This window comes from Pinus tabuliformis, chromosome X, assembly GCF_031772625.1.
Source record: "Pinus tabuliformis cultivar Carrire ecotype Pingquan chromosome X, CPIR1, whole genome shotgun sequence".
Lineage (NCBI taxonomy): Eukaryota > Viridiplantae > Streptophyta > Pinopsida > Pinales > Pinaceae > Pinus > Pinus tabuliformis.
In genome coordinates this window covers 1,538,630,653-1,538,774,831 of record NC_142308.1, presented here as the reverse complement: position 1 = coordinate 1,538,774,831, position 144,179 = coordinate 1,538,630,653, and the positions used below count along the sequence as shown (strand labels likewise).

General features: G+C 39.4%; 1 long non-coding RNA gene across 2 annotated transcripts; it reads left to right on the top strand.

The window, feature by feature from the left end:
• Positions 1-71,321: 71,321 nt before the first annotated feature.
• On the top strand, positions 71,322-106,208 carry LOC149145916 (uncharacterized). Of its 2 annotated transcripts, none has more exons than XR_016264734.1 (4): positions 71,322-71,807; positions 103,656-103,751; positions 105,038-105,193; positions 105,682-106,208. It is a non-coding gene; the product is annotated as an uncharacterized LOC149145916 (long non-coding RNA). The 2 variants fall into 2 exon arrangements; XR_016264733.1 differs by lacking the exon at positions 71,322-71,807 and adding an exon at positions 72,419-72,683.
• The last annotated feature ends 37,971 nt before the right edge of the window (positions 106,209-144,179 follow it).

Below are 144,179 nucleotides of genomic sequence, written 5' to 3'. Positions count from 1 at the left end.
TCTATCTCTCATAAGATCAGAGCACAATGTTGGCGAGACCAATGATTTATATGCACCTTTATCATTGTCTCTCAAGGTACATACCCACCCGGGTTTTCACTAAGTATGACCTTCTAGGACTATTCTTATCTTGGGTTCCTAGCCCTCAAAGAATATCGGTCCTCTTGCCTACTCTTGTCTTGGATTCCCTACACATCCTCAAAGAGAATTGGATGCTAGATGATTACCCAATCCTCCATTCTTTCTTCCCAGGTGAAGACAAGAATGTTGGGTCTATCATGTGTCTACTTTCCATTCATGGCCTTCACCTAGACTTACGGCTGTTAGTCCTGGTCTAGTCCAAGCTCCCTCTTGATCAGGGACCTGTCAGAGCTTCCTCTTAACTAGGGACTCTTCTATACATCAAAAACTTATTCTTCGTGGGTCCTTCACTGTTACCGAGAAAAGTGTCTATTTAGAACTACTCTATCCCACTAAGGTGTGACAACTGCCTTAGAAACAAACAGAGAAAAACTACTTTTGTATTTCCTTTATGAACTATAGACAGAGAGGAATAGAAAGAACCAACCTGTGTCTTGCGCTAATCCTTTGATCCAATCCCTCTCTTCTTTGACAGCTTCCAGCTCCCTGCTCCCTTACTTGCCTAGCTTCACCAAGTACCTGTAAGATCACAGAAGAAGAAAACTATACAAAGACATGGATCTATATTCATAAACAACTTAGGATCAGATTTAAGTTAACCATACAAATGTAACAAGCATCAATGATACAAAAGCATGGAGGAAAAACTCAAATAGTTGTTATTGATATAACAAGAAGATCCAGGAGGAGTTACAAACGATGATTCCTGACCCAGCATCAACCTCCCAGCAAAGAAGCCCCTCTTCACCTCCAACAAAGCATAAATCACCTAATACTCTGATATTTGTCTCAAAACCAACAGCAATTCCTTACAATGTGCAAAATTCCAGCCTCTGGATCTCTGGGATGAGGGATCCATATATAGATGTATGCAAGGAGGATGAGTCAGATTATGATTTGATTAGTGTCTTCTCTCTGTCAGTTCTTGCTTCCACTTGGAGACTGAAGGCCTCTTACTCATCCTTGGTTGAATTCAGTGAGGCAAGTGTCATAGGAGAAGATTATGGAAGCTTCCATTGTCTCTCCACCTCGCGGAATGCACTGCCATTTGTCATTTCTTGCTCAACACACCCTCATAGTGCATTTAGGTGTGTTGCAACGCACCTAGCTAGTGTGTTTAGGTGCTATGCAACGCACCTAGCCAGTGGAGCAGCTGAAATGATCATGTTTTGATTGATTCTCAGTAGTTTCTGGTGGAGAACTTCTGGGAGAAGCTGTAATTTGTTGACCTTGTTCCTTTAGGGGTTAGAACAACACTTTTAGGGACTTAGGAGCCCTTGGTTTATGGAAATTTCATGCTTGGAACTGTAAGGCACAAAAATGTCTATAACAGTTTCCCCCTAACGTATGAGGCCGTTAATCGGGTGAAATGCTTTATTATGAGGATCTGAAGTTCTTTCAATGCTGGGAGGAGACTTGTAATAAGATACAATACAATACATTATCTTCATACTGTTTTTCATGATCTAGCTGAGGCGGGCATTCCCATGCTTAGCTTTATAAATTCATTTTCATGTACATAGGACAGACAATCGTCTGATTGTAGACTGATGATTCTGATAGAGCCATCATCCTTTTGGTAGGATGATTATCTGTGCTGCAATGCTTGTACATTCAATGTCTTTATTTCCCTGAATATATATCGCAGCCCGGATGGATGAAACTAGATCTGGGGTATTCAATCTCGTCCGATCTTCACTCGAAGTACAAGTCGATCCATGTGAGAAATGTTCTGAAGTCGAACATGGAAAGACATCGCTTGATTACCAGTCAATTATGTAAATTGTTAACAAGCGCGAGAGGAATCACCGATAATGTTAATGACCCTCAAGGTACTACAGTACAATTCACGTGGTGTGAATAAAGGAATTGGCGTCGAACACCACGCAAAATCTTTCGGTTGAAGGCCATTGATGTAAACCTGTCGCCGAAAGTGAGAAACTTGCCATTGAGGCATGCAAGCTTCAAAGTACTGAACGGGGTGTTCCTAGACCAACTTCTTGGATAATGAACTGATGTCGATAAGAAGTGATCCGTCACAGGAGGGCCTTAATGAATCCCACATCAATGACATGGAACGGAGCAAATGATTTTGATGGAGGTTAAAACGATCTGATGATATATGGTTCAGGGTGGCGGTCATGAAAGAATGGAGTATAATGTATGGTAATGGGTGGGACACAGGTGACTTCTCTGGATGACTTCTCTTGAACATGTCGACGACACTTATGTGATGGATTGGTAGCATTAACCCCAAATGTGGATGGTATGGTGTGACCATGGCGATGTGACCGGTGAATGAAACAACCCAACCCGACTCGGACACGGAGTGGAAGTGTCATGTTCAAGAGGGACTTGCTACCAATAAAGATTCTTTGAGTTTTCTTCCCAGTTTTTCCCCAGTCATTACTGACCAGTACCTCTTTATTTTTGTCAAGCTTGAGGAGGATAACATATGCTTGTTCTATAATTTTCCCTTCGGGCAAACCCATCGCTATGTTTTAACAAGCCTAGCGATAATGAAACTCGTTCTCGTCTAAAGACAAGTTTGTCGCTATTAATCTTTTTAACGAGTTTAACGACAAAGATAACTCGGTCCTTTTCATCTTTAGAGAGTCTGAAAAGGTACGTAAAGGTAACTCCAAAATTCCTTTTTCGTCATCTAATCCCTTAAGTCCGAAAAAGTATAAAACAATACAGAAGGGATGAATTTTCGATAGTTTTAACAAGCCGAACAAATCAAGAGCTCGATCTTTTTGTGCAATAATCCCTCAGGTCCAAAAAGATTAAAATCTAGAGGAGGGATAGCACTTCCTGTCCCTTTAACGAGCTGGAAGGCCAAGGACTCGGCAATATTTTCGTATTTTACGAGTCAGTTGAAAAGAGCTTAAAGGAGACTCGTCTTTTGAGGAACGAGTGATAAAATGGGTAGCAGCTGATTCCAGGTAAGGTTTGGAATTTTCCAATCACGGCAGTGTCACAAGGATGGCTAGTGAAATCACTCTTCGCAGCTGTTCCTCAAAATGGGTAAACAATCAAATGGAGGTGAATGATCGGCCAATGTAAAAGTGGAGGTGACGGTGCAAACACGACCAAGGCTTTAATGGTTGAAGTACTACATTCACGGTGGTTATTTACTGGGGAATAGTTCATTTTTTAACGAGCTTAAATGCGGGTGGAAACATTTGCTCGGTGCGGGTTTATTTTTTAACGAGCTTGAACCTTGCGGTAACACTACTCGATTAATCCAGTCGTATGATAAGAATGTCTCATATAAAACGGCAATTTTTAGAGTTTTGCCCCACATCCTTTCTTTATGCAAGTTAGGAAACGACTAATCCAAAAAACAGATAAATAATCACTCTTTGCTTGCACTCCAAAAGGTTTGCATGCCCCCAGGTATAAAACAGAGTTTCAAGGTTACCCCTTCTTTAGTCCGTTAAAACATTTGTTTTACCGAGAGAGGCCTACCTCTTACAGGTTACCCAAAGATTGTTCTATTCACGGCGCAAACAAAACACTTCTTCGGCGATGTCTACCGAGATAAACAAAGGTGAGTGGCGGCGCTCACCAACTCACATAACTTTGACGAGAGAATCATGTACTAGAATAACCCCCTCTTCCAATCACGGACGGGGGTACAGACTAGGCATATTCTCCCGTGGAAACCTACTCTATACCCGAAGTTTTCCTGCCGAAGCAGACCAGGATGCATGCCCCCTGGGTTTCAGACATATCCCTTCGAATTACTCGCGCTCATCGGGAGGATGGACTGGAGATTGAGACATTTCTTGCGTGAAAAGACCATTCAGGGATGGTATATGACTATTTGCTCTGTATGATCCGGGAAATGAAAGTTGGTCCACGAGCTTGACCACTCTTCCTTCGTGCAAAAAACACATTACTCTAAAGAGTGAGGAGACAATGGCTCCCATGCAATAAATATAGTCTCGTCCAAGGAGTAGATTGTAATCTAGGGGTCCTTGAACTACCATTACGTTTAGGTGAATGGCTTTCCCTCTCAATGTTATGGGCACATCGGGAAGGATCCCTAAAGGTCGACTGGTTCCTTTATCAAAGCCTGTCAGATTTCTCATCTCAGGAAAAAGCGATGGCAAACCAAGCGCTTTCCAAGCAGTTGAGGAAAGGATACTCACAGAAGCCCCCTCATCTATGATGGTACCAGCCATAACCATTCTATATATTTGAACGATAATTCGGAATGGTATGCTTGCTGGTAAACGGGGTCTGCCTAGTTGATTCCAGTCGAAGGAAACAACTAGGTTGCTTGGATGTGGGACCGAATAGACGGCCGGGTATGACTCTGACGAACTTCCTTCCTGCGGTAAAGGAACAGGTAAATTGCCCCCATGTTCGTTGGAGTCTGTGCTTATGAAAAGAATTTGGATGGTGTCATCCTTGTTCTCTTAAGTGATTGTATCATCTGAAGATGAAACCTCTGAAGGCAAGACCGGGTCAACTGCCACCTCGATCTTTTGACTTTCTTCTGGTATGGATCCAGATGGTTTATCTTCAATGATAGGTGCTTCAGCTGACCACCTGAGCAGGCCAGCCGGATTTTCAACTAGTGACGGACTCGGCAAGAGTCTTTTATATCCAAGAGGAAGTCATAACGGTGAAACCGGACGATCATCCAGAACTCTTTTAGCTTCGTCTAAGAAGGGACAACGGTGGACAGCATGATCACCTTCACACAGTTTGCAAGGAAATCTATATTTCCCTTTTTGTCCTGGGGCTTCACTTTCACTAGTTGACGGTGTGCTTTCAACATGATCATCAGAGGTTGACGACACAGGGTTGTGCAAACGAGGAGACCAGTCCCTTAATATCCGAGGGATGCAAGGACAATCTCTGTGAAAGTGGTCTCCTTTGCAAATGACACATGGCGATTTAAGACTGGTCGGTGCAGTGTGTGGATTTTCGTTAGACGACACTCGTTTTCCCCCATTCGCCTTCGGCTCCTTCTTCTTCTTCTCTTTCTTCTTCTTTTCCTTCTTCTCCTTAGGAACTTGACTTTTGGCTTTGCCAGCCACATCAAGCGAAGAGGAAGGAGGAGAGGAAGAATTAGAGGAAGTAGAAGGTTGGTGGGCAACTCTAGACTCGTCTAATTACTGATTCGATTGTTCAGGAATAGTAGTGTTCTGAACGACAAAGGTTGAGAAGAGCCATACAGGCAAACCAATTGTCAGTCTTGGAAGCGATAATGTGGCCATATGGGGTGGATCAACATCTCCCCAAGAGGAGAAGGGACTAGGATTTCCTCCAAGGGGAATTCCTTGGTTGGTAGACTCCACTTTCTCAACCCAAGATCAACGTAGGAAAGGGGTAATGAATATTCCGTTTAGAATAAATTTTTATACGCTTTGACACAACTTGTTTTTTCAGTTTTTAAGAGTCGAGAAAAAACAAAAGATGACTCTAGTCTCCTTCGATTTTAATGAGCCCGAAGTGACAAGTGCTCAGATGGACCTTTTCTGTTAAGGAGTCTGAAAAGGAACGAAAGGGACTGCTCTGGAGATCTAGGTAGAGGGAGTACCAAACCAATCGCAAAACTGCAGAATACTTTTTACGGTACGACAGTCAATCTTCCCGAATGTTGTGTTCAGTGCATTGCAATCGATAGGGCGGCAGACACGGCTTCCTATGGATAAAGGATTTAAGCCTATAGGAGTCTCCCAAAATATACTCGACGGTACGTGGGAGCACAAGTGCGTACTGGCACTTATCGTCTCAAAGTGGAGGAATCACCCAACCATCAGTGAGGACAACAGTTACCAGGCTTTACGACGCCGGAATACGTCTCTAGCCTAGACCTCTAAATGTTGTGTGTTAAGTTCCAAAGCGTTTTTAGATTCATTCAATTTATTTTAAGTTGATCTTTCTTATGAAGTTTGCCTTTTGGGTTCACCACGAGATGTAGATGTAATTCCTAAAATGCAATCTAAAGATGATAAACAAACTTTTATCTCTTTTGTGCAATGAAAATCCTAGCTACTAGAGGAAAAGAAAGACACAATCTTTTCACAAAGAGCAAAGAGCACACTGTAAATGCACTTTCCTAAATCAAGCCAAACAGACCGTCAATATGCAAATGCACATGCATGTATTTGTTTTCGACTTTCTTAGTATTGATGCTAAAAATAAAGTTGATGTACAAATCTGAATTTGCTTTCAAGCGACAAATACAAACAAGCTTCTTTTCGAAATCAAAAGATAGAGACGATTACGACAGTTTAAGATTTTGAAATGAATACTCGTTTTTGACACTAGAAAGTCACAAATTCAGACCAAAGGCAATAGTAAAAGTATAATCGACCGTCAACAGCAATTAAACTTTCTCCTATGATCAAAATCGACACTTGCGACAGATCTAAATCAAAGGACGATAGTGCGACTATTATACTTTTGCAATGGAAAACTGTAAATGACTCAACAAACACACAAAAACATCTACAGTTCTTTTGTACAAAGGAGGCGGAATAACAGCAAAGAAAAGGGGTTTTTAAACAGACATATACTGATCACAGGCTGCAAAATTCAGAGGCAAAACTGGAAAGAATGAAGCACAAGAACCTCAGCTGCACAGGGCTAGTTTGATCAGCGGCACAGGGCTAGTTTGATCAGCGCACCTGTAACACAGAGAAACTGGATTGCAGTGCAGGTTGCCCTTTCGAGAAATGCGTTGAAATGCAGGAACTCTTAACAGTACCTGCGCTGGGCCAGAAACGAGAATCTGTCCGGGTTCTGGGTCACGGTTTGCAGTTTAGTCTTTGGTTTTTGGCCGAGTAAAAGCAATCAGTAATGCACAATCAGGGGTAGATCTAAGGAGGGTCTAAGAGCTATCACAAGGGCAATCAGATCATTTGTGAATCAGCTATTCAAATCATAAACAAATCCAGTGAATGGATTGAAGCAGCAGATGTCTACTTTGCATTTGTTATGGAAAATGCAGTTCGAATGCTACTTATAAGTTTATGAAACAAACAACAAAGAGATACACAAACAAACTAATTAGACAATCTTCCCCAGCGGAGTCGCCATTTTGTTACCGGGAAAAGTGTCTATTTAGAACTGCTCTATCCCACTAAGGTGTGACAGCTGCCTTAGAAACAAACAGAGAAAAACTACTTTTGTATTTCCTTTATGAACTATAGACAGAGAGGAATAGAAAGAACCAACCTGTGTCTTGCGCTAATCCTTTGATCCAATCCCTCTCTTCTTTGACAGCTTCCAGCTCCCTGCTCCCTTACTTGCCCAGCTTCACCAAGTACCTATAAGATCACAGAAGAAGAAAACTATACAAAGACATGGATCTATATTCATAAACAACTTAGGATCAGATTTAAGTTAACCATACAAATGTAACAAGCATCAATGATACAAAAGCATGGAGGAAAAACTCAAATAGTTTTTATTGATATAACAAGAAGATCCAGGAGGAGTTACAACCGATGATTCCTGACCCAGCATCAACCTCCCAGCAAAGAAGCCCCTCTTCACCTCCAACAAAGCATAAATCACCCAATACTCTGATATTTGTCTCAAAACCAACAACAATTCCTTACAATGTGCAAAATTCCAGCCTCTGGATCTCTGGGATGAGGGATCCATATATAGATGTATGCAAGGAGGATGAGTCAGCTTATGATTTGATTAGTGTCTTCTCTCTGTCAGTTCTTGCTTCCACTTGGAGACTGGAGGCCTCTTACTCATCCTTGGTTGAATTCAGTGAGGCAAGTGTCATAGGAGAAGATTCTGGAAGCTTCCATTGTCTCTCCACCTCGCGGAATGGCACTGCCATTTGTCATTTCTCGCTCAACGCACCCTCATAGTGCATTTAGGTGCGTTGCAACGCACCTAGCTAGTGTGTTTAGGTGCTATGCAATGCACCTAGCCAGTGGAGCAGCTGAAATGATCCTATTTTGACTGATTCTGAGCAGTTTCTGGTGGAGAACTTCTGGGAGAAGCTGTAATTTGTTGACCTTGTTCCTTTAGGGGTTAGAACAACACTTTTAGGGACTTAGGAGCCCTTGGTTTATGGAAATTTCATGCTTGGAACTATAAGGCACAAAAATGTCTATAACTTTCAGTTGCTTGACAAACTTATCTCCTTTATGTCATGACAATCAGTTGAGATTCTTCCTTGTAGGGAAATAGCCATCGATCAATTTCCTCCTTAGTTCATAATGTCATTCCTTTCTTCATGGAAAGTTGCCTTCTTCATATCTGGAACCTTCGTTATATGACTACTTCTTTCTCATCATGCTTCTTCCATCCACCACATGAATGCTAGTTGTACTTGTATTTACAACTCTTGTTTGAGTAGCCATGCATTATCCATATATTACTCAAGAAATAAAAACATCATATTAAATCATACATTACGAGATGGCTCTTCATCATGACATCTTCTTGCATGTATCAACATCCTACACACATATTGACACATCTCCCAAAGATATCATTTGTCAAGGGTCTTCATCTTTTTCAGACTTTCATTATAGTCTTCATCTCTTTCCGGGAGATTTCCTAGTCAAATATTCTTGGTATTTTGGATGTTGATTGCCTTCATCATGGTTTCATATCTCACGATCTCTTCCTTCTTCACACATTCTATTTCCAGGAGATTTCAATCAGAGTTTCTAAATTATAGTCAACCACCTCATACTTCATATGAGTACATATTGTGTTGATTTCATCTAGTGTGACTTATTCCTTCCTGCATCCTTTCATAGGAGGAGATCTTTTTCTCTTGATCCTGCTTCTCAAGATAGAAGCAATGATCCACGTCACTTGCAACCATATGAAATAACAATATAATATTAAACATAATCATACATACCTTATTTTACCTTCAAGTCATTGAGGCTTCTTCCAACAACTTCCTTGATTGAAAAGATCTTCAATCCCTTGATCTGCTTCATGTCATCACACCATCATCTCATGGATTCCATAAGTTGGATTTCTTATTGAAACACTTGCTTCCTCTCTAGATTAGTGAACCCTCTGATGAGGATTCCATCAGAGAATTTTGAGGATATTGTATATCCCCAACTGGCAGATGTTTCCTTTTTGACTTGATGTATGATGAGCCTTGTCCTAGATGACTCTTTCCTTCAATGTCCACTAAGGTTCCCAAGAGCTATATCCTTCATGTTTTGTTTGTCATGGATTTTGTTCTTCATGATTCCCATGGTGATGTCATGAGCTCTTGTTTCTAATGCTTCCATGATGCCACGATGCATCTTATCATCATTGTCATATCTTATAACAAAAGCTTATGATAGGACCCTTTTGTGAGGGATACCATCTCACTCATAGTAGAGATTTGTTACTCCCTCTTTCCTTGGCCCCTTTTCTTCAGCTTCCTCCATCAGTGGTATGAGCTTCTTTCTATAAACTTTCCATAGCATTGAAAACTTGCCTTTCCTTTTTGCACATGTTTTAGTCCTTTCAATATTTTTTCCATCAACTTGTCTTTCTCTATTTAGCATAGAGACCATAAGTTGTCGAATGAGGTAACTTCCTTATCTCATGGATACTTGTTACCTTGTTAGTGCATTATAGATCAATGATGGTTATCTTCCTTCCTAGATCTTGTATATGAGACCTTATGAAGATATCCTACATCCTTTGATACCTTTTACTTTCATGTAGATCAGATTTCATGTGACCTTCTTCATTGCACATTCAAAGAATGATTTTATCATCTTCATCACTTTGATGTCTCCAATATTTCTATGTGAGGGGATCTTTGATAAGTATCCCTTTCCATAAATTCATAGGAGACCTTTTGATATGTTTAATGTCTTCAGCTACTTAGCGGACTATGTCTATCCTCCTCCTTCATGCAATGAATCTTTATGACCCATCAACCTATAGATGTCCTTGAAATTCATGAAGTAATTTAACCAAATTTGATTATAGAAGGAAAATATAATTACTTGTCATGTGAAGACGAAATATTCACTTTGATTGTTTTGATGATGGTTGAAGAAGATATATGATGACTTCTTCTTGAATGATCTTCATTCGAATGAGAAAGCCTTTTCTTAATAGAAAAGGTTGCTCCTTTTGATAGGGATGATTTGTTGCTTCCTTGGATGATCTTCTTCTTGGATAAGGAAATGATCCTTGCTTGATTACAAACTTGAAGATGACAATGCCTTCTTGCCTTCAATATGTTTTGCCTTCTTTTGTAGAGTAGGTCAGGATTGCTTCAATCTTTTCCAAGATGATGAGATATTTATTTTGAGGTCCTTTGAGTTTCATAGCTTTGTAGATATCTTGATGAGAGTCTTGTTGGTCTTTGAATGATGGTCGTGGAGACACAAGTTCTTGTTGTTGGCGACTGATTCTTGATTACTATTGTAGATTGTACTTTGTAGACTAATCCTTCATTCTTGAAAAATCTCTTCAATCTTGCTTTGATGCCCTTCTTGAAGACTGATCCTTGTATGTCTCTTTTTCTACCCTCCCTTTGACTTCAATACCTTAGCTCTGATACTGTGTTGAAGAATCTAGGGAAATTATAGTTAATGAGATTATTCTAGGCATGATAACTATTTGTGAGGTGTTTTTCAATTTTTCTTCTTATTCCAATCTTCACTTATTATTATTAGAGTGTGTCTTCGTTAGTTCATCAAATAGCTACCAAAACAAAGAGACAATAACACAAGATGTTGGCATCCTACTAGGGCCAAAACCTCTCCCTCTTGGAGAGGAAAACCCACACAAAATTCTTCTTATAGAGATTCCAATTGACAAATACCAAGATCGTGACCCTTGACCTACTAGGCCACTTTAAGAATAAGACAACAATCATTTTCTTACTGCTGAGATCATCGTCAACATTGCTGCTTCACTTTGATCATTATTCTTGCACCTTCACTGAGATGACTGTTGTACCATATCTCCATCTTCATTACTGCACCCTTACTGAGATCATCATCATGTCAACTAGGTATCCATACTAATCTTGTCTTCATTGAGATCTTGACTGTGTTTATGTGATTACTGTGAGCGTGCCGAGAGTGTATTTCATGACAAGTATGCCAAGACTGTGAGGGAAACTGTGGGATCATCATGATCTTCCTTATGCCAAGACAGTAAGACTAAGATTACACCTAGAATGTATGTTGAGATAGTGAGGTTTCCCGAGATCTTTCTTATTATATATATATGTAAAGACTATTAGGAGATAGGTCCACCAAGACTTTGATAGTGTTCTTCCCTACACTGAGACTGGAATCATGATGATCATCCGAGAAATGTAGAGCCATTGTACTCACCGAGATTTTGAATTGTTGTCCTTATACTTGACCTAGATTCTGAGCCACTGCACTTTACCGAAGTTGTAGAGCTGTCCAAAAATCCTTGACTGTAATTTTGAACCTTAACGCCTATTTATAGTGGTTATTTCTCCCATATTTAGTCAACGTGTCAATGTGAACCGATGTGTCTCTTTTATTGAGCTGACATGACATTTATATATGCTTTGAGGCTGACATGATTGTCTTCTTCATTGTTTAGCTTGTTTCCTTCATCAAGAATATTGTGCTTGTCTTGGAGGGTTGATCTAGAGACTAGGTTGACTCATATACATTACATATATTCTCAAGAAGATCTCTTTACACATGTCTTTGACTCTTTGACTTTTGTATACCTATAGAATGAGAAAGAAACTCATTGTTATAATTTACAAAAACTAATATTTCTTTTTCTTGACAAGTACGAAGATCAAAATTAAATTTGTAAATACTGAACCTACTTACACTTTCTTCAACAAAAGAAAATCAAACAGAAGCAGAAAAGAGTTCCTAGAATTCTCAAATTTTAATGTTATAACAATTATTTTGTCTTTCAACATTAAAACTTTGGATAACACAAATATTTGAGTTTCATGTGGAAAAAGAGAAAGGTAAAGTGAATGGTAAGGTCGGTGGTGAATATGTTGAAATGATGGGAACCATCTATGCATTTATAGTCCAAGGCGAGGTAGCGGTAACCATTTCCAAAGTGGTGGAGCACACAAAGGCCGATCTGCAGCAGACAACGATGTAGTTACTCGGTCAATTCTCAGGACGTGGCAATAATCAGACAAATGGGAAAGAGTGGAAACCTAAAGCATTATGAGCCAGATGGAACAGTCGTGTTCAAGGTTTATGGTGCTGACAAATTCCATTTTTTCATATAAGCGGGTTAGAAGCCTATCATTCACCTATTCACCGGGTATAACATTAAACTTGTAAGGACTTTGGACACCACATATCTCCACAATGGTATGATATTGTCCACTTTGGGCCTAAGCCCTCATGGATTTGCTTTTGGACTTACCCCAAAAGGCCTCATACCAATGGAGATATTTGTCCATCCTTATATATCCATGATCCTCCCCACCTCTAGTCAATGTGGGACTTTGGTCGTATACCCAACAATCCTCCCCTCGAACAAAGGACCATCAAGCCTCCCCTCAAACGATTATCCATCCGTCCACTCTCTACCAACTAGGATTCTCTGCTCCAATGCGTTGGAAGCACACACCTTACATGGAGCACCACCTGCCTCGAGAGCTTGCTCTATCCCAGGTCAACTCCTCTTCACCGTGTTGGGACCAGGACACGTCCATGAAGAATCCGGAGCACACCGCCTGTCTAACCGAGCTCATCCACGGATCCCATCGTGATATTACCGGGGCCCACCACCTTCGTTCGTTATTCCGAGGATTCATCCACTTGGCTAACTTCGGGGCATGGCTCTGATACCACTTGTAAGGACTCTGGACACCACATATCTCCACAATGGTATGATATTGTCCACTTTGGGCCTAAGCCCTCATGGATTTGCTTTTGGACTTACCCCAAAAGGCCTCATACCAATGGAGATATTTGTCCATCCTTATATATCCATGATCCTCCCCACCTCTAGTCAATGTGGGACTTTGGTCGTATACCCAACAAAACTCTCTTATGATTTTGTTGAATCTTTTGATGGTACTAGCGTTAGGGCTTATGGGCTAGGGTTTCTAGTAAAAGAGGAAAGCATTGCAGAAGCAACCAAAATACCGGTTGAGGGGGAGAGATGGTTCAAAAGGAAGTTGGTACAAGGGGTGAACCTTAATTTTTCCTAAAAGATGACTGTCGTGACCCTTGCTGGAGCTTGGGTGTCAAGCCCATGAGTCGGTTGTTGATGTGAGATGGAGTGGGGCGACGCGCCCTCGGTTAAACACAACGAGCTGGCGTGCAACGAGTTAGAGAGCGGTGATTCGGTTGTGACGATGGGACGAGTTGGTGTGCGACGAGTTGGGCGGCCGGTTAAAGGTGCCCGGGACACAAGTTGCGATGAGCCAATGGAGAGTTGAAAAACCGAAGAAGACAAAATTTGGCTAAGTGTGGAGACTTTGTGATGGTAAGCTTATATGGTGCGAAGTTGGGCAAGTGGACCCAGCGGGGCAACAACATGGGCGAGTGGACATGAAGTGGGGGCATGGTTGGCCAAGTTGAGAGGTCAGCTTGGGTAGGCCGACCCACATTATATCCTTGGAGAAGTGTATAAGTAGAGGACGCCATGGAGGAGAGAAGGCCTCACTTCAAGTTCAAATCATCCAAGTGCGAGTTGAAGGAAGAGGTGGATGAGCCAGAGGGTGGGTGAACGAGATAGATGAGGTGCAGACGGTTCTTGATTGAAGTACCAAGTCGAGGAAGCAGAAACGCAGTTTCGGGTTCACAAGTGCAGGTTGGGCACGTCTACCCGATGAGTGAACCGGGTAGGGCGTCGCTGCATGGGGTGGGCACGTCTGCCTGGCGGGTGACCCGCATAGGGCGTCGTTGCATGACAACATCGAATGACAAGTCTTCTACAGTGTGACTGTGGTAGGCTGGTCTGAAGGTTCGGGTGAAGCGCGAGAAGGTTGGGCGAGCTACGGGCAGGTGCCAAAAGGGCGACACGCTGAGAGCAAAGGCCGAACAGTGCGACGAGCTATGGTAACCATTTTGTGCGACGAGTTAGTGCAGAGGGCAACCCGGGTAGGGTGCCTCTACCCGACGAGTTGGGCGACTTGACCCGACATGGGTGGGTGCTCATGAATGATGGTTCGGGCACTGCTAAACAATGCAGGCCAAACTATGATTTTCACAGAAATTGTAGAAAGGAAGTTGGGGTTCCTTTACAAATATTGTACTTGTATATTTTGTGAAAGATTATTATTATCATTGTTGGGCAGGCTCTTATCAGGGAGTTTCCCCTCCTATTAAAGATTCTATCTGTTGTGCACATGTATAAATGATATTGATAATGAAAGAAGATTAAATGAATATTTTCGTTGTGTTATGAATGTTAAATGCTTAGAAATTGAAAAATAAGCTAAGTATGGAATGTTAGGCGTAGTCCACACTTGAAATTATTGTTGAAAAGAAATCGGGTGGTGGTGCCACACCTGCGTATGAGCGGTTGAAAGACTACCACCAAAATAGGGGCGTGACAAGGTGGTATAGAGCTCCGTATTCCGCAGGCTTTGTTGAAGATTTGAAAAGAAGTTGATCCCACTATCACTTCATGACAAGTGGTATCGAAGCCCTGATTAAGTCGAACAAGGTTGTAGAAGTAGAGAGGTGTATCTCTACACTTCAGGCAAATAAACGACGGAGGCTTTTGATCGGTTTATGGTCTATACCAGACTACAAAGGAAGCGGATGGTTGAAATGGCAGAAGAACCTCAAGTGATGACAGGTGAATCTAACAGGAATGCTGAAACAACTTTCATGGATAGGTGTTGGATCGAATGGAGGAGCTAGCTTCTGATGTATCTTCAATGAAGGCTGAGAATGTTGAGATTCGGGACAAAAATTTTATTAAATTTTTATATAAGTAGACAAAAATTTATCATTTGAAGTTGAGATTATTGTGATGGAATATGCATTTTATATCCTATTAAAGCTAATCTATTTCCGATTTCGTTGAATATGCCTATATTAATTTTTTATACAGGTAGAAATTTTTTTATCATTGGAAGTTGAGATTATTGTCATGGAATATGCATTTTATAATCTATTTCCAGAGACTCTGCATTAATCCGATTTGAGGATTTGCTGCGATGGTTTTGTTGAATATGCGTATATCCCTGGAATCACACATTATGGTATCATCCCTTTCTGATTTATAACGATAACCACATGAATATAACAACGTATAAACGACATCGTCCACTTCAAAATGGATCCGCGTTTCTGGCCAATTATTAAAATCCGCTGCGATTCAGCTTTTGCATTGGGTGGTTGATGTATTTGAGTTTTTGAAATCGCCACTCTGGATGTGCCATGCCCCCACACACATATATATATATATCAGTTATTACACCATAATAATAATTAATATTTTAAGAACATGTTTAGCGATGATTGACGTCATCCATTAATGGCTTCCAACTGATGGAGGGGACGCCACCTCTATTTCTTTCCTCGCCCGAGGGATTCTGTTTTATATTGTCGTCGTTTTTGGTTTAAACGTTGCACATGTTTTATTCTGATGCTCTCGGCCATTTTCTACCATTCATATTCTTACACGAAATATTATGCAATACACAATTATTACTCGAATCACAGGAATCTACCTCTATGTATTTTAATATCAGTTGTATATTTCCGTAAATTTATAATTGACTCGGTATCTCAATACTAGATGCAGATTTCACAAGAAACTCATATGTTTATTTAATACGCGAGTTATGTACCTTATTTTGAAATAAAATAAACCTCACTTCATAATATAATATTTTGGGAAATTTATCTTTAGTTATTTACATGTTAATGAATTGATACTAATTATCGTAATCGTTTAATAATTTATGAATTGACATTATAATTTAATTTTTATTTGTATTTTTATTTTTTTAAGTTTGGTAGGCATGTTTATTATTCCACAAGATTCGAACCCAAGATTTCTGGTTTCAGTGAGACTTTATTCTATAGCCATAATAACACAAAATTCGAATATGTAACTGAGAAAAATAAATTAATTTTTTAATAATTTTTATATTGAATCATTATTATTAAATAATTATATTTATAATAAGAGAAAAATTGATAATTTATATTTTAAAGTTTTTATAATTTTTTTATATTTAATTATAGTATTGTAAATATTAACTAAATCTTAAAAAAAGATGAGACGTATATGCATATATATCACATAATTGTTTTAAGATTTGATGACCTCGAGATCCGATACGAATATACTAAGTGACAGTATGTACAAACAGAAAAGGAATTCAAAGAGATTGGAGCTATAAGGGACCAAGGTTTGGAAAAAATCTCGGAGTTGTAGAAAGATCTTGATGATGCTTAGAATGAGATAACGGTTTTGAAAAAGGCTATTGGGCACAACTCAGGTGGGGGAGTGGCTCATATGAAAGTCAAGGAACCAGATCCTTATGACGAGACGAGGAGTGCAAAAACTCTTGGTAACTTTCTATGGGACATGGAACAGTGCTTGGAGCGTTTGGATATGTTCGATGAGAAAACCAAAGTCAAGGTAGCTGCTCAGTTCTTGACAAAGGATACTAAGATGTGGTGGCGAAGGAAGATGGACCAGATTGCCAGTGGCAATGCTGCGGAGATCACTTCATGGGATGAGATCAAGAAGGCTTTGCAAACTCAATTTAGTCCACAAGACAAAACATGGGATGAAAGGATGAAGATAAAGTATATAAAACAAACAGGGAGTCCACAAGCCTATCAACGAAAGTTCTCAAGTGCAGTTTTGGAACTTCTAGACATGTTGGAGAGGGACAAGGTATTCAATTTTATCATAGGGTTGAAGCCTTGAGCACACAATGAAGTGAAGAGGCAAAAGATAAAAACACTTGAAGAAGAATTTGTTGTTGTGGATCGCTTAGTAGAGCATTATGATGAAGGAACCAAAGAGAAGAAGAAAAACTCTGACAAGCCGAAAGAGAAGTCTACAAAAGAGGACCCTTCGAGATCGTATGACAAGACGAAGATGAAGAAACCGTTGAAGTGTTGGATATGTGAGGAACCACATATAGTAAAAAATTGTCCTTCAAGACCAAAAGTGGCTGCGATATCACAATCCAATGCGAAGAAGAAAGAGGAAACTTCTGTTGGGGTCATGCAGATTCTAGGATCTACAGTGGCTACGGAAGCGGTCTCACGAAGAGATCCTGAAAGAAACAAGTTAGAGTATGTTCAGATGAAGATTGGGAATGGAATTATGCTTACTATGGTGGATAGTGGTGTAACTCACAACTTCATGAGCAAGGATACTGTGAGAAGGATTGGACTGAAGTTTGTATTAGTGCAGGCATAAATGAAGGCAGTGAATTCTCCTCTGGATTCTATGATCGGTGTAGCTGAGAGAGTGGATGTGACACTTGGTGAATCGGCAGGGAAGGTCGATTTCACTGTGGTGCGGATAGATGACTACAAAGCTATTCTAGACATGGAATTTATGAAGCAATTTGAAGCTATGGTAGTTCCCCATATGAAGAAATTGTACATTTACGACGGACGAGAGGATGTACCTATTGGTGTTCCAACCATAGGAGTTACAAAGGTTGAGTGTAAACTGACAGCGATGAATATGGAGGATGAAAAGCAAGATGAAGAGGTCTATAAGCGATTGTCTTCCACAGAGGCAAAGCTTATGGAACAATCACAAGTGATCCGGACATTGTCTGATGGTATCTTGAATCTATCAAGGAGGCTAGAGGCAGTGGAGAAGGATGAGGATGAGGATGCTAGGCCGACTACTCAGAAGGAGGATCGGGAAGCATACCAACAGAGGTTAGAAGTGGAGGATCCTGATAGATGGATTGAGTTAATTAGTGAGAAAGAGGGAGAGCCTTCAGGTTCCACTTCTTCCTTATCTTCTTAGACTATCATGGAGATGGGGCTCATTGTTAGCCTCTCATGGCAGTGAGTCTCCAAACATTTTGAGCTTGCATCTAAGGGTGAGATGACACAGATTGACAGGTACCATGCAATGATGAATCATGATGATGTAGGGGCATGACTTCTTATGGAGGCGATGCATGTTTGGATTAGCTACCCAACTAGTCACCAACATGAAGGGTACCAACACATGATTTCTTGTAGAGTTTGGAATATCTATTATCGGCCGGATAAGTCGTTCTTGCAGACAAGACCGACCTCCCTAGTATCTAATGATATCTAGCGACAAGCAAACCAAAAAAATTCTATCTTTCTCTAAATATGCAATTTATAAATAAAAGCAAACAAGTGTTTTAGGCCTACCTTGGGTCCAATGCAAGTTTGTGGAAGCCACGCTCCTTTGATCCAAATGAGCTCCCTTGTAAAGAATCTGCAAACACAAACAACCACACACATTAAATAGCACCTGCAAAGCCAATATAATAAAGCATATTTATCATGATGATCAAGGAATTCATGAAACAAATTACATAAGACAATTTGTTGAGAAAAATGAATCTGATTATATTAACTTTAATCAAAGAAGAACTTTACAACCTTGGTGCCTTGATGTTGTGCAAGCTCCTCCCAGGGTCCAGCAAGAAGTCTCCTCTACTTTGACAAGTTTCACTCTCTTCCCAATGAAGCCAAAAGGTATGTAATCTCTCCTCTCAAGCTTAACCAGGAAGTCTCAATTCCAACAGCATTTACCCTCAAAGATGTTCAGCTTCTAACCTCCCTAGCAACCAGCCTAATGCCTTAATTTATAGTGCAATGGAGGGAAGTTACTAGGTCCACCTTCAAAGGGATAAAGCCCTCCTTCAAAGGGATAAGCTCCTCTCATCTAGGGATTAGCTCCTTTAGTTTTGGGATGCATGAACCACCTAGGAGCGAACCATCCACGTCAAGATTCCTTCTAGAATCATCCAGATTTAACCACAAGTGAGTTTTTAAGAATAAACTTGCGCATTTTTGACTTTCATAGGGGTCCGCACCCACTCCTTTAGAGACAGAGGGAGAGCCTTTAGGTTCCACTTCTTCCTTATCTTCTTAGACTATCATGGAGATGGGGCTCATTGTTAGCCTCTCATGGCAGTGAGTCTCCAAACATTTTGAGCTTGCATCTAAGGGTGAGATGACACAGATTGACAGGTACCATGCAATGATGAATCATGATGATGTAGGGGCATGAATTCTTATGGAGGCGATGCATGTTTGGGTTAGCTACCCAACTAGTCACCAACATGAGGGGTACCAACACATGATTTCTTGCAGAGTTTCGCATATCTATTGTCGGCCGGATAAGTCATTCTTGCAGACAAGACCGACCTCCCTAGTATCTAATGATATCTAGCGACAAGCAAACCAAACAAATTCTATCTTTCTCTAAATATGCAATTTATAAATAAAAGCAAACAAGTGTTTTAGGCCTACCTTGGGTCCAATGCAAGTTTGTGGAAGCCACGCTCCGTTGATCCAAATGAACTCCCTTGTAAAGAATCTGCAAACACAAACAACCACACATATTAAATAGCACCTGCAAAGCCAATATAATAAAGCATATTTATCATGATGATCAAGGAATTCATGAAAAAAAACACATAAGACAATTTGTTGAGAAAAATGAATCTGATTATATTAACTTTAATCAAAGAAGAACTTTACAACCTTGGTGCCTTGATGCTGTGCAAGCTCCTCCCAGGGTCCAGCAAGAAGTCTCCTCTACTTTGACAAGTTTCACTCTCTTCCCAATGAAGCCAAAAGGTATGTAATCTCTCCTCTCAAGCTTAACCAGGAAGTCTCAATTCCAACAACATTTACCCTCAAAAATGTTCAGCTTCTAACCTCCCTAGAAACCAGCCCAATGCCTTAATTTATAGTGCAATGGAGGGAAGTTACTAGGTCCACCTTCAAAGGGATAAAGCCCTCCTTCAAAGGGATAAGCTCCTCTCACCAAGGGATTATCTCCTTTAGTTTTGGGATGCATGAACCACCTAGGAGCGAACCATCCACGTCAAGATTCCTTCTAGAATCATCCAGAATTAACCACAAGTGATTTTTTAAGAATAAACTTGCGCCTTTTTTACTTTCACAGGGGTCTGCACCCACTCCTTTAGAGACAGAGCGAGCAGGTCCGCAGGTAACATGAACAAGGGGTGCGGGACCGCAGGTAACAGTAAGAGAAAGTGCGGAACAAGAGCTTTATTGATTTTCAAAGTCTTTCTCTCATTTTTTAAAGCTTGACATGAAGAGCTGAGGTTTGAGACTTGCTAAGGAGGACAGTATGAATGATGATAGACCCATACTGACTGCAAATAGTCATGGTGACAATATTTTGTGTAACAGATTGCCCCCTAAAGTGCGAAGTCTGTACTAGATGAGGATTTCATTTATCATCTAATAAGAGTGAAGTACATTATCATTTCGAGGATCATCTTGTGGAGAGCCTGGTTGGAACCTGTAAAAACATTCAATACAAAATATATATATGAGATCATATCATCGCGGAGGTAGGCATTCCCATACTCAGATCAAAACTGACTAGAAAAATAACTAAACTGCTCTGATATAGGAATGATCTTGCAATACATCACAAGTATAGACTCATGTAGACACAGTATGGGCGCAGCCATCTGTTTATGAATAGTCCACTGTATAATGAATACAAAATTCCTCGCAGCCTGGATGGTGGAAACTAGATCCAGGGTCTTGATTTCTCCTTCCCGAAATACTATGATTCTATCCATGTGAATGAATGTGTTGAAGTCGAACATGGTAGAAACCACTTGATTACCATTCAATGATGTAAATTGTTAACAAGTGTGAGAGAAACCACCATTAATTTCAATGGCTCTCAAATTACTCAGTACAATCCATGAGATGTGAATAGATGTGTTGATGTCGAACATGTCACGGAATCCTTTGATCGAAGGTCAATGATGCAACCTATCGTCGAAGGCAAGAAACCTACCATTGAGGCATGCAGATTCCAAGGTACTGATGATTTCTAGATAATGAGCTGAAGTCGATAGAAAGCTATCCGTCGTAGGCAAGTCCACAACACGAAATCATAGATCAAGTTTGAAGAAATCTAGTTGCAAGGACTGACTCAGGGATGGTCAAGATGGATGACATATATTTTGCAGATGAATGGTTTATTTGCACAGACCTCTTGAACACATAACGACACAGCAGATGGTTTGGTGACAATTGACCCAAAGTTAATACCCAGAAACCGGCTGAAGACTTTCAATATGGTTTGATCAACTGTTAGGCAAAGGATTTCCCAACCCAGGTGAATAAAAAGTGTCGTGTTCAAGAGTGGTTAAATGTTTTTCTGAGACACAAAGTATGACAAACAGGCTCATTTTTCTCTCTTTTCCCCCACCATTTCTGGCAAGTACCTCTTTATTCTTGACAAGCTTGAGGAGGATAAAATTTGCTTGATTATAAGCTCATCCTTCGGATGAGTCCAACTTAGTTTAAATTCGAACCCTAAGAAGGAGTGGTCCATTCCTGTTTGTAATTGAATAGGTCCTTTACTGTTAAATTTTAACGAGTCTAGTATAGGAGAAACTCAGCGTTTTCCAATTTTAGAGAGTCTGAAAAAACTTAAGAAAACTCCATGGTTGTCCTTTTTTGTAAATTTGTGTCTCCCAAGCCCGAAAAAGTATAAAATAATACTTGAGAGAACCGCTTGATCATTACGACCAAAGAGTACTTTTCATAATTAGTGCCTCTGATCCGAAAAAGTAAAAAAGCGATCAATGACACGTCGTTTTATAACCAATATCGAATTTGAAATGACAAAAATTCGGCAATCTTTTCTTGTTTTTTTTACGGTCAGAAAAGAGTTGTAAGTGGACCGTCTTTTTAGTTCCGTTTTAACGAGCTTAAAAAGAAAAACTCAGCAATCTTTTCATATTTTAGGAGTCAGAAAGAAGCTTAAAGGTGACTCTAATGTTTTTTGTCGAAAATGACCAATTTTGCCTGAAAAATCTGTTATCTTGCACAAAAACTCAAACATTACTCATACCTGTTTAAAATAGATAAAAATGCTTCAAAAGTTACCTCTTTAAAGTGAAAAATAAACAAACTGAAAACTCATTTATTCAAAAAAGCTTATAAAAAGGGCTTTTGTAAATTCATTTTTACCGTTTGACTTCAGAGTGAGAAAAGAGAGCTTTTGGTCAGAAACTTCCCGTGAATATTGCGGAAAATCCGTCCGTTGGAATCGAACGTCGTCTCCTCCAGGTAATCCACATCATCTTACTCTTTCATTTCATCCATTTGAAAATTGTTTTTAGGGCTTTATTTTTTTTTTTAGGAAAATTTTTAGGTTAAAACCTGCGCGCGAGGGTCTGCAGGCATAGCACAGGAAACCTGCGGACCCCGACTTTTTCGTAAAAGGAAAAAAGTCAGGGGTCCGCACCTGCCGTGAAGGCAGAGTGCGGACACATGCATTGTCTCTAACAGAGAGGGTGCAGTCCCTGCAACAAAGGTTTTTAAACCTAAATTTTTCAAATTTCACCCAAAAATTTTGATTTTGATATTCTAATCTGCCTTTTTACTGAATGTAGGGTATACATCATGCTTGATTGGTGGGAACGGGAGCACGAGGATGTGGATATCACCGCGATTAATCATCAACCTTCAATTGATGCATTGAAGGCATGTTGTTTATACAAATTCTGGGCCATACCTGGCATGAGGGCCCAGGTGGACTTTTTACAGTGGCTGGTAGACAAGTGGAACATACAGGACCAGTGTTTCTTTATTGTGGCCACCAGCTCGAAATGGAGCCGGAAGACATTTACTTTTTGACTGGTTTGCCTAAGAGAGGTGAACATTTGACTCTATTCAGGACTAGGCCAGGTGGCCAGTCTGTCGATAGCCTCCAACTAGAGTTCTGCAACGACCAAACTAGAGACAAAGGGATAGATATCAAAACCATATCCCTTCCTGAACTGAAAGTGATTGCGTTTACTATTACCAGGCTTTGCAGAAGTGCAGCACTACATATAGCCACTGGATCCCAAATGCGGATGGCAATAGACTACTTTCGAGGCACCATCTTCAACTGGTGTGAGGCTGTGTTGGCTAATATAAAAGGCCAACTGACTAGAGCAAGAACGGACAGCTGAAGACCTTTGGATATGGTGCTTTAGTTGTGAGCTTTGGTCTAGAAAGGGTCCCAATGCTGGTCCCACAGCATCTTACCGTTGGAGCTGGCCTTCCCCGAGAACCCAAACTGATGCGTTGGGTTGCAGTTATGGCCCGTCGTCCTGAGGAGGGAACAGAAGTCGTTCGATTCACTCCTGAGTATTTTCATTGGTTGGAGAACCAAGTTTTTGCTATTCAGGACTTTCCTTATTGCTGGGGTAGATTATCGTGGTGACCCAGACATGGCTCTTCCACCAGGAGAGCAATGGGATGACTCAGGTAAAATCATTTTCAACATTTTCTAATATAATATATATATATATATATATATATATATATATATATATATATATTTTATCTCGTCCCAAAATTGATAGTAAAAGTTTCAAATGGAGATGTAGGTCCACGACGACCAACCACTCTCCGCTTATGAGAGGAAACAGCCAGCTGCAGCAGCACCAGCCCCACAGGACGAATCTACAGAGACCTTGTTCGAATTGGAGAGTCATCTAGAGCGTTTGACAATAGACATTCCGGAGACCAGCATAGATGACATTCCTCTTAGGCTACAACGCTATGTGATTGGGGTCCCAGGACCTTTCAGGAGGTTCCTTTGTAGGGTGGCCCGTACAGTGGTTTCTTATCGTGATCATCACCAGTGATAGGATGATTGCCTGTTGTAGACTCATATGACATTTTTTGCTTTTTGTACTATAATTTTTGTCGATCATAAGGTGTTTTTCAACTTATGATCGAAGACGATGTATATTTGACACACTTCTATGCTATACTATATCACTATTACCGGCTTATCTTGTAAAACATGTTATGGAATGTTTTTAAATTTACTTGTATGATTATTGCAAATGTCTACTTAACATTCGAGAAGCAATTGCATCTGCTAATGTATTTAAATATCTTGGAATATGCTGATATTCAATATAGTCAAATTCACGTTCCAAGAGACGAACTCTCAAAAATAATCTCAATAACACTGGATTTATAATGGCATATACTCTATTAAGATGTAATACAACGAGTTCAGAATCTAACCTCACAATCAAACTTTGAATCCCAAATGAGATGGATTCAGATAATAACTCAATCACTGCACTATATTCTGCAATGTTGTTCATTGTTTGACCGAGGCTTACCCCATGCATAGATACCAACTCGTCAGAGGGTGAATAGATGACCCAAGCTACGGAAGAAATGTTCTGTGTATTACGACAAGCACCATCAACAAAACCAATGTATGTTTGGAGAGACGTCGACATCTGCAATATCAAGAGTAAAATCAAGATAAGCAGGAATAAGGACAAAAACAATCTCTAAGCTAAGCACACTTTTTAATCTAAAACACACCAGCTAGAAAGAAAACTAACCTAACTAAAACTCTCCACACCCAGATTTAAGCATAATATCTCTTCACGTAAAGACCATTTCTAGGTTTACCTAAAGAGACCCCGTCAAATTCTACCAATTCATAGGCCCCTTTTGCCAGCTTTCGCTTAACAACATAAGGACCATGCCACATGGGTACGAATTTTCCAGCGCCTAATTTATCATTTGCTTGATCGTACAATAAGACTAGGTCTCCTTTCGAAAAATTACGAGGGGTAACATTTCGATCATACTGAGCTTTAATACGTTTGGCATGAGTTTCGATTGCTAATGCAACATCTCGTCGATTCTCATCTAGCTGAGCCAAGTACAACAAACATTTTTCCTCTTCGAAAGTGGCTGGAAGTAATTCGATGGCCATTTGCAATAACGGGATTTCGCATTCAATGGGTAACACAGCTTCCAGACCATAAACTAGTTGGAAAGGAGTGAAACCAGTTGACGCTTTTACTGAGGTTCGATACGCCCAAAGCGCCGAAAATAGCATGTTATGCCAATTCGACCTATGAATCCCAATGATTCGTCGGATCATGATGACTAGAACTTTGTTGATGGCTTCAACCAAACCATTAGCCTGTGGATAATATGCAGTTGAACTATCGTGACGCAAGACAAGTTGGTCTGTAAGTTCAGTCATCATAATATTTCGAAAATGACGCCCATGATCATAATCGCTTGTGGAACACCAAACCTAGCAATTATATGATTAAACACAAAAATCGCAGCAGTTTTTCCGTTTGCCTCAAATGTAGGCATCGCCTCGGCCCACTTGGTAAAATAATCTACCGCAAGGATGATATACACATGCCCCCCGGCCGAGTGAGGGTTACATGTAATAAAATTGATACCCCATTTTGCAAAAGGACCGACGGCAATTATAGGGTGGAGAGGGGCTGTGGCAAACCCAGATATATGACTACCACACGCTCCAGAGTGACAGTCATTTAGAACTCTTTCAGCTTCCTCATGAGTTAAACAACGTCAGAAAACAGAGTCCGCCCCACGACGATAAAGTGTATCTCCAATAATTTTGAATTGTTGGGACTGGAATCGTATTTTTCGACGTTCTGATCTTGAAATTTCTGGTCGAAAGGATTGGGTTTGGAGATAAACTATGATATCCCCATACCATGGATCTAAAGTGCTGATTAGAAACAAGGATTCGTCTGTAATGGGCTCCTCCGCCACAGTTTCCGTGTCAGTACGCGGGAAGTCACACATCAACTCCGCAAAAACTAAAGATTTCTTTGACTTAGACTTTTCAAATTCCAAGTCGAACTCCTGCAGGATCACAATCCATTTGGAATACTTGCCCCCTAGCAGTTGTTTGGTCAAAATATAGATCATAGGGTTGCAATTGGAAATTACTATAGTTTTGCGTAGTAAAATGTAATGACGAAATTGTTGGACAGTTTGAACAGCTGCCAATGCCAATTTCTCGACATGTGAATATTTTAGCTCAGTTGGATTTAAGGTCTGACTAAGGTAATATATCACATGTTCACTACCGTATTCATCTTCCTGAACTAACACCATTCCAATGGTGGAATGCGAGGCGGCGAGATATAAGAAGTAGTCCTGGTTGTAGTTGGGAGGATGCAATAACGGTGCATGGGTCAACGCGTGTTTTAGTGCATCAAAAGATTTTTCAACTATCTCATCCCAAAAGAATGGAGTATTCTGTTTCAACAACCGGGTAAAATCCTTGGTGATCCCAACATAGTTAGGAATGAATCGTCGTAAAAATTTTGCTTTCCCTTGCAAACTTTGGATTTGGTGAAGACTTGAAGGATGAGGCAATTTGACAATAGCTTCAACCTTCAAGGGATCAACGCAAATGCCGGCTTTCGAAACAACAAACCCCAGTAACCGACCCTTTTCTATACAAAAAACACACTTGTGTGGATTCAACCTAATTCGATAATGCCTACACCTCATAAAGATTGTTCGTAAATGGATGAGATGATCAGCTCGACGTAATGAATGAGCAGGTAAATCATCGAGATAGGGTTGCACAATGTGCTTGATATCATGAAACGCATAAGACATGGCTCTTTGAAAAGTTGCCCCGGCGTTCTTGAGCCCAAAAGGTAATTTGCAATAAGCAAATGTCCCCCATGGACAAATGAAAGCCATTTTTGGTTGATTAGCAGGTAGAATATTTATTTGATTGTATCCGGAAAAACCATCCATGAAGGAGAATATTTCACTACCGGCACAATCATCAATGATTTGATCGATATAGGGAGTTGGGTAATTGTCTTTTGGACAGGCTCGATTAATATCCCTATAATCGATACATATTCTTATTGTTCCTTGCTTTTTGTTAACAGGAACAATATTCGATACCCAATCCGTTAACGGAATTGGATAAATGAAACCTGCTTTAAGTAATTTTTCAACTTCTGCTTTAATAGCAGCAGCTTTTCGCGGGTGGATCTGACGCAAACGTTGCCAGACGAGTTTAGCATCCGGGTAAGTTTTGATTTCATGAACAACAATTGCTGGGTCAATTCCTGGCATTTCCTCATATGACCAGGCAAACACGTCACGGAATTCTTGAAATAGGGCCTTATATGTTTGAATTTCATCTTCCGTACAAGAGGCACCTATATGAATGTTTTCAACAATTCCAGGCTTAACCGAAATATCAATAGGAATAGTTCGAGAAATATTTCCCAAATTTAACTCAGAATCAGGATTTTTCATTGGATTCTGAGGTTCCTTGACATATTCAGTTGTAAAAATAGATGAAAAATCATTTTCAAAGCGATCAATCTCAGGTAAAAACGAAGATCTATGATGAAGATCTTCCCATGGTAAATCATCAACACACAGGATTTCACGAATTTGCTCATCAGTGTGAACAAGTTCGGAAAACGTTGTTGAATCTGAGTTTGATGTTGAAAGTGATTCTTCATGGACCACATTCATTAAGTCAATTTCGATTGAAGAAAGGTCGGAAAACGACTGCACGGCTTGATACACAATTTCATATGGACTCAAAGGCATAACATCACCAAATGAATCTATCTCAGATTCGGAAGGTACGATCCAAGGATCATCATAAACAATAGTGTTTGACGAAATCATATGAATGGTTGCAGTAGAAGACGATGTGTTGATAGGAGGAAAAGGAAAAGTTCCTAGTAAACCAGAATCTTTAACTAGTCCTACTCCAACATCCTTATACGGGATAGTTGTTTTGCCGACATGCTGAATACTTTCAAAAGAGGCTGGGTCGGATGAAAAGTAAGTTAGCTGGTCTATAGTTACGATCTTTCCATTATGAGGGAATTTTATAAGCCGAAAGACCGATGAAACAACCGTTGTCATGGCGTAAGACCAACTACGACCCAAGAGAAGGTTGTAATCTAGAGGGGCATCAACCACCTCCACATCTAGATTAACAGTTTTGCCTTCAACCCCTATAGGTAAATCCTGTAGAATGCCAAAAGGATGGAACCCATGGCCATCAAAGGCCTTTAGAATCGTCGGGGATTGATTAAGTGTAGGAGAACCAAGCGATCTCCAACACTAGATCGACATAATACACGTTGAGGCTCCCTCATCAATCACAGTCCTATAACAAGGTCTGTTTTTTACTAACACTGGAATCTGGAAAGCCATTTTATGAGGTAAGCGAGGTGTACTATTTTCTAGATCGAAAATTATAAGGTTCGAGTCTTGAACGTCAACAGCTCCTATTGCTGAAAATAGCAATTTACACTGTGCTCGACATGATTGCAGCACCTCCAAAGCCGACATTGCTGAAGTTGAAATAGCCAAATCTTCAACAATGTTATAGTTCTGAGTCGCTCTCGCATGTGGATTGAAAGCTAACTTTCAAAGTATACCCTTGGCGGGTGGTTTGATTACTAATTCTGGGTTAGGTTTCTCGATTTTTAGTGGATCAGAACCGGGAGTTGAAGTTTATGGGTTCGAATTAAAAGATTTTGCTTCCTTACCACCAACAGGACTTTTACTTCCATAATCTTGCGATCGAGTCACAATCCTAACATGGGACATCATCATTATGGGTTCTTCGGAGGCATTTGAGGAAGAACCTATCATCTTACTGTCTTGACTAGGAAAAGGATCCTTCAAAACAGCAGGCATTTGGGAACCTTTGACTATTTTCACAACCTCAGTGCGATGAGGGCAGTCTCTTGTAAAATGCTCTTCGTCACAAATAAGACAAGGATAACGAGGTTTGCGTTTCTCATCAGTTGATTCCATTTTTTGCAGTTTCTCTTTCGAATTTTTATCTGTTTTATTTTTCTTCTTCCCTTTCTTTTTACCGCCGGATTTTGATTTGGCTGTAGATGACTCTACAACATGAATATCGGTGGAAATTTCCGCGAAAGAATCTCCTGTCGGGGAATCTGGTAAAGTTATGATAGGAGAAGATTTCTTGGAAGATTTCTTCTTACTTTTGGTATTAACCGTACCAATCATACCATCAGCGGTATGAGACCCTGAAGGAGCTGCAGTTATTTGATTTTGTTTAGGAAGGTCGGGGATTTTCTCGTGTAACATACCTGACTGCGTATAAACTAAGTCAAGGTACTGAGCTTGAGCAATTACTTGCTCTTCAGTAATGACTCCTGCCGTAGCGACATCCTCAGTTATTTTCGGTAATAAATATTTGACAAACCATTCAGCTAAGATTTGATCCGGGATAAAAACTTTCACTAAACTCCATTGACGTCTCCATTCATGAATATGATTTGAAATGTAAGTGGACGTTGACTGTTTTAATGAAGTTAATAATTCCGTGCCATTGTCATATCTGACTGGCAACTGAAAATGAGTTAAAAACGAAGTGGCTAACTAACTAAAGTTATAAAAGTGGCTCGCAGTAACTCAATGTACCACTTGGCCGCAAGACCAATTAGAGTGCATTGAAAAATCCGTAAATGGATTGAATCATCTGAAATGGAGTTAGATGCACACCAGAGGTAATAAGTCATCACATGGTTCGACGGGTCCTCTCCTGATTTCCTTCAAACTTAGGAATATCACTAGGCAACTTATTCAGCATTGGTGGCCAAAACGGAAGATAGTTAATTGGATCGTTCGTAAGGCGCGACAAGTCAGGCAAGTCCAAAGTTGCAATGAACGGTAACTGACGATTAGCGTCCCTGAAACCATGGGTCATGAGACCAGCCCCAGAAGGAGGATATCTAGGATAACTAGGAATTGGAATTGCATTTGGGATATTATATCCTCCCAGAAAACCAGGATTAACCAGACCGTACTGGGGTTGTTGAGGTTGCTGATATGTATATCCAGGGTACGGTTGATACTAATAGACTGGCTGCTGCACTGCAAGTCCGAATTGGTACTGTCCCTAGTACGGTTGATAAGTAAATTGAGGTTGACTTGTGACAACCGTACTTGGACTAGGTTTTCCTACAGGCATTTGAACCGAGGTCTGAATTGTGGATCCAGACTGAGGTAAAGATGCTTGAGGAGTTGATACAGGGACGGTAGAAACCGGAGCTGTCAATACTCCAAAAGTAGGTGGGGTAGATTGAACAGATGTTGCAGCAGTTGCAGCAGTCGTTTGAGGTGGAGTACGAGGCGTACTAGGCCCAGGCTGAGAAACTACAGAAGGTGCAGAAGTTTGAATAGTAGACTGGACAGGTTACTGGGGTAAACCAAAAACCAAGGGTTGTCCAGATTGAGATGACAATTGCACATTCGATTGCAAGATCTGTTGAGATTGAGATGGATCCCACACTAAGTTCATTCCGGGGTATGGACCCATAGGAGGTTGAGAATATTGAGGACCATAACCGGGTTGAGGGTAGGGTTGATAATTCAAAGGTACATTTCCAGCTCCTTGGACAAATGATTGACCGGAAGGTGGTTGGAAACCTTGGGTTGGGTACTGACATTGAGCTTGATAACTTTGAGGCACGTACTGATACTGGGGTTGACCTTGAGGTACATATTGATACTGGGGTTGACCTTAAGGTACATATTGAGTCTGGGGTTGACCTTGAGGAATGTACTGTCCCGTAGGTATGTACTGTCCTTGAGGTTACCCCCCAGGCGGTAATTGGGTACCTTGAGGTTGCCCCCCAGGCGATAATTGAGGACCTTGAGGCTGCCCCCCAGGCGGTAATTTGCCACCTTGAGGTTGCGGATTAGGAATAGTACCTGATATCATAAGAATATCTTCTACACTCAACGGCTTAGTTCCGTTATTACCAGTTAATAACCCTTGTTAAATAGGTTGAGGAGATGCTCCCGAAAAAGTACCAGTAAGTGACTGATACCCAGAGGGAACAGAAGGACCGCCGTATAAAAAGGTTTCTGGAGATTGAGAAAACATGGACGACTGTCTTGACATATTTGATGGAGGATAATAACCCCTAGGTGTTGGGTGAAAAGGAATGCGAGGTGGTGAAAAACTTAGTCCCGGATTTTCCAAAAAATTGGTCAATGAAAGATACCAAGTGTCCCTCCTAGGTGGACTATAAAAGATTGATTCACGCTCTCTAAGTTCTATAGCTGGTTGATTTTCAGGGATAGGGATACCTTCTTCCGGAGTAGCAAGTTCTTCAATAGCTATAAGTCCAGAAGGAAGATTTTGGGTAATTATTTTTTCTACCCTGGGTGAACCAGGACCACTGGAAGTTGGAGAGGCAGATTCTGATGTTGGAGTAGCAGCAGGTTCAGTTTCAGGTTCAGATATTTCAGGTTCCTCAGCTAAATCACTAGTAGATGAAAAACTACCAGTAACTTCGGAAAATGAAATAGATTGTGGATTATAATCTACTATTAGAGCTTGATAATCAGGATGTACAACCAATGAAGGCTCTCCTTCTTCAGGTGACCCAACTCTACTGTCACTAGGAGTTACAAGGGCTCGTATCCCTTCAAGCTGGCTCGGTGAAAACTCAGGAGGTTGGCCCTGAAGTCTACGGGACTTCCTCTGTAATTCAACCATGATTAAATATTTTAACTACTTCACACGCAAACAAAGAAAAATCTCAATGAAAACCACCTAAAGCCCCTAAAGAACCAAACAACTTTAAATCGCACGCCTAAAGAATCTAGGAGATCAAACCACACACAAACAATAACTTTCCGTACATAAAACACTAGTTGGTGATGAAATCCAACGTCGCAGAATTCAATACAGAAATGGCGGTTGGAACAGTTACCCCGACAACCTGCTTAATGAATACACTGGCACAAGTTTCTCCACTAAACCGTCTCGAGTGAAGAGAACCCCCCAGAAAATCCAAGTGAGTCTAGCCAACGTCTACTCCAGGTACAGTGGGATCTTCCCTCCACCGCCACCTTAGGAAAGAATCCTATAGAATATGGTCACTATGGTCACCAACGGAAACAAATATACCTGGGGGAACAGTCTACGATCCGATACGCATGCAAGGCAGAGTAACAAGCTCAATCCCCTTGAAGGCTCCTTGACATAATCCAAGGTTTACCAACAAGTGACCCCAGGCTCCTCGACAATGGTCAATCTGAGGTTTACCATTTTTAATATGTGAATATCTTCTATCGTTCCCAATGAGGAAGGATTGATTCCCACACTAGTTCAAATATGATCTCGTGATTCTCCTTTAAGAGGAGCTTTCCCAGAGCATAGATGTAACAATTGGAATTTATCTCCTACCGCAAGATACAACTACTTGTTTGTTTTACTATCTTGGAGAGTTAATTACTCCCTACTCCAAGATACTAGCCTAAGCTATGTTGGTGATAAAGAGCCCTAGAAATAAAAAGATTACTAGATAGATTTTACTTTAAGCGTTATTTTTATTGGTTTTTCTTCAAGTCAAGAGGTGCGGAGATGAAACTTATGGTGTGAAGACTCGACTCCAAATCACTAAAAGTGCATTTAAGATGAAAAGCAATCCTTTCCCTTCAATGAATTTCTAGCTAAGAAAGAGTTGAGAATGCAAATGCTTGTAAAAACAAATCTTTCCTTAACAAACAAAATAAAAAGAAGAGCTTTTTGTCTTTTTCAATACACTCAAAAACGAGACAACTAGTTATGTTCACGAAAATTTCCCTTTTTCTTTTCAAACACTCAAATACTACTAAAACAAACTTTTTCAAAAGAGATTTTTTTTTTTATTTTTATAAAACACTCAAAACTATTGAAAAATCTAATCTTGAGATCTATAAATTCTAAAAAACTATTTGAAGTAAAAGCTTACAAGATTTCTTTTCAAGGATGTTTTACTTAGTTATGATGAAACTAAGGACTAATTTGTCCAGAATCACAAATCAGTCAAAAAACAACCAATTTTTGTTTTCTTTTCTAAAAATGAAATCCAAAACTTTCAACACAAGTCCTTTCGAAGTTTCGCAAAGAGAAAAATAAGATGGATTCCTCAACAAAGGCAGATTTTGCAAACGGTCAGACTCATAAGAAGGCCAGCAAAAACCAAGGTGATCTGAGGTTTCTAAGGCTTCTAAGCTCTGAGTTACTACAAGACCAAAATGAAAATCAAGCCCGACAACCAAAACTTCTAGGAATTTCACCTAAAACCCTAATGCCAATGGAATTAACCTAAGAAAAGTTCCCAACAAGCCACGTGCAGATCTGGGCAGACGCTAAAAACACATTAACAAATCCTAAGCTGACTGAAAGAGAAAATCTTAAGTTTTTCAAAATTTTGACAGGGTCCGCAGGCCCCCGGTTCACCCAGGTGCAGTACCGCTCTGTGTGTAAAGAAAAAGTGCGGGTATGTCCGCACTGTGTTACAAGCAGAGAGTGCGGTCCTCTCCCAAAAGTATAAAAAAACAAAAAATAATTCAAGATCTACTAAACCTACCCAATTCCACACACATCAAGCCAAAAACAGAAACAAAGACACAGTTTCTCAAGTCAAAGTAAAAGCAAAACAAAAATAAAAAATTCAAGTCCCCAGTGGAGTCGCCATTTTGTCGGCCGGATAAGTCATTCTTGCGGACAAGACTGACCTCCCTAGTATCTAATGATATCTAGCGACAAGCAAACCAAACAAATTCTATCTTTCTCTAAATATGCAATTTATAAATAAAGGCAAACAAGTGTTTTAGACCTACCTTGGGTCCAGTGCAAGTTTGTGGAAGCCACGCTCCGTTGATCCAAATGAGCTCCCTTGTAAAGAATCTGCAAACACAAACAACCACACACATTAGATAGCACCTGCAAAGCCAATATAATAAAGCATATTTATCATAATGATCAAGGAATTCATGAAACAAATCACATAAGACAATTTGTTGAGAAAAATGAATCTAATTGTATTAACTTTAATCAAAGAAGAACTTTACAACCTTGGTGCCTTGATGCTATACAAGCTCCTCCCAGGGTCCAACAAGAAGTCTCCTCTACTTTGACACGTTTCAATCTCTTCCCAATGAAGCCAAAAGGTATGTAATCTCTCCTCTCAAGGTTAACCAGGAAAGTCGGTTAAACGCGACGAGCTGGCGTGCGATGATTTGGTGGGTGCGATGAGTTGGAGAGCGACGAGTCGATTGCGATGTTAGTTGCGACGATGGGATGAGTTGGTGTGCGACGAGTTGGAAAGTCAGTTAAAGGCTCATGGGACATGAGTTTCGACGAGCCAACGGAGAGTCGAAAGCCGAAGAAGACAAAATTTGGCTAAGCGTGGAGACTTTGCGATGGTGAGCTTATACGGTGCGAAGTTAGGCACGTGGACCGAGCGGGGCGACGACATGGGCAAGCTGATGTGAAGTGGGGGCATGGTTGGCCAAGTTGAGAGGTCGGCCTGGGTAGGCCGAACCACGTTATATCCTTGGAGAAGCGTATAAGTAGAGGACACCATGGAGGAGAGAAGGCATCACTTCAAGTTCAAATCATCCAAGTGTGAGTTCAAGGAAGAGGTGGACGAGCCAAAGGGTGGGCGAACGAGCTAGGTGAGGTGCAGGTGGCTCTTGATCGAAGCACCACGCCGAGGAAGCAGAAACACAGTTCCAGGTTCACAGGTGCAGGTTGGGCACGTTTGCCCGACAGGTGAACCAGGTAGGGCGTCGCTGCACAGGGTGGGCACGTCTACTCAGTGGGCGACCCGCAGAGGGCACCGCTGCATGACAGCGCTGAACAATGAGTTTTCTGTGGTGCGAATGTTGTAGGACCGTCTGAAGTTTCGAGTGAAGTGTCGGAAGGTTGGGCGAGCTGCGAACAGGCGCCAGAAGGGTGACATGTCGAGAGCAAAGGCCAAACAGTGGGATGAACTGCGGTAACTGGTTTGTGCTACGAGTTAGAGCGGAGGGCGACCCCGGTAGGGCGCCTCTCCCCGATGAGTTGGGCGACCCAACCCGGAAGGGATGGGCGCTCCTGAACGACGGTTCAGGCACTACTGAACGATGCAAGCCGAACTGTGATTTTAACAGAGAATGTAGAAAGGAAGTTGGAGTTCCTTTAAAAAGATCTTACTTGTATATTTTGTGAAAGATTATTATTATCATTGTTGGGTAGGCTCTTATCAGGGAGTTTCCCCTCGCATTAAAGATTGTATCTGTTGTGTACATGTATAAATGATAATGATGATGAAAGAAGATTAAATGAATTTTTTTGCTATGTTATGAAGGTTAAATGTTTAGAAAGTGAAAAATAAACTAAGTATGGAATGTTAGGCATAGTCCACACTTGAAAGTATTGTTGAAAATAAATTAGGTGGTGGTGTCACACCTGCCTATGAGCGGTTGAAAGACTACCGCCAAGATAGGGGCGTGACATTGGGGGTCCATTGTAACATTTTAAAACCAGAGTGGGTTCAACCAATGCGACTGATTCAACTTTATATGACATGTGATGGCCGATTCTCTAAGGTATTTTTATATCACATGATATTTCTGGTACACATGGTTGGTTTCAATAGGATGAATCTCCCTTTTTACCTGCATCAAAGCTTAATTAAAATGGTGGCCTGTGCAAGAAAAAGGAAGGTTTTATATCCCCATGATATCTACCACCACGACCTAATTCAAATCATGTACCTACATGAGTTAAACAAGCAAACACAATAGTCGAGGAAGAGGGTAATGAGACAACCATTTCCTAGAAAACATAAGAAGGAAAGGGCTCTGGATACACAAACTGAGAGCAATCAGCAAGCTACTGTAGAAGCCACAGAAAACCCTAACAGGAGGAAAATCCCTAGGGTTTATAACAGGAGGAGTAGAGGACACCAGACAAAAGTACAGGATAACAAGAAAGATGAAACCATTGGAGAAGGTGGAAAGAAGGGTGAAGATCTTGGAGAATTTCACCATGCAACAGAATACTCAAGGAGGCCATGAACTAGGCCCACAAACAAACTGAGGCTGGGGTTGAAAGCTAAACTAAATCCCAAGCTAAAGGAACCAATTTTCATTATCGATGAGGAAGAAGCAGGGTCTGCTAGAGCTGAGCAGGGGCTTCGAGTAGAATATGAACCACAACCTCAAACAGTTCCCAAAACCATGCAGAAAAAGGGTAGAAGAATTAGTAGGGCATTGGCCAAGAAGGACAAGCTGAGAATCCTTACAGAGGCAACAAAGGTTATTGAAAACTAAAATAGGGGAAGCTTGGAGTTTTTTAACCTTGGAGTTTTTTCCAAGTAATATAACAATTTGATCTTATGACAAGTTTTGGGATCAATTCAAGAAGATATGGATGAGAAGTGGTTATGGCGTGGTGCAGTGATGCATCTAATGTCAAATTTTTTGTGTATGCAAAATGTAGTACAATTGGTTATTGTTAAGGGGGATAATCTGGTTTAATGCCTTTGGACAATTAAACTTTGGACTTCTGTCCTAATTTTTGGTTACTCTTTGTCACCATATAGTTTAGAACTTTAGACTATAGAGTAGGGTCAAATTTGTTTTGTCTATTTGAACCTACATACTAGTGTTTTAGGATGTTCAGTATGAGGTTGTCCAGTTTTTGGCCTTTATTAAGAGATTGCAATACCCTCAACTAATATTATATTTGTAAAATACTAGTTTTTTCACTATCAAATCACCATTTTCAAGGGAAAATGAAGCAAGATGTCACTTCAATAAAAAAAGGTATATAGTGTTGTTCAGAATATAAGGGTTTAGTTTTTTTTTTTTAACAAATACTATTAGAATATTTGTGGCTAAGCTTCCATGCTATGAGTTGTGTATTTATGCTATCAAATTCACTTATGACATGAACCTAGCCTCATCTAAACGCACTTGAAGGTTTTTCCTTCTTGCAAAAGTGGGTGTATCATATAAGGTTATTATTTCCATCCTGCTGTGATATATTTGAATTTCATATAACACATTAATTTCCCTCATAATTATCACATAAATTCATATAGTTTATGGCCATGTGATATTGGCGCTTGGCAATGGATTTTTTTCCCTGTTTGTAAGTGTTGGTTTTCAAAATTTGAGCTCACATGATCATAATGCTTATGTGCAATCCTATTATTGATCAAAACTAACTATTTTCCACTACTTGTGAAAAAAGAGGCTTTTAGTGTAACACACCTTGTTTAGACGCTCTGTTTTTGAGGTGCAACATCAGTGTTACTGATTGTTATGTATTTTGTCCTTTTTCTTTTTTGCAATTCTCTGAGATTTGCTTCCACTAATAATCAACATTGGACTTGCACGCAATGCTATCTTCCATTCCAAAATGAATATGGATTCTATTGTTCATGCATATTTTGATAACCAATGTCCATATATAAAAGGATGATAAGCCATGTGGATTAAGAATACGAATAAGATCTATATTCTCTATATAAATACCCTTATCTTTGCCTAGATATGTTTACTTGTAACTATGTTTAATGCTAAGGTAAGATTCTATTGAAGAGAAAATTCAACACCCCCATTTTTGACTTATTTGTTTCAAATAATGGGGACCATTTCCATAAAGTTTTGGGTAAATCACTTTTTTAATATTTTGTTTTGGTTAAGCATCCTACAATTTTGTCAATTTTTCATTTTCATCGGATTTCTATTTTGATTGCTTCATTGAGTTCGAATTTTTGTTAGCTTTCCATTGGTACTTGTTTCATCTCATTTGGTTACACGGTTTGCAAATGGTGCTCATCCAAAGTTCGATAATTTTTACCGCTTGTGCTAAAAATTGTACAAAATGTATATTATTTTAATTTTGTAAATAAATTAGTAATTGATTGTAAATATTAATTTCTAGTTAATTTTTACTAATTAATTCATTTTTCACTAACGGTCCTACAAAATCGCCCAGCGAAATTGTAGAACAATTAAAATTATGTGTTTTCGGGATATCGGTAATTAGTTAAATTCTCAATTTTAAAAAAAATTACAAGACCTGAAAACTCCAAATTGCAAAGTGGTTGTAGTTCAGTTTGTCGGATTTTTAATTACTAATTGACTATAGTTTATAATGGATAAGTCCCACTCCAAATGGGCCCCACTTCACCTCACCTCTTCCCTTACTCTTTTACAAAAATCTCGATACAAAACTCTTGATAAAACATCCCGATATAAAAGGTCTCGATTAAAAAACTTCCAATATTTTTAGACCCCGACAAAATAATCCTAATATTTTATAAAATCACAATATAAAAAAAAGTTTTGATATAATATATCGAAACATCGGAGGCCTTTGAATATCGTACATCAATAATTTCATTTAGTGTTAAAATGTCTCATTTCAAAATCCCAATATTGGATACTCTTTATGCATCCCATATGCCTTCCATACGTAAGCCTCCACTCCTCCATTCATTGAAGCTCCTCCTCCTTATCATATTTTCGATCCATTTAAATGGATCCAAAGCCACTTGTGAAAAGTTTTTAAAATATTTTTTAAATTATATAATATCTTTTAAATAATAATTTTAATATATTTTAATTTTAATTTTAATATAATTATAATAAATTTTTAATTACAAAATTATTTTAGTGGTATATAATTAATTTGTAATTAATTTAATTTAATTTTGCGATTATAATATTTTTTTTTTCTCAGCAATACTAACTAATTTATATTAATATGTACAGGTAAACTTTACATCCAAAAAGACTATCTGCCCAGGGCCAACTGTGGCTCCATGGGTGACTCTATCCTTTTCAAACATTTGCCTCGCAGGGCGACATATCCAGGCTAGATCAGCTTTCAAAACTCCGTGATGATTCAGAGATGCAACAAAATTGCCCACGCAGGGGCGAACCTTAAAAGACATACTACCCAGAAAGACTTTAGACTCCAAGAGCATTACACAGAACAGACAAAAAACGCGATTATAATATTAATTAAGTAATAATTTTTAATTTAATTTATGATTAGATTTTAATTAAAATTTCTTATTTTTGGTCTAGGTATCAATTTTTCTAGAATTCTCGCAATTTTGACATTTCAACTTTGGAAGCTCATAAGTTGAGTTTTATTTGGCCAAATCAGGCCCAAGACGGCTCGTTAGATAGATAAAATTATGAAGAATATTTCTAAAGTGGTTGTATGACCAGATTCAGTCATTAAATGAGTGTAAAATTTAGTAGAATATCAAGCTACGAATTTGTAATCAAAATTAATTTTCTAAGTTTAATTGTTTGCATTTTCATTTGTTCATAGTCTCTATTGAGTGCAGATCCATTCGTTTATGTTCTATTTGACCAATAATATCTTTACAACGATCAATGGGAAACTCAATTATTTATTTATTTATTTAATTAATTCGAATTTTAATTGGAGATGTTTGTTTTCTAAATTTGGTATTTATTTTATTTTCATTTTCATTTTAATTGATTATTGGCAGGAGAACAATTGAGGAGACGAGGAAAAGAAGATTTGAATCAATGAAATTTCTCCAGCGAGAAGGGAAAAAGAATTTGGACCAATGAAAATTTTTGGAGCAAATTTGTTCTTCAACAACTTTCTTATTTGGAATTCATTTTGTAATTATAAATGGTGGTTTGTAGAATGGAAAAAGTGGCTCATCTCTTCTGTAATTTTGTAATTCTTAAAGCAGTATCGTAAGGGATTTTCAAGCTGTAGAAGTAGGAGGAGAAAATTCAGATCTGAGTAATTGGGATTTGTCTTTTTCAATTCTAGACTTTGTATTGGGAGCAGAGCTTGCACTATTGTAGCTCTTTCTTTTAGCAACAGAGTTTATGATTTGAGAAAGATTGTTGGAGATCAATTCAAGGAATAGAGCAAGAGACCAGGTTTTAATCAGTTTGTATTTTAAATACTATTATTTTTAATGCAAATTTCATCTTTTTAATGACAAATTTGTGTAAAATGTCTTTCATGTTGAGCACTATTGTTTAATGTGAAGATGAAGGTCTTTTTTAATTAACTATCTAGTTCATTAGCTTCATAGATCTATTGTTAATTTCGTCTTTTGCTCTTATACTTAAATCAAATTTCCAAGTAACTATTTACTCAGAAATCTGTTATCTAAATTAAATTAAATTACCATCAACATGAAGAGAAATATTTCCTAATGTTTTTGGTTGATCTTTCACCATTAATTGGTCTCTAATTAGAACATGTTTTAATAATTATAATATCAGCTAGTAGAACTATTTCATTAGCCAGATATTCACCTAAAACCAGGCATGTTAAAGTTCCAATCAGTTAATTACTTTTCTCTTGGTTGGGTTAGATTTACATCTTCCTAATCGAGATAGGCTTAGGATTTCTTTCCTTTTGCTTGTGTTTTAGGATTAGTTTGCATTTAGATTAATCATTACATTTCTAGAAATCCTCTTATCAAAGAGGTAGACTTTAGTTGTGGCTTGGTTGAGCCCTAGATCAACGTAAGTATCACTTTCTTGCCTGAGCTCAGCAAGAGGGCTGATCTGATGGCTCTTCTCTATTGGTAAAAGAAAGGCATACTTTACGTCAGTAGAGATAGAGAGAAGGTAATTGGACCTCGTTTAACCAGTTGGAACCACCATTTCAAACGGAAAAGGATATGCTCTAAGGTCTCAACTAGGTGGCTTTCCCCCAATGTTGAGGTAGACATTTTGAGCCCACAACAAATCCTTGGCCAATAGGCACTGGAAAATGATTTTCCAACACCTACAAGAAGTGTTGGAAAATCATTTTCCAGTGCTTCATGTATATGAAGCTACATATTTGTCTGGCTCACTAGTCACTAGTCCGGCTCACTTTGACCCTTAAGACACTCACTTGAACTATTTTTTTCATTTATAGGTTCACTTGAGGGTACAAACCCCTAAGTGGGTCCACAACTTATTAGGATGCCTAATTTCAAGTCCACATCAACCAAAATCCATTTTTATTTTTATTTTTTATGAAGTTGCAATAACCTAAAATTCATTAAACCTAATTGGTCTCTGAAAGAAAGTGCATTACAAGTTCCTAAGAGGGTACCGCATGTTGAAAATTGGCAACAAGAAATTCCTAAAAATAGAAGTGCTAAAAATAGCACTACTAAAAATAGAATTTTTGGCATCAGTGTTGGATTGGGCAACAGGGAATGAAAAATGGAAGTGCTACAAATAGAAGTTCTATTTTTAGCATTGAAATGTGGATTCCTATTTTAGTCAGTCCTTGGACTAGAAATAGGAAGTAAAATTCAAATTTGGTCTTACCAACAATTTGAGTATTAATTAATTAATTCAGTTTGAGTTAATTAGTTAAGGAAAATCAAACTTGAAGTCTCTGTGAGAACATGCAATAATTTCTCCACTGATTTGGGAATGTGTCCTTGATTTGCTCCACTGATTGAGGAATTAAGGATGAGTTCTATATTGAGAGGATCAATTGACTTAGTTTAACTTAGTCAAGTCCAATTAGATTAATTTAACAAGTTGTTAAATTAGTGAGATTTAGTTTGTTGATGTTTGCATGCATGTGACAACTGGTATTTTCAGTTAACTGAGTATTCACTCATGGATAACTGATGCATGGCAGTTCAGACAGAGACCCAGTTGATATCAGATGAGGGACAGTGTACTATCAGTTGCTAGGATATTCCTAGTGAATATTCATTGCATGAGGAAGGAATATTATTCCTTCTAGTACTGTGTAGTTGGACCTGAGGTGACAGCAGGTATGATTTGGGCCAATTCACACATGTTATGTAATTGGACCCTAATCAAAACTGCACAAGGAAATAGGGGCTTGGAGGACTTGTGGAGCCTATATATATAGGCCTCGATAGTCCATGAGCTACATCATCAAAGTACAGAGAGAGCAGGATAGCTTTTGAGCTGATTCTTTTTGTATGTTCTGGAGGATTTCCACTTGATTGATAATACATAGATGGGGTTTTAGGCTGGTGCTTTCCCCAGGTTATATCTTCTGTGTTATGGTTGATTACTTCTCATTCTCAGTTACATATGTTCATGCTTGATGTTGCTCATGTTCAATTAAGCTTCCGCAAAGTTTATGGTAGATGTAGATCTCGTATTATGCTTTAGTACATTGCATATATCAGTTTGATCTGCAAGTGAAATTTATACATGATATCAGTGAGCTAGCTGATTTGTAGAGAAAATTCTACACCGCACCTACATTCAACAACGTGTGTAACAAAGAAGCAATTTGGGCTTGAAAGCACACAACATAGTCTTAATAAACCCATAATACTAAGTCAACATTGATAAACTATGTCAATAAATATGTCCTCACATGAATTGACTAGTCTTTAAGGTTGGAGCTAAGCTAACCATAAGAGGTCCCTCATAGAGGTGATGAAAATGATAGATGCAAGCAACCCAAGAGCATGGATGAGGTGGAAGATCAAGATTTGTTTCTTATTCAAGTGTTTCCTTGCAAGATAAGGCTTCCAAGGTATAGGTTTCCAAAGGAGTTTCAAAACACCAAGAGTCTTTTCAAAGAGGAATTAAATGTTATAAATAGGCAAGGGAATGACCTCAAGGCATATGAGTCCATTAAGTTAGTTGTTGGAGGGTCCAAGTCCTATGTAACAATAGTCCATTATAGACTACTATGTTTTGGAGGTGCAACCAGTGGATACTATGATAACCAGTGGATACTCTGATAACTAGTGGATAACCAGTGTCCATACATACAAGGATGATAAACCAGGTGGATTAATGATGCAAGAGCATCCAGCCCAAGGAAACTCATTGTATTCTAGTAGAAATAGGGGGTCTTGTGTTTCAAGGAAGTTGGTTTCCTAAGTATTGGATTTATGTAATTAATTAATGTTTTGAGTGATTTTAATGAGAGTAGGAATTAATTGAATATTGTGAGGCTTTATTGTAAATGTTCTCGAATATAGGAGAACATGAGAGATTTAGGATAGTTGAGAGATTGAAGGATTGAGAATTGATTGTAAATCTTAGATTAGGAGTCAGTTCATGAATCTAGGGATTAGAGAGGAGTTTTAGGAACAAGAAGGAGATTTAGGAATTTTGTTAAGGAATTCATGGATCTAAACTAGAATTGGTTTTAGAATCCCTAGGTATAAATGTAAGCCAAAAAGGCAGAGACAGAGGTTAGATAGGTTAAATGTTTGAGAGAGGCTAGATAGATAGTAGAGTGTGGTTTTGAAGCCTACGGGCAGATTTGTAAATCAAAGGCCACTGTAAAGAAGAATCGGGCCTGAGGGACAGAGATGTTGTAATTATTCATTTGTATTTATGTATACAGTGATTGAGTAGAACTGTATAAATGTGTTCGAGTGATTGAGTAATAAATTCAATATGAATCAGAGTTCTGTATATTAATTATATGCAGGCAGATCATGGTGAATGCTCAGAGGAAGAGAAGAGGTAGAGGACCCAATTGGAGAAACCAGCGATGCTATGGGATGACTGTGATATAGAAATCACAGAGATTAATTCAAGCGGGACTTAATTGCGCAGCAGAAGGGCGGAGACAACAAAGAATGGGAACCATTAAAGGAAACCCAAAAACCTCAGAAAATTGAAGAAAAGGCACAAATTCTAAGTAAATAGGCGGACGAAGAAATGGAGCGTTAATGCTCAGCAGCCGTTAGATCGGGAAGACTAACGGTCGAGATTAAATTGCATCCGCGCAAACCTTATAAAAGTTATCGGAAACGAACCTTGGAGGGTTGTGATTGTATGGATTCTGGTTCTTGTATGAACACTAATCATATGTGTCTTTCAGGAAAAGAGTCTCTATTTTTGTTTCAAGAGATCTCTCATAAAAGCCATTATTTTCATACATGAAGTATGCACACTTTTCCTAAAAAGAAACTATTTTAATGACTATTATTTATGTATATATAAAACATATTTTTTCTTCAAGAAAGTTGGTAATGATTAACTATGTGCCTAGAAGCACACTACATATTTTATTCAAGAAAACTTGGCCATTTTTCATACTATGTCCTCAAGAAGTTTACATGTCTCACCATCTTTTCTCAAGAAGATATTTTGGGTACTTAGCAAGAACCTTGTGTAATTTGTTCCAAAGAATAATGAAGCTACTTAGCTTTTAATACTCTCAAGAAATCACAAAACTACTTACTTTTTACTGTGCTATGTGCCTAAACTTAAGCAACAAAGATTCCCGAAAGGACTTATATTGAAAGATGAGGAGCCAGATAATTAAAACTATGAAAACTATAGGTCCGATAGACCAATTTAGTCTCAGTGAACATTAACCATCATCATCATCATCATTCCTACAATATTTTAATACATGGAAACTTGCAATCCCTAGCAATCATAACCAAACTATACTTTGTGCATCTAAATAAAGAATTTTACTTTAAGAAACACGGACATTATTAACCATATCTATCTTTCTGTGCACATAAACAAAGAATATTTCAAGAAATTAACTTATCTTTTCCATTTTCAAGAACCATTCAGCTTTGCCTGAGTCGAAGAAGGGGATGCGTTGCCCTGTTGACAGAGTGGTTTAGCGTCAGGATTTGTTCCAGACAACGGCAAAGACTCGACTCCAACCGTCATTTCCTTTGTTTTTGCAGTCTTTTAACTACGGAATAACAACGTCTAGAACTTTCCAGTGCTAAAGCACGTACGCGCAATAGACGTTGGTTCTCCTTACCAATCTTGTATCAGTGACCATAAGAAATCAATGACCTTATGCTCTCATTTCCAGGCCAGAGAACATGCATTCAGAGACATTCAACGCAACTGTCCGAAGACTTTAATCCTTCGGCCCCGAATTGAATTGAGAGTATAAACCCTGGAAATGTAGATGGGAGACATGATTATCCTGAAAGCATTCCGGTCCCAGGGACTTAAGTGGTTATCCAAAGATATATGCATTCCTCCCCTTCTAGTGAAAGGATGTGAAAGGATTTTCCTGACCAGGGAGCTGCGAAAAGTGTGAGCGGCCGGTTAGAGATGCCATCAACCTGGACGTGATTTACCCTCATTCAATTTCACGAAAATCAAGAATCAGTTTAATAACTGATTCGTAACTTTTGATTTTACATTTGGCTATTTGGTTATTTACGAGAGGAATATTACATACTCCCCCCTTAACAAGAACGCCGTCCTCGGTGTTCATCTCTCTTTGGAACTTTAAATTTTACTCATGATATAACTATCTAAACCACACAAAAAGTGATCCTTCCTCTTTAAAATCAAAGATTTCATTCCAAGAAATGACAATAAACAAAATAGTAATGTTATAACATAAGAAAAATCAATAGTCATAAGCATTTATAACTGCAAAAATATGCAAGTTCTAATTTCCATCACTTGGCCCTTATTCAAATTCATAATATACAAAGACAAATCTCTATATCAACTTACCATTACTGACCAATTACTCTCGAAAATCATGAACACTTCCACGTACGCATTTTAATAGTGATTGGGCAACCCATCAATACTCCATGGTAAGTAATCTTAATGTATGACTAACAAACTTAATCTCATTAGTCACAATATTTTGAGTCAAATGAAATACTTTTAACTATCAATCAATTGTGCAATGTTAGATGATATTTAAATCACAGTACTTTTACAAGTACTTAAAGAGCACTAACACTAATCATCAACATGATAAATCACTGCTCCACATGCACACTGTATTAATTCCCACTAAAGACATCCATAGAGTACTTCTAAAAGTACCAAAAGAGCACCTAGCTCTCTAATCATCAAAACAGTCAATCACTGCATCAAGTAAAAATTGTCTTAGCCCCTACTAAGACATTCACAATATTAGTAATACAATAAAGGAATTAAAATTTCCAATAACTCCTTATTGAGCACTAAGCTCATTTCCTGTTAAATGTGCATAACATATTTTGCACAACTATATGTAAAATTCATTTTTAGCATAACATATAGCGTATTAGTTAATTTCTTTAGCTATGAGAACCATAATAGGCTAAAGAATTCTCCTCCCAACCCATGGGAATTGGTTTCCATAACCAGATCAAGTCATTTTCACATCCAGACAGTTTCTTTGATAGAGACCTTACCAAGTCTAACATGGAATTCCACTGGCCAACCAGCTCAAGAATTCCAATGACCACATAGGGTCCAATATAGGATTCCTCTTGGCAGCATCCTGCCTATTCCTCTGACAGCGTCCTGTCTATGACGAATTTTGGGCCTCCTCTAACAGGCTCCAAATCAATAAAGTTGCCTTAGGCTTTTTACCCACTTCACCATCTTGGCAAACTCTTTTCCCTTCCTGAGATCATTTCTCTCTAAGGAGAGGAAATCCGGGCAGAAAAGTACCATCAACCCCTTCGGGCAGGTAACCGCCATCAACCCAAGGCATTCTAGCCTTTCACAACTATCTGCAATTGTCTGGCATGTTAAATTTCTCTTTTATCACTCTTTCCAAAATTAATTTACATAATGAACCATATGCACATTATCATTAACAAAATAAACATGCATGTACACCATGCATTTACACTTAACCCTCAACATGGGTCCACAACATCTAGACTGATAGGAAACACAACTGACATACATGTTGTATGCATTCTGATTTTCCAAATAACACAATCATGCATATCATATAACATTATAATTTCTCATTTATGATTGCAATTCACATTGCAACATTTTATGTGACGAGTTTTCTTGTTGCCATTAAGCTCCCACTACTTAATCCCATCAGCAACGTTGGTTATAAATATGCATCATTTATCAAGTATTCAATTTCCAAATCATTTTAGTTTGAGGAACAATACTATCATGCATAAAAGTATATGCAAATATTCTTTACTGTGTAAATACCAATGATAGTTGAGGTAACAATCTAAACATTTTCCAATTTCCCCACAATGTATTGCCATCAACAAACCGATACATGAAGTAACTACCATAATCGCTTGTTTGTGAATTGTGATAAGCTTAAATCAAATTCAATTAATGCATATAAGTTCTATTAGTTAGTCATACAACACTAACCAATCACAACTACCAACCATCTTCATGCATCCATGACAAGACTTAATCAAAAATTAGTTATTACAGTCAAGTCTCATTACTCGACTCATTGTATATTTTCAATATCTAAAGGGGTTCTTCTAATGTCCTTTTAAGACACTCTGTCGTCCTATTCAAGGATGTTCCCCATACTTTACATTCATGCATTTACTCTTTAAAATTAGTTCATTGTAACTTCAATCATGTTCATTAAATGCATCATTATTATTGCCATATTTGCATAGCAAAAGTTGGTAGTTGATTGTCACTTTCCCAAGTGAGTGTTCAATATTGTTCATAAATGTAACGAGTGTTCAATATTGTTTATTTGTGTGACAAAAGTTTTATTGTCTTTTATCCTCATTAAGATTCCAATGTTATGAACATAGTTATGCAACAAACTTTATTACTTACTACTCAAAGCAGTTATAAACATGAATCACACATATCATGTCAAAAGTAGTGTACTACATAAATCAATATGTTGATTGTTAAATTTACACCTGAGTTAATGGCCATTGGTGGCATACCTCAATTTCTTTTCCGCTTACCAATTGCCAAAGGCGCCAATGCTGCAACCTTTAGCTCTAATACCACTTGTAACATACCCCGGTAGCCTCACATGTAAAAGCAGGGAGTTGGAACTTTTTTATACAAATTACCCACTAGTAATTATCCAAATCACAACTCCACATTCCTCATTAACCATTAGATATAATGTTCATTAGTACATAAAGTAACTTGCAATAAAGGACAATAAGTTGCATAACCATTGACAACCACTATTGTAGTATATTAACATAAACTGTCTCATGAACCTTGCAACCATTTCTTGATTTCCTTAACCATATTAATTAATCACTTACTTGGACATTATGATTATCACATCAAATAAAGAATCATCATCATCAAGGATTCTACATCATCAAACTGACACAATAAGCAATCACATCATTGAACACCGATATACCCTGGAAACCCCGTAGGGTCAAAACCAGCAAACGTTTAATCTTATTATTAAATGTTTGTGAGGGTTTTCACCCCTCACTCAATGGCTTATAAGGGATTCCATCCCTTAACCATTGTTATAAAATATTACAATGAATTATCATTAAATTTTCACATAACTAGCTAAAAGCTAATACATTTTCTATGAAACCATTTACCTACATATCATCACTTTCTACACCCTCGTGGCATGATTGTTCTTTAATGTACGATCCCGCGACTCGTACTCCTGAGCGTGGACAGTTAGTTCATTACCTACCACAAAGTCAAACATCACTTTTCTTTGGCACAAACCGGCATCCTTTCCTATCATTTTTATTGTCCACAAGCTTTGGCAACAAGATAAGATACAATATTAATCAATCAATAATCAACATCTAAAAGAGATCTTTTAACATCTACTCATGTGCATGAGCAAGCATGTCATAATAACTAACTAGTACATATATTCAAGTAAATACTTGTTCTACTTTCCACAATTCTTATTCACACTAATGCATATTTCTCTTTAAGAGATCTAACCCATTAGTTCTACAAATCCATGTTTCTCTTTAAAACATATAACACAATAGTTATGTTTTCATACAGGTAATAAACTATTGTTTCTATGCCTTTGCACATGTGTTCCTTTCACATAGTTATTTTCCAAGAACTTAACATAGTTTCTCTAACATACAAAGAACATATCTCTATAACACAATGTCTATTCTTTGAGCATCCAATAGCTTATCTTAGTAGCCCTTCTTTACTGTATGCATAACATATTCCCTTCTCTAGAATTCTACCATCATTTCATGTAAACATTTACATACTTTTTTCTTAAAAGGAAGTCAATATAACCTCATTTCTCTATCTTCCTAGAAATAGGTTTCTCATGCTTCCCTTTCAAGAAATTATTATAGATAGCCATCTTTATGCATAAAAATCAAGAAACAATAACAAGGTTAACTTACCCTTTTATGCACCAAAATCAAGAAATCGACACAACTCATCTAACAAGACAATCTTTTCAAGAGATCATTATTTTCAAGAAAGTTAACATAATCACTTTCTCTACGTACACACAAAATCATATTTCCAATGTCACAATGGCTACCCCTTTTGTGCATGCAACATGTGTTTTTCCTAACACAATTACTTTTACTTCAAAGCACATAATCTTTTCATGAAACAAGTATGGATTCTGGTTCTTGTATGAACACTAATCATATGTGTCTTTCAAGAAAAGAATCTCTATTTTTGTTTCAAGAGATCTCTCATAAAAGCCATTATTTTCATACATGAAGTATGCACACTTTTCCTAAAAAGAAACTATATTAATGACTATTATTTATGTATATATAAAACATATTTTTTCTTCAAGAAAGTTGGTAATGATTAACAATGTGCCTAGAAGCACACTACATATTTTATTCAAGAAAACCTGGCCCTTTTTCATACTATGTCCTCAAGAAGTTTACATGTCTCACCATCTTTTCTCAAGAAGATATATTGGGTACTTAGCAAGAACCTTGTGTAATTTGTTCCAAAGAATAATGAAGCTACTTAGATTTTAATACTCTCAAGCAATCACAAAACTACTTAGTTTTTACTGTGCTATGTGCCTAAACTTAAGCAACAAAGATTCCCGAAAGGACTTATATTGAAAGATGAGGAGCCAGATAATTAAAAACTATGAAAATTATAGGTCCGATAGACCAATTTAGTCTCAGTGAACGTTAACCATCATCATCATCATCATTCCTACAATATTTTAATACATGGAAACTTGCAATACCTGGAAATCATAACCAAACTATACTTTGTGCATCTAAATAAAGAAATTTACTTTAAGAAACATGGACCTTATTAACCATATCTATCTTTCTGTGCCTATAAACAAAGAATATTTCAAGAAATTAACTTATGTTTTCTAGTTTCAAGAACCATTCGGCTTTGCCTAAGTTGAAGAAGGGGACGCGTTGCCTTGTTAACAGAGCGGTTTAGCATCAGGATTTGTTCCAGACAACGGCAAAGACTCGGCTCCAACCATCATTTCCTTTGTTTTTGCAGTCCTTTTAACTGTGGAGTAACAACGTCTAGAACTTTCCAGTGCTAAAGCACATACGCGCAGTAGACATTGGTTCTCCTTACCAATCTTGTATCAGTGACCATAAGAAATCAATGACCTTATGCTCTCATTTACAGGCCAGAGAACATGCATTCAGAGACATTCAACGCAATTGTTCGAAGACTTTAATCCTTCGGCCCTGAATTGAATTGAGAGTATGAACCCTAGAAATGTATATGGGAGACGTGATTATCCTGAAAGCATTCCGGTCCCACGGACTTAAGTGGTTATCCAAAGATATATGTGTTCCTCCCCTTCTAGCGAAAGGATGGGAAAGGATTTTCCTGACCGGGGAGTTGCGAGAAGTGTGAGCGGCCGGTTAGAGATGCCATCAACCTGGACGTGATTTCCCCTCATTTAGTTTCACGAAAATCAAGAATCAGTTTAATAACTAATTCGTAACTTTTGATTTTACATTTGGCTATTTGGTTATTTACGAGAGGAATATTACATAAATTAAGGCGTGGTTGCTTTATTTACTTATGTAGTTAGTTATTGTAAAACCTGAAAAATACTTACATGTTACATGTAAATTTTGATATGGTATACAACTCTTCACAAAATTTTGAAGTAAATTAAGGCGTGATTTCTTCCAACCAACTTAGGGAACCCTTAAAGAAATTTTGAAGTAAATTAAGGCATGATTTCTTCCAACCATCTTGGGGAGTAGCTCAAACTTAGGTTGGTAGCCCGATAAACCCTCAAATTCAAGAAAAAAAAAGTGTATTTTATTTTTTGTATTCTAATCTATTATGTGTTTTATGGTTTTATGTTATTTGGTAATTTTTGGAAGTTGAGGAGTGGATAAGAGGTTTAATGTCATTTGGCAGTTTTCTGGAATGGGAAGTTGAAGATTTTGAATTTTCAAAATTGGAATAGATAAAAAAATTTTAAGGTGTTAGATTTATTTATGAATCAAAATTTCAAAAACATTTTCTTTGATTTCTCTCCAATTTTTTGCATGATGTTCTCGCAATTGTTTTAAGAAGATTTTAAGGTTGGCAACCTTGTTAAATAAGGAACTTCATAACTAAGGAGCTTGCCCAAGACTTAGTAATATATCCAATACTCATCCAAATAAAGTTTAAGTAATTAACTAAATGTAGCGTGCTTAGAATTTTCGGTATCTAAAGTTTAAGTAATTAACTAAATGTAGCGTAAAATTTTGGGTATCTAAAGTCTGTTCTTGTTGTATAATGATCTCTAACGTTATTTGGTAGTTTTCTAGAATCAGAAGTTGAGGATTTTGAATTTTCAAAATTGGAGTGGATAAGAAGTTTAATGCTATTGGGTATTTTTTTTGGAATTGGAAATTGAAGATTTTGAATTTTCAAAATTGGAATAGATAAAAGGTTTTTAAAGTATTAGATTTATTTAAGAATGTACATTTTCGTCGGTTTCTCCCCAATTTTGTGCATGATGTTCTGAAAATTGTTTTACAAAAATTTTAAGGTTGGCAACCTTGTTAAATAAGGAACTTCATAACTAAGGAGCCTGTCCACGGCCTAGTAATCTATCCAACACTCATCCAAATAAATTTTAAGTAATTAACTGAAGCGTAAAATTTTCAGTATCTAAAATTTGTATAACAGTCTTTAATGCTATTTGGTAGTTTTCTAGAAACCAAAGTTGAGGATTTTAAATTTTCAAAATTGGAGTGGATAAAATGTTTAATGCTATTTGGTAGTTTTCTGGAATCCAAAATTGAGGATTTTGAATTTTCAAAATTGGAGTAGATAAGAGGTTTTTAACCAATTTAAACAATTTAACTAATTTAACTAAAATATAACCAATTTAATTCTATTTCAAATATCACTAGACATTAAATCTATTTATGTATTTAAAAATATATTTAAAAAATCACTACGAACCATCATGTTTGACAATTTCTGTATACTTTGAAATTACATGCTATTGACAGGTCACAAATTTCATGGTGATAATTTTAAGAAATCATGGTTTGGCTTTTGGATTTTTTTTTTTCAAATGCATACATGAATTCCTATAAAAAAAACCAAGAAATAATATAGATTTCTTAATTCAAACTTCACTAAAAAAATTTAAAATTTTTATTTTTTTAAGAAATCATGATTTACTTGTTGGATTTTTTTTTCTTCAAATGCATATAAGAATTCCTATAAAAAAAAACCAAAAAATAATACAGATTTCTTAACTCAAACTTCAAATTATGATTATTTTTTTTTGGAAATTAAAATTATAGAAATCATAAATCAAAAATTAAATTGAATTTTAAATCATTCATACATCTTAAATTTATCATAATTGAAATTTACAAGGCCTGAAATTTACAAGGGCATGACTTCAAAATTGAAACCATTCATTATCATTCATCATCTTATAATGTGATCTGAAATTTCTATCTGAAAGCTTATCCTTTTTGTATTTACAGGGACGTGACTTCAAAATTGAAACCATTCATTATCATTCATCATCTTATAACATAATATGAAATTCCTATCTGAAAGCTTATCGTTTCTGTGATTTTAAGATTTTGAAAACATTCTGCAAGAATATTAACTTATTATTAACTCATAAAATTATATTAGTAAAATTTAGAAGTGTGATCGTATAAGGGAGCTGAAAATTTTCTATCCTATGACTTTAAGATTTTGAAAATGTTCGCCATGAATATTAATTTTATTTATTAACTCATAAAATTGTATTAATAAAATTTAGAACTACGAGAGTGTCATTTCATGTCCGGTTTTAAATAGTTTGAAATCAATATAAATTTATTTTATAATTAGATGTGATGGTATAACTTTACGTGATTATGGATTTGCATGTGAAGGCCGTTGAAGTTGTTGAATTGAGTTATATATAATAGTTAAATTTTATTTAACAAATTCTTTTGTTATAAATGCAATTGTTAATACTTTGTTTTTTAACATTTAATATTTTTTTAACAAATATTTTTTTGGGTAATGGGTTTAACAATGTTTATGCTTTCTTAGGTAATAAATAAATATGCATTATTAGAAAGTATTAACTCGGCCAATTTGTATGATTTAATGAACTTTAATTTTCATATATATTTTTTATATAGGTGATTACAAATCTACAAATGTCTCAAAAGAGAAAACTACAAGCTACAATTGGGGAAATGTATGGATGAACAAAAGGGAAAACTTCCAAGACTCAAAACAATATAGAAACATGTGAAGACACCCATAATGTTGATATGGAACAACAATTAAATGAAATTTTTGGAAGTTCTTCTGATTGTGATCTAGATGAAGAAACAAATGAAGTTGAAGAAGAAGCTGCTAATAATTCAAAAATGAAAGTGCAAACAAAAAGACACTTTCGTATGGAATGGTTAGATAAGTTTCTTTGGTTGGATTATGTGAGGTTTGATGATAAAATAGCTATGAAGTGTAGTTATTGTGAGAAGTATAATATGAATGGACCATGGGGTTTAGGTAATGGTTGCACAACATTACAACATGATACTCTTGTTACTCATGAAAAATCATTGGTGCATAAAGATGCGAAGGCAAGATGGATAAATTCTCGAGGGAAAGATGAAACCAATTCAAGATCATATTAGACAGCTTGAAGATGCCAATAAGGGAAGAGTGATTTCTATAATGAAAGTAGCATATTTCATCTGTCAAGAAGATTTATCTCTTTCAAAGTATGAGAAACTTTGCAAATTTCTAATGGATGCAAAAACTCCATATATGCCAAAGTCTCAAGAGTACTCTTCATAGACAAATCGCAAGTCTACAATTGATCTTATATATTGCATATCAAAACATCTTGAACAGATTCAGATAAAAAATATGATGGAAAGCCCTTTCTTCTCATTAATGCTTGATGAAAGCACTGATCGAACTTTAGAGCAACACCTTGTTGTTTATGCAACATATTTAGACTCAAAGGGTCTTAGGCCACCTATCTCACAATTTATGAAGCTCAATGATGTAGTGGGTGGAAAAGGGAAAACAATAAATGATAGTGTTAATCAATTAATAAATGTTAGAGGCCTTCAATATAAATATTTGATAGTTGATTCTACAAATGGAGCTTCAACATTGATTGGAGATGAAAATGGTCTTGTTTCATTTTTGAAAAAGAACAATCCAAACCTTATTACAGTTCATTGTGTGGCTCATCGTGAGTCCTTAGCAGTAGCAGATGCTTCTAAGAAAATACCTAAGTTATTATATGTTGAAAACATTACAAACAAAGTGTATTCATGGGCTCAAAACTCCCCAGAAAGAAATAATGAACTTAATGATTTGCTTAGAGTCATGCAAATTGATGTTCTTGATGTTCTAAAAATACATTCAGTGAGATGGTTATCCAAAGGGGAAGTTATTATAAGGCTTGTGAAGCTTATGCCAACAATTTTAACTTTGTGGAAAAATGAAAAAAAACTTCATCATGGTATGATAAGGCACGGATATATTCTATCCAATATTGTTTACATATGCTTGCTGATGTTCTAGGGGAATTGAACAAGTTGAATATGACTTTTCAAGAAGAAAATGTAGACATTACAACTATTGGGTTGGCTCTTGAAGTAACTATAAGCACATTATCTAGATGGTTTTTTAGAAAAGAGACATTTGCAGAGGACACAATTTATTTTTCAAAAATTTTAAGTGATTCTCAAAATGGATACATTGATATTAAAGATGAAGGGACATTGGTAGATAGACATGAATTATGATGCATCTCTATCTCAGCCATGGATATTGAATGCAACGAAGTAAGTAAACAATCTATGAAACCTTGTATTGAAGGTACACAAGAGAGTTGTCAGCAACTCACGGAAGGTTATATAGAGACTCTCATAGACTCTTTAAATGAAATATTTTCAGACCTTCATCTTTTTAATGCAACAAAATTGTTCAGTCCTTGCTATTATCCAAAGAGCGTTGTAATCATGAGAAAAAATCTAAACGTTGGCTTTTAAAGCTTTTTCAACATTTGCAACATACCATATCAAGTGATGTTGGATTTGTAGCTTTATTTGATGTTAAAGCTTGTAAAAGAGAGTTGCACCTTTTTATTGATTCATTAAATCTGGCTTGTGAGGGTTTTTTATGAAAGAAGCATGGAAAGTCTTTCGTAACACAAAAAATGGCACAAAACTTATCCTAATATGATGAAATTATGGCAAGCTGTGTTCACTATTCCTACAAGTACAGTAGATTGTGAAAGGGGATTTTCTAAGCAAAACATCATCAAGGACATCAGAAAATCAAGACTAGGGTTGGATACATTAGATGATTTAATGAGAATATCTTTGAATGGACCTGAATCATCTAATGTTGATTAGCATGCAGTATATGAGGTATGGACAGATACAAATTCAAGAAGGATTCTTGAGCTTTGAAATTTCTTCTAGGTTATGTCAAGATATTCCTATTGAAAAGTTTTTTGTAGTTTCTATAGAAATATTGACTTTAAATGAAGTATAATTACGATCTATTATTAAAAACTTTTTTTTATTTTCTCTAACAAGTTTGAATTTCAATGAAATACACTATAGTTTGGAAAAATTCCACTAAATGTTTTATTTATACTACATTTGCATGGTTTTCATTGTTTAAATAGTCTCACTATAAATTTGGACTATAAATATGATAGACTACAATTCCACTATTTTTACCCACATACAATGATGCATGGTATCGTTAAATTTCTTTATTTTGTTTGTTGACTTCTATAATGCTAGATTTGTTTTAGTATGGTAGTGAAGTGCACAACAATAAATGACTTCTGCTAAAATCCGCATGATTGATTGAAAACTAACTGTTGTGTTGTATTTTTATTTTTATTTGTTGAAGATAATGGAGAATATCCTAGAATAGGTAGATTTGGTTCAAGTAACATCAGAATAGGAATTAGTTTATATTTTTTAGGATGTTGTTCTAACTTCCCTAAAACCATGTTTTCTATTTAATGTGTAATGTGCATGAACAATGTAGAGCATTCTTCAGAGCCAGACTCTCCTAGTTCAGACTCTCTTTCGTAGAGTTGACCAGTGGGTTTTATTTTCATTAATACAAACATTACCATTTTTTATCATGGTATCAGAGCGTCAGGGCTGAGGAACCTATACGCTGGCTGGTGGGTGGTTCTTTGAACCGAGATCATCGCAGTTGTAAGGCAGATAACTGTGATGATTCTGAAATCGTCGCTGGTTATGAGTGTACCTCTGCGACGAGGGCACTGTAGCACTTCACGCACATTTTTCGTCGCAGTTCATTGCAAGAAAGACGTGTACAACTGCGACGATGTCGCAGAAACAATAGGAACTTCTGCGACAATCGTGTAAGCCAAGAACAAGGTTGTGATTGCGTGAGGAAGCCAAGAACAAGGCGGAAGCTATCATAGAAGCTACGTGGGGAAGCCAATAACAAGGTTGTAGCTAACAATAGGAGGTTGTCTAGAGGCTGAGAAGGAAGCCACGCTGATCTACGTGTGTGTTGCGAGATCAAACAACATTGAAGAACAATGATCTTTCTCTATCACAGATCTGGGGTAAATTTAACATCTTTTACATGTCAAATGTTTTTTCTTTAAATCGCCAAGATGAATAACAATATTTTTGAAGCATGCATGAACGAGCATAACAAGCTCGATGGTTCTAATTTTGCAAATTGGAAGTTCAAGATGCAGACTCTGCTAGAAGCACAGAGTGCTTGGACGATTATGAATGGGGATGAGCCGAAGCTCGTGGCTGGATCAGCAACTGTCCCAGATTAGGATAATGAGAAAGTAGAGCAAGGACAATGTTAAAGATGTCAGTGAAAGACTGCATTATACCGCACATCAGAGAAGGTAATTCAGCTAACGAGATCTGTGGAATTCTGAAGGAATTGTACGGTATCAGGAATTCAAATCGTCTTCTGTTCCTCGAAAGTAAGATCCTATCCATGAAGATGGAGGAGAATGAAACAATTGCTTCATTTGTACCAAGGATTAAGGATCTGAAAACCAAATTATTAGATATTGGTCATACAATGGACGATACAGATCTTGTAACCATTACAATGAATGGTGTCATTGATGATTATCAGATGTTCATCACTGGGATCAATGCCAGAGAGAAGATCCCACATTTTGAAGAGCTGACAGGTATATTGATGTAGGAAGAAGAGAGGAGATCGACTCTGAAGCACCAGAGTGTCGATATTGCATTGATGGCAAAGAAGAACTTCTACAAAGGGAAAGGAGGTCCACAATAGCAAAATGGAGCAAGTTCACATAAACGGCCAAATCTGACTCAAGGTATGCATCCCAATAAAAACTACTCTGAAAATAAATGTTTTTATTATGGAAAATTGGGTCATATTGCCAGGGAATGTAGGAAAAACAAATATCATGAAGAACAACAGAAGCCAAAAAGACATGCAGGTCATCTCGTGAATGGTGATCAGGTGTAGAATTTAAGATTGTTCATGGAAGATCGTGATGAAAATGTTGATGCAGACATCTGGTATGTAGAATCAGGAGTGTCAACACACATGATAGGGAATAAGCACTGGCTGGAGGATTTTAAAGAGATCAATGAAGGCACACAAATTTACCTAGGTGATGACAGAAGCCATCAAATCAAAGGGTGTGGGAAAGTTTCTGTTATTCTACCTAATGGTGATATCAAACAAATTTATAATGTAATGTATGTGCCTGGCATAACAAAGAAATTGATTTATGTATCTATGATTACAGATCAAGATTTGAAAGTTGAATTTTTAAAATCTAACTGCTACATTAAAGCTCTGTTAGATGGCATGAAGACAATTGCTACAAGAATATGAACAAGAGGACTGTACAAGTTGGATGTGATACCTGCACCAGTTTGAGCATTAACAGCAGCGATCCTGACTATAGAAGAGTTTTGGCATCAGAGATTCGGCCACATCAAATACAATGATTTGCTATTACTACAAAAGAAGGAAATGGTAAGAGATATTCCTATGCTAAAGCAAGTACATAATGACTGTGATGCCTGTAATTTAGGAAAAATGCATAGAGAAGAATTCCTTGTTAGAGTTGAAAAGAAACAGAGGGATATACTGGAGTTAGTTCACACAAACCTTTGTGGTCCCATGCAGACAAAATCTTTAGGAGGTGCACTGTATTTTCTACTGTTTATTGATGACTGTACGAAGCTTTCTTGGGTTTATTTCTTAAGTAAGAAGAGTCATACATGCGAATACTTTAAGCAGTTTAAAAATATGATTGAAAGACAAACATGGAAACAAATAAAAATTCTCCGCTCTAATCAAAGGGGAGAATACAGGAAGGATGAACTCATCAGATATTGTGAAGATCATGGAATTTTGCAGCAGTTTACAGTACCCCATACTCCACAGCAGAATGGAGTAACAGAAACAAAGAACAAAACACTGGTGGAATGTGCCAGAAGTATGCTTAAAGGTAAGAATCTTTCAAATGGATTTTGGGCTGAAGCAGTGAATACTGCAGTCTATTTAAAAAATAGGAGTCCGACAAGAAGTCTTGAGTCTAAGACTCCTTTTGAGGCACTATATGGATATAAGCCCGTAGTAAAACACTTAAGGATATTTGGATGTAAAGCTTTTGCCCACATACCAAAGGAAGATAGAAGAAAATTAGACTCGAAAGCCATCAGATGTACGTTTATAGGGTATTGTTCGTCATATAAAGCATACAGATTATTTAATCCTTCTACTCACAAGATATTTGTTAGTAGAGATGTTAAATTCCATTAGCAGGATAATGAAGAACTTGATGAGCACTATGATGGATGGGACATTTCGTACTTTGAGGAAGAAGAAACAGAGAACAATCAAGGTCAACAACAAACAAAGGCAGAGGATGAACAACAACAACAACAACAACAGCAATAGCAGCAGCAGCAACAACAGCAGTAGCAGGAAGAAATAAGGTTTGAAACCACTACCCACTGTTACACAGTAATTTGTCACCATTGGTCACCGTCCCTATCGCCCTGTTTCCATACATTGGAGGACGCATTCCGGGACCTGTGAGCAGTGACATAACCCAAAAACACTTGCATTATGTTCCCCTGAGTATGTATTTCATGTTCCCTGAAGACACCTTCTGCAAATTCTCCCTGAAAAGTACTCTTTTTCCATTGCCGCAGGTCCACAAGTATCTTACCCGCGCCAATCACTGAGATCCTCAAAAGAGAGCGCGACCATTAGCGCTCTGTCACAGAACAACACCCGTGCCAGCCCAGTTTGGTAATGATTTTTGCTAGACGCACGCCCATCTGTTTTTTCCCTTCAGATCACGAAGTATTTTGAGGGAAAAATCCATCTGATAGAGGTCAAGAGTCATCATCTATCCTTGACATCTATCCACAGGGGCTTTTCAGAGATAATGCCAATCCACAATGGGTGTCCTGGTTCATCGAATCTTTCTCCCTTCTCCATCTATAAATATCTGTCCTCATGCATTAGACAGGGGAGTTTTTTGGAGGAATGCTAGTTGTGATTATACCTGTCGTGAGTGATAGTGAAGCATAGAAAGGTTATGCTGCCGGGGAGGAGGTACATTGCAAGACCACTGTTGATAATATCGGCGATATATCGGCGATATTCGGAAATATCGCGATATTTTCGGCAAAACGATATATCGCCGAGAAAATATCGCGATATTTTTTGTTTTGAAAATATCGGCAAATATCGGAAAATATCGGCAAAATATCGCGATATTTTGAAAATATCGGCAAAATATCGACTATATTTAAAAATTTGAAAAAATTATTTTTTATGCTTGCCGATATTTGCCGATATTTTCGCCGATATTTCCGATAAGATATTTTCTGGACCCTCGCCGATATTCTGCCAATACCAATATTTTCAACACTGTGCAAGACACATATAGTTGCTCACCCAGCCAGAGGAGAGGTTCAACGTCAGAACCTTGGTTGTAACTTTTCCTGTCTATTATTTATTAATGAACGACTGCTGTTATGGTTCCAATCTCATTGTCTATTATAGTGATGTTTGATTTATTTCCTTTCTGACTGAAATATAGTTGTGCCTTGATGGATTTTATGCTTGTCTTTGTTTCTTCCTTTGCATGTGCAGGTGTCCGTTTGCAAGGATCGCAAGGATTGTGGCCTGCCGGAGCGAGGGAGCGGGAATACCAACTCTGCTTCGACTATAGCATTGGATTCCAGGTTGGTCTTCTTAATTCACCTTTAATGTACAACTAGGAACTTGCGTGGCAGCGTGAATCGATTGTGGCTAGTTTTGTTTTAGGCTAGTGGGATCGCCTCTGTCCGCAGAGGGGATTTACCTATCCAACAATTTGGCGACTCCACTGGGGAGAAGCTATTTGGAATTTGTCTTGAATGTTAATTTTCTCTTGCTTGCTTGAGTGAATGAGCTTTCTGGGTCAGTTTTGAGATTGTTATTTATTGTTTGATCCATCTGAGCACTGTCGGCCCGACCTGGGGTCGTGTTATTTATTTTTAGCTGGCAACCTTAGTTGGCGCGGTTTTTACTTTGACAGTCGCGCCAGTTGGCGCATGTTGCCCAATAGCAACTCGCGCCAATCTTTTGGTAGCACAAGTTGCAGGCTGACAGTCGCGCCAGCCCTGTGAATTTTGCCTGTGTGTCGGTTGAAAGCTCTTTCGACCCAGATTTTTATCTTTTTATATCTTTTACAGCCTCTGGAAGTGTGTTGAACCTCTGTTTGACTGGTCTTGCCTTTATCCTTCAGTTGTTTTCTTATTTCTATTGATTTTCGTCTCAGCCCTAGAACAGCTAGTGGCTTCGCATGTCTGGCCTTCTCTCGGAAGTTTCAGTCTTTTGATTTTCCAGTCAACTTGTTGGTTGTGTTCCTCACCTATCTAGTGGTTTGTTAAAGCTTGGTATTCTATGCTTTGGGTGATTCACTTCTAGCTCCTTTGGATTTTGCTCGACTTCATTTGAACTTAGATTACATGGTTCATTGAAAGTCTTTGTGTTTTTCCTTGTTTGCATAGTTCATTTTGGTGTTTCAGGATTGGTTCTATTTCATTGAGTGAACTTGGATTGTGTATACTTGTGAATATCTCTTAAGATTTGTTTAAATGCATCATGCCATCTTAAAGGAAAGAAAAACAAAAGATCTTTTGCATCATATTAGTTAGCGTTTATTGTTATTTGTTGCTATTAAAAAGAAAAAATTTCATTTCTTGTTATTAGCTGCATCAGGATCTTTGTTGTTTGCTGAGTGATCATTTCCTTTGTGTAAAGATCCCAACCTTCCTGTAGATAGAATTCATTGAATGAAATGGTATAGTTTTGGCATGTAGTTTGCATCTAAGAAGCTTTTGAGATATCACATACGGTAGGACCAAAAAACTGAAACATAATTGAAGATAAACTTTAAAATAAACTCAATGAACATAACAACGCATTGGAACCTAACGCAAACATTCTAGAGGTCTAGGTTAGAGACGTGTTCCGGCGTCTTTAAACCTGGTAGCTTACCATTGAGTGGTGGGGTGATTCCTCCACGGTGAAACGATAGGTGCCAATACGGACTGAGCTCCCACGTACCGTCGCGTATATACGGGAGACCCCACTAGGCTATCATCCTTTATCCATAGGAAGCCGAGTCTGCCGCCTTACAAGCCGTAATGCACTGAACACAACATTCGGGAAGATTGACTGCAGTACGGGAATTCCTTGGTTTTCATCTGATTGCCGAGGTGTATAAGCAGTTTTACGGATTGTTTGGTAAACCTTTTTGCCTAGAGTCTTCAGAGTAGTCACTTTTGATCCTTTTCGGACTCCTTAAAAGAAAAGGTGCCTGTGAGCGTCTTGTCACTTCGTGCTCATTAAACATTCGAAGGAGACTAGAGTCATCTTTTGTCCTTTTCTCGACTCTTAAAACATGAAAATTTCAAGTCATGTCTTTGCGTCTTAAAATTTATCTGGCTACGATAACATCCACCTAATTAGATTTTGTTTGTGTTAGCTTGAGTAGGATTCTTTCTCGCTCAATGGCATCCTTCCCTGAGCCCACCGGCCAAGGTGTTCCCCCCGATGGAAACCCTCGTCCATTTCCTGTTGTTGGAAATGTCGGTGTTCAGTATATCGCAACTTTGTCTTTGCCTGGGTTAACCATCGGTTTGCCCGTATGGTTGTTTTCAAACTCGGTGGTCTCGAGTGTGATAACTCCTGTTCCACCACCACCTCCTCCACCCGAACAACATCATGTTGATTCCAAGGTGGACCCCTTCCCTTCTTCGCCTATTGCTGCGTCCTCATCTTCTACTTCGCCTGGTGAAACTCTGGATTTAAGTAACCAAGTGGCTAAGAAGAAGAAGAAGAAGACCAAAAAGAAGAAGTCTCCCAAGGGAAAGGTCGCATCTACCCCGAGTATACCTCAAGTAAAGCCACCTTCTTCTCCTCCGCGGAAGGCTAAGTTTCCTTGTCAATTATGCAAGGGGGACCATTTTCTTACTGATTGTCCTGGTATTCTCAGGGTCCTAGATATATGGTCCCGTGACCCGACTCGCCCCTCGTTGTCGCAGATTGACGATACCTTATCAGCTGGTAAGGGAAAAGGGAAGGTTCATTTCCCTTGTCGACTTTGTGAAGGTAATCATCTCCTTCGCCTTTGTCCACTTATGGATGAAGCCTCCCGTCTTTTGGAAAGTCTGTCAGCTCCCTTACCTCAACTACCCGCTGGATATCAGCGTCTTTTTGCAACTGCAGATCATCTCTCCGCTGACAAAGAAATCAACCAAGATTCCTCTCTTGTCCAACCTTCTCTTCCCAAACATGGCTGTGCTCATCCTGTTCCAGACGATTTACGTTCATCATCTATGCACCACTTTGTTCTGGGAGTGTTTATCATCAAGGATGAACCGTCTGAATCCAAACCAGACGAAAGTCCAAAGGTCCAGATGACAGTTGACCCGGTCTTTCAAAAGGTCCAGATGACAGTTGACCCGGTTTTGCCTTCAGAAGTTCCATCCTCAGATGATATTATCACTGTAAACAATGAAGACCACACCGTCCAAATTCTATTCATAAACACAAACTCTTATGATCAAGTGAGCATCCCTCTCATTCCTTCGCAGCAGGAAGGAAGTTCATCAGAGTCATATTCCGGGGGGCATGCATCCTCCTTTTCAAAATCGAGTCTTTCCAAGTAAACTTTCATTCCATCCACTCCGTGAATGCCATGAAGCTTGGGGGGCATGTACCTCGATTTGCATTATCATGCTGGGGGCATGCAAATTTATAGCAAGCATAGTTTTTCGTTTCAAGCTTGTGTAAACATGAAACCGAATTCAAGAAAAGTTCTATATGGTTCAAGCTTGTGTAAAAATGAACCCATACCTGATTCACATCCCGTGATTGCCTTTTATCTGCTAAATTCTGCTAGATGAGCCTTGGTTGTTTCATTCCATCGCCACCATCTCTTTGGCCGACCATATGCTTTCACTTGGTTGTTTATCCTTTCCTGAGGAACCGCAGCGATGAGTGGTTTTATTAGCCAGCCTCTTGACCATTACATGTTTTGAGCAGTTCCACCATTACCGAAACCAGTTGCTACTCTTTATACCACTCGTTCCTCTAGGACGAGTCTCCTTTAAGCTCTTTTCAGACTCGTAAAATATGAAAAGATTGCCGAGTATTTTCCTTTTGACTCGTTAAAGAGAATAAAAATGGAGGTCTGCTTTCAGCTCTTTTCCGACTGTTTAAAAATGAAAAGATTGCCGATTTACCCCTCTTGACTCGTTAAACGTTAATAAGGGGCGGTCGTTTTAAGTTCTTTTTGTCGACCGTTAAAACATAAAAAGATTACCGGGTTTTGTCGTTTCAAACTCGTTAATGGTCATGAAACGACGTGATTTTGATCACTTTTTTACTTTTTCAGGTCGAAATCACTATTTATGAAAAGTACTCCTCGATCGTAATGGTTGGGTGGTTCTTTCGGGCATTATTTTATGCTTTTTCGGGCCCGAGAGACACAACTTTACGAAAAAGGACACCCCTGGAGTTTCCTTTTCTGCTGTCTTTTCAAACTCTCTAAACATGAAAAGACGTCGAGTTCTTCCTTTGTCAGACTCGTTAAAACCTTATGACATCGGATTTTGTCGAAATGACACACCACAAGCATATGTTATCCCCATCAAGCTTGTTAAAAATAACTGGGGTACTCGCCAGAAATGGTGTGGGAAAAGAAAATTTTGGAACCATAATCATTATCGTGTCGGCATTATGTCGCTCTTGAACATGGCACTTTTCTGCTTTCGTGTCCAGGGTGGGGATATCTCATCTCATATTCTTCACTCGCTTCCATGGACTTGGGTACCCTATTTGACCTCTCATCTACTCATTGCCTCGTCATCATGACCTTTGATCCATCGATGTCAAATACTGCCAATTCCACTATCGTGCCGCCGATATGTTCAAGAGAAGTTAACCTCTGAAAAGAAACAACCTCCATCTGATAATTCACATGATCTTGATTCACAACATTATCTCTCTGTCTCGTGTCGATGATGTGGGAAACATTATGGCCCACCTTCGATCAAGGTCACTTCCTGTCGACTTTAGCTCATTATCCAGGAAGCTGATCTAGAGACTCCCTTCCGGTGCCTTGGAGCCTGCATGCCTCAATGGCAGGTTCTTCGTGTTCGACGTGAGGTTTTCATCATTGGCCTCCGATCGAATGATTCTACGGGTGTTCGATGCTAGTTCATTAATTCGCACGCCGTAGATTGTACCTATAGTACCTTGAGGGCCATTGTCATTATTGGTGGTACCTCTCGCGTCTGTTAACAGTTTCCACTATTGACTGGTAATCAGACGATGTTCATGCATGTTCGACTTCAGCTCATATATTCGCATGCTTGAACTTGTACTCTTGTTCGAGTCGAGATGGAGCGCAAGACCCTGGATTGTGTCTGTTGTAATCCAGGCGTGATTCTTGATACATGACTCATTCACTGGATGGCTGCGACCATGCTTGAGTCTATTCATTGATCCTAACCAGATGGCTGCGTCCATACTATGGATCTAGATTATTTATGTACTCTCTTATGGATGGTTGCGACCATACCACGTACATCATGTAATTGAACTATCAGTCGTGTCTCTCAATGCAGATCCTCGGCGACAGCTATATGTGTTCTTGTGTGTTCCTATAAAGCATTTCACCCCTCTCTCTCCCTCTCGGACTTCATGCTTTAGGGGGCATCTGTTACACAGTAATTTGTCACCATTGGTCACCGTCCCTATCGCCCTATTTCCATACATTGGAGGACGCATTCCGGGACCTGTGAGCAGTGACATAACCCAAAAACACTTGCATTATGTTCCTCTAAGTATGTACTTCATGTTCCCTGAAGACACCTTCTGCAAATTCTCCCTGAAAAGTACTCTTTTTCCATTGGCGCAAGTCCACAAGTATCTTACCCGCGCCAATCACTGAGATCCTCAAAAGAGGGCGCGACCATTGGCGCTCTGTCACAGAACAACACCCGCGCCAGCCCAGTTTGGTAATGATTTTTGCTAAACGCACGCCCATCTGTTTTTTCCCTTCAGATCACGAAGTCTTTTGAGGGAAAAATCCATCTGATAGAGGTCGAGAGTCATCATCTATCCTTGACATCTATCCACAGGGGCTTTTCAGAGATAATGCCAATCCACAATGGGTGTCCTGGTTCATCGAATCTTTCTCCCTTCTCCATCTATAAATATCTGTCCTCATGCATTAGACAGGGGAGTTTTTTGGAGGAATGCTAGTTGTGATTATACTTGTCGTGAGTGATAGTGAAGCATAGAAAGGTTATGCTGCCAGGGAGGAGGTACATTGCAAGACACATATAGTTGCTCGCCCAGCCAGAGGAGAGGTTCAACGTCAGAACCTTGGTTGTAACTTTTCCTGTCTATTATTTATTAATGAACGACTACTGTTATGGTTCCAATCTCATTTTCTATTATAGTGATGTTTGATTTATTTCCTTTCTGACTGAAATATAGTTGTGCCTTGGTGGATTTTATGCTTGTCTTTGTTTCTTCCTTTGCATGTGCAGGTGTTCGTTTGCAAGGATCGCAAGGATTGTGGCCTGCCGGAGCGAGGGAGCGGGAATACCAACTCTGCTTCGACTATAGCGTTGGATTCCAGGTTGGTCTTCTTAATTCACCTTTAATGTACAACTAGGAACTTGCGTGGCAGCGTGAATCGATTGTGGCTAGTTCTGTTTTAGGCTAGTGGGATCGCCTCTGTCCGCAGAGGGGATTTACCTATCCAACACCCACCACTCAGGAGATCAGGTAGGAAAGCTCAAATGCCTGCAAGATATAGGGAAAATGCTTTTATAACTAGTATGATGAATGTGGTTGAACCATCTAGTTATAAAGAAGCAAATGAATGTAGTGAATGGAAAACAACCATGGAACAAGAATATGATTCAATAATCAGAAATAACACTTGGGAATTGGTTGAATTTCCTAGAGGAAAATAGACCATAGGTTGTAAATGGTTATATAGACCAAAAATTAATGCAGATGGAACTATATAAAAACTGAAAGCTAGGTTGGTTGCAAAAGGGTACTCACAAAAAGAAGGGATAGATTATGAAGAAACCTTCACCCCTATAGCTAAATTGAACACCATCAGAATGTTAATTGCTTTAGCTACTAAGAAACATTGGATGATGCACCAACTAGATGTAAAGTCTGCATTTTTGAATGGAGAACTAAAATAAGAAGTTTATCTAGAGCAACCGGAAGGGTTTGTCCATAAAGGAAAAGAACATTTAGTCTGTAGATTGAAGAAATCACTTTATGGACTGAAACAAGCTCCCAGGTCATGGTATGAGAAAATTGATTCATTTTTTCTACAAGTTGGCTATAATAGAAGCAAGAATGACCCTAATTTTTACACCATGAAAGATGAACAAGGGTGCAAAGTATTGATTTCATTATATGTAGATGATTTGATAATACAGGTAATGCTACATATCTAATTGATGAAATCAAGCAACATATGTCACAGATGTTTGAGATGAAGCACCTTGGTGAACTTAGATACTGTTTAGGTCTTGAGATCTGGAGAGATTCAGGTCAAACATTTCTGTCCCAAGCAAAGTATGTCAAAGGCCTGTTAGAAAAGTTTAGAATGGATTAGTGTAAGCCTGCACCGGTACCATTGCAACAGAACATCAAATTACAGTGTGAGGATGGCTCAAAAGCGGCGGATGCAACACTTTAGAAACAACTGGTTGGGAGTCTGATTTACCTAACCACCACTAGACCTGACTTGGCTTATGCAGTCAGCGTGTTAAGCCAATTCATGTCTAAACCACTTGAAAGCCATTGGAATGTAGCGAAGAATGTTTTAAGGTATCTACAAGGTATTGTAGATTATGGAATTATTTACACTGACTCTTCTGATGTTAGATTGGCAAGATTTGTATATTCAGATTAGGTAGGATATGTAGATGATCGTAGATCTATAACAGCTTATGCATTCAGTCTTGGATCTGGGGTGATCACATGGAGCAGCAAGAAGCAGAACACAGTCTCCTTGTCTTCAGCAGAAGCAGAGTATCAAGCCATGTGTGCAGCAACGTATGAGGCAGTATGGTTGCGGAGACTTCTCCAGGATGTTGGGGAAGAACAGACAGTCACAACAACAATCAGAGGTCAATCAAGCTGGACAATAATCCGGTGTTTCACAAAAACACTAAACATATTGATACTCAATTTCACTTTGTCAGGGAGAAAGTGCAATTTAAAGAAATTCATTTGGAATATTGTAATACATGTGATAATGTTGCGGACATTTTCACTAAGCCTCTTGGAAAAGTTAAGTTTCAAATGTTTAAGGAGATGTTAGGCATATATGTGAACCCATCCTTCATTAAGGGGGAGTGTTGAAGATAATGGAGAATATCCTAGAGTAGGTAGAGTTGGTTCACGTAACCTCAGGATAGGAATTAGTTTCTATTTTTTAGCATGCTGTTCTAACTTCCCTAAAACCATGTTTTCTATTTAATGTGTAATGTGCATGAACAATGTAGAGCATTTTGTAGATTCAGACTCTCCTGGTTCAGACTCTCTTTCGTAGAGCTGACCAGTGGGTTTTATTTTCATTAATACAAACATTACCATTTTTGTATCATTATTTAATTAAGTTAAAAAAATGAAAATCATATATTTGTTTTCTATTTTTAGTGAGACATCTTATTTTTTTGAATCTGGAAATTATAATAAAACTAGTTTGAAAACTAACTAGTGTCAGTTGTATTTTTATTTTTATTAACTTAAGTTAAAAAATTGAAAAACAAATATTTCTTTTTAATTTTAGTCACACTGATCCTATTTTTTTGGATTTGGAAACTGTAATAAAACTAGAATTCAAGTCTGTTGGTGAGGGGAGATTGAAAAATTTCATATATAATATACGTATAGACCAGAATATGTTAAAAATAATGTTTTCGGGTATGTATATACTTATAGACCAGAATATGTTAAAAATAATGTTTCCGGGTTGACAAATGTTTGAACATTTTGTCCTCTGTACATTGTTGCAGATGTGTTGTTAATGGTAAAACTACATAAAATATTACAGAAGAATGAAAAATGTGCGTGATTACATAAAATATTACAAAAGAATGAAAAATGTGCGTGATTTGAATTTTTTGAGCCTTTTTAGAAGAATGAAAAAGTCTGTGATTAGAATTTTCTGAGCCTTTTTAGAAGAATGAAAAAGGTTAGTGATTATAATTTTCCCTTCCTTGTTTCGGAGTTTATGAGGAAAATCGCTTCAATCTGGTTTGTACACGCATGAGAAGAATTTATGAATTGAACTCTAGTCTTGATTTGTGTTAAAAAAATAAAATCCTAAATTAATGTTCTAGCATCATTTGGGATAATCCAATTGTCAACCCAAAGATAAATTTACGAGAACAATTTGTAATTGTTCAATCCTCTTGCTTTAATGGTGAAAATTTATAGTTGAATGGTTAACTAAAAGTCCACACTGTCCATATTTGTTTTCAAGTTTTCTGCTGCTTGAAGATTGTCCAGATTGGGGATCACCTGTTGATATTTCAGCCATTTGTTTTTGTTAGAGATGGATATATCTATGTGAAGTCTGAAAGTTTGCAATTATAAGCACAACTTTGGTAATTTGGTTTAAAGAATGTTGTGTTAAGCATGAATAAATGCTAGTAGCTGTTACTTTTAGTAAATTACCATAATTTCACTATATTTTCAACATCATACAATGTAAGATGATTAGTATTATACTCACATTGGAGGCTTGGATGACCATGCTACTCTAGCATCTATGTGAAAACTATATGATTCTACTTTGAAGCTTTATGAATAGGCATATAATTATTTCTTGATTATTACATAGAAGAGTTAAATGCGGGAAGGTCCAATGCTTCTAGTTTAGTTTATTAATATGAAAGGTGGTTTATAGGCATAAAACATAAAGCGAAAAGCATGTAAAATGTAAAAACGTCATGAAGGGTTACATTGTACTGAAAAAATGAAATTTTCATTTGGCGGGTTACATTGCACTGGAAAATGAAATTTTCATTCCACGGCTTACAATGCTTTTTACGAAACAGACGTCAAAGTTACAATGCTTTTTGTGAAACAATTGGACATCAAAGTTACAATGCTTTTTACGAAACAGACATCAATGTTACAATGCTTTTTGCGAAACAATTGGACATCAAAGTTACAATGCTTTTTGCGAAACAATACATCAAAGGTACAATGCAAAAATACATCATAGTTAGTTTATGAGAGATTTTTCGGCGTAAATCACATGATATTTCATTTGTCGACGCTTTTCAAACCAACCAGTGTGGTTCATTGTCAGGACAAGTTGAATGAACAGATCACACTTTGCATGTTAAATAGATAGAGCAGAACCTCCAACGGCTATATTCAAGTAACGACTCTATTGACAATGGCTAGATTTGACTGGTTAGTTAGGACAGGATAATAACCATTATTTAATTAGAAAAGTTACCCCGGTTAGTTATAAAATGGACCCTTTTTATACACTTACAATTATAAATATGTATTAAAATAAAATTATGACATAAATTAATTTAAATTAATAGTTAGTTAACAAAGTTATAATAAAAAATTAGAGTAACTAAACGTTAGTTATATAAGTTATTAATAAATAAATATTAAAATAAATCAATTATAAACTAGATTAATTTTAAATTAATAATTATTTATAAAAGTTAAATAAATCTCTCATAAACTTGATATGGATCACAAAATTAATCACTTATTGAGTAATGTTGAATTACTCAATAAGTATTTTCACTTACAAAATTAATCACTTATTGAGTAATGTTGAATTACTCAATAAGTATTTTCACTTTTTGTCAAACCTTTGAAAGAGACTTTTACAGCCCAATGCAATGCAATGCGTTTGTCTGTTTTTTGTCAAGCCTTTGAAAGAGACTTTTAAAGAGGGCTTTGGTCGCCTGTTTCGTCAATTCATTCAGCGCTGCCTCAATTAGACTACTAACACTTGCCCCCATCTTTTACAGACTCTGCGTTAAGTTTCGACTGACTCCATTTTATTAAGTGTTTTCACTTTTTGTCAAGCCTTTGAAAGAGACTTGTACAGCCCAATGCAATGCAATGCGTTTGTTTGTACAGCCCAATGCAATGCAATGCAATGCGTTTGCATTGCATTGCATTGGGCTGTACAAACAAACGCATTGCATTGCATTGGGCTGTACAAGTCTCTTTCAAAAATGCAATTTTCAAAAACGCATTGCATTGCATTACATTGCATTGGGCTGTACAAGTCTCTTTCAAAAATGCAATTTTCAAAAATGCATTGCATTGCATTGGGTTGTACAAGTCTCTTTCAGAGGCTTGACAAAAAGTGAAAACACTTAATAAAATGGAGCCAGTCGAAGAGACTTTTACAGCCCAATGCAATGCAATGCGTTTGTCTGTTTTTTTTGTAAAAGCCCAATGCAATGCAATGCGTTTGTCTGATTTACAAAAAAACAGACAAACACATTGCATTGCATTGGGCTGTAAAAGTCTCTTCGACTGGCTCAATTTTATTAAGTGTTTTCACTTTTTGTCAATCCTTTGAAAGAGACTTGTACAGCCCAATGCAATGCAATGCATTTGTCTATTTTTCAACAGACAAACGCATTGCATTGCATTGGGCTGTACAAGTCTCTTTCAAAGGCTTGACAAAAAGTGAAAACACTATAAAATGGAGCCAGTCGAAACTTAACGCAGAGTCTGTAAAAGATGGGGGCAAGTGTTAGTAGTCTGATTGATGCAGCGCTGAATGAATTGACGAAACAAGTGACCAAAGCCCTCTTTAATAAGGTAATGGAGTCGGTTCTCACTGAATCGTCGACTCTCCTCGTCACGGCCATCTTGTTGTCATGTGTTGGCGCCGGTCTGTTGTTGGTGTTGCTAAGCAAACGAGTTGGCCGCTTCAGCGACTCACTGGCAAGTTGCGGCAGCATCATGATAAGAATGGCAATTTGCTTGATTGGGCGGATTGTAGAGACTTCACAGAGCAATGATAAGCTTTTGTAGTAATTTGATCATATGATCAATTTGCACATAAAGATTTCTAGTCACTGTCGTTAATAATGTTTATGTCTTCGTCGTTGATCGCTTTGCTAAGTCGCTACCTAGGTTTGATCTTGCATACTTTCCTTCATACTTTTTATGTCTCTATATTTTCCTACATATTTTGTTGAGGTTTTGAATATTTTGATGAGATTTTTAGTTTATGGATATTGTATCTCACTCTATTGGCTTTGGTTGCCTATTGGAGCTGCACCTATATATTATCACTATCACTATCTACCAGATGATGTAGTGTTATGTCTTTTTGAAATAAATAGTAATTTATTGGAGCTGCACCTATATATTATCACTATCTACCAGATGATGTAGTGTTATGTCTTTTTGAAATAAATAGTAATTTATTGGAGCTGCACTGATATATTATCACTATCTACCAGATGATGCAGTGTTATCTCTTTTTGAAATAAATAGTAATTTAGCTTTTTTCAGATGATGTACGTTATCTCATAGTAATTTAGCTTTTTTCGCAGTGAAAAAGAAATGGTGACTATCTATGTTTTCTTTCAAGTGGCTATTTATGTTTGCATTGATGGGAATAATTTGAATCTATGATATTGATAATACTTTATTCCATTATTTTTAAATATCCACACAATATAATTATGATGATATGTGAATTTTTGAGATTTGAACATGCGCGTGCGAATAACTTGGTGGGGTTTCGGCCAACTGGGCTCTCCTTCAGAATTCAAACACATTAAAAACCCCTTTTATTATCTAATCCCAAAAATAAAATAAAATCCTAGAAAAAAAGTCAGCAGAGAATTTTTGCGCCAGGGTTTTTCGAGCTGGATCGGCCCGACCTGCGTGACGAATTGTATGTTGCCCTTTTGGAAATTTCCATTCCTCATTGATCGGCCCTCAATGATAACGAGAATAAAGCCCTCCTCAAGCGATTCAAACAACAGCTCAATCGATCAGGTTGGTACGTGATTCGTGCTGTGTAAGTCATCAAGTCCAAATTTTGTGAAATATAGGTCCTTTTTCAGCTGGAATTACTCTATCCTGAGAATAAGAATTTCCAAAAAAGATGTTATTTTTGGTGGACAGGGTTTTGTGTTGGAATACGCGTACGAGTTTAGGTACTTCAAAGTAGACCCCAATTTCAGGTGCATTTTCTTAATTCTTGGATATTCGATGTTTGGGGAGGACCCGCCTTTTTGGTTCGTCTGACGGCTATAAGGCCATGGTCTCGTTCAGGCAAGGTCGTGGCTGTTGTTTGCGGTTTCAATGTTCGTGTTGATATTTGGAGGCCAACCTGTGGGTTGAAGGCTTCAGGGCAGCCGGGCAATCGCCATAATTTTGGTGAAAGGTGCTAAAATTGGGGTCTGACTTGCATATGATCAAAGGTGGTCTGTAGATTTGGACTTACAGCCAAGGTCAAAAAGAATTTTGCTTTTCCATAGCCTAAACTCTAACCCTAGTCTTAGTGGGTATTTTCGAGGTAATTTGCGATTTCTTGTAGCCTATTTTTCTATCCGTATTTCCCTTGCGACCCGTTGGTTAGGTGGGACAAGTAGTCCATGTGAATCAAGAGGACTCCGAGTGACAAATAATCAAGTTATTTTAATCGTGCATCACCATTAAAGAGGGCAGAGATGCACACTGAAGCGGTCGCTGAAGGGTGGCTTCATTCGGCACTGGCAGGTCGGGTGATTGTTGTGGTGGAGGCTTGAAAGTATTGACAAGGTGATTGATCTGTTTTTTTCTAGAAACCACAAAATGCTATCTATTAAAACATAATTATGGTGGAGGCCTGAAAGTACCTTGGTGGAGGCCTGAAAGTACCTTCGAGACTTGTTGGTAGCGGAGCAACCCCAGAGATGAAAAATTATACTTTACAAAATTATGCTTTAAAAATCTTAAGCTCGACTCTTCCTAACTCGAAACATTGTGATTATGTTGAATCTTATGTTGTGTTCAACCGAGAAGGTATAGAGGGGACCGTGTCTGTTCGTGGGGTAAGTGGGAAGGCCAAAGTAATCTACACAATGAATCAATACTCCCTGAAGAACCAAGGCCCTGCACAAAAGAAGTTAACCAAGACAGAGAAGCTGGAGTTCAACCAGTGTGTCGCCAAGTGTTGTAGTTGCTGCAACACCCTCCAAAATTTTGGATTACACTCAATTTTGGAGCCTTCCTTGGTCTTTTACATTGTTGTTGCAACACTAGAGCTCATTCCATGAGTTTTTTTGTAGTTCTTTGGTCCCTTTCACATGTTGGGTTAATTGTCATCTTTTGGCATGTTTGCTTGTGGTGCAATGTTTGCAAGCCTATTTTGATGGTTTCGAAGGTCGCTCTTTGTGTATATGAGTTGTCCTAACCATAGTTTTAAAACTCCGACTCCGACTCCGACTCGACCGAGGATTGACTCCGACTCCGACTCCGAAACGGTAATGACTCGGCCTGCTCGATTTCAATGACTCGGTCGTTGTAAAAAATACATTAAATATTTATTTTTTTTTATAAAAAAACGTAATTTTAAAGATTTTAAACATAATTTTAAAGATTTTCATTCATGTTTCCAAACACACAGCATTATAATATAGATGGAAGAGAACATATGATCAAAGTAGGCTCATGAACCAATCCATTATATCAAAATGGTACCCAATGGCAATACATAGTCAACTGTCATACATGATCAAAGACTCAAAACAAAAAACACATAACCAAGGAGGCTAGAAATGGCCTCTACAACAAAAGTAAACTGTGACCAGACTCCAGTACTAGTACTACAGCTACTGGCTAGTAGCTGCTGCTAGAGGAGCCAAGATCATGTCGATCAATCTTTGGATCATCATCAGAGTCAGACAGGGGGCCCCATGGCTCATCATCATCATCATCTCCAACTGCAGTTGTAGAAGTGGTACCACTAGCAGGTTGTGCAACTGCAGCAAATGCAAGCTGAGATAGAGTAGATATGCGGCTACGCTTCTGTCGTGGTTGAGCAGAGGAAGCACCTACAACTAGAGTCCTTGCTGGCTGTGAGACTAAGGCTGGTGGATTGGGATCTGCATTCAACTGAACAACATGTTCAAGTTCAACTGATGTCTCGATATCTAAATCTAAATCAAGATCCTCATCAGGATCAAACAGACGACTCTCCACTACCCAATTTGATGTTGGATCAATGTCTTCCAACACAATGGGATCTGAATTAGGTCTTTTGTTCAGCAAATGGTCATCTGAGCCGGAGGTTGTATTGGACATAAACTAGATCATTTAACCATTTTTTATCCAAACGGTTTCTCTTCTTTGTGTTACTTGGGAGCAGGAGTGAAAACGGGAGCAGGAGCGACATTTTTCGAAGCTCCTGGTTTGGGAGCGAATCCCAGAGGAGTTTGACAACTAATGTCACTAACATCAAGGTACATAGAGGGATTGGTGCTCTTGATTAAATACGAGTTCCATACCCTAATACATGACAAAATTCAATGGAAACATTGCAATCCTCCAATCCTGAAATCCTGAAAAACTGATAAGTCTGCTGGATTTTGAATGAAATCTAAAATTCCACTTTCTCCATATGAAATCCAATGAGGCCGAAACCACTCTCGAACATCCTGAGTCATTTCATGGTAATGTTAAAAATTTAAGTAAAAGGATGAAAATGAAGATTAAGGAGAATGTCACTTTTACTTTAAGAATTTAACATTACCATGAAATTTGAATAGCATATCAATAGTAGAGAGCATTTGAGTGTGTTAAATAGGGTTTGGGAGGGGGAAATGGACCCCAAATAACATTTAGCTAATTCATAAAACACCTTGAAGTCCAAACCAATCAGCAAACCCCTTAAAATTTCATTAAAATAATGTTAAATCACTGTTTTAGTGGGTTACAGGTCGATGTTTGTGACTTGGCCGAGTCAGTACGGGAAACGGCCGAGTTGGTCGAGTCATGGCTGACTCGGCCAACCGAGCCATTTTTTGTACCGATTCACTCCGGAGGACAATGGAACGGACCAACTCGGCCGTTTCCGTTTCGAAACGACCGTTTTTTAAAACTATGGTCCTAACCATGTAAACATATGTCGCATCCATAAACAAAGTCTTCAACACTGTCGCACAAGTGTTGTCATGGTTGTTTTAAAGTCTATCTTAAGTGTTGCACTTGTCTTAAGGCAGTGACATAGAGGGAAATTCTTTGTTCATGTGTTTGGAATCTTGGATGATATATGTTGCCATGTTGTCAAAGTATGCTAAGTGTGTGATCACAGTGAAGGTTTATCACAGTTCATCACTTATCCCACACTTAGCCATTTTTAGAAAATCTTGCCGACTGTGCAACTTAACTTCCCCGAGCCTGATCCAGGTGGATATTGGTGGCCACCTGCCTATTCTACTTGGATCCCCACCATTTTTTCTTTCAGTTTTTCAGTTTCCTTATTTGTAGCACAATTTACTATTTTTGGCAATTTTTCGGGTCCTAAACTTTCGAAGCCGTTTTGAGGCCTTAAACGACGTTTTTTGGGAAAACCGAGAGCAATATGGGTTATTGACCAATGTTTCTCATTCAAAAGTTGTAGTCCTCAAATAGATCTTTCTACCGTGTTATTGTGCGCATCAAATGAAGATCATATGCCAAAGTTACGACCTCAGTGAGTTGATGTACCAATTTATCCAAATGGGGCCCATAGTTTGACGCTTCATTTTCTAGGGTTAGGTTTTTGGATGTTTAGGGTTTTCCATTGTTTCTCAATAATAAATAGGCCTTGGAGCCTCATTCTAACATAGTTTAGAGGCATGTAGCTGCCACATCTTTTCTCAGAGATAAGCTACTATCATTCGAGTTAGTCTTATTTCCATTCTATTTGTAAGCACATTTCAGTATTTGATATTAATGAAATGAAGTGTTATTTCTACCGCATATTTGTATTTATGGTTATATTTGTAATTTGTTGCATTCTTGTTTAAATTTGGGGGGTCAGTGGTATCAGAGTGGTCTGCTCTTTTTCTGTTTTTCTTTGCATGTCTTCAACGAGGTCAGGATACAAGGAGTTAGGGCTTGAACTAGTCAAATTTTTGCAAGACTAGCCTCACAAATCCCGACGGCCTCCCATGGTGGATGAAAAGAAAGACGAGGGGGCAGGAGATCCTATTAAAATCTTGCTCGAAAAAGCCCTCGAGCGACAAAGGAACGCGACAATGGACAACTTTGCCCAGATCCTTTAGCGGCGACGCATCTACTTCTGGCAGCTACTCTGGAAGCGCCACACCCTTTAAGGTACAAGTTAACTTTGACATTCCCATATTTGAGGGTCAGATTGATGCAAACGCTGTAGATAATGGTTAAATCTACTAGAAGGATATTTTTCCATCCATGATTTTTGCAGCTGGGAAAAGATCACTTTTGCACTTCTCAAAGCAGCCCCCCACGTCAAGGACTGGTGGGAAACCTACTGTGAGCAAAAGGATGAAAGTACGAACTCACTATTTTTAGCCGCACCCACTTGGAACTCATTCCGGGATGCCATCAAGGAGCAATACTACCATGTCAGGAGCTATGAGGATAAATACATAAAGTGGACAACACTGCGACAGGGAAGGGACCAAGATGTGCCAGAGTTTACCAATGTTTTTCATACCCTTCGTACAAAGTTGGGTATCAAGGATTCTGAGAAGCATTTGGTTCTCAAGTACTGCGGCTACCTACACAGGTACATCCAGGATGAGATGGAGTTCCTTGAAATCTCCTTGTTCGGCATGGCATACCAATATGCCGTCAAGATGGAGCAAAAGTTTAAACAGAATAAGTGAGATTTTGGATTTGCGAATCCGAAGTAAGGGAAAGGTGCCTCCAAATCGCAGAACAAAGGACAAAGCTAAGGCGGGTCGCCTCAGGACAACTTGCCAAAGCCGCAAGCAAAGAACAACACCACGAAGCCAAAGGACACGAGAAAGTGGTGTGAGTTCCATAAGAGCTCCACTCACAACACAAGTGAGTGTCAGGCCAAGCAGTCACTAGTGTTTTGGAGAATTTGGTATCTACGGATAAATACTAATTCCCTAGATAAGTAGCTGTATCTAGAACAACAGTTTAAAGTCTTTTAGACTTTTCCTATAAGCAATAGATAAGATGAGAAGATGGAAGACCCACTTGTAGTTCCGCTTTCCTCTCGTCTCCCTTGTATCGATCTTGTCGCTCCTTCCCGTACTTAATCCGCTTGAAAAGTACCTTGTAAACACAACAGAAAACAAAGAACCAATCAAAGCATACGATCTATTGAATATAAGTGAAAGGAATCATATACAATTCACACATATAAGCATTATGAAACAATACAAACATATGGGAAAAAGGCTCAAACACTTTATTAGATAGAAGAAGGAATTACAACCATTGGTGTCTGATTCAAAGCCACTCTTTCAGCTTGGATACCATCCACATCACATCAAAAGCATGACAAACTTGTAGCATTACAATACTTGCTTCAAAGCCAAATCTCATAGCAGCATTATCTCCTTACAATTCAATATAATCCAGCCCCTGATCACTTAGATGAGTGGTCAATTTATAGGAAGATGAAGGAGGTTTTGTCATAAATGGTGGCATTGAATGGCCTTCCATACTTAGAATTAGTTCCATGGAGGAAGGGATGAGAGGATAGGATGCACCTTAACTCATTCCTCATCCATTTTCGAGCTCATAGGAGTTGATAAGTGAGGGAACCTTCTAGATGACTCCAAAATATAAGAATATTCCCCAAACCCTAGTGAATTTAGATCTATCTCGCCCAGTGCAGGTGAAAGGAAGCCTAAGTGCTTTGCAGAGCACCTTGGCATGGACTCAACTGCCCTGCAGTGCGCCCTTACAAGGGCTTACCTGCGCTAGTCCCTCTAGAGGCTATTTCTAGATGTCTTCAAGTCATGAAACTGTCTGGGAAGGAGGCATTCAAAGGGGTGACTTGTTTAGGGCATGTAGCAACTGAAATTAGGGTTTGATGAGCCCTAACACACTGATCTGAATGATGGTATTGATGTTCCCAAATGGATCTGTAACAATTGGTGGCCAAGCTAAAGGCTTTGGAAGTAGATGCATGTTCCGACTCTGAGTCAGAACCCAACAAGGGGAATGACAAAGGGAAACACATTATCGATGCGGAGTCCAACACTACCATTGCCACCACGAAGATCCAAAAGAAGGAAATCAAAGATCTAGAGGAGCAGGAGTGCCTCTTCCACTCCCAGATGTGGGTAAAGAGTTCCTTGCTATAGTTCATTGTCGACAGCGGGAGCCAAAAGTTTCTCATTTCGGTAGAGATCGTGAAGCTGCTGGGCTTACCGACCACAACACATCCACAACCGTACACCATTAGGTGGCTTCACCAAGAACGGGATTTTCACGTGAGCCAATAGTGCCACCTTCCATATAGCATCAAGCCCTTCACAGATGAGGTATTATGTGACGTTGCTCCCCTTGATGTTTGTGATGTATTATTAGGCCAACCATATTTATGGAAGCGACATGATTTTTATGAGTCAAGGCCTCGTGCTATTATTTTTACTTTGGGAAATAAGTTGTACAGGATCCTAGAGATAGCACCGCCTACCACTATCTCTTTGGTTACTGCAAAACAATGCAGTAAGCTCATTTCCAAAACCAGGAAATTTGTTTTCCTGATGATACGCCCTCAGGGAAAGAAGAAGACGTTGGCCATGACCTCCAGACAGGGCCCCTCCGCACGACAACAATAGATGGACAAGGTCGTGGAGGAGTATGAGGACATCTTCACCTCCCTCGCAGGGGTGCCTCTGCACTGTCAGTTCAGACACTCCATCCATCTAACCCCAGGTGCGCCGCTTCCCAATGGACTAATCGGCGCTCCGTTCTGGAGAATGACGAAATCAAGAAGCAAATTTAGGAGCTGCTACAGAAAGGTCACATCCGGCCGAGTTCATCGCCTAGTGGGAGCCCGATCGTGTTGGTACAAAAGAAGGATGGGACTTGGAGACTCTGTATTGACTATCGGGTGCTGAACAAGATCACTGTCCAGAATAGGTACCCGATCCCACGGATTGATGACCTTCTGGACCAACTGAAGGGGGCAAAATATTTCAGCAAGATCGACTTGAAATCTGGATATCACCAGGTACCAATCGAACCCTTTGATGTGTGGAAGACTGCCTTCAAAGCCAAGGAGGGCCTTTTCGAATGGTTGGTTATGCCTTTCGGGTTGATGAATGCTCCTGCAACCTTCATGAGGCTGATGGATGACATCTTGCGGCCATTCACCAACTCATTTGTAGTGGTATACTTGGATGACATCTTGATCTTCAGCCAGAGTTGGGAAGAGCACCTCCACCACATCCGACAGGTTCTCCAAACACTGCGGCAACACAAGCTATGTGCCAATTTGGAGAAATGCACTTTTGGCATGACCTAGGTTCAGTATCTGGGATACATTATTGATGAATGGGGAGTGCATGTGGATCCAGCCAAGATCCAAGTCATTTGAGATTGGCCAGCTCCAACCACTCTGACAGAGCTCTGCAACTTTCTGGGTCTTGCCAATTTTTACTGCAAGTTCGTGTTGGGATTCTCTCATATCACTTGGCCCTTGGGTCAAATCACTAAGGGAGGAGCGAAAGCAAAATTCTTTTGGTCTGAATCTCAACAGAAGGCATTCATAGAGTTGAAACATCATCTTTGCTGTTGCACCAGTGCTCACATTACCAGACTTGCAACAACGATTTGAGATCGAGACAGATGCCTTTGACTATGCTATTGGGGCAGTCCTTACTCAACAGGGGCATCCAGTGGCATATCACAGTGAGACACTTTCAGATACAGTCCGAAAGTATCCCACTTATGACAAAGAGATGTACTCCATTGTGCAAGCCTGCCGACAATGGAAACATTACATTTTGGGGAAGGAAACGGTCATCCAGACAGACCACCAGCCCCTGTAGTTCATACAAATGCAAGGGAAGTTGCAGAATGATCGCCATCAGAAGTGGTCCACATACCTGCAACAGTTCCATTTGAATATCAAGTATAAAAAGGGCAGCACCAGTAATGTTGCAGATTGCCTCAGCTGACCACCGATCATGGCGTTAATCATCATGCTTAACTCTTGTGGGCACAGGACTTCTGATTGGCCACTTCTCTACAAAAGTGACCCAGAATTCGGCCACACATACCAGACGCTCTTGGAGGGTCAGGAAGTTCCAGATTTTCACCTCCAGGATGCCTTATTATGCCACCTGGGACACCTTTGTGTTCCTTCAAGCGAGCGAGCCAAGATGATTTGGGACGCACACTACAGTTGAGCCACTGGATATTTTGGGGTCGAGAAAACGGTGGCAGTACTGCAGAAGTATTTCTATTGGCCGAATCTTCGACAGGATGTCGGGAAGTACATCAGATCCTGCACTGCCTACGCCATTGCCAAACCGACCATCAAGAAGCAAGGCCTCTATACTCTGCTGCCTACCCTTAGTCGATCTTGGGAATCCATCTCTATGGATTACATGTCGCGCCTTCCTTCTACCAAGCATGGCAATGACTCTGCTTTTGTGGTTGTCAACAGATTCTCAAAGATGGCCATTATGGCAGCCTGCAAGAAGAATATCATAGTAGAAGCCACTGTTAAACTTTTCTTTGAACGAGTGTGGGTACACTTTGGGATCCCACAGTCTATCATCTCAGATCGGGACAACAAGTTCCTTAGTACATTTTGGTCCAGTCTCTGGTCGATGCTGGACACCAAGCTCACTAAGTCCACAGCTTTCCATCCCCAAACTGATGGCCAGACAGAGGTTGTCAACAGGATGATCGTACACATTCTGCGCATGTACAACTCAAAGCATCCACGCACATGGGATGAGAGCCTCCCCTATGTCCAACACAGCTATAACCAGGCTCTCCACAGCTAGACGGCCACAATCCTTTTTAGGTGCGCTTGGGATTCCAACCACTATGTCCCATTGATGTGGCCATGCCATTTGCAGCTACTCCGAGAGATGCGGCTCATGTCCAGTTCGAAACTGATAAGGCAAACAACTTCATTGAGCACATCCAACATATCCGCTAGCAGGTCCAAGGCATTCTGGAGAAATCAAATGCCAAGTACAAGCAGCGACATGATCAACATCGGGTGCCACACAAGTTTCAGGTGGGCGACAAAGTTTGGTTGCATTTGAAAAAGGAACGCCTTATTGGAGCCTATCAGAAACTCAAACCACTCCGATATGGTCCATACACCATTACCAAGGCTGTGGGAGAAAATGCATTTGAGCTCAACATTCCCCCATTCCTTGGCCTGCACCCAATGTTCAATGTGGACTGCCTTTGACCATACTTCCCACCATTGCTAAACACATCCTACATTGCAGAACAACTCACACCTACAAAGTTAAATCTAGATTGCATGGAACAAGCCATCACTGATCGGATCATGGACACACAGATCAAGAACACCTGACAACAAAGATCAAACTATATCGAGTTACAAAAGCAGGCCAACTCCTTCACTAGGGCAAGTGGCTCACCAGGGACCAAGTTCAACAGAAGTTTCCTCATTTCATGGAGGAATTCAATGCAATGGGGACCATTGCTTCCTAAGGCGGGAGGAATGATCCAGGTGGATATTGGTGGCCACTCGCCTATTCCACTTGGACCCCCACCATTGTTTCTTTCAATTTTTCAATTTTTTATTTGTAGCACAATTTACTATTTTTGACAGTTTTTCGGGTCCTAAACTTTCGGAGCCGTTTTGAGGCCCTAAACGACATTTTTTGGGAAAATCGGGAGCAACATGGGTCATAAACCAATTTTTCCTACTCAAAAGTTGTAGCCCTTGGCTAGATCTTTCTAACGAGGTATTGTGTGCGTCAAACGAAGATCAACCCCTAGAAGTTGATGTACCAATTTACCCAAACGGTGCCCATAGTTTGGTGCTTCATCTCCTAGGGTTAGGTTTTTGGATGTTTAAGGTTTTCCATTGTTTTTCAATAATAAATAGGCCTTGAAGCCTCATTGTAACACAGTTTAGAGGCATGTAGCCACCACATCTCTTCTCAGAGATACGCTGCCATCTTCCGAACTAGTCTTATTTCCATTCTGTTTGTAAGCATTTGGTATTAATGAAATGAAATGTTATTTCTACTACATCTTTGTATTTATGGTTATATCTGTAATTTGCTACATTCCTGTTTAAATCTGGGTCAGTGGTATCAGAGCAGTTTGCTCTTTCTCTATTTTTATTTGCATGTTCCCAACAAGGTTGGGATATAAGGAGTTAGGGCTTGAATTGGTCGAACCTTTTCAAGACCAGTCTCGCAAATACCGATGGCCTCCCATGGCATATGAAAAGAAAGACGATGGGACATGAGATCCTATCACAATATTGCTCGAAGAAGCCCTCGAGAAAAAAACGAACGCGATGATGGACAACTTTGCCCAGACCCTTAAGCGGCTACCCAAGGGCGACGCATCTACTTCCGGCAGCTACTCTGGAAGCGCCACACCCTTTAAGGTACAAGTTAACTTTGACATTCCCATATTTGAGGGTCAGATAGATGCAGACACCGTGGATAAATGGTTAAATGTGCTAGAAAGATATTTTTGCGTTCATGATTTTTCTAGCCGGGAATAGATAACTTTTGCACTTCTCAAAGCAACCCCCCACGTCAAGGACTGGTGGGAAACCTACTGTGAGCAGAAGGATGAAAGTACGAACTCACTGTTTTTAGCCGCACCCACTTGGAACTCATTCTGGGATGCCATCAAGGAGCAACACTACACTGTCAAGAGCTATGAGGATAAATACATAAAGCGGACAACACTGCGACAGGGAAGGGACCAAGATGTGTCGGAGTTTACCAATGTTTTTCATACCTTTCGCACGAAGTTGGGTACAAGGATTCTGAGAAGCATTTGGTTCTCAAGTATCGCGGCTGCCTGCACAGATACATCTAGGACGAGATGGAATCCCTGGACATCTCCTCGCTCGGCACGACATACCGATATGCCGTCAAGATCGAGCAAAAGTTTAAACAAAAGAAGCGAGACTTTGGATTTGCGAATCTGAAGCAAGGGAAAGGTGCCCCCAAACCGTAGAACAAAAGACAAAGCCAAGACGAGGTGGACCAGGACAACCCGCCAAAGCCGCAAGCAAAGAACAACGCCGCGAAGTCGAAGAAGGACACGGGAAAGTGGTGTGATTTCCATAAGAGCTCAACTCACAACACGAGTGAGTGTCGGGCCAAGCAGTCACTAGTGGCCGAGCTAAAGGATTCGGAATCAGATGCATGTTCTGACTCTGAGTCAGAACCCAACAAGGGGAATGACAAAGGGAAGCAAATTATTGATGCGGAGCCCAGTGCCACCATTGCCACTATGAAGATATAGAAAGAGGAACCCAAAGATCCAGAGGAGGAGGAGGCTCCTCTTCCACTCCCAGATGTGGGCAAAGGGTTCCCTGCTACAGTTCATTGTCGACAGTGGGAGCCAAAAGAACCTCATCTCGACAGAGGTTGTGAAGCAACTGGGCTTACCGACCACAATACATCCACAACCATACACCATCGGGTGGCTTCACTAAGGACATGATCTTCGCGTGAGCCAACAGTGTTGCGTTCCATACAACATCAAGCCCTTCATGGATGAGGCATTATGTGATGTTGCTCCCCTTGATTTTTGTGATGTATTATTAGGCCAACCATACTTATGGAAGCGACATGTTGTGTATGAGTCAAGGCCTTGTGCTGTTATTGTTACTTTGGGAAACAAGTTGTACAGGATACCAGAGGTAGCACTGCCTACCGCCATCTCTTTGGTTACTGCAAAACAATGCAGTAAGCTAATTTCCAAAACAGGGAAATTTGTTTTCCTGATGATACGCCCTCAGGGAAAGAAAAAGACAGTGGTCATGACCTCTAGACAGGGCCCCTCCGCACAACAACAACAAATGGACAAGGTCGTGGAGGAGTACGAGGACATTTTCACCTCCCTTGCAGGGGTGTCTTTGCACTGTCAGGTCAAGCACTCCACCGATCTGACTTCAGGTGCGCCATTGCCCAATGGACCAATCTATCGGTGCTCCGTTTTGGAGAACGACGAAATCAAGAGGCAGATTCAGGAGCTACTGTAGAAAGGTCACATCCGTCCGAGTTCATCGCCCTGTGGGAGCCCGATCGTGTTGGTACAGAAGAAGGATGGGACTTGGAGACTCTGTGACTATCGGGCGTTGAACAAGATCACTGTTTACAATAGGTACCCAATACCACGGATTGATGACTTTCTGGACCAACTGAAGGGGGGCAAAATATTTCAGCAAGATCGACTTGAAATCAGGATGTCACCAAGTACCAATCGAACCCTCCGATGTGTGGAAGACTGCCTTCAAAGTCAAGGAGGGTCTTTTTGAATGGTTGGTTATGCCTTTCGGGTTGATAAATGCTCCTGCAACCTTCATGAGGCTGAATGATGACATCTTGCGGCCATTCACCAACTCATTTGTAGTGGTATACTTGGATGACATCCTGATTTTCAACCAGAGTTGGGAAGAGCACCTCCACCACATCTGACAAGTTCTCCAAACACTGCGGCAACACAAGCTATGTGCCAATTTGGAGAAATGTACTTTTGGCATGACCCAGGTTCAGTATCTGGGATACATTATTGATGAACGGGGGGTGCATGTGGATCTAGCCAAGATCCAATTCATTCAGGATTGGCAAGCTCCAACCACTCTGATAGAGCTTCGCAGCTTTCTGGGTCTTGCCAATTTCTACCGTAGGTTCATGTTGAGATTCTCTTATATCACTTGGCCCTTGAGTCAAGTCACCAAGGGAGGAGTGAAAGCAAAATTCTTTTGGTATGAATCTCAACAGAAGACATTCACAGAGTTGAAACATCGCCTCTACTCTGCACTAGTGCTCACATTACCAGACTTGCAACAACCATTTGAGATCGAGACAGATGCCTCTAACTATGCTATTGGGGCAGTCCTTACTCAACATGGGCATCCAATGGCATATCACAGTGAGACACTTTCAGACATAGTCCGAAAGTATCCTACTTATGACAAAGAGATGTATTCCATTGTGCAGGCCTGCCGACAATGGAAGCATTACATTTTGGGGAAGGAAACGGTCATCCACACAGACCATCGGCTCCTGCAGTTCATATAGACGCAAGGGAAGTTTCAGAATGATCGCCATCAGAAGTGGTCCACATACCTGCAACAATTCCATTTGAATATCAAGTATAAGAAGGGAAGCACCAATAATGTTGCAGATTGCCTCAGCCAACCACCAATCATGGCGTTAACCACCGTGCTCAACTCTTGTGGGCACGAGACTTCTGATTGGCCACTTCTCTACAAAAACGACCCAGAATTCGGCCACACATACCAGACACTCTTGAAGGGTCAACAAGTTCCAGATTTTCACCTCCAAGATGCCCTGTTATGCCACTCGGGATACCTTTGTGTTCCTTCAAGCGAGCGTGCCAAGATGATTTGGGAAGCGCATTACAGTCGGGCTGCTGAGCATTTCGGGGTCGAGAAAATGGTGGCAGTATTGCAGAAGTATTTCTATTGGCCGAATCTTCGACAGGATGTCAGGAAGTACATCAGATCCTGCACTTCCTACACCATTTCAAAATTGACCATTAAGAAGCAAGGCCTCTATACTCCGCTGCCTACCCCTAGTCGACCTTGGGAATCCATATCTATGGATTACATGTCGGGCCTTCCTTCTACTAAGCATGGAAACGACTGTGTTTTTGTGGTCGTCGACAGATTCTCGAAGATGGCCATTATGGCGGCCTGCAAGAAGAATATCACAGCAGAAGCCACTGCTAAACTCTTCTTTGAATGAGTGTGGGTACACTTTGGGATCCCACAGTCTATCATCTCAGATCGGGATAGCAGGTTCCTTAGTACATTTTGGTCTAGTCTCTGGTTGATGCTGGACACCAAGCTCACTAAGTCCACAACTTTCCATCCCCAAACTGATGGCCAGACAGAGGTCATCAACAAGATGATCATACACATTCTGCGCATGTACAACTCAAAGCATCCATGCACATGGGATGAGAGCCTCTCCTATGTTTAGCACAACTATAACTGGGCTCTCCATAGCTCGATTGACCACAACACTTTTCAAGTGGGCTTGAGATTTCTAGCGACTATGTTCCATTTTGATGTGGCCATGCCATTTGCAACTACTCAGGCAGATTTGGCTCATGTCCAATTCAAAACCGATAAGGCAAACAACTTCATTGAGCACATCCAACATATCCGCCAGCAAGTCCACGACATTCTGGAGAAATCAAATGCCAAGTACAAACGACGACATGATCAACATCGGGTGCCACACAAGTTTCAGGTGGGTGACAAAGCCTAGTTGCATTTTCAAAATGAACGCCTTACTATAGCCTATCGGAAACTCAAACCACTCTGATATGGTCCTTACACCATTACCAAGGTTGTGGGAGACAATGCATTTGAGCTCAACATTTCCCCATTCCTTGGCCTGCACCCAGTGTTCAATGTGGACTGCCTTCGACCATACTTCCGACCATTGCTAGACACATCAGACATTACAGAACAACTCACACCTACAGAGTTAAATCTAGATGGCATGGAACAAACCACAACTGATCGGATCATGGACACACAAATCAAGAACACCTGACAACAAAGGATCGAACTATATTGAGTTGTCAAAGCAGGCCAACTCCTTCACCAGGGCAGGTAGCTCACCAGGGACCAAGTTCAGCAAAAGTTTCCTCATCTCATGAAGAAACTCAATGCAATGGGGACCATTGCTTTCTAAGGGGGAGGAATGATCCAGGTGGATATTGGTGGCCACCCGCCTATTCCACTTGGACCCCCACCATTGTTTCTTTCAGTTTTTCAGTTTCCTTATTTGTAGCACAATTTACTATTTTTGGCAGCCCTAAACGACATTTTTTGGGAAAACCGAGAGCAACATGGGTCGTAGACCAATGTGTGTCAAGCGGAGATCGTATGCCAAATTTACGAACCTGGGAAGTTGATGTACCAATTTACCCAAACTGGTCCCATAGTTTGGCACTTCATCTCCTAGGGTTAGGTTTTTGGATGTTTAGGGTTTTCCATTGTTTCTCAAAAATAAATAGGCCTTGGAGCCTCATTGTAACACAATTCAGAGGCATATAGACGCCAAATCTCTTCTTAGAGATAAGCTACCATCGCCTGAGCTAGTCTTATTTCCATTCTATTTATAAGCATATTTCAGTGTTTGATATTAAATGAAATGAAATGTTATTTCTACTGCATCTTTGTATTTATGGTTATATCTGTAATTTGTTGTGTTCCTGTTTAAATCCAAATCATTCTGTTCCTTAGTCAACAATGTGGTTCTAAGCTTCTCTAACCCAGGAGGCACATACCCTGATGGAGCCCCTTTAGTTAGAGCTCGGCACATCTCAATAAATAAAAGTGAGCATGCAACATTAAAGGATATGAAGTTTTGATCGAAAAAGAATGCTATGGTGAGATCAAGCTCTTCCCGTTTTTCTTTCTGAAAAATCTTGCCCATTGGACCAAGTGCCACTACCTTTCTTTTTGCTGCTTGTCCCCCACCAAAACTTTCAAATGGAAATTTATTGGTGCTTTTCCTCAAGAATGGAAGGGGATCATCATTCTTGTTTTTTCAGATGATGCAACCACCTTTGCCACACCAACAATGACCTCTTTTTCCATTTATTTCCTCTTAGCTAAAGACAATTGTGTACATGCTCCAATTCCACAACTTGGAAAAGCCAACAAATGAGCTTTCACATGGTAATAAGTCCTCATGAAATGATTGTTGCAATAGTTGCATTTTCAAGCAACATTGTCTCCTCGCTTCAACTTTTTCCCTGACTCTTGCTCTCTTGTGACATACTTCCACAAGGGATATTTGTTTTTTTGAGCCTGCTGTCTTTTTAAATTAATTGTTCCCTCAACATTTGAAGCTGCTATTGCAGCCCCACTTCCAATAGAGGGAACACTTGCAGGTCTTGATGAAATTGGAACAGGAGGAGCATCTCTAATGGGGACATTCTTCCCCTTCCTTTGCCCCTTCCCTGTTGCCCTTGATTGAGCCATGAATGCTGTAAAAAAATAAAGAAAAAATGCACGAGCTTGTAAAAAAAATGCACATGCAAACTGCTGTAATGAACATGCAAAAAAGCAGAAGCAAAATGCACTTACCTGTTGCTTGAATTGCCTCCAAAATGCTCCCAAACCCTTTGCTAGTTGCTCCCACACACCCACAACAAGAGAGACAAGAATAGTGAGGGAGAAATGGCCCAAAACCGCCCTTTATTGGCTACGCATCACGCAATTCAAGGGGACACGTGTCTCGAAATTGGGACACGTTGGGCACGTTTGGAGGACACACCTCGACACGACCGGACACGCGTGGGACACGCTCAGACACGTTCAGAGGACACATGACCCACCGAATCGTGTCTGATTCGTTGGATTTGGGACATGCCGGGGGTTTTCAACGAATCCGGTTTCTTAGTGTATATATATATATATATATATATATATATATATATATATTATTTATTTATTTATTTATTTATTTATTTTTCCCAAAGAAAAAAATCATAAAAATCATAATTTTATTCAACTTAGAAACCATGGAACAAAATTACATTTTGCAGATGCTCGAAAGCATTTGATCAAGGAAACCTTTCAATTGATGCTCAAAAAAGAGAAAAACTACAAATATTACATAAATTTGACATGGATAAGTGTGATAAAAATCACTTAGCTTCCCCTTTTTTCCTCTCTTTTTCTCCACCTTTCGCCAAACTCCTTGATTGGGAGCAGTCGCTACTATTGCCATTTCTTCTCCTTCCATATTCATGGGCATTTCTTTGTCTGAGTTGGAACTCTTAGATATATGTGTTAGCTTTGTTCCACCCGCTCCTTGAGTGCTGTATATTTCTTCATGCTGTTGTTCTGGTACTTGGATCAATGTCTTTCTTAGTGTTATATGCAGCGTCTTTCCGCTTCTTTTCTCCCTCCTCCGCTCGAGGCCCTGGTTGATTCTTTTCCTCCACTTTTTGATGATTCTCATTTCTTCTTCTTTGTCTTATGAAAGATGTTGATTTGGTACCTGCCATCCCTTTTATTTTTGGTGTCTTTTATTTGCCATTTTTGTAATTTTTTTTGTTTGCAGGCGTGTATTCTGCAAATGCCTTGTTTGTAGACAAATTCAACACCTAAATGTTGTGTTTTCAAAATCTATTGTTTAAGTCCACTTAAAATCTTAATGAGCCAGATGGATACAATCTGGTAGGCCTTTACCAAGGTCTATCTTGACACATCTTGGCAAAGGTAAAAAAGCCTTTTTCAATTTGAAACCTCCTCAATGTGTTTCCAATACCTTCTAATACTTGGTGGTGCCAGAAAGGGAGACGGAGATTGTGTTGTCTCATTGCCAGAAAGGGAGAGGGAAATTTTGTAGTCTCACCCATACCGACATCTTTGTAACCACCATTGTTGTAGCATCAAAATCTAGAAACCATGGAGTTACGAAGAGGCATTCTCTGCCCCAAAACCATGGCCCCTCATTTAAAACAAAATCAAGATCTTTCTGAGCGTCGAATTGTACAACAAAAAACCCCTTGGAGCACAGGTAGATATCACAGTTATTGGTTCAGTTGGTGAAGACTCACTGATGTAAGTCTTTTGACTTATGCCATAAACCATTAAATCTACATAACAGGGCTCTAGCTTAGATGGTTGTGAAAAGACTGCTTACCTCTGGCATATTTAGTGTCATTTCTGGTACTTTTTCCATCTATTCAATAATGTAAGGACTTGGGGTTGGTAGATTTGGGGTCTATCCATCTGGTATGGAAACTTTCCCTTTCACGGCATCCTTGAATGAAGCTAGCCCATTTGGGGATCTAGCAAATGAAGCTGGTCCATTTGGATTATTCATTCCTGGATTTCCTCCCCGTAGCCTCAGATTAATGTTAATAGTGGAATTATGTTCAATGTCATAATATTTCAACTGATTGATTTCTTGTAACGATTTGTCTCCATAAATCAAATTTTGTAGCTTTAGCGATATACCCAAGTAATACTAGACATTCTTTTTTAGATCTTTCACTACATCTAAGGCTCTAACCCTTATGAGAAATGATTTCCCACTTAGGGTTTTTATGAAGATTTGAAAAGAATCCTCCAGATCCAAATTTGTATTTCTTACAAAAAACCTCTAATCATAAAGAAAAGTGGCCATATTTGGGACCAAATTCTTTGTTCATGCCCATAATGCAATTTCCATCTGTTACAATTTTGTCCTAGATCTACTAGACTGTGAGGAAAGTGGTACCATATTTGCATATACCATAGAGCCCCTGCATCTTGGTCCAAGCAAAAAAATGAAAGAGAATGCGGCTTAAACTTCCACAATTTCCCCACGCTTGCTAATTCCTCAAAACGATTTGTGACAGGTCTTGGGCAAGGATAAGTACAGGTGGTAGATTAGTGTGTGCAAAGTAGAGATTTTTGACGATGAAGATAAAAACAATGGTTGAACCCCAATGGTAAACTTAATCAAAGATATTGATCTGGTCAGATCCCCATCCCGATTTTCTCTAAATAGTCGTAACCTTGCACTATCTCGCAAAGTGGCCAACAACCTTCAAGACATTGTATGCCAAGGGAATCTAAACTAAACAGAAGCTGGTCAACGGCGACATATTCATATTCGCAGGTTGAAGAAAAAACACTAACGCTATCTAGCACTCTCCCCAGACTGTCGAATTATGTGAGATATTTTTTTTAAAACATTTTTTAAGGATCTCCTTCAAATCCAAGGAGGGCCTCTTTGAGTGGTTAGTTTGTCCTTCGGGTTGACAAATGCCCCTGCAACTTTTATGAGGTTGATGGATGACATATTGTGGCCTTTCATCAACTCGTTTGTGGTTGTATATCTGGACGACAACCTCATCTTCAGCAAGAGTTGGCAAGAGCACTTACAACATAGTCAACAGGTCCTTTAGACCCTGCAGCAGCACAAACTATGTGCCAATTTGGAGAAATGCTCCTTTGGCATGAACCAAGTCCAATATCTAGGGCCGGGGCTACATAATTGATGAGCAAGGCGTGCATGTGGTACTAGCTAAGATCCAAGTCATTCAGGATTAGCCAGCCTCGACAACTCTCAGAGAGCTTTGAAGCTTTTTGGGCCTTGCCAATTTCTATCGAAGGTTCGTGTTGGGATTTTCTAATATCACTTGGCCTTTGAGTCGAGTTACCAAGGGCAGAGCGAAAACAAAGGTTTTTTTGGTTTGAGGCACAACATAAGGCATTTGTTGAGTTGAAACATCGCCTTTGCTCTGCGCCAATGCTCACATTGCCAGACTTGCAACAACCATTTAAAATTGAGACAGATGCCTCCGACTATGCTATTGGTGTAGTTCTTACCCAACAGGGGCATTCGGTGGCCTATCATAGTGAGACACTCTCTAGTACTATTCGGACATACCCCACCTACGATAAGGAGCCTGTACTCCATCGTACAGGCTTGTCGACAGTGGAAACATTACATTATGGGGAAGGAGACGATCATCCACGTAGATCCCCAACCTCTTCAATTTATACAGACACATAAGAAGTTGCAGAACGATCGCCATCAGAAATGGTCAACAACATTTTATAAACTGTGGAAATATACATGCTCAAATGGTTCACATACTTGCAACAATTTCATTTGAACATTGAATACAAGAAGGGCAACACCAATAACATTGCAGATTGCCTCAATCGGCCTCCAGTTATGGCACTGACCACTATTCTCAACTCTTGTGGGCACGAAACTTCTGGATGGCTGCAGTTGTACAAAAATGATCCAGAATTTTCCACCACCTACCAGATGCTGATGAATGGCAAGAAAGTACCAGAATCCCACCTCCAGGATGCATTCCTTTGCTACCTGGGGCACCTTTGTGTTCCTTCAAGCGAGCATGCCAAGTTGATTTGGGAGGTGCACTATAGTCAGGTCACATGACCCTTTGGTTTGGAGAAAACCTTGGCAGTATTGCGAAAGTATTTTTAATTGGCCAAAACTCCGACAAGATGTTGGAAAATATATCAGATCTTGCATTGCCTGTGCTATCGCCAAGCCAACCATTAAGAAGTAAGGTCTGTACACTCCTCGACCTACTCCTAGCCAACCTTGGAAATCCATTTCCATGGATTATATGTTTGGCCTTTTTTCTACCAAACATGGTAACTGCTACCCACCATTTTGTGCGTGATATCCTTGGGAGAATTTTTTTCTCCATGATGGTCCTCAACCAGTAGCCAACAACCCCTCATAGCCACCAACTAGTTCGATGTGCCATTTCTCTTCCACTTGAGCCAACCATGTGGTCCCTCACCCATCTGTCATGATCGTATGTTTGAAGGTGTGCCTCCCAAACGTAAAGGTATGCTTTGTTATTTGGTAATTGAGTATTCTAGTTTATTTATCATGGAAACTTTAGGCATGGAATAATGGGGGGATTCGGCAGAAAGAGTGGCTTAGGTATGTGCTCTTGTCCTAGGTCTCTTTTGGGATGTTAACCTTGCACCCTAGTCCTGTGGGATCTCTTTTACTGACCTATTGGTTTTAGGGATGGTGCTACATGGGAAACCCTAGTTTTGGTTGTGTGGTCCCGCTCCTTGATTCACATATATTACTCCCCTTCCTCTCATTACACACCCAATCATCTCTCCTCCCACTTGGGTCCACAATCCTCCACTGGGTCCACATAGGGTTAGCCACCCCCTCCCCTTGCCCCACATCTTGGATCAGGCCTGGAATGATGGCCGGAGGTTGTGCAGCTAAAAGAAAAAGAAAAATCATAATTGGCCACATTCAACAAGAAATTGTACCACAAAATGCAAAAGATGGCCGGGACAAAAGTATTTAGCATGTGGGCAAAAGCCATGACATGAGCTCTACCCCATTCCATGGCCATCACCTTGGTTCCTACATGGCCCTTGATGAGCCTCCTTTATCATTCAGGAACCCATGATTGTCCCAACCCCCAGTGGGCGATGAACTGCCCCACCTTATAAGGGGGTATCCATTGCTATACTTTACACATCATGCTCTCATTACCTAGAAGCCTGAGCAGTTAACTAAAGAAAATCACAAAAAGGCAAAAAACATATGAAGAAGGGTGGAAAAATCAAGGCCGGGGTAACTCATGCACCACGATTGCTCCCTCCTACACATTATTTACCCAAGTGTAACATGACATGCGATCTAGGTTGACCTGTTTCATTCCCTACTCCATCCCATCGCTATGCCACATGCCACCACCATTTGAAGGATGTACCATGGACATACCACCCTCTTTAGAGGTAGAAACCACCTAATAGGATGCCTGGATAACCCTATTTGGAGTTGGGAGACATTAGCACATGCCAAAACCCACTATGGAAGTGCATACCATTGTGAAGTGCTTACTTGTTATCCATGGTTAATAAACTCTTTTACTTGATTTCTTTAATGACTTGGTGTGCTAGATAGAAGACATGAGGACGCATTGGATCTTATGCAGAATTGCAAGTGGTTTCCATTTGGGTTTGGTCTCCCTATACGGGGTCCTGACCCCAGAGGGCTACATTGGCACATGTAGGGTGTGTGTAGAGAGCCATGGGCCTCCACAACAACAGAAAACACTCCATGGATCCCCACAACCATTCAGAGATTGCTCGTGGTTCACTTATTGGACGAGGAAGATGCACCTGATCCATCATGCCCAATTGGCCCCAGAGTTGCACCATACACTTGGCAGATGATCCAGGACTTGCACGATGATGTGGCATCACCTACACCATCATCCTAGCCCTTGCAGGCGATCTACAAGCATCTTCGATTTGTTTGGAGACCCATGAGGACACTTGTGTGCCCCCACATGTCATTTGGAGCACCACAGGTTATTACAAGGGGCCAACCCCTTGTCCATTGCTTTTGGGAGTTCAACTACACATTATGGCACATATGGACTCCATTAGGCCTCCTCCAAGGCCCAACGACATGCACTATTCATTATTCGACCTCTTGAGAGGCTTATTCTTTTGTTTATGAGCTAGTTTGGTGGGCTTGTCACCAAAAGTTAGTTATTTTGCACATTATTTTATTGTAGGGGCTAATGTAGGCCTAATTAGCTAAATCAAACTCATTAGAAGTGTATAAATACAAGTGATGTGAATTCATTTTAGCATCATCACTTGGTTGGACTTGTATCTCTTGTGAGAACTTCGCTATCCTTCTTGGAGGACGAAATTTTGGAGCATGGAATGAATTTTGATGTTTGGATCATTTTCTCATCTTGGAGCTTCTTGATTGGCAAAATTTTGATGGTTGGATATACTCTAATACATGTAAGTGCAATTTTAATGCTATTCTTTTTCTATTTTTGTCACATACATTGTTGCTGGGATTTTGCTATACTAGGGCTAATTTGTTGCATCCATTATTGCAAAGTTGTGGGAATTTTGTTTCTAGATAGTGATGCTTCATGTATGGGCCATGTATGATGAGTGAATGTTCCTAGGGATGTTTCATTGTTGAAATTGATCTTGATAAGCCATCTATTTTGCAAAACGAAGTATAAAGTCTTTGAAGCTACTCTCCTTTGCCCTAGTGCTAAGTGAAGTTGCCTTTAAGGCCTCCTTGACTAAGAAAATTCAATCCGAATTCATAATCATTCTTGACTCCAATCTCCCCAAAGGATTAGGCATTGGTCTACCATAGGTGATCACCCTATAACCTATTTTTCTTCACCGTCTCCTCTTCTTCTAGGTCTAGCCCCATAGGTCACCTAGGTCATCAAATATATCACAATCTAGCCATCCAAATACTTCGATTTTTGGTCCACAACTGTGCTGGTGTTTCCTCAAGAAGGCCTCCAAATTTCATGAGATTCCGAGAGTGGGATATTGAGATATTAGAAGCCCTAGCTCGAAGACCAATTCTTGCCCTTGGTTTCCCTTAGGCTAGAAACCTCACTGGGATCTTTGCATTGCCTTTCATTGAAAATTCATTCCTTGACCCCTTTCCCCTCCCTAATTGGGTCAAGTATATCATTGGTAGCTAAATCCTATCCCCTTGACCTAACCTCAGGTCCACTTGGTCTTGTGTGGTCCCATGCACTATCAAGGTTAATTCTTTAAGGATCACTGAGAATCCAAGCTTTCACAAGAATTTCAAGGCCTAGGAACCTCCATTATAAGATACATACCCTAAACCTAAACCTTGAAATTCCCCTTAAGCCCTTCCTTGAGAGCTTTAAACCTTGCCTCCAAAGCAAGTAAGCCACATATTTGAGCCTCTCTTGTGAATAGGCTTCTAGGATCACCCCTCACCCTATCATTGGTCTATCCATTTAGTGATCCTCATCATAACGGGTCTCCTCCCATCGGTGAAAGTCCGTAAAGAGAAGGGAGCCTTAGCCGAGGTGATAGTGGGCTATTGCTCCATTTGTTTCCCTTAGCCTAGTAGTATCCCTTCAAGGATCCCCTTATAGGACCCCTGCTAGTTTGAGCGGTAACAGTAACGACTGTGTATTTGTGGTCGTTGATAGAATTTCTAAGATGGCTATATTGCTGGCTTGCAAGAAGAGCAACACAACAGAAGAACACCACAATAGAAGACACTACCAAAATCCTTTTTGAATGAGTATGGGTACATTTTGGGATTCCAAAAACCATTATATCAAATTGGGATAACAGGTTCTCAAGCGCATTCTGGTCGAGCCTCTGGTTATTGTTGGACACTAAGCTCACCAAGTCGTCTACATTCCATCCTCAGATTGATGGCTAGACAGAGGCTGTCAACAGGATGATAGTTTACACACTATGTATGTACAACTTCAAACATCCATGAACATGGGATGAGAGTCTTCCCTATGTGCAAAACAATTATAACAAAGCTCTCCATAGCTCTACTGATCACAACCCCTTTCAAATGGGCATGGGATTTCAACCATTGTGTCCCATTGATGTTGCAATGTCTCTTGTGACTAGACAGACATAATTTGCACATGTTCAGTCCCAAGCTGATAAAGCCATCAGGTTTATTGAACACATCCAGTGCATGTGCCAACAGGTTCATGTTATCCTAGATAAAGCCAATGGAAAGTACAAACAATGTCATAATCAACATCTTAGTGTCACAAAAGTTTCAAGCGGGCGACAAAGTTCGGTTGCATTTGCAGAAGGAATGCCTTTTTGGAACCCATTGGAAGCTTCGACCATTCCGATATGGGCCTTAAACCATCACCAAGGCTGTGGGTGACAATGGTTTCAAGCTCAACATTCCCCCATTCTTTGGCCTGCACCCAGTGTTCAATGTGGACTGCCTTTTGCCATACTTTCCACCATTGCTAGACACATCAGACATTGCTGAGCAACAAACACCAATAGAGCTCAACTCAGATTGCATTGAACATGCCACGACTGATCGGATCATGGACACACAAATTAAGAACACTCACCAACAAAGGATCCAACTGTATTGGATTGTCAAAGCGGCCAACTCCTGCACGAAGGCAAGTGGCTCACCAGGGACCAAGTTCAGCAGATGTTTCTCCATCTCATGGAGGCACTCAACGTAATGGTGACCATTGCTTCCCACGGGGGGAGGATTGATCCAGGTGGATATTGGTGGCCACATGCTTATTCCACTTGAACCCCCAACACTATTTCCTTTAAGTTTTCTAATTTCTAGCATAGTTACTATTTTTGGCAGTTTTTTGGGTCCTGAACTTCTGGAGCCGTTTTGAGGGCTTAAACGACTTTATTTTGGAAAACAGGCAAACCTGTAGCCTATGGTAAGGGTCTGCAATCAAAAGTTGTTGTCCTCGAATAGATATTGCTAACGAGTTATCGTACATGCCAAATGAAGATCATATGCCAAAGTTACGACCCCGGAAGTTGATGTACCAAGTTACCAACTAACCCTAACAGGGCCCACAAACTTTTGGCACTTCATCTTCTGGGGTTAGGTTTTTGGATGTTTAGGGTTTTCCATTTTTTCTTGATGATAAAAATACCCGCGAGCCTCATTGTAGCAAAGTTTAGAAGACATATAATCATCACATCTCTTCTCGGAGGTAAGCTACCATTGCCCGAGCTAGTTTGTTTCTCTAATATATGTAAACAATTTTCAGCAGTTGCTATTTATTAATTGAAGTTTTGTTTCGCTGTATCTATGTGTTTTGGTTTGAATATGTATTTCATTTTGTTCCTTCATAAATTTGGATTGTTGACTACCATAGAGGAGGCAATCAAACCATCAAAGTCACTAAGTATTGAATAACAACAAAAAAAGGAATATGTGTCTCAGACAGATTAGAGTCAAGAGACTCGCTAAAAGAAAACCTTCCAACCTGCTCTCATTCATCATTTTGAGAGAGTGAAGGAGATAGTTCGATTAATCGTAACATGAGAAAACTCCAGGCCTCACTAGGTCTTGTACCATAAAACAAGCCAAGAACCAGAGCAACAGAGCCTCATTGAAGTCAAAAGCCTCAAGAGCTAAAAGATAAGGGAGGAAATGGCGCTTGAGAGTCAAGTTGTTGGAGAGTCAAGATAGCTTGGCCACGAAGACAAAAGAATACTCCAAGCCAATTGAAGGAAGTGTATTTTGTTTATCCACCGCATATTGCATGCCCATGCTTATGTACATTCAAAAATCAGAACTGTGTTCTTTCTTTCTTATTCAGGGTTATAACAGTTAATTTATTCTGAGCTCTGCCCAGCTAGTTTTCCAAAATAGCAATCAGCAAGTTAATTGTGGGGTTCACCTTCAGGCTGGATTCAGTTTATGCCCAGACCATTCCTAACAACAAATGTGACGTAAAATATCTTTTTTTAGATGAGGATATTTTATGCCATAATAGGAATTCCAGAACACCTGCCATTGAACTTTTCGGACTCTTCTTATTGGTCACATGTGGAAAAGGGTAAGGTATAGTGTGAAAAATGGAGGATCTTGTAAAACATAGGTTAAGCAGGTAAGGAGAAAGGTAAAGAATAGTATAAAACAACGAGGATCATGTAAAGCATAGGCACCACCGTAAACAGCAAACAAAGATGACAACCCTTATTGGTGGGACAATGAATTATTTACAATTGGGTTTGAGCATTTTGTTCTAGAAGGGGATTCAGAAATGATGATCAAAATCTTATGATCTGCTCACATAAATGCTGCTTCAATATACATTGTTCATGCTATGAAAGGCGAGTTTAACTGTCATACAAGTTCGTAGGTAAAAACATGTTAACAATATTACAGGTGGCTCTTTGAGGAGAGGGTAGAACAATCACAGTTATGGAGAGAGTAAAACAAGCAATTTAGAATAAAAAGCATGACACAACATTGACAGTGGCAAGTTATGGAGAGAACAGAACAAACAGTTTAGAATAACTCATTGCATTTCACATTGGAACTGTAAGTTCTAAATGGAGGTCTATTGCGTGAAAGAGAGGAAAAGGTGTCTCTTCAATTATATCTATATAATTTTGACAAGAAAAAACTTCGGAGTAGCCCCTAGTGTTCCATTTATTGAAGAAGACTATAGATATCTGTTTAAATTTTACTAAACTGTTTTAACTGTATTATTTTACACTTCATCATATCAGTCAAGCTTTCCTTCAAAAAGCCCCTGTACAGGACTTGGTGGTATAAATCCACAATATCAAACTTTTAGTACATAGAACTTACTATTCATGTTTTAGGTCGGTCAACACCCATTTCATACGGATCTGATCAGGATTCCAGGAGCGACAGCCTGCTCACAGAGTAAAACATGCCTTCCCGAAACAGGACCAACTTCAGTCGCCATCCTGTTGAATCTCATCAAAGAGGCGTTGATGACATTTGCCCTTCAGAATAAGCCAAAAGACAGTATAGGGTGGTGTCAAGCTTTTGATATTCTGCATATGCTCTGTGTTATAATACAGGTCATATTCCAACTTAGTGTATAAGGGGGTAATACACGCACATTTCGGCATATAGAATAACAGTGTCTTATGAACAGTTTGTTCAGGGATTCTAGTTACACATACTTCGTTGTATAGACCATACACAGCATTTCATAAACTCTCCAAGTGCTCCAAGGACATACAACACGCTATACACAGTATATTGAAATCTTCCACAACATCAATCAAGACTGCCTTTCAAACTTACACAAGCTATGTATCCAGTCTTACTAGCAGTGGTAGTAATTTGCTTTACAATTAACATAAGGGAGTCATATATTTCAAAGAGGTTAGGCACTGGGTCAGGGACAGATCACCTCCCAACCATAGACTAACTGCAATGAAACCTCTTATGCAGCTATCTACCCTGAGCCAGATTCCAGGGCGTAAGGGAACTGCTCCAAGGACAAAGCCCAAGCTGCCAATTGATCCAGGAATTCTAGTGACCGAAATCTCCCTCCTGGCTGAGTAAGCTTCTTCACCTCGACTCTGTTTTCCCCAGCGCTGACTCAAGATGGGTACAGGTATAAATCCCCCAGTCCAACAAACACCAGCAGTGTCAGCTCTATATTTTGTTGGGTTTCCACGTGCTCTCCTGTCTCCTCGTTAAATCCTCTTCTTCCTGCCTGTCTTCTAGTTGGCCGACTTTCTGCCTCTTTTCTGTTGTTTTAACCTTTTGCCAATCTGGCCCAAAATTTTTTGGCTACTCAAATGTAGCCCATCTGTCCATCCTGTTCCAAATTGTTTTGTTTTAGCTGACATTTTCATCACTAATTGATTTTTGTGTCTGTCTGCCCAGCCAACCACCATAATGCCACCTGCCCCTTTGCTTGCCTTATGTCAGTCTTCATAGCTGTAGTAAAATCCCAAAATATCCTCCAAGCAAAATCCTCCTTAGCCCTGGAATCAGTGTCCCTTTTACCTCAGCCCATGTGCTCTATTTTATCTTTCAAAATATTACAACATTTTTAAAGATGAAAGGTGACCGAGGCTATTACTGATATATCGAGATTTGAATTGCCCCAATATCTTACTAGATCAAGAGTATCATTCTAAGTTATCTGATTTTGGATTAGTTAAACTTGGGTCAGTTGGAGATAAGACTCATGTTTCCATTCATGTGCTGGGAACCTATGGATATTTTGCATCAGTGTATGCTATGACTGGTCAGCTATAAAATCTTATGTGTATATTTTTGGCATTGTTTTGTTAGAATTAATCACAGATAAGAAAGCCATTGACAATTCCAGGTAAGCAGGGGAGCAAAATCTTGTTGCTTGGGTATATGTCTTCTTTCTCTCTAATTTCTTTCATGCATTGTGCTGTTCCTTGATATTGTTCCCAACTGTCTAGGAACTATGCCAGGGCATCTGGAAACTGACTTTTGACCTCAAGCTGGCCCTTGGGTCAGAGGGGGTTCCCTCAATTGAAATGAAGCTTGCTGTTCACTGTCACTAAACAGCAACTTATTGAGCACAAAGGCCAGATCTGCGAAAAACAGGATGAAGGGGTTTGAGGAGGGTTGGTAGTAGATTGGGGATTAAGGTATGTGAATCTCCTAGATCAGAAGCCTATCCATTGGGCAATGAAGTTAGAATCATACCAAGGCACCAGACAGTGGAGATTGTATTCACTCTGTGAACTGTGGGACAATGGGTTTTGATAGATCAGTCAACAGGCTACTTTCCAACCAAAATAGACATTTATGTATATTTAAAGGCATAAGTTGCAGAATGAGAAATATAAACTGAAATATCTAAAACATTAAACTAATGCTAAAATCTCTGAATGAGGAAACCGTACTTGGAAAATATTCCAGTAATCATACACTTCAATAGACAGAAATTATATGAAATACTTACCAAGCAATCCGACCAAGAAGAGGTACAACAGAAATAGATTGAATCTAGCATAAATCTCTTTAGTTATTGAGATGCTGCAATAGACCTAAGGGAAAATTGATACTCAACTTTAGCCTCTCAAAGAGTAATCCATATAACCTCGAGCTATCATAGAGATGCAAAGACTATGAATTATTGGAAATAGATTAACATTACAAAGTACATAGTGCAAATGGCTGGAAATACAATCTATTATGACTTGGTCCTAAAATATTGCCCACAAGAAAAAATAATAATACAATTTTGCCTCTCTAGAATCCAACTCCCCTCTCTTTATGAAGTCTTCAACTGATGCCTATATGCCTTCAAATGCTAAGCTGATGCGCAAATCCTTAAACCATTAACTATTTGTTTGCTAAAAATAAAATTGAAGATACGTTGTTGAAGGAATCAATATCTATGATTATGAGTTGGGTAGTATCACTCTGAAAATAGAAATCTGATTTCTGCATCAATTCTCCTATGCTTTCATGATGCCGTCATTCTCATGAGCCACTTTTCTTCATAGAACACTTGTTTATTTGCAGAACACACACACACACATATAATGGGCATTGCTGCTAGCAACAGGTTCTCATCCTATGGTTGAAACTTGAAAGTGCCACAAATTTCTAGTGGGAAAATCCTTCAGCTGTGTGTTTGAGTCTCCTTTCCAAATTTTAATCATATTTATTTGTCCTTGTTTTCACCATACAGTTCTATAACTTTGGACGAATGTCCTTGTTTTCACCATACAGTTCTATAACTTTGGAAGAATGCCCATAAGCTGCTTGCACAACTGGGAGAAAAATTGAGTTTGTCTTGCCTAGGCAACATAATAAATCCTTGCTTACTTTTAATATTGTAAAGAGATCAACCAGTCAACGCCGTGGAATTCGGATCTAATAGATGGCGACCAGTGCACAACTCACTCATTTTGGCTCCTCTTAACAGATACTTCTGTATTTTCTAATTTTCCAGTGAAAACCTTTGGAAACTTTATCATGAAGATAAGAGCCATGGGCACTGAACTGTTGTTTTTTTTTTGTTTTTCCACTTGTGAATAATCCCACATGAAGTATGAGATGATACAAACCTCATTTTATATACATGACGCTGTGAGTACTTTTTTGATGCTTCATGCAAAATGCTATCCAACGTGGCCTGTTATATGAGTGATTTGGAATGTGACTTGGTACATTGCTGATGTTTGACTTCTCATAAAATCCATGTTTAATTTTTGCTATCCAATGTGGGCTGTTATATGAGTGATTTGGAATGTGACTTGGTACATTGCTGATGTTTGACTTCTCATAAAATCCATATTGAATTTTTACCAAATGCACCATTCACCAATAAATAAGAAAACCAGCCAGGTACTACTGCTTAAACATATACCTTTATCCACTTTAACCCAGTCCTTTATTGGGCCAGACATGCCCAACCGAATTTGGATTCCCACTTACCACTAGACCACAACCCAAAGAATTTTTTCATTTTTAGAGGGGGCAACTTTCCAAGAAAGTTATTTGAAATTCAGCTATCCATTCTTCTATTTCAATTCACACTGCATCTTAAGTATTTCATCAGGGAAAGGATCTAGTGCGTTGTCTCAGTTATATTGATATGTTCTTGAATGTGTATACTATATAGCCCATTACTCATTGACATTTCTAGTCATATTTAGTAAATATATTACACCCTATGCTTACAGGCCCTACGTTTGTATATATTGATTTGGACTATTAATTAGGGGCACTTGAAATCGATAATGCCAAAGCAAATATTTGTACAAACTAGGGCTATGTTCACTCATTACAGTGCTTATTCTGTCGACTTCTTGTTATTGAGTTTTATAATTGTTTGGGTGTTAAATAACAAGCACTCATTTGCATTGGATTTTATTTGAGAAAGATTCCTCTCTTTGTTGCATAGTGAGTAATGAGAATGTGTTGACTCAATTTTAACATCATCCACAAGAAGAATACAACTTTTTATTGATTTGTTGTGTTTGTCCAGGTTCACCCCTCTGCTATTGAACGTTGCTGTACAATAGCTCATTTGGGCTTCAACAAAATTATCTGCCCTTACTGTGTCAACACAGAATGTTTCTAGGTATTTCACAAGAAACTGGTGTTGTGAACTTTTTGAACAATCTCATTGTTAACAATTATGGCCTTGCGTTTTTTTTTTTTCAAAAGGAAACAATCGTAATTTTCATTAAATAAGAAGAAAATTACATTCCGCAGATGCAAATTGTGCATTAAAAAAAAACATTGTGAAACTAGTAGTTTCTGCCCCGCGTAGCAAAAAAATTCCTGGTGTTTCAGGATATATCACATATTAAACCATAAGATGACGGTGCAATGACATAAATACTGTCCATATGAGCTGAAAAAAAAAGAGCTCCCAAAGAAAAATGAGCTCTGATCTCAAAATCTGTAAACATAGAGTGCCAGTGATTGTGATAAGCTAAACAGAAAAACAGAAACCATGCTGATCAAAACTGCTGTGTATCTGGAGGGCAGCATTCCATGAAAGGCCTGAGACGATGTACTGTTGTCACGGAACCTATCTTTTCAGTAGCTTGCCAAGTGCCCATGTCCAGAAGCGCTCCCTGATTTATAAGGAGTCCGCATCTTTATTTCTCTCTCTGTAAATATGACATGCAATAATGTGATCAAAAACTTGCTTGAGCATTAAAACAGAATGTCAACACTCTTTGTCAACACAGAATGTTTCTGGGTATTTCACAGGAAACTGGTTTGTGAACTTTTTGAACAATCTCTTTTTTACATTTATGGCCTTGCATTAAATAAGGATATTTGATTCTTAAACCTCAGTTCTGCTTTAGGTTTTCTGTAGGATTCTAGGCTCTTGGCAGGCACCCTTTCATTTCATAAATTGCATTTTTCAAGCTTTTAACCATATGTAATAAATTAATATTTTAAATTTCCCAAGCATGTTTTGAGTTTTGATAAATTTGATGTCTTCACTGCTGTTATGTTCTCTTCGCTACTTTTGCCTCTGGTTTACTCCTGGTATGACAACATTTGTTTTGTCCTCTGTTAAGTCTCTGAATGATAACGTCTGTATTTAATTTTTCGCTCTATCGCTCTACTTTTTCTGTATCTTATTCCGTATTTCTGAAATTTCCTTGAAAATGTAGATGCTTTATTGAATTTGAGAATGACTTGGTTTCAAAAAGTTGTTTATGTAGTATGTACCATCATACTGAAATTCTTTGGATATGGCCTGTGTCAAAACAATTGATAAAAAAAATAAGTGATAAGGAAATAATAATGTCTTTCCCTTCTCTAGCTATATACTTTGTGTAAGACTATTATTTATGGCCTTGAAGTTGAAATTACTTTGATCATGTTGGTTCTCTGTTTCTGCAGATGAGCATGATTTTCGAAGATCGAGGACAAAAAGGAATATGAAATCTGCAGTTATATTTACAAAAAAGCCACTCAGCATCTAGAAAGGAATGAATGAAGTTAAACAGCACCAATACCTTACATGTATAAACACAATGCCATTTTTCAGCAGTTTTGGTATGTTGTGCTGTCAACCATAAATTAATATTTTAAATTTCCCAAGCATGTTTTGAGTTTTGATAAATTTGATGTCTTCACTGCTGTTATGTTGTTCTCTTCGCTACTTGTGCCTCTGGTTTACTCATGGTATGACAACATTTGTTTTGTCCTCTGTTAAGTCTCTGAATGATAACATCTGTATTTAATTTTTCGCTCTATCAGTCTACTTTTTCTGTATCTTATTCTGTATTTCTGAAATTTCCTTGAAAATGTAGATGCTTCATTGAATTTGAGCATGACTTGCTTTCAAAAAATTTTTATGCAGTATGTACCATCAGACTGAAATTCTTTGGATATCGCCTGTGTCAAAACAATTGATAAAAAAAATAAGTGATAAGGAAATAATGATGTCTTTCCCTTCTCTAGCTATATACTTTGTGTAAGAATATTATTTATGGCCTTGAAGTTGAAATTGCTTTGAATATGTTGGCACTCTGTTTCTGCAGATGAGCATGGTTTTCGAAGATCGAGGACAAAAAAGAATATGAAATCTGCAGTTATATTTACAAAAAAGCCACTCAGCATCTAGAAAGGAATGAATGAAGTTAAACAACACCAATACCTTACATGTATAAACACAATGTCATTTTTCAGCAGTTTTGGTATGTTGTTGCTGTCATTTCAGCAAAGGGTTGTGTAATATTGGAGGAATATGTGTGATAATCCTCCATAAGTTCGACTATAATATTGTTTACAATTAACTAATAGCTGTTGACTAGAAATCATAAGAGACTAGGGGAATACATGGAGGTTCTCTGTTTATTTGGATCTTACAAAAGCATTGCTACGACCAATGATTCTAGAATTTGAAGAGTATGAATGAAATACTCGCTCAAGTATGGAAATATGACTTTAAAATGACAGCGATGAGCATTTACTATGAGTATGGTCACCTTAAATAGGCTTTACCAATATCAATTTGGTCACATTACTGCATGGGTACTGCTATCAATAAAAATATCTGACTGCATTTTCCGAGCATTGTGGGCTACATGCTGATCCTAGCTTCTTGTTTTTTCCTGCTCTTCTCCTACTACTATTTGCTTTGTTAATATTGAACTGTTTGATTTTCCTTTGTCCAAGTTTCATGGATAAAAGTTAAAAATATGATTGCTATGGTTGGTCTTTTTGGTTGCTAAACTGTTGTTGAATATCTTTATTTTGTCCTTTTTATCTGAATGTTTTAATGAGGTCGGATAGAATCATGAATTCTTTTAATGGATGAGGATCTGAGTGGTCATTACATTGTCACTGCTTATATTTTGTTTTAGTAGGTTGAAATAAAATTACTTTTAAATAGACATTTGTTACAATTATTGGTTGGGTTGTAATCTTAGTTTCAAAGGTTAGCGGACCTTCCCTTTGATCGAATTATCCCAGTGGATGTGATGAAGATAACGGATTACCGTTCACCTTTTTATTAGCTTGTATAGACGAGAACTGTATTTTAGTTACATAGTGAAGTGAGGAGAAAATTGCTCATATGTTAATGCATTCAGGACTTTTTGGTTCTATAGTATTTTGGGGTGCCTTGGGAACGTTATTGACAGGATTTGGAGTGGGTGTCATCTCTTCACTGTATGTGGGTCCTCGTCTTCAAGGATAAAAACTAGTATTTTGCTGCTGGCTTTTTCCTTGAAGCGATCTATGAAGTTTGTTTTTGAATTGAGTCATGATTTTGGAGTTGTCTTAACCCTGGTTCTGCCAGGATCTGATTTATACCAGTGAGGAAAGTGCCCTCTTCAGAGACTAACTCAGCATGAGAAAGGCATTGATCTTCACATTCATTTGACAGATGTGGATGTTGATTTCACCGGACTATAATATGCAGGTCGGTGCTTTTTATGAGCTATCTTATATGCGAAGGAGGATTAGCAGCAAGCTCATAGGTGAATGCATAAAGGCAAACCAAGGAGGCAGATCATTTGGAGATGTTCCAGCGCTGTTCCTATTCATGGATCTGTTTATAACAACAGAGTTGCATCTTAAACAGCGAGGGAGTGTGCAATCTTTCAAGAAGGTGGCAAACACCTTTTGCGCAGATGGAAATAGGTGAGACGATTTTGATGATTGCATCCATTTGGGAGAGGAAAAAAAGGAGGCGTCCATATCAACAACTTTCTCTTCATGTGAGTTTTTATCAAGCATTAGCATTGGCTTCTAAGTCTCATCAGTTAGACAGTCTTGACGTAGCTGGAGAATAGTAAAAGTCAGGAATTTGGATAATTGTGGGCATTCTATTATAGTGGACAAGAGTGGACTTTTGCTCCTTTGAGGGTAATTGAGCATTTGACAGTCTGATACCCCAAACTCTAGTATTTATTCCTATTGAGAAGTTCAAGAGCCATCTAGGGTGTACCCAAACCTAGTCCACGATTTGCAAATGGTTTATACAGTTTTTATTTCACTCATAACTTGACACCGTATTGTGAATGGTTTATACACTTTTTATTTATCAAGAGCCATCGAGGGTACTCAAACCTACTCCACGATTTGCATATGGTTTATACAGTTTTTTACTTCACTCATTACTTAACACCGTATTGTGAATGGTTTATACACTTTTTATTGCGTTAGCACATGGATCTAAGGAATAAAATCAACGTCTAGAGACTAAGATTATTATACTATATTACCAGGAATTATTGGGGCTGCTCAACTACATGTTTCTCCCCTCCCCTCAATTTTTTGAAGGGTGCTAATGCAATGGAAGAACATATGTGTTTTTAGTAGGAGGTTGGTAATTTGATTCCACACTAGCTTAAACTAGCAGATGATATTGTAGTTTTGTTTTATGAAAATAATCTTTACGCTGATTTCATTCAATGACAACAATTTTTTATACATTGTTTTATACACTGTCTTTAGAGAAACACATTTGGATTATTTTTTTTTTCTTCGTAAATACTAATTCTATTAAAAAAGGAAAAAAAATATATATACAATGAGGTCAAGACCTCAGAGGAGGCCGAGGCCATTCCTCAACCAGAAACTCAGAGACATTACAGTTCAGGCTTTCTACCAAATTTACAGTACAGACTTCAAAATTTTGTATTTGGGCCCTGACACACTGAAAGATTTTACCAGGACTGATTCCGTCATGCCCTTCATTGACCAAAAAAGCACAAAAGCAACTAGCATAGCCATATTTATCACAAAAAGCAGAACCTATATTGACAGTTGCCGCGACCTGTAGCAAGAGTATGAACCAGACAGAAACACCTAACCTCAGAATCAATGACACAGAACCAAAATTGCACAGCATATAGGCAAGAAGGCCACCCGGCAGTGAGGAGACATGTTTAGTCTGCATGCTTCGGTGAATCCGGCTTGTCCCTGTCCACCTGGCTGGAAGAGGCTACCCAGGTAACGAAACCGCTTTCATCATATGCCTCTGTGCCTCCATCAGGAGTGGTCACCAGATTTAAAATACAACCTGCATTCTGAGACGGCCCACAAGCCAGAATATCGCTCTGAGTCGGATCCACGGGCTGCTGAGGCACTTTCGAAACATGGGTATCCTCTTGCATGTTGTCCGCATGGAACACCATCCCTGTCATGTCCCCTAGAAGAACACTGTCTTCCTGAGAGTGGGAGGAGGTAGTTGGAGCCGAGCTGACCTGATTACTCTCCTCCTCCTCGAGAATGATGGTGATACTTGCTTTCAAAACAGGCCTGTTGAGCCGGCTTTGAAAAGTAAACCTGGAGGTCTGGAATAAAATATTCGGGAGAGGCCTAGCTTGATCCAGAGGCGGAGAAGAAGGGGATGCTGAGGCGATAGGGACAACATTCTGTGGAACAGGACGAGAAGGGCGGCCTCTGTTCCCGGTATGGCTACCTCTACGAGGGATACCTCGGCTTCGAGGCATACTCAGAAGTGCAAAAGGATTGAGAGAGGGATTGAGGCAAAGCAAGCCGATAACAGTAGGAGCGCAGAGTATTTCAGGGATCTTCCAAACCCAGGCTAGCAGCCAAATTCGAAAGACCAAGCAGGGGTGCTGAAGCGGTTCTGCTCCACAATAAAAAGAACCAGTAGCTGAGACAGGCGCATTGAACGGATCCATACCAATAAACCAACCTGTTTGCAGATCAACCATGCGCACATTAATGCATGACTGCAAGACCATTATTCGAGACTGCTCGGTATTAATTTCACCTGCCCTTAAATCAATTTTCCATCCTACGACGCATATCATAAGGACCATCCGCCTGCCATCTGCCAAGCCAGCTGCGGCTCTTCATTAATAATTGTTAATGTCACCCGCATCTGGGTAAACACATTTGGATTATTAATTGCTTCTAAATAGACATTTTTATTGATTTTAGAGAGATGTCCACGAGAAACAATAGTCAAAACAATATTTGTCACAATACACAAGTTTTTTGAACTGAACTTTAGATAATTTTGTCATTTTTGTATTCAATTTAGTCTCAAAACCCCACTCTATATAGCATAATGTTTTCAAAAATTCTTAGACCAAAATTAGTTATAATAAACAAACTAATGTTCTTCTTCAAAACTAATTATGTTGAATGTATGTAATAAGGAAAAACTATTTCTCAATACTTGGTCGTCGAAAATGGTGGTAAGAGTATATATGACTTAATTTGCTAAACAACCTTTTTCAAAATGTTAGGATATTCCGACACATAGGAAATAGTTAAATATAATTTGGTCTAGTGTAGAGTTAAGTAAAGTGTGTTTCTTTACTATGTACTTTTGTAATTTACAATCCGACGGTCACGATATGTTCTAGACATGAAGTGATCTGACGATTCATTCTCTCTTCAGTATTACCGACACTTGATCCGTGACTTAACACCCGATTGGTCCATGATCTCGATTTAAAGAGCATGGAGGGTCATTTGTAAGGTGACCGTTCATGAAAGAAGTTTATGTAATTTTTCTTTCTTTTATTAATAAATTACCTGAAGTGGCTGCGTTGGCTCAGGCCATGGACTGTTTCCCTCTTTGAGAGTTTTAACCACGTCAAGAATACTGGTGTATTGATCTGTGATCTATTTGTGAGTGGTGTCCTTTGGTTTTCTATCTGAGGAACTTACCCTGTAAATTCTTACATGGTATTAAAGCTATTTGAGGGCCGCATCTGTTGGTGATCCAAGTTCGAAGCTAGTACAACTGCATCCGACTCTTGTTTCCTAGATCTACTATTTCTGACTACTTTCGGGCCAAGAGGACTGCTCTATTATGTTAGGAGCATCTGTTTCAGTGAGGAACCCCTTTCGTTCTACGCAAAAATGTTTTTGGTAGCCTTAGCTACGCCATTTTTAAGGTCTGGAGGTATACAATGTTTATTTGCAGTTTTAGTTATTTATCTCTCTGTTTATTTCGGTTTATTTCGCTCTCCATTTTTTATTACCAGATATATACTTTTCATTTCTGTGTATGCTCGTTGTCTGTGACTTTGTGCGATCTAGGAAAATCAGAAATAAAAAGGAAGGATTTTTCTTATGCGTATGCTCTTTTTCGCTGCACCTTAGTGTGATCTCAGAAAATCAGAAATATTGAGTAAAATATTTAGTTTCTGGCGAAAGTTAACTTGAAGCCATAAGATTTGGTTTTTTTCGCAAGTCCTTGTTGGGTTGTGTGTTTTTTTGTTTTGTAGGAAAAAAATGGCTTTTTCAAGTAAACACGCATGCGAAAGCTTTAGTGACTAAAAAAAAAAAGCCTCCATTTTTTCCAAAAATTACTAACCTTTTCATTTAGCTCACTTGGTCCAAAGTTACTTTATGAGAATAGAGGTCTTGGGTTCAAGTTTTTCTTTTTGTTGAGTTATTTTTTCAAAAAACACATGTATCTTATGTTTTAAAGTTACTTTATGTAAAAGTGTTCTCATTATAAAAAGTGAGTCACTTATAATTCTAAAGTCTCTTTATCTTTTATTTAAGTTATAATTTAGTGGGCAACTCATAAAGTACCATTGTGAAGTGATTTTTACTTATTTATAAAAGTGGGTCACATAATTTTTTTTTTTCAAGTGAACTAATTAGATTAAGTTTGGAAAGAGGGGGGATTTTTATTTTAAATATAACATTATCATTCACTTCTACACATTCACGTACTTTGTTAGCATCTTCAACAACTTTTCTTCAAAAAGCTATAACTTCTTCATTCGAAAGCCGTTTTCAGAGCCATTTTTTTTAATCGACCTAATTTTTCGAGATCTTTCCTTTGGAACACTTAGTTTCAGCATCTACAACTTCATTTTCTATTAAAATGGAAATTTCATGCCAAGTTATTCTTGACAGCACCAACTACTTCCAATGGGTGTCCTATATGGAGGATTTACTTAGAAGTAAAGGTCTTTATAGAATAGCTTCATGCCAAGAGTTTAAATTTAAAGATAAAGATAAGACAGTCAAATGGGAAAATAAGCAAGATAAAACACATGGGTTGATAGGGATGTCTATTTCTCCAGACTTTAGATTCCATATCGGAGAACTTGATAACCTTGATGAAACAATGAAACAACTCAATAAAGTTTTTGGAATTAAAAATGAAATTAGAGCTTATCAACTCGAAAATGAGTTGCTTACGTTGGACCCCAATAATTTTTCTTTCATTGAAGATTTTTTGTCCAAGTTCAATACCTTCAGACTTCTCTTGGAAGGTGTTAAGGTTAAGAAAGAAGATGGTAGCCTTATCTATTCCATTCTTACTAAGTTGTGACCAACCTACTCTGTGTTTGTTTTCACCTTCCACTCGACTAGAGAAGCCTTTATTTCTCAAGGACAAGCCTACAAGTTCTCCTCTTTTGATGTCTTTTGTGATTCTTTAATAAGAGAATAAGAAAAACTCTTACATCTTGGTCTTGTTAATCTTGGAAACTCTTCTAAGAAAGCCTTAGCCGCCCAACAACAACCAAATTCAAAGAATCCTAAGAAGCATCATCCTCAAAGGAATGGTCCTAAACCAACCAAGGGTCCTAAGCACTTTCAGTCTCAAAATGAAAAGTCAATTCAACAAAATGATAAGGAAAATAAAAACAAAGGGAAGAAGATTGATAGACATTGCAACTCTTGTAATTGAGATGACCACTTAAAATCCAAATTCTTTAAGAATATGGAAGCCTTGGAAGCAACAATGAAGAAGCGTAACATCCATTTGGAGCACCATTCAAATTCAACTTCAACTTCATTTTTAGGAATAACACTTTCTACATGTGGTTGTCAAACATCTCGGTCTGGTTATGCAATAAATGTATCTTCTTCTTCTCATTCTCATGAGTGGCTCATTGATTCTGGAGCTTCTTATCACTTGGCCAAAAACAAAGCCATGTTTTCTTCTTTAAATGATTGTAACACCAAAAATATATATGTTGGTGATGATAGATCTTAGTGTTGTAGGGACTGGAACTATTCATCTAGACAAAGGTCAATTTAATGATGTATTATGTGTTCCAACCTTATCCTGCAACCATCTATCTGTGTATCAGATAACTCATTTAGGTGAAGGTAAAATCATTGAATTTTCACCTCATGATGTTGTAATTAAGGACCTAAGATATTTTAGACAGATTTTAGCTATTGACATTGCTGATGATTCTACAAAGTTTTATAAGTTTAACAACTTTAGGTCATCAACTCTTCCCTCGGTATTTGTTGCTCATAATGAAGAAGTGAGCAAACTTTGGCATGAGCAATTTGGTCACTTAAACTACCGCTCCCTTCAAAATCTATGTAAAGAAAATATGGTGACAGGTCTTCCTATGGTATCTTGCAGAGATGGTGTTTGTTCCAGATGTGTACTTGGAAAACATCATCGGGATACTTTTGAAAAACGTGCCTCTTGGCACGCCTCAACCCCTTTACAGCTTGTGCATAGTGATTTATGTGGTCCACTTCCAGTTGTTTCATTCTCTGGCTACAAGTATTTCTTAACTTTCATTGATGATTTCTCTAGACACACTTAGGTATACTTCTTAAAACTCAAAAGTGAAGTATTTAACATGTTATTGGCCTTTGTTGAGAAACAATCTGGACATCAAATTCTTAAGCTAAGATCTGACGATGACGGAGAATATGTTAACAACAAATTCATTAACTTTTGCACTGAACATGGAATTCAAATGCAACATACTATTCCATATACTCCACAACAAAATGGTGTAGCTGAAAGGAAGAATCACACCTTAAAGAAAATGGCTAATTGTATGCTTCAATCTAAAGGACTTAGTCTTAATTTTTGGGCAAAAGAAATTGACTGTGCAAATTACATAGTAAATCACACTCCTACTAAGGTTTTAAAGAATATCACTCAAGAAGAAGCATGGAGCTCAATTAAACCAGATGTAAGTCACTTTCGTGTGTTTGGAAGTGAAGCATGGGCCCATATTCCCGATGAGATACATAAATCCTTAGAACCTGAGAGTGAAAAATGTATTTTTGTTGGATATTCTGAAGATGTCAAAGGATATAGAATTCTTTCACCTAAATCCAAAAATGTTATCATTAGAAGAAATGTAAAGTTTGCTGAAAATATATCGGCCTACGAGCCTAGTTTGGCGGATGTGCCACCTCTCTCTATTCCTTCTACTTCTGCAAATATTTCTTCTTCAGATGATGACAGCAAGGATGACAATCCTCCCCCACCTTCTCAGGATCCTCCTTCAGCTCCTCAACTTTCAAAATGGGTTTGTGCTACTCGGGATGCAGCAGGTTTTCTTGTAGGTAATCCTAAAGATCAGTGATGTACACTTCTCAGTTCGATAGAACCTCTTCTTTACTGGCTCAAGCTTCAGCAAATTATGATCCTGACACCTTTGCAGAAGCTTCAGGCCATCCAGATTGGGACGCAACTATGAATGAAGCATATCGTTCATTATTGACAAATGATACATGGGTCTTGTTCATCTTCCAAAGGGAAGAAAACTTATTAGATGTAAATGGGTTTACAGAACCAAGTTTGGACCAGGTGGAAAAGTTGATAAACATAAAGCTCGTCTTATTGCTAAGGGATTTTTGCAAGTTGAAGGCATTGATTATACTAAAACCTTCTCCCCTATTGCGAAAATGAACTCTACCCGCCTTGTTCTTTCCCTTATTACCTCTTTCAAATGGGAAGTCCATCAGATGGATGTTAAATCTGCCTTCTTGCATGGGGACTCGCATGAGTAAATCTATATGGAACAACCTCCCGACTTTATACAAACAGACTCCAACCTTGTATGTCGGCTTAATAAATCCCTTTATGGTCTCAAGTAAGCCCTTCGAGCTTGGTATGCCAAAATGGATAGCTTTATTTTAGATACTAGCTTTTCTAGGTGTCATTCTGACAATACTGTCTACACCAAGAAAGTGGGTAAGTCTCTTATCATTCTTGTTCTTTATGTTGATGATCTTATCCTTACTAGTAGTGATCGCAACCTTATAAACCATGTGAAGTCCAGCCTTAAAAAGCAGTTTGAAATGACAGACTTATGACACTTGCATTATTTTCTTGGTCTTCAAGTCTTCCAATCCAAAGAAGGTATTTCCCTTTCCCAGTCCAAGTATGCCTGTGATTTTCTACGCCACTTTCATATGGAAGACTGTAAGCCAGCCCCTTCTCCCTTTCAGTTTGGAGCCAAACTTTCAGTCACTTGTACTTCCCCTGAAGTTGGTGCTACCTTCAACTGTCAACTTGTAGGAAAAATTTTGTATCTAACCCATACCCATCCTAACCTTTCCTTTGTTGTTGGACATATTGCTCGATTGATGCAAAACCCACATGAAAGTCATTGAAAGCAACTAAATGAATACTTCGTTATATTCAAGGTACAATTCATTTTGGGATTCATTACAGTGCAGAAGCATCTCCTCTATTGGTTGGTTTCACTGATTCCAATTGAGTTAGTGACCTGATGATCATAAGTCTACTACAGGTTATGTCTTCACTCTTGGTTCTAGACCTATTACATGGGCATGCAAGAAACAAAGTGCCATTTCTCTTTCTTCAGCAGAAGCAGAGTATCGCGGTGTTGTAGAAGCTAGTAAGGAAGCCCTATGGCTTCATTAGATCCTATCAGAGTTTGGCTTTCAGCAGCAACATCCGACTACACTTTGGTGTGATAATCAAAGTGCCATTCAACTATGCAAAGATCCAATCCAACATCAGTGCAACAAACACATTGAACTACACATGAACTTCATCAGAAAGCTCTTCATGACCATGTTCTTGAAGTGAAATATTGTTCAACCGATGATCAAGTTGCAAACATCTTTACAAAGGCTCTCACAGAGACGAAATTTACTAAACTTCGATTTATGGTTGGAGTTCAAGAAGTTGTCACTAAGGGGAGATAGACACTAATGCCTCCTTCCTTCTCCTATTGTGTCATATTTGTACATCCTTCAATCCTTTCCCAAGTTGTTCTTAAGGGGGGATGTTAGGATATTCTGACACATAGGAAATAGTTAAGTATAACTTGGTCTAGTGTAGAGTAAGGTAAAGTGTGTTTCTTTACTATGTACTTTTGTAACTTATAATTCGACGGTCACGATATGTTCTAGACATGAAGTGATTTGACAATTCATTCTCTCCTTGGTATTACCGACATTCGATCCGTGGCTTAACACTCGATTGGTCCATGATCTCAATTTAAAGAGCATGGAGGGTCATTTGTAAGGTGATCGTTCATGAGAGAAGCTTATGTAAATTTTATTTCTTTTATTAATAAATTGCTTGAAGTGGCCGCGTTGGTTCAGGTCATGGACTGTTTCCCTCTTTGAAGGTTTTAACCACGTCAAGAATACTGGTGTATTGATCTGTGATCTATTTGTGAGTGGTGTCTTTTGGTGCTCTATCTGAGGAACTTACCCTGTAAATTCCTACACAAAAACCATTGATAGAGTATATGATTTATTTTCGAAAACAACTGTTTTGAGTATATGACTTGTTTTCAAAAACATCTACCTGCCCTTGGGTATGTGTTTGCCGCAAAAGACAAAGGATCATGCATATGGGATAGTGTATGCGTTGTGTCGGATTGACCAAACCTCCATTTGCAAGTGTGCCAACTTGCAATCATCTCGTCCATCAGCCAATTATTCACAAATCCTTTATATAATGTCCCATAATATAATGTTCCCTCCTAATTAATTTCCCTAGGGAGAACAAAATAGCCTATCCAACCCTGTAGGCTATAGCCTTGATAAAGGGGTAAAACCCAAATTTTCCAATGTTGGGGCAACATTGTGTAAATGTTGGGTCAGTTGGGGCAAAAAAAAACCCCAAAACTGGGGGTTTCATTCACAACCCCTCACATTCGGGAGCCCATGTAGGAATCTATAGATAGAGGAGAGTTGGAATCAAATTAACATTATCGATTTGGATCAAATTGTGAAAGTTCCTTGAAATTGCAACCACTGGAAATTTTTTCTTCTAACTGATTAATTATGCAGTTTATTTGTTACGACAAATAACAAATAAATCACACTGCAATTTTTCACAATAAAATTACGCTATGGAAAATAAATTGGAAACTGAGAAATAGATGCACTCACACACAATAAAAATGATTATTTTTGGATGATAGTCCCTAGAAAAACCTTGAAGGGAAAATTGGTGTGGTAGATGAGGGTTTATTTTCATTATGCAACAAAAAAAATCTGAGTACAATGTTTGGATGCCCAAATTGGCAATCCTTCAACAAAATAATTTGGCCAAAATATTTGTGAGACAATTTGTCTCACCTAACAATTGATCCCACTCCAACAATTGGCTCTGTCTGGGCCACTTGAAATCCCCTGCGTCAACTTGTACGCAAGCCTAGTGCAGGCCCTACTCACACTGCCTGAGGAGTTGCCCATAATCTATTGTTTTTCCTGTCTCTACTTTTGGAGATGACTCGTTTGGAATCTTGGAATTTTTCTTGGCCACTAGCACCTGAATCAATATGCCCTCTGAAGCTCTTGCACTACGTCTACATAACCTCATTGAGGAAATAATGTGGCCATATTGTTTTTGACTCTCCAAGATTTGAACTCCACCAGAAATCACTACTTTTGCTTCCTTTTGGCTCGAACTCTACAACTGGATAACTTGATCTTCCAAGGAAATCACTCTCCCTGTGTTTCACAACTGTGTGTCTATCTCCATCCTTTCGATTTTCCCTTACAATCTCTCGTTGGTGCACCAACAACAATGATTAAATCATTATCAATGACTAATATCATCTTAGAATCGATCATGTGAGTCTCTAGAGCTTTCTCAATCTCTCTTAATTAATTGTTGTTAATTAATCAATTTTCCTAAGTTGGACGTAGGCATTTTAATTATTGATTAATTAACTTAATTGAGTGGTCTCTAGGTGTTTTCTCCCAAAACCTTTTTTAGGTTTTGGAGATCTTGTGTTCCGTAGCGTCTTTGACACAAGTCGAGACTAGAACACCTCTCTTACGCTACAAAACTAACACTCCCTCTTAGCAAGGAAGGTGTTCTCTCCTATAGCATCTTCCCTCACACTGCTAATGTATGACATCTGTAACATCCTGACACTGTCCATCAAGCCACTGCGCATACTCTAATTCATCCACTATCCCTGAAGCTGAATGACCTTGCATTTTCACTGCTGTTGACACCGCACTATGCCTCCTTACACCACCGCCAACACTGGCTGCGTTGCATATGTCTCATGTTGTTGCTGCTGCTGCAACTACTGCAACTAAGAACTGATCTATATATCAATGTGTCCCTTTATTGGTTATGCAACTCTCCTGAGTATTTGACTACAACTAGTATTTTCACTGTCTACTGAGTAATTGTCTGTGCCCAACTATCTTTGCGCCCCTCTAGTAATTGTTTGCAACTAGTCTTTGCAATTGTCTCTCAAGGTAAGAATGCGCCTACTAACACTGATCCTTCCGCTACTAAAAAATTTGGGCCCCTGTAGCAAGGGTAATGACCCATATGAAGAGTATCTTGCAATTGTTGCTACTCTTCCATGGACCTCTCCTGATCCTGCAACTTTGAAGCATCATGCTCCTCCATCTGGAGGTATAGTCGTTATTAATGCAAACTCCTCCAACCTGGAGGTTAATTCAACTATGTCTGCTAAATCTATTATTTGTTGTTCCCCCTTGTCCTTCTTCTTCTTGGTACATTGGGTGTTTTAGTGACCAAACTCACCACATCTGAAACATTTGATCTTTGACAAATCCTTCTTCTTTTTCTCTCCTCCCTTTGAGCTTTGTCCCTACTGGGAGCCTTCTTCACCTTTCTTTTATCGGCAAGGGATACATTCTCCTCCTCCTTCTCAATCTTCTGTCCTTTGCTACTCTGGTGGTAGTACCCTAGAAAACTATGAGCCTAAGCTCCACTTGTCTGAAATCACTCCATAGGATTCACAATGAGGCAATATGTCTCGTCCAATAATTCCCTAAACGAATGTAGCCCACTCTTTAGTAAACCCATTTTATGCTATTTGCACAAGTTCACTTTCCTTTGGTTTCTCACCTACAACTGCTAACTCATCTCCGAGATCTCAAATTTTGGTGAGATATGGAGTTAGCCTTCACCCTTCATCTTTGTGGTCCTTAGCTTCTCCTTGAGAACCATTTTCCCGTTCTTAGATGGATCCTAGGATTGTTGAAGTTTCTAAGTTTACTTAGTTAGAAACCCTCCATGAACTTTATCTGATTTATTCCTACCTACTTGTTATTTTCCTTAGCAAGTTATTTACAATGTAAATACTGAAAATAAACACTAGTGCATGCTCAACATATTATAGATCAGCAACTAAAAGAAACAGAATCAAACACACCATATGACACCATTATTTTTGGACTAATGTCCTCGAAAAAACCCAATGAGGGAAAACCGGTGCAGCTATCTGAGGGTTTTCTTATTAAGCAATATCAGAGTACAATCTGGGTGTGCGAAACTGGCCTACCCAACAGAGAATTTCCTTGGTAGTAATACCTCTCAGTTTCTAACAAATCTTCTGGCTGAAACCCCAGATAATCCTTCCAGTAGCTACTCAGCACGAATCTTCCCCATAAACCCCAACGTCAGCCTCTCTCTGGACTGTGTCAGCCCCTCTTTGCTTCACGCTGGCCCTGCGTCACCCCAGATGGGTCTGCGTCAGCCTTAGGAGGCCCTGCGTCAGCCCTCTGGCCCTCTGCGTCAGCAACGCTGGCCTCTCTGAGGCTCTGTACAACTCTCGGCTGCCTCTGCGTGGCCCTGCGTGAGCCCTGGCTGGCTTTGCGTCACTCTCCCTGGCTACTGCGCTGCTCTCCCGACACTATCTCTACCTCTCTGTCTCTCTATACTCAAATGCCCCTCAGTTGCATCTCTCGATCACTAATTCTATCTCTCTTAGCAAACCTCGCTCTAGAGAATAGAATCACTGATCACTCTGGTGTCCTCTCCAAGTGACCCTCAAGCCTCCTCTTATACTTTTCCTGTTGACATATCAACGACTGAGATTAATTCCCTAATCAATGGCTAAGATTAGATCTGGCTTGATCCATGTCTTTTGGACCATGCTAACACAGATTCATATTAATACACATTAACATTCTATTTTCCCCAAGTTTAGACTTAGGGACTCCATTAAAAATATTAATTATTTTAATATCTCTTGATCTGTTTAGAATCTGCCCAAACTCTTTTTGGGTATTGGATATCTCATGTGCCCCAACCTCTCCACCAAATTTCGTGGCTAGAGCACATCCGATGCTACCCCAAATAAACACTCCCTCTTAGCGAGGACTGTGCTCTAGCAATACTCCTCACTGAGTATTACTTTGATCATCTGGCATCGGTACCTATGCTGATGCTAGGCCTTCCTGCCCAACATCCTTTGCACTTGCTGCATCCTGTACTGCTGCCCATGGTTTTGCCACTGCCACTGCTGCATTTGTACGAAAACTCCCTCTACATCCGTGCTGCTGCTGGTCCTTTCTCCCAGCATTACATCTGCGATGCACCTCCTCTCATTATGTTGCATCGTGTTGCCCACTGCTGCACTGCAACTCAGTTACTGAGAAGTAAGTAATTGATCTCCTAAATTTGACCTCTTTGTTGGGCTAGAAACTCTCCTAATGCTGAAGCTCCCTCTGTCGCTGACAAGTAATCCCTCTCTGACCTCTACACTGCTGCAACAACTCCCTGCATCTCGCACCGTTGCACACCTCTCTGTGCCATCCTGCACTGGTGCAACACTCCTGTTCCTCTCGCACTGCTGCAGCCTGCTAGCCTCGCGCTGTCTCAGGACTCCTACACTGTAGCTTTCTCTGCCACTCCATCCGCATCCGTCTCTACCCGACTTAGCCAATCCTTCTACTCCTCTTCGGGGCTCTCGTAGCAAGGTCTAATCCAAGAGGCTGGGTACCTTGAGGATCCTGCCCCTCATCGCCTGTAGTCTGCTTGACTACAACTCGATGTCTCCCCACTTCTGCTCAAGTTGTGCGTGTGCACTCATGGCACAGTCACCGTCTGTCAAAACTTCCTTCTCTGCCCTTGCTAGTGTTGCCTTAGTCTTGGAAGACTCTCCCTTAATATTCTTCCTTGGAGACTGGGTCACATAATGACCTAGCTCCCCACAGTGGAAGCACTTGATCTTGGAGAGATCCTTCTTCTTCCGCTTTTCCTGCTTTCCCTCAGATGTTAGGGCAACATCTTCCTCCTCCTGCTCAACATTGATCCCCTTGCTGCTGCTACTCGTCTTCGATTGCCGTGTGATCTCTTCTTGGCGAAGAGCAGCCCACATCTCATCCCAAGGTGGAAGTGTCCCTCTGCCCAGTATACTCTAGACAAATACCTCCCAGTCTTTTGAGACTGCATTCAGGGCCGTCCTCACCATCAATTCCTGATCCGGTGTGGCTTCTATATCAGTCAACTGATCTCGGATCTCGTTCAGTCCTCTGAGGAAGGTGTCAATCGGCTCTCCCTTCTTCATCTGATACGACCTCAACTGATTCTCAAGCAACATTATTCTCTACACAGAAGTATGCCCGTACAACTTCTTGAGGGCCTCCCACATCTCACATGTCGTTTCCTTCTCAGCAATGTGTGGTACTACATGGTCCTTCACTTCCTCAAGGATGATGCTTTTGGCCCTCAACATTGCCTCCTCGTACTTGTCATTATCATTGGGGTCAGCTGGGATAGCTATTACCTTCAAGGCGAAGTTCTTAACATGATTCCTGTCAAGTATGGATAAGATTCTGGCCTTCCAGACTATGAAGTTCGATGCTTCGTCCAGTCTATCCTTGTCTCTTACTCCATATAGTGCCATGATGCTCCTCTACTTCCCTCCTGGAAGTTCTATTTTCGACTCCTCTAAGTCTCTACTTCCCATCTGGAAGCTCTCTTCTAGACTCCCTCCGAGTCCTGGTTTTCCTCTTGGAAATCCTTTTGTCGCTGTCGAGATGCCCCCTACTTTGATCATCTTGTGCAACCGCACCACTGATCTAGGTTCCTCGGCTAGAAATCCTCGGTAGCAACTCCTTTGGCCTTGCTCTGTCAGGTACTGTTCTGAGTACAGTGCCTCACCAACTCCACTCTGCAATATTCCCACAGCCTTCTAAACCCTAGCAATGTGAAGGTGAGAGATCCTAGGCTTTACGCAATCCCGGCACCAGCGACCCGACCTCCCCAGCCAACTGTATCAGCCTTCCCAGCTACTGCGTGGCTCTGTGTGAGGCTCCCTTTATCTCCTTAGCTTCTGCGTTGCCTCTTCTCGGCTCACCCTTGTTGATGTAGGCACTGCATCACCCTTCCCTTGTTGCTGCTCTGCTAGAAACAACTACAATGTAAATACTGAAAATAAACACTAGTGCATGCTCAACATATCGCAGATTAGCAACTAAAAGAAACAGAAACAAACACACCATATGACACCATTATTTTTGGACTAATGTCCCGGAAAAACCCAATGTGGAAAACTGGTGCAGCTATCTGAGGGTTTTCTTATTAAGCAATATTAGAGTACAATCTGGGTGCCGAAATTGGCCTACCCAACAAAGAATTTCCCTGACAGTAATACCTCTCAGTTTCTAACAAATATTCTAGCTGAAACCCCAGATAATCCTTCTGGCAGCTACTCAACACAAATCTGCCCTATAAACCCCAACGTCAGCCTATCTCTGGACTGTGTCAGCCCCTCTCTGCTTCACGCTGGCCCTGCGTCACCCCGGATGGGTCTGCGTCAGCCTTAGGAGGCCCTGCGTCAACCCTTTGGCCCTCTGCGTCAGCAACGCTGACCTCTCAAAGGCTCTACGCAGCTCCCGGCTACCTCTACGTGGTCCTGCATGAGCCCTTGCTGGCTCCGTGTCACTCTCCTCGGTTACTGTGCTTCTCTCCCGACACTATCTCTACCCCTCTATCTCTCTATACTCAAATTCCCCTTAGCTGCATCTCCCGATCACAAATTCTATCTCTCTTAGCAAACCTCACTCTAGAGAATAGAATGACTGATCACTCTGTTGTCCTCTCCAAGTGACCCTCAAGCCTCCTCTTATAATTTTCCAGTTGACATATCAACGACCGAGATTAAGTCCCTAATCAACGACTAAGATTAGATTTAGCTTGATCATGGTCTTTTGGACCATTCTAACACAGATTCATATTAATACACATTAATATTTTATTTTCCCTAAGTTTAGACTTAGGGACTCCATTAAAAATATTAATTATTTTAATATCTCCTGATCTGTTTAGAATCTGCCAAAACCCTTTCTGGGTATTGGAGATCTCATGTGCCCCAACCTCTCCACCAAATTTTGTGGCTAGAGAACATCTGATGCTACCACAAATCAACAAGGATAACTTCACAATGACATTCCGCATTTCCTTTGATATTGCTTTTTTCTACAATGTGTGGAACAATATGATCTGGGACTCCATCTAAGACCATCCTCTTGGCTTTGGCCATATCCTTCTTATACTCATGGAACTAGATAGGGTATACCGATATAACTATGGCTGCTAACACAAATTCCTTCAGGCCATGCTTATCCAACAAGAATAACATCCTAGCCTTGCAGGTGCCAAAGTTCGAGGCTCCGTCAAGTTTATCTTGATCTCTGAGCCCTACTGCGACCATTCTATGAAACTCAAAAGTTGGGAAACAAATGGGAATCTCCTCCCTTTCCTTCTCAGTCTCTTCCTTTGCTACTCACATCCCTTCTAGAATACGCAGATTTGCTACTGTCTGCCTCTGGATGTCCTTCTTCAGTCCTCACATTGCCTACTACCTCTACTAGGCAACTCGTTCAACCTTACCGAAGTCATTCCTCAGAATCCGACACACGATATGTTTCTCCTGAAGCTCACAATGGTTGACTGGAAAACCGCTACGACCTCTGCTACTGGAAATCTTGGATTTCCTCCTAAAATATGTATATGGAAACCCTCCGAGAAATTTTGAAATTCCTCTTTCGTGTGCTTTTCTCTTCCACCCAACATTAATCTACTGTTACTAGACTAGTTGCAAAGCAATTGCGCCCATATCTAATTCACTGATCTACTCACCAGAACCCTCTTTCCGGTAAGTCCACTCTTGCAAATCTGTGCAATTGATGCTGATCGAACTTTTCTGCAATCTGCAACTGGAAATCGAACCCTTTTCCTCTGCAATTCACACTTCCTAGTGCCTTGTGCATATCTGAGAAATTTTGCTCAAAACTTCCTCTGAAACTGCAAAATTTATCCCTCTTGTTACTGAGCCTCTGATTTGTTCTTCAATGCAGCTCTGATACCATGTGAAAATTCCTTGAAATTATGTGATTTATTTGTTATGACAAATAACGAATAAATCAAATTGCAATTCTTCACAACAAAATTATGTTGCGGAAAATAAACTGGAAACTGAGAAATAGATGCACACACAATAAAAATGACACCAATATTTTTGGACAATAGTCCTTGGAAAAACCCGAAGGGAAAACCGATGCAGCATATGAGAGTTTATTTTTATTATGCAGTAGCAAAATCTAAGTACAATATTTGGATACCCAAACTCGCAATCCTCTAGCGAAATAATCTAACCAAAATATCTGTGAGACAATTTGTCTCACCCAAGAAATGATCCCACTCCAAAAAATGGCTCATTCTGGTACACCCGAAAGCCCATGTGTTAGCCTCCGCGCAAACCTTACTCACACCGCATGAGGAGCTTCTCAAAATTTGTCGTTCTTCCTGTCTCTGCCTTTGGAGATGATTCACTTGGTCTCCTGGAAAGTTTCCTGGCCACTAGTGCTTGAATCAACCTCCTCTTCCGCTGAATCGATCTTCCCTTTGAAGCTTTTGTGCTACCTATGTGTAGCCTCACTGAGGAAATAATGCAACCCTCTTGTTGCTGACTCTTTGGCACTGGAACTTCACTAGAAATCACTACTTCTGCTCCCTCTTGCTTCTGCTTCGTTGTTGCTTGAACTCTGCAACTGGATAGCTCGATCTGCCAAGGAACTTGCTCTCCTTGTGTCTCACAACTATGTGTTTATATCCATCCATTTAATATGCTCTTATAATCTCTCGTTGCAGCACCAATGACTATGACTAAATCGTTATCAACGACTAAGATAATCTTAGACTTGATCCGTGTGGGTCTCTAGAGCTTTCTCAATATTTCTCAATTATTTTCTATCAATTAATCAATTTTCCTAAGTTAGACTTAGGCATTTTAATTATTGATGAATTAACTTCATTGGGTGGTCTCTAGGTGTTTTCTCCCAAAACCTTTTTTGGGTTTTGGAGATCTTGCGCTTAGTAGTTTCTATGACACAAATCGAGACTAGAGCACCTATCCAATGGTACAAAAAACTAAAATACATTTATTTTCTTGAGTTGTGGCTCTGACGATGTTAAAACCCCTTTTCCTCTACTAATTTGGCGGTGAAAGGTTCCACCCTAGTTAGCCATTTTCTCATTCATTTTTTGTTATTTTGGTATGGGATTCATGGGATTTGTTTGTCTGGTTGAACAATAAATTCAGTACCTTCATGAGGTATATTTCGATGATTTCTTGAGGCAACATATTCTGTCTTTTGTTGTGTGTGCAGGATATATGTCCCCTCCTCCCCCCACAGGGCTGTGACCTACCATAGGGATACACAATTTTTAAGTTAGCAAAGACAACAAGAAGTTCGATCCGCTATAGAGTTGACATTGGGCCCTCCTAGGGAATCGAACTGTGACAAGATTTTCTTAGCTATAGGCAATTGAGTTATTGTCTAGATTCTGTGTAGATTAGAAGGATAGAACGAGTTGTTAATTGGATTAAGTTAAATTGTGGAAATTGGTTCAGTATACCTGCTATTGTGTTGTGTTGAAATGTTAAACAATGCTGGTAATTGAACTGTCAGCACTATTTGTGGTGGAATCGAGGAATACTAGATTGCTATTATTGTTACAGTTCCATTGTTAACTAGCATTATGTTTAGAAACATCTATTATTGTATGAATGCATGAATTTCTATTGCTATTTTAACAAGAGCCCTAACTTGAATTGGAAACCCTAGGGGACAAAATTATCTTAGGTGTTGTTGGGAAAAGTATCCAATACAGAATGACCCTATCCCACTCTAAGGGTGATAGTACCTCAGCAACAATAAAAGCAAAGCTATTCGAGATTACTTCTTTATGAGATGTAAGAGAGAGGAGAAAGAGATCCACTAACCGTTATCTTCCGCTAATGATTAATCCAATCTTCCCTCTTTGCTGCTTGCTCCCAGCTCCTTGCTCTTTCACTGGCCCAGCTACACCAAGATCCTGCAAAATAACAAGAAAGGGAAACTACAAGAAGCATACATTCATAATTGATTCAAGGATTAGAATAAATCAAATATACAAGTATCAATTCGCCATTGAGACACATGCATATAGAAGAACCTCAAATGCTTTATTAATGGAAGAAGTAAAGTTCTGAGAGTGTTACAACCATAAGAGGCCCAATCCAGCAACACCTCCCAGAAGAAAGAAATCTCCTCTTCACCTCCTTCAAAGCAATCACCCAATAGTTCTATACTCAAACCAACAGCACTTCCTTACATTCACAAGATTCCAGCCTCCCTAGACCTCATGAGAGAGCTCTATATATAGGAGTTTTGGAGAAAGGATGAGTCAGCTTGAGCTTGGCATGGAGCTGACTAGTGTCCTTTCCCACTTCAGTTATTCTTCAGTTCTTGAGTCCACTTGGAGTTTCTTGCTTCCACTTGGAGATCTAGATCCTCTTACTCATCACAAGGCGAATTCCCTGATCCAAGTGTCATTTTGGAAGCTTCCTGGGCATTTGACACCTTGTAGAATGACTGTGCCACTTGGCCAATCTCGCCCAGCGCAGGTAGCCTTCATTAGAGTTGACATTCAGCGCAGGTACAGAGTGGAGCAGTTGACATTCAGTGCAGATGCTCAGTGGAGCAGTTGACATGATCCAGAATTAGCTTGTTTTTGAGTGTTTTCAGGTGGAGAACTGATATTTAGTGCTGTGGTTTGCTGACCTTGTTCCTCTAGGGGTAGGAACAACATGTTTAGGGACTTTGGATCCCTCAGATTATTGGCATTTCATGCTTCATGCTGTAAGGCACAAAAATGTCTATAACAGTTGCCCCCTAAAGTATGAGGTCGTTTATCGGGTGAAATGCTTTATCAGGAGGATCCGAAGTTCATTCAATCACTGAGAGGTGACCTGTAATAAATACAATACAATACATTATTTTTCATTCTGCTTTCATGATCTAGCTGAGGCGGGCATTCCCATGCTCAGCTTTATAAATTCATTTTGGTACATAGAACAGACGATCGTCTGATGGTGGACTGATAATTCTCTGCTGAAATTATCATCCTTTGAGTAGGATGATCATCTGTTGCAATGATGTGCATATCAAATGTCTTCATATTTCCTGAATATATATCGCAGCCCGGATGGATGAAACTAGATCCGGGGTCTTCAAACTCGTTCGATCTTCACTCTAAGTACAAGTCGATCCATGTGAGAATTGCGCTGAAGTCGAACATGGAAAGACATCGCTTGATTACCGGTCAATAATGTAAACCGTTAACAAGCACGAGAGGAATCACCAATAATGACAATGACCCTCAAGGTACTGCAGTACAATTCACGTGGTGTGAATAAAGGACTTGGCGTCGAACACCATGCAAAATCTTCTGGTCGAAGGTCATTAATGTATACCTGTCGCCGGAAGTGAGAAACTTGCCATTGAGGCATGCAAGCTTCAAAGTACTGAAGGGGTTGTTCCTAGATCAACTTATTGGATAATGAGCTGAAGTCGACAAGAAGCGATCCGTCACAGGAGGGCCTTAATGAATCCCACATCAGTGACACGGAACGGAGCTAATGATTTTAGTGGAGGTGAAAACAATCTGTGAAATATGATTCAGGGTGGCGATCATGGGCGGATGAAAGATAATGTATGGCAGTGGATGGGACACGGTTGACTCTTTCTGAACAACATCTCTTGAACATATAACGACACTGATGTGATGGATCGGTAGCATTACCCCGAATGTGGATGGTTTGGCGAGGACCATGGTGATGAGACTGGTGAATGAAACAACCCAACCCGATGTGATACGGAGGACAAAGTGTCATGTTCAAGAGTGACTTGCTACCATTAAAGCTTTGAGGTTCTCCCAATTTTCCCCAGTCATTTCTGACCAGTACCTCTTTATTTTTGTCAAGCTTGAGGAGGATAACATATGCTTGTTCTATAACCTGCCCTTCGGGCAAGCCCATCACTATGTTTTAACGAGCCTAGCGATAGGGAAACTCATTCTCGTCTAAAGACAAGTTTGTCGCTATTTAATCATTTTAACGAGTCTAACGACAAGGAAAACTCGGTCCTTTTCATTTTTAGAGAGTCTGAAAAGGTACAGAAAGTTAACTCCAAAATTCCTTTTTCGTCATCTAATCCCTTAAGTCCGAAAAAGTATAAAACAATACAGAAGGGATGAGTTTTCGATAACTTTAACGAGCCGAATAAAACAAGCGCTCGACCTTTTTGTGCAATAATCCCTCAGGTCCAAAAAGATTAAAATCTAGAGGAGGGATAGCTCTTCCGGTCACTTTAACGAGCTGGAAGGCCAAAACTCGGCAAACTTTTCATATTTTACGAGTCAGGAGAAAAGAGCTCAAAGAAGACTAGTCTTTTGAGGAACGAGTGATAAACAGGGATAGCAGCAGATTCCAGGTACAGGTTGGAATTTTCCAATCACGGCAGTGTCACAAGGATGGCTAAGTGAAATCACTCTTCGCAGCTGTTCCTCAAAATAGGTAAACAATCATATGGAGGTGAACGATTGGCCAAATGGAATGGAGGTGGCGGGTGAAAACACGACCAAGGCTTTTATTGGCTAATAAATTTACGATCACAATGGTTATTTACCGGAATAGGTTCATTTTTTAATGAGCTTAAACTCTGGAGGAAACTCTTGCTCACGCTTTTCTATTTTTTAACGAGCATAGATTCCACGGTAAAACTACTCGATCTTATGTTTATTTTTTAACGAGCATGAACTATGTGCTAAAACTGCTCGGATCTCGCTTTTCTATTTTTTAACGAGCATAAATTCCACGGTAAAACTGCTCGATGATAAGTTTGCATGCCCCCAGCATAATAATGCAAATCGAGGTGCACGCAGGTTACTATTTAAGCATAGTAACGCTTGAGGTACAGCCCGTTACGGGGCGGCGCCAGCGGAATTCCGTCATAGTCCATTAACTCGTAGGCTCCTTTTGCTAACACCCTTTTAACAATATAGGGGCCCATCCATAAGGATTTGAATTTTCCTGCTCCCAATTTATCGGATTCTTGGTCGTAAAGCAAGACCAAATCACCTTTTGAGAAGACACGGGGTTTGACACTTTTGTCAAACTGAGCCTTGACTCGTTTCTTATGGGCTTCGTTAGCCAAAGCGGCATCACGACGGGTTTCATCCAACTAGATTAATTCCAAGAAACGAGCCTCTTCTTCTGAAGTTCCGGGGAGAAGATCAATTGCGAGTTTAAGCGACGAAATTTCGCACTGGATCGGCAAGACTGCCTCCAGGCCATACACCAGTTGAAAAGGTGTGAACCCGGTTGCGTTCTTTACCGATGTTCGGTAAGCCCACAAGGCTGAGTACAGGATTAGGTGCCACCTTCTTTTATGAACCCCGATCATCCTTTGCAACATACACTTCAGGACCTTGTTGATTGCCTCAACTTGTCCGTTGGCTTGCGGATAATATGGGGTAGAGCTGTCGTGAGATTGCCCTAGCTTGGCAGCTAATTCGACCATCATGTGATTGCGAAAATGCGACCCATGATCTGTAACTATAGCCTGTGGTACGCCGAACCTGGCGACTACATGATTAAAAAAGAAAAGGGCAGTTGTTTCACCAGTGTTATCCAATGTAGGCATCGCCTTGGCCCATTTGGTAAAATAGTCAACAGCGACTATAATATACCCATGCCCCCCGGTCGAGGTGGGGTTACATTGCATGAAATCGATGCCCCACTTGGCGAAGGGCCCAACAGCAACTATCGACTGTAAAGGTGCGGGTGGTCGTCTGGTTTTGCTATCAAAAATTTGACAAGCATGGCAACTTCTGACTGTGGTTATGCAATCTTTGAACATGGTTGGCCAGAAGTATCCTGCTCGTAAGTTTTTTTGTGCTGTTGCATATCCAGATTGATGCCCCCCACACGCGCCTGAATGAAACTCATTCAGGGCTTTTTCGGCCTCCTCATGGGTAAGGCACCTCCTCAGAACTGTATCGATACCGCGACGGTAAAGTGTATCACCGACGATCATGTAGTCTTTTGCTTGGTATCGTATACGTTTTTGTTCGGAGCGAGAGGTGTTAGGCCTGAATTTTTGGGTTTGGAGATAAACTATGATATCTCCATACCATTCATCGCTTACAGATATTAGAAACAAACTTTCGTCCACGATTGACTCTTCCGATGTTTCATCGTTGGACAACGATGGGAGATCGCATAATAATTCTGCGAAAACTAGAGCTTTCTTTGACTTGGATTTTACAAATTCCAGATCAAACTCTTGAAGGATCGCTATCCATTTTGAATATTTGCCCCCCAGCAACTGTCGCGACAGTATATAAGTCATGGGGTTGCAATCTGACAAGATGGTAGTTTTCCGAAAGAGGACATAATGTCGAAACCTTTGAATCGCTTGAACAGCTGCAAGCGCTAGTTTTTCCACATAAGAATATTTACTTTCTGTATCATTTAAGTTTTTACTTAAATAATAGATAGGATGTTCAATTCCATCGACTTCTTGAACTAAAACCATCGCAATGGTCGTATCCGCTGCAGCCAGATACAGGTTAAAATCTCTTTGATAGTCCGGGGCGTACATTAATGATGCTTTTACTAGACAATCTTTCAGAGCATCAAAGGAAGCTTGCGCCACCTGGTCCCAGACAAAAGGTACATCCTTTTTCAAAAGACGAGTATAACCTTTAGCAAGTTCTGCGTAATTTGGAATGAACCTCCTCAGAAAGTTTGCTTTCCCTTGGAGTTTCTGAATCTGAAGCAAATTTGAAGGTGGAGGCAAATTAATGATTGCCTGAACCTTACAGGGGTCAAGACGAATCCCATCCTTAGAGACCACAAAGCCAAGTAAACGACCAGAACCGACGCAAAACACACATTTGTGTGGATTGAGTCTTATCTTGTAGTGTCGGCAACGTAGAAATATCGCTCTTAAATGTTGCGGATGATCAGTCCACTTTCGTGAATGAGCCGGAAGATCGTCGAGATAAGGTTGAACAATGTTCTTGATGTCATGAAAGGCATAATTCATTGCCCTCTGAAACGTCGCCCCTGCGTTCTTTAAACCAAAGGGTAATTTTCGATAAGCGAATGTGCCCCACGGACAAATAAATGCAGTCTTTGACTGGTCCTATGGGCGGATATTTATTTGATTATACCCGGAAAATCCATCCATAAATGAAAAAATTTCACATCCGGCGCATTCATCAATTATCTGGTTGATGAAGGGTGTAGGGTAGTTGTCCTTCGGACAAGCTTGGTTTACATCCCTATAATCAACACACACTCTAATCGTCCCTTATTTTTTCATAACAGGGACAATATTCGATACCCAATCGGTTAGAGGAACCGGGTAGATGAATCCAGCATGGAGAAGTTTTTCAACTTCTGCCTTAATGGCAGCGGCTTTCTTCGGGTGCACTTGCCGAAGCCGTTGTCTTACTGGTTTGACATCAGGATACATTTTAATTTCATGTTCAACAATACTCGAGTCAATGCCTGGCATTTCATCATATGACCAAGCAAAGACATCTCTAAATTCGCGAAAAAGAGCGTTATATATTTCCAGTTCTGAAGGGGAACAACCTTTGCCGACATAAATATTCTCTACAACATCTGTTTTAGTCGAGATATTTATGGCTATAGTCTCTTCAATATTGGATAGGTTTCGCTCGGAATCCACCGTGTTTACAGTATTTGTTAGGAATTCAAAAACTGAAGGGTGATAAAGGTCACTTTGAGTATCTTCTCCATATTCCGGAAGAAGGGAACGATGGTGGTGATCATTCCATGGTGTCCCCTCAATCATCATTGATTGTAAGATTCCTTCGTCAGTCCCATGTACTTTTGACCAAGGATCTAATGAGGTGCCATATTCTCTAGACCTATCTACCCAAACGCTTGACGAGCGTTGATTTGGGCTCGCCTCCCATGCTTGAAACATTGATTGCTACAATATTTCTAAAGGGATTGGGGGCAAAACCATTGCACGATCCATGTCGACCTCCGTGGAAGATATCATGTTGCAGGTTGCTACAAATGGTACATTTCCTATATAAATAGGAGGTGGTAGCGCGAAAGTTCCCATCAATGTGGGGTCTTTCAATAATCCTACTCCGATATCTTGAATTGAATGGTTGCTCTCATGGATCATGGGGATGCTTCCTGTAACTTGCGAACCATTAGGGAGGAAATTCTGTTGGTCGACGATCGTAATCCCTCCTTCAAACGGGAATGCGATCTTCCTAAAATAAGTCGACACAACAGCTGCCATGGCGTAAATCCATGGTCTACCCAGTAGGATGTTATAGTCAAGATTTCCATCAATGACCTCAACATCAATTTCTACTATCTTTCCTCCTAGTTCAACTTTCAAGTTATTAAGGATACCGTATGGGGTATAAGTCCTTCCGTCGAAAGCTTTTAATGTCGTCGATGATCGCGACAAGGTTGGAGATCCTAAAGTTTTCCAGCAACTCATCGACATAATACATGTTGATGCTCCCTCATCAATAATCGTTCTGTGAACAGTTTTGTTGAGGGCTTTCACTTGAATAAGGAAAGCTAGTTGAGCTGGCAACTGAGGATCATATCCTTTGTGATCAAAGGATACAAGATTGGAATCCTTAGGGTCAACCCCACCAATTGCTGATAACAACGCCTGCCTTTGGGTTGGACAATTTTGTAATACCTCAAGAGTCGACATAGCGGATGGCGATTGTGCCAAATCTTCCACTATGTTATAATGTTGCGCCGCTCTGGCGCGAGGATTAAATGTCGACTTGTGTACTACACCCTTTGGCGATTTTATTGTTAATTTAGGGATGGTGGGCATTACAACTTCTGTCGAAGTTGTTGTCGAACTACTCGATTGATCTTTACCTTTTTCGTTCGACAGCTGAGGATTCCCATAATCTTTGTTCCTTGTCGAAATCAAAGCATCATTCTGCTGTTTTGAAACCGACAACATAAGCACTTGAGATGGGGAAGCATTTCCACTATCAACCAGATTTTGACCTGGGTTGGGAAATGGATCAGTTAACACAGCTGAGGTTTGGGAATTTTTAAAGAACCTCTTTAACTCAGCTTTGAATGGGCAATTCTTTGTGTTATGATCCTTATCATCACATATTAGACATGGATAATTTTGTTTCCCTTTCCCAGGAGGGTTCGAAGGATTCTTTCCAGGGGGTGACTCACCCTGCTTCTTCTTCTTCCCTCTGTTTTGCTTCTTCTTGCTTCCCGGTTGATTGGTTTCTCTGCCTTTATCTTCTGATACGGCATTTACTTCCGAAGCAAGAATTTCTTCTTTTGCATTTTGATCCGAATTCTTACGGGCTTTCTTTGGCGAAGCCTTTATCGATTTCGCGTTTGCCGTGCCAATCACGCCATCACCGGCGTGAGAGTCACTATTTGATTTAGGTGGAGGAGGAATTGAAAATTCTGGTCTAGGGGCGTCGGGTATTTTGTCGTAGAGCGTGCCGGACTGAGTATAAACTAAGTCCAAATACTGTGCACGAGCAATAACTTGCTCCTCTGTTACGACTCCCCCCTTGGCCACATCTTCCGTTATAGCAGGAAGTAACGACTTTATAAACCACTCAGCTAACAGCTGATCGGGAACGTATGTTTTCACCATACTACGACGACGACGCCACTCATGTATATGATCAGATATATGGGTGGCAGTTGTCTGCTTGAAGTTGGTTAATATTTCTGTTCCCGTTTCATACCTTATCGGTAATTGAAAATGGGTTAAGAAAGTCGTGGCCAGGGAACTAAAATTGTCGAAAGAGGCTCTTGGCAATTCAATATACCATTTAGCCGCTGGACCTGTCAATGTCCTCTGAAAAAGGCGAAGCCTTATCGAATCGTCGTTTAGGGTGTTCGACGAACACCACAGGTGAAAAGTCATCACGTGATTCGATGGGTCTTCACCTGGATTTCCATTGAATTTAGGAATGTCAGATGGAAGTTTATGAGGAATCGCTGGCCACCAAGGGGCATAAGCAATTGGATCGTTGGTTAACCGGTGTAGATCGGGTAACTCTAAAGTCGCCACGAATGGTAACTGTTGATTCAGGTTAGGCGAAGCGTAACCAGGGTACGATGGAATCGCTTGAGCAGTGGGCCTTTGCATACCAGCATAATGTAATTGATGTTGGTATGAATGATACGGTTGGTGGACTTGACCACTGTAAAGTGGTTGATTTTGACCGTTTTGGATATACGGTTGTCCACTGTTCGCAAAGATCTGCTGCTCAGAACCTTGGTACACTTGCTGGAATTGCGGTTGTTGGTATTGCACAAGCCATGGTTGTGAAGCCATGTTCTGTTGTGCTACGCTAACCATTGGACCGAGGTGTGGGGTAATTGTACTCGTTTGGACCTGTGTCGCCCCACCAGTTGGCGATTGTGGTTGTGACCCATGTTCAAGATGCTGTTGCATTACAACCTGAGAAATCTGAGGTTGACATGTAACAGGTATCGCTTGAACTTGTGACACAGTTACGATAGCCGGTGTGGTTGGGATGTTCGTCACAGGTACACACTGTTGCATAGAATATACAACCCTTGGTTGTTGAGGTAGCATAGGTACCCAACTACTTGATGCAATTCCAGTATAACCTGAATACTGTTGAGAACTGCCATATGGATATCCTCCCGGAGGAGGTAATGAAAGGGCATACTGCCCCCCATACGGTAGCAATACGGAACTCAGAGGGATTGTTAGTCCTTGAGGACTGGATGGCCCAAATTGACCTCCATGAGGATCAATCTGTCGAGTTTCAACATAAGAGTTGCCGGATATTACTCCGGATGAACAAACTGGAACAGACCACACTGTCGAAATAGTCCCTTGGTGGACTCCTTCTAGCTGTTGTGAACTAGTCGGGACAGTTGGTATGCTGGCAAACATTGTCGGAGTGATGGCAGGGGCTTCTGCTGTCGCTGTGTCATTTGACACAGTCCTAGATGATGACGGTCATTCAGACATTTTAAGTCTATCCAATAGATTGCCTAGCGATTCTACAGGGACTTCCGCTTGTGGTGGATTAACTTCTGATGAAGGAAATAGAGTGACCCCGACTCCAAAATGGGTTGGAGTACTTGCTTGCGGATCCTCTGCAATTTCCTCTATCGCAATCAAACCCGGTGGAAGAGGAAGACCGTCAGGTCCGTAAAATATTTCTGGTGCCGAAGAAGTGGTTGCTTCGACAGCGACAGTTGTTTGAGGAACAAAACTCTCTGGACCGGTTACAGATGGAACTGGTTCAGTTATACAAGTATTTGCCCCCAGACTAGGATCAGTATTACTGTCCTTCTGTGGCTGTTGAACTTCTTCTATAGAGGCAGGGTTTCCAGAAATGTTAGGAGTAACCGGAACCTCAGATGCAGTTGGAACACTTGTTCTAACTTTTATAGGAGATTTTGAACCGGTTAAATGAGTTCGCTTTGTCCGTACTATTTTCGATTCCGGAGACAAAGACGGTTGACTCGTAAGCCTACGCGAACGACGGGGTTTCAATTGACTTTCTTCCACGATTGCGGATTACTTGATCAACCAAAATATTAAAAGGGGAAATTTGTGTTTCCGAATTGAATGAATTTTATTAGACGCTTTTAGACACAACTTGCTTTTTCACTTTTTAAGAGTCGAGAAAAAGCTAAAGATGACTCTAGTCTCCTTCGATGTTTTAACGAGCTCGAAGTGACAAATGCTCGGTTGGACTTTTTCAGTTATAGAGTTTGAAAAAGGCCAAAAGAAACTGCTCTGGAGATCTAGGCAGAGGGTGTGCCAAACCTTTCGCAAAACCACAGAATACGTTTTACGGTACGGGTGGTCGATCTTCGTGAATGCTGTGTTCACTGCATTGCGATCAGTAGGCCGGCCGACACGGTTTCCTAAGGATAAAAGATATATGCCTATAGGGGTCTCCCAATATATACGCGACGGTACGTGGGAGCACAAGTCCGTATTAGTGCCACCGACTCTCAGGAGGAATCACCCACCTTCGTCGAGATCAACAGTCACTACGTTTAATGACGCCGGAACACGTCTCTAGCTTAGACCTCTATGTGTTTGCGTTATGTTTCAAAGCGTTGTTAGGTTCATTCAGTGTATTTTAAGTTGATCTTTTTAAAGTTTGCCTTTCAAGGTTCACCACGAGATGTTTTGATACAAATTCCTAAATGCAGTCTAAGATGAGAAGCAAGCTTTTTCAATCTTTTCGACTTATGAAAATCTTAACTACTGAGGGAAAAGAAAGACAACATCTTTTCACACAGATCAAAGAGCATACACTAATGCACTTTTTCCCTAAATCAACATGCAAACTTATCAAATGCAAAATGATTAATGCAGGTATTTCTTTTCTCTTCCTTAATGTTGATGTAATACAAAAAGAAAGCTGTTGTATAGCTTTGAATTCAATTTCAAGTGAAAGCAAACAAGTTTGTCCAAAATCAAAAGACACCTTAAGATTTACTTGTTTCGACACTAGAAATATATAAATTCAAACCATATGACGAAAGCAAAAGCTCAATCAGCTATGAACAACAAATAAGCTAACTCTTAAGATCAAAACGACACTTAATCACAGGTCTAGATCTAAGAGGCCACAGCAAGACTAGTTCACTTTCGTTATGGGAAACTGCAAATGATACAAGAAATACACAAAGAACAAACACAGTTTCTTTATACAACCGAGGCGGAATAGTGGCAAGGAAAGTTGGTTTCAGATAGGTACATTGATTGGTAACAGGCTGCAAAAACAAGGATGAAAACAGGGCAAGAAACAGCAGGAAACCCCAGTAGCACAAGGCAAGACTGGTTCAGCGCAGGTAGTACACTGTCAGTTTGACATTCAGCACAGGTAGCCGCTTCGGGAACTGCGCTGAAATGCAGACAGCCTTCACACAGCCTGCACTGAAGAACGGAACTTTCGTTTCTCTTGGTTTCCGGGTCACAGATTGCTCAAAAATTCACAGTTTTTGGCCAAATCAGAAGCTATCAGTCAAGTACACACTAAGGGATGAAAAGGAGGATGAAAAGCTATCACTAAGAGCTGTTCAGAGTCCTTGTGGATCAGCTCTTCAAATCATAAACTTGCCTAGAAACTGAGCTAGAGTAGCTGCCCTCTACTTTGCATTTGAAAGATCCAAATGCAGTTCGATTCGGTACTCCCTGTGTTTATGAAATGAATAGCAAAAACACAAACAACCAACAAGATACGTTCCCCAGCGGAGTCGCCAATTTGTTGTTGGGAAAAGTATCCAATACGGAATGACCCTATCCCACTCTAAGGGTGATAGTACCTCAGCAACAATCAAAGCAAAGCTATTCGAGATTACTTCTTTATGAGATGTAAGAGAGAGGAGAAAGAGATCCACTAACCGTTATCTTCCGCTAATGATTAATCCAATCTTCCCTCTTTGCTGCTTGCTCCCAGCTCCTTGCTCTTTCACTGGCCCAGCTACACCAAGATCCTGCAAAATAACAAGAAAGGGAAACTACAAGAAGCATACATTCATAATTGATTCAAGGATTAGAATAAATCAAATATACAAGTATCAATTCGCCATTGAGACACATGCATATAGAAGAACCTCAAATGCTTTATTAATGGAAGAAGTAAAGTTCTGAGAGTGTTACAACCATAAGAGGCCCAATCCAGCAACACCTCCCAGCAGAAAGAAATCTCCTCTTCACCTCCTTCAAAGCAATCACCCAATAGTTCTATACTCAAACCAACAACACTTCCTTACATTCACAAGATTCCAGCCTCCCTAGACCTCATGAGAGAGCTCTATATATAGGAGTTTTGGAGAAAGGATGAGTCAGCTTGAGCTTGGCATGGAGCTGACTAGTGTCCTCTCCCACTTCAGTTATTCTTCAATTCTTGAGTCCACTTGGAGTTTCTTGCTTCCACTTGGAGATCTAGATCCTCTTACTCATCACAAGGCGAATTCCCTGATCCAAGTGTCATTTTGGAAGCTTCCTGGGCATTTGACACCTTGCAGAATGACTGTGCCACTTGGCCAATCTCGCCCAGCGCAGGTAGCCTTCATTAGAGTTGACATTCAGCGCAGGTACAGAGTGGAGCAGTTGACATTCAGCGCAGATGCTCAGTGGAGCAGTTGACATGATCCAGAATTAGCTTGTTTTTGAGTGTTTTCAGGTGGAGAACTGATATTTAGTGCTGTGGTTTGCTGACCTTGTTCCTCTAGGGGTAGGAACAACATGTTTAGGGACTTTGGATCCCTCAGATTATTGACATTTCATGCTTCATGCTGTAAGGCACAAAAATGTCTATAACACTAGGATATTACACGTAAAGGTCAACACGATTACTCTGCCCTCTGTGATTTTCAGAGGCTCTACTATACCAGCTTTGGAATTCTTGTTTAATAATCGAAGAATTGAACTTGCTAGAATGTAACGAGTCCTTACTCCTTTGTCGTTGAAAGTTGTCGAACTTGTATTTAAGTATGAAATGAGCTCTAAAAAAAATGTAAACTATCAAACGAGAATTGTGCCGAGTACCCATTTGTTTGAGGTAGTAAAACAACATCTGATTTTGAAAAGTGTTGATTCAGAGTACACTTTTTTTTGGAGCATATTTTCGACACTTTAAATTTTTTTATGTCTCAAATATGAACATTTTTTTTTAAATGTTAGTGATTTTCATGCTGATTTTGAAAAGTGTTGATGCAACATCAACCCCTTTTTTTAGAAGACATATTTTGACACTTTAAATTTTCTAATGTGTTATGGATATTTTTTTAAATGTCGGTGATTTTTATGTAGATTTTGATAAACATCAACATTTTTTTAAGACATATTTTTGACACTTTAAATTTTCTTATGTCTTAAGTAAGTACATTTTTTTTAAATGTTGATTATTTAACCATTTTTCAACTTGTCTTATTCCTCTTTTTATTTTTCGTCTTAAGATGTTTGTTTTTGAAGAGTTTTCTAAACATGATTTTTTTTTTTGCAATGTTTTTTATAATAAAATTTTTAATTTTTTTTGCAAAGTTTTAAAAAATAAGAACATTAATATTTTGAGGTTTGGATTTTTTATATATTTATATATCGTTAATTAATACTTCAATATAAATAAAATAATTGTCACTAAAAAACAATAATTTTAAACACTTTACAAAAAATATACATTTTGCATATAGACATAATTAAAAAAATACGTATTTCAGGTCCTTTTCGCTAAAAATGACATGTTAAATAAAATATTTTTATAAAAAAATGAATAATTTTTTTTACGAATTTATATCTAAAGATGATGACAATTGAAGTTTTTTCTTCCAAAAAATAAATGATTCAGATAATGAAATGTTGGGGTGGCACTGGCTTTTGAGCATTGACATCCCCTGGTTCCTCCCATTCGGGGCCAACAGTTTTAGACCTCCTTTTGGTGTTGCCTTGTGGCTTTGTAATTAGTCCAGATTTTGGGAGCCCTCTTTTCTATTTTCTCTCGTGTGTTGTTTACTATTCTCACTCTGGCCTTTCTTGCCGCTGATTCAACTGCTTGTTCTAGTTTGGTTCAATTTTCGTCTAGTGGTGAATTTCCCGTGGGGTGAATTGCTGCGTTGAATTCCCTTTCCCTCTCAGTTTGTGGTGCGGTTTTCTTGGCCTATGGTGAAGGGTGGTGTTTGTTTGGGTGCTCATTCCTGTCTAGGTGTTGCCTAGTTTATTTCTGTGGTCATTGGTTCAGATTGGGTATTGCCTTTGGGGTCTCGACTTCTTCCCACACTTCAATATGAAACCTAGTTTGTGCTCCTCGCATGCCCTGGCCCAGGAAAAGGTGTAAGGTTCTTTTTCTCTTGAAAGTGTTTGGGGTGGCACAACGAATGCGGGAGGTGGAAACTCTAGGCGGGGCGCTGGTTCAGTGCGTGGTGTTGGGCGTGGGGGTCACGAAACCCGTGAGGGGCATAGGTCTTCAACCGACTCCATGACGGGCATAAGCGACATGATGATAATTCAAAGTGCTTGTGGTGTTGGTGGAGGTGGTAGAGGATTAGGTTGTGGGCGTGCTATGGCCTCCCGGGGACGACGCAACATTCATGGTGGTGTAGGGTCAACGAGTCGTGCTCCTTCTAGGCGTCCTAGGATTTCCACGACGATTCAAGTGCTGGTTCAATCTGTCATCGCTCTATTGGAATCTCTCAATATAGCTTGAAGGGAGGAGCATGAGGTTGTTATGGCCAAACTTGAACAACTCCACTACTTCCAATGCCATGTTTGTGAAAGAATTATGGTTGTCTAGCGCGGGCAAAATCTGTCGACGGAGAAAGTTGAAAAGTTGTAAGCTTGGCTTGCTCATTTTGAGCATCATGTCAACTGCCTGTATTGCCCTCCTCCTCCTCTAGGAACAGGGCCAAATAATCTTGCTTTAATTACCTTTGACGACTAATTATGATCATTGACGTCTTTCTTGTTCTCTCTGTTTTCTGGTATGTTAGGCCTCTAAGGCTATGGACCTCTCAGTTGGGCATTTTTCTTTTTGTATGTTGTATGGTTATAACATTGGTCAACAAACTTGGTCGGGGTGAGACCACATGCATTTTGTCATCTTTGTATATGCTTTTTAATTAATAGAAACTTTTCAACTTAAATACAATTAAATTAAAAAAAAAATAGAATAAGGAAAACATATATATATATATATATATATATATATATATATATAATTTTTATTTTTTTTGGGTTGAAAAAAACACATTACGAAAAAGCATATTAAAAACCATTAAAAAACAATAAAAATAATTAAAAGAAAAAAACATTTAAAAAAATTAAAATAAAAAAATAAAAGGGTTAAAAAAAGATTAAAGAATTGAGGCCCCACGGGTCCTAGGCGGGGCTAGGGTGATTTCGAGAACCACTCTTTCCCCACCCAAGGCTTATGGGGTGGCTAAGCTAGGCGTGGATTAGGAGCTACATTCAACTCCTCCTCCTTGCCCAACCCAACCACCCCACGACCCTAGACGGGGAAGTCAATTCCCGGAATTGACTTCCCTACCCAGGGCTGTGGGGCGGCTGGGCTGGGGGGAGAAGGAGTTACATGCAACTCCTTTTCTCCGCCCAGCCTAACTGCCTAGGGCCCATGGGCTTCAATTTTTTTGTTTTGTTTTGTTTAATGTTTTTAATTTTTAATTGTTGTCCAGGGGGTCTTGGATAGACAGTAATCAGGTGCTCTGTTAAGGAACTCCTTGATGTGAAGTCACTGGTTCAATTCCCCACCTCGATCAGGGTGATATATTGGACATGATGGAGATGTAGTCCTGCCAAGCTTATAAAATAAATAAATTTTTAATTACATTTTTTAGTTTAATTTTATTTTAACTACTTTTTAAAACATGTTTTTATTTTTATTTTTTAAATTAAAAAAAATGTTTTAATATCTATATATATATATATATATATATATATATATATATATATATTAAAACAACGTTTATCTACACAGCACTTGTATTACAAATGCTTTTCGAAGGCTTCCTGGCTAACTTCAGACTCTGTCTATAGAATGTATTGTGTCCAAGGAAGGAGCTATGGCTTTGATACGAGTTCCTTCAGAATCTTTTAATGGCTTTCTGGCTCCTACTCTTTTCTGGAAAAGTATTACTCCTAATCCTTTTGCACAAGTTTTTAGTCATGAGTAGATCGGAGAAATCCAGACCAGCAATAACGAAGAAATGATTAAGTAGCAAGCTGGATGGTTCAATGAATTCGGAAATCTGAGGTTAACAGAAAAAATACAGATCCTACTATAGACCAATCATCTTGAAATTCTTCTATATTTATACAAGCTTTAAGTTTACTTGATGATCCAGACTTTTGTACAGACAATAAAAAGAAATGGTCTGATTCTCAGTAAAAAGAAGATTGAGGTATTTCAAACCTCCATCAAGTTTCTTGGCCATACCATATTCAATGGCCAAAAATATTTACAAAAACATGCTCTAGATTTTTCTGATAAATTTCCAGATATAATCATTAACAAGACGCAGCTCCAAAGATTTCTTGGATGTTTAAATTATGTCAGCAATTTCTACAAAGATTGTGCAAAGGACAGAAGTTTGTTGAATCAGCGTCTCAGAAAGAATCCTTCACCATGGACTGAAGCACATACTAAAGCAGTAGAAAAACATAAAGGCTAAGGTCAGATCTCTCCCTATTTTGCATATCTCCGAGTATGAAACTTACAAAATTGTTGGATCTGATGCCAGTGACATCGGATGGGGAGGAATTCTTAAACAAAAGAAGGATGGAGAAGAACAAATAGTGCAATTTGTTTCAGGCACTTGGAAACCTACAGAGAAAAACTATTCCACCATTGAAAAAGAGGTAAAAGTAGCATGGAATTGTATAGATAAATTTGAAATTCATCTAGTCAACAAACCCTTTCTCTTAAGAACAGATGCTTCAGCGCTCGAAAAGGTATTGACAAAGGATATAAAGAAGCCAAGAGAAGCTAAATTTGCCAGGTGTCAAGCTCTGTTTGCCAACTTTGATTTCGAAGTTGAACACATTAAGGGTGTTGAGAATTGTTTACATGATTTTCTTAGCAGGGATTATATCCAGCATCAAGAACAAGTTATGATAATTGTTACCGAATGGGACTCAAATCAGCAGCAGGAAACTTTGAGGTCTATCAGAGAGGACCAATCCTGGACAGAATATAGAGACAATTGGAAACCTACATGTCAATTAAGAAATACTAAGGTTTTAGATGCTGATCTACAACCTCACAATGATATTCTTCATCTAGTTCCTGAAAGAAGGGTTTTTCCAAAAGGGGGTCGATGGATTCACGATATAGTATACACTAGCAGTATGACAACAACACATCAAGCAGAAGAATCATTACAAAATGCTTTCCATGACATTTCAATGATTTGGTCAGAAGGGGGAGATAGAAGAAAACTCTATCACAGATTTTTTTGCATAAACAGAACCAGGAATACACATTGGCCAATTACCAGAAATAATGATGCACTCTGGCCCAGAAATGATCCAAACTTAATCTTTCCTGACACAATTTATAATTTTGCAGGATACAAAAGCTATGGTGGGACATTCTAAATGTCGATGGGAAAGATGAAACCCATTATACTAAACTCAAATTTGGATCTACCTGGAGTATGCAGAGAAACCAACAAGCTGCATGGTTACAAGACTGGTGGAAAGACTACGGAGTAAACAAAACAACTATAGATCCAATCTACTATGAATCCTATTACCATATGTAGTGTGATGTATGCTTTGAAAAGAAAATTGTAGAATGTTTCCATGAACCATGTTAAAATGTAAAAGACCTCCTAAAATTTCTTGAACATGGAGTCCTGCACCAATTTATGGCTAGACATGATGAATGGCTAGTCATGACCAAAATAAAGCACCAGTGTATTTTGAATAAACCCATGATAGTTAGAAGAATTCACACCAAGGCATGGGATGGCCTCCGGTATCCTAGATTCCATTTTCCGGGGATTACACCTTTGTGACCACACTTCATAAATGGTTCCCGTGGGTTTGTCCTTAAAGCATCCACACTGTAATTATGATGTCCAGTCACCTGACTGAGTGTGACCCGTTTTCTCGTGGGCTTTACTGTTCAAAGCATCCACTATGTAAAGTTTATGCTTTCCGTGGGATTTGCAACAATCCTCCATAATGTGAATAAGTACGAAGATTCTTCAGTAAGGAGACTCGGAGCACTTCTCCGACTTTTGGTGCGCTTTGAGCCACATCTCCCTGACTGACAGAATAAAAAGTACTTAGTCTATCTGCCCAATGGTCAGATGTTTGTCCCCTCCTTTTCCTATATAAGAAAGGGGTAAGGCTCATTCGAGGCATTCAGAGTTTGGTGTGAATTTAGAGAGTCTTGGAGTCGAGAGAGTTTCCTGCTCTACAACTGCGGACGCTCATCTGATCTGCTTGCATCACGAAAGATCTCTAAGTCTTAGGTGATCTGAGAAGCTTGCGTATCTGTGTGCCCAACACAGATAATAACCTAAAGTGGCCAGATCAATAGAGGGTCAGTCTATATGTGTGTATTTATGTTCGAAGACTGAGTCTGTAATTTCGCTAAGAAGCCTTCAGTACGCTATCTCATTTTGAGAAGCAAAGTCTAATAAATGAGAATACAGTCAATCTTAGGAAAGAACAGATTGTAATC